Below are 144,179 nucleotides of genomic sequence, written 5' to 3' on the forward strand. Positions count from 1 at the left end.
ATCTCAGACTTCCAGCCTCCAGAGCTGAGACCATGAATGTCTGCTGTTTGTACTGCTTTGTCTTGGCGGCCCTATCAGACTACTACTGGCGGAGAAGCTGACAGGGAGGACTAGGTGTCACTGGATTCAGGGGATGCTGGAGACATGGGACCGGCATGCAAAACAAGACCTTGAAGCTTGGCCTGATCACCACACCCAGCTCTATGGAGGTACAGCAGACACAATCTGAAGAACTGGGACTGAAGTCCCAAAGTGCTGGGACTCCCAAAGTGCTGGGATTACAGGCGTGAGCCACTGCACCCAGCCCCCAGTACACTTTTAAAGATTTTCAGTGCCTTGTCTCTGGCCCCAGTCCAGACCCATTACACCAGGCTCTCAGGGAATGGAGCCTGGGCACCAGCACTGTTAAGGCTATTGCTGCTTTTAATGGGCACTTGGGCCTGAGAACCAGTGATGTTCTAGGAAGAAATGGGAGTCTGCCGCTTCTTTTTGGTGCTGTCTACTTAGTCAGCAGTCAGCCTACTTACTGGCCTTTTCATTTGTAAAATGAGGAGTTAATAATAGCAACTATCTCTAAAGCTGGTTGTTTTTAGACTTAAAATAGAAAATTTACCTGAAAAGGCTTTGTGAGCTATAAAATATTATGCAAATGCAACTTCTATTACAGTGTTCAAAAATAACATAGCATGCATCTGTTCTATCACAGCAAGCTAATGCATTTGCACATGTGAGCAATGCTCTGGGCATTCACATGTTTTGATTGTAAAGTCATTTGCATGTTAGCGATGAGCTGCTGGAGGGCATCATTGAGCGTACTTTGATCCTTGGGTACTCACCTGTGTACTCACTCTCCAAAGGCTGAGAATGGGGAGGCAGGGAGACAGTGACAGCCAGACTCTAATGTCACTGTCAAATGATGTGGATGAATAGTCTAACTGTGGTTTTTCTCCTAGAGAAGCCTGTTCTGGCTTTAAGAAGGCATCTCCAAGAACTGCCCATGGCCTGAAACATCAGCCAAAACCTGGGAAGGGTCCCTGCCCCACCAGCTGTACTGGGAGCCTAGCAGGGCATGATTTTGAGCCACACTGGGCCCTGGCAGCTGCTGACACTGCTGAGTGCTGGGAGCCATTGGGCTGGCACCCCTCCTTCAGGCCATGCAGCAGGAGACCATGTGAGAAACAAAAGAGATGGAGTCTGTCTCGAGGCTCAAAGCCCACTTCCCGCTTGGCTGCTTTCTCACTTCGGGCTGTGGCAGGGCAGATGCTGTCTGAAGGAGAACAGGCGGTCCTGGCAAGCCTAGCTTCCATGGGAAAGCACCCATGGGTGTGATGTGGGTGCTGCTCAGTGCCCTCCCACCCTCTGCACGCCCCAGAGGGGCAGAGGCAGGGTCCTTCTTTAGGCTGTGCGGGAGAGGCAGACCTTTCGCTGTGAGTGGAGGTGCTTGGCTCTCATGAAGTCTTAGGTAAAAGTGTACTGGCCTGTTTTGGGCTTCAGGGACCTAAGTAATGGCCTCTCCATTGTTTTATTTTTACTGTGGTAATGGTGGCGTCTATCATAGAGCCAATCGCAGGTGGTTTGAGATGGGAGTGGGGGTGTCATGTCCAGATCCACCGGGGAAGGGCTAACTCCTGTGGATGCCAGCGAGATGGAAAACCGGTTCTACACACCGTGACCCGAATGGGGAAAAATGATGACCAAGCTGGTTAATAATAAAAGGTCATTTTCACGTTGGCAGTAATGTTGAGAGCATAAGAAGATCTGAAAAATGAAAGGACAAAGACATCTGCTTAACAGAGACACACGTACACCACACACAAACACACAGGTACACGTACACACACCACACACACTACACATACACACATACATGCAGATATACACAGGTATACACATGCAGATATGCATACACACAAGTACACAAATACACACCACATACAGAAGCACATACATAGACATATGCCACACAAACACACCACACACACAAATACATACACACAGATACATAAACATGCATACATATGTATACACAGACATCCCCACATACCACACGCACACACTACACACATAGACACACACATGCCACACATATACAAACACAGATACACCAGAGATACACACATATACACACACCATGTATGCATGCAAACATACAAACACACATGGACACACACAGACACCTCCCCAAACCACATGCGCACATCATGAATGGACACACACATACTACAGACAGATGCACACGTACACCCCCTCCCACACACACACAGATTCCGAACAGGATGAACCCTCCGGCCCATTAGGGGAAGCCCTGGTAGCAAATGATAAAAAGCATCCTCTAGAAAGCTACTATTTAGTGCTCAAGATTAAAGAACTGGGGTGACGCTGAGAAAAAAATTCATAGCATGACATTAAGGAATGGATATCTCATTAATTTTAAAAGAGAAGATTGAATGAACAAGTGTCTAATGTTTTGACTGTAGAAAAATAAATAAAATGGCTGTTTGTTCACGGCCATGCTTTAACTGGGCGATATTTTTCTTTTCATGAATCTCTTCTATTTAAATTCTCTCCATCTTGGGAGGTCTGCCTTATTTCCAAGGCGAGCAAATCCTGCTCAGATCCTGGTCCACTGAAGTCTGTCCAAGGAGTCTTTTCTCACCCCTGTTCTGTTGAGATTTCCTGCCATGTACACAGTAGTGTGAGGTAGAAAGTCTCGGTAGTTGAGATTGGCTTGACCAAGCATCTTGTTTTCTTTTTTATTTTGAGGTTGAATAATGAAGGAAGCAAGAAGAGGGGGAAGAGAGGTGATGGATGGAGGTGCACTGGGCAGCTTGTGTCCCTAAATTCTGACCGATGCAGCGAGGGACAGCGTGCTGCTGTGTAAGTCTGTCCACCTGGATGCCACCGGCTGCAGGGAGCTCTCTGGCATCCCTAGGAATACATCCGGTGTCCAGAAAGTGTACTTTACCAGGCGCTTTTGGTACGAGAGGAGCCATTGCTATGGGTGTGACCTTATACCTCCGGGTTCATCAGGAAATGGAAAGGTCATGTCCTGTGCAGTTGGCGAGGCTGACTTGCCTACTCCTATGATGATCACTTTCTTTCTGGCACAATCCACTTGATAAGGACTCTAGCAAAACCATTTTCTTGATAGTGATGGGCCTCCATTTCCTAACCTGTTCACTACGCTTGGAGGCTGAGGTCTTCCCTCTACTCTTGTTTCAGCGAAGGAAAGAACTAAAGCAGCTGTTCACAAGCGGGGGTGTGTTCACCTCACTGTGTTCCAGTGGGCTTGGTTGACAGAAATTTATGATGTCATTTGATATGAGCTGTGGAGAACAAACAGTATGAGACACTGGCTCTTTATTTTTATGAATGAGGATGAGTTGTTTATGAACAAAATACATTTTTCACTCATTGTTCCACAGTTTGATGATAGTCATGGAAAACTGAGTTATTCAAAGACCTCAAAGATTTGCAGATGTTTAAAGTCTTATGACTCATGGCTTTGGTAAAATAATGCTTAACTAATAAGGAAAAATAGCTCCGGGAAACATCGCCAGCTGAGCTGCGTGGGGGCTGTGAGCATCTCTTAGCTGTGTGATGCGCCGTAAGGGAGTGGTGGCAGCAACAGGCTGTGAGGTAGGGGTTCAGGCAAATGCCAGACATGTGACATCTGTTGGGATGTGATGGGCATCGCAGTGCAGGCTCGCTGGGTTTGGTGGGCGGGGCTCTGAGAAAGTGTTCTTCCTTTCACCACTTAATTTTGCAAAGCTATAAAATAACAAGTGGCCTTAAAAAGCACTCTCTAATGAAACATGAAATTATGTACCCTTCTGTAGGGTCCAGCCCTACAGGGCCTGTGGATTTTTTAAAGTCCTGAGGGGGCCAGAGGAATATTAAAGAAACAGTTTTAAGATCAATGATGATAAATGGCCAATACTCAGGAATCGTAGTGGGGGATGGCAAGTCGGGTTGCCATAGGTTGAAGGACAGCATTTACTGCCCTAAGATCAGTAAGCATTTTCCACTTACCAGATTTCTTTTGAATAACAAAAACAGGTGAATTCCAAGGAGAAAAAGATTGCTTTATGTGTCCCAATTTTAATTGTTCAAGGACCAAAATATGGAGTGCCGCCAGCTTATTTTTAGGGAGCAGCCACTGATCTACCCAAACCGGTTTCTGAGTTTTCCAAGCTAAGGGGATGGGATCTGGAGGCTTGATAGTGACTGCTTCTAAAAAGAATAACCAAGTCCTGTTGAATCAGATTTATGAGTAGTTATAATAGTATCAGTAATACCTTGTGCTGATTTTTCCAGAACCATACCTTGAACAAATCCCATTTTTGCCATAATGTCTTTACTTTGTTGGCTGTAATTACCTTGTGGGAAAGAAATCTGTGTCCTCCATTGTTGTAAAAGATCTCTTCCCCAAAGATTAACTGGAATAGGCGTAATGAGGGGGTGAACAGTACCAGTCTGTCCCTCTGGGCCCGTACAGTGTAAAATAGTGGAATTTTCATAAACCTCTGAAGCCTGACCAACACCAACTAATGCTGTGGATGCATATTCTTTGGGCCAGTGTCTAGGCTATTGATATGAGGCTATAATGGTGATATCAGCACCCGTGTCAATCATTCCCTCAAACTTCCTTCCTTGAATATGTATGCATGGAGCACACAGGACGAGTATCAGAAATTTTGCTGGCCCAATAGGCTGTTTTGCCCTGAAAGTCTGTGCTTCCGAAACCTCTGGTTCTCTTACAAGAACTAGATCCTAGTGGAATGTAACGGAGTATAAGAAGTTGAGCAATGCTGTCTCCTGCTGCTGCATACCAAGATACTGCAGAGCTAATGACAATGTGAATTTCACCTGAATAATCAGAGTCGATTACACCAGTATGTACTTGAACACCTTTTAAATTTAGTCTTGAGCAACCAAGAAGCAAGCCGACAGTGCCAGGTGGCAAACGGCCAAACACACCTGTGGAAACAGCAATAGGTGGCTCTCTGGGTAAGAGAGAAATATCTCGAGTGCAGCAGAGATCTACAGTGGCTGAGCCTGTGGTGGCAGGGGACAAGCATTGTACTGAGATTTGTGTTGGGACTGAGTCGTTAGATCCTGTGGTACAAATGGCTGAAGTGGGAACTGGGGGGCAGGTTGAATGGATTGGGCTGGGAAAGTGCTCATCTGGCTGGCTGCCAAAGGCTGTGAGTTGAGGAATGCCCCATTGTTTGGAGGGGCCTGGGGCTGGCCCCTCTTTCCATTTCCCTAGTTGCTGAATGGCTTTAAAGGGTTACCATCAATGTCAAATTTTGCATGGCACTGAGCAGCCCAATGATTTCCCTTACGGCATCGTGGGCACAGACTGGAGGGCAAGATTTGTTGCTGTATAGGGTTTTGTTGTTGGCGTTGAAAAGAATGGCAGCCTGAAAGCCGAGGACAATTTTTTCTACAATGCCCTGATTGGCTGCATTGAAAGCATTTGCCAGAGAATCGTCCAGGCATTCTGATAGTGGCCATGGCTTGTGCCATGACCATTGCTGTATGTGGAGTTCCCCCACGCCTTCACAGGCTTTAATGTAGAAGAGTATATCACCTCCTGGTGGAATTTTGCCTTTAATGGGGCGAATAGCCACTTGGCAGTCTGCATTTGTTTGTTCATAAGCCATAAGTTCTACAACAAGTCGTTGGCCGTGGCTATCAGGGATGGTTTTCTCTGTCGCATCTTGAAGATGGGCAATAAAGTCTGGATGGGGTTCCTGTTGTCCCTGTGTAACAGCCGTAAAAGATGGACATATTTTACCATCATTCTGAATGTTATCCCAAGCATCTAGGCAACATTTTCGTAATTGTTCAATAACCTCATCATTTAGTATAGCTTGGTTTCGAATTCCATCCCATAGTCCCATTCCCAGTAACTGGTCAGCCGTAACATTAACAGGAGGATTAGAACCCTGATAAAGATGAATGCATTCCTGGACAGCATTAACCCACCAAGTCCTGAATTGTAAATATTGGGATTTAAATAAGACTGACTTTGCTAGAATTTTCCAGTCATAGGGCACCAAACGTTTACCTTCTGCTAGGGCCTTTAATGTGGAACGAACGAACGGGGAGTTGGTGCCGTACTGCTTCACTGATGCTTTGAAATCTTTGAGGAATTTAAAAGAAAAACTTTCCCAAGTAGCAGGGCGTAGCCAAACCTGGCCTGGATGAATAGGATCTGGTTGGACTGCTGCCTGGACGTATACCTGGAACTGGCTGTGCCACAGCAGCAGGCAGTTGTGGGGGCTGATTATTTGCCTGAGGAGCCTGATTCTCGGGCTGAGGGACCTGATTCTCAGGCTGTAGATCTTGAAGAGCCGCGGGATCAGCCTCCTGCTGAGCAGGGTCAGTGGGCTGTGGCTGATTTTGTGCCGCAGGGACGGCAGGTATAGGAGGTTGTAAAATTACAGGAAATTGCCAGGCCTCAGGAGCCCCATATTCTCTGGCCTGAATGATGGCTCTCATAAGAGGAGTATCATCTTGAGGGATGTATGTAACTTGTTGCTTATGAGCGGCAGTAGTGACCAGACCAGAAGGAGAAACGAAGTTAGGATTTTGAACGGAGGAAGAATTGAGAACCTGTAAGCCAGGTTGAGGTGAGATTACCTGCTGGGCAGGTCCTTCAGGGGCCTGAGGTCCAGGCTGCAGTGTTAACTGCGGGACAGGCTTCAAGGGACCCTGAGGCTTCAAGGGAGCCTGATTTGCTGAAGGAGAAACAAAAGTGAGAGATGGATAATCAGGCTGCAGAGGGACAGGTTTGAGGGCCTCATTGCCAGGCCGAATAGATGGAAAGTTGAGGGCCCTGCAGCAGGGCTGAACAGGGACAGAGTTGAGAGCCTCATTACCGGGCTGAACAGGTGGAAGTTTGAGGGCCCTACAGCAGGGCTGAACAGGGACAGAATTGAGAGCCTCATTACCGGGCTCCATAGAAAGGTAGTTTAGAGCCATTTTCGGGCTGCACAGATGGAAGGTCGGGGGCCCTACAGCAGGTCTGAGGAAAGACAGGAGGGTCCAGTTACAACAGCTGTTGAGAATGTATTTCGGTTGGATTTCTCTGGTTTGGGGAAATGAGATTATTTAAATCATGTAAAAGTTCATCATAAAGTGATAATGGGGGCGCGGTAGGCTCTGGTGTAGGTGGCAGGGTCAAAGGAATGTCAGAATGGAGGTTCATCTGTAAAATGACGGCCTCAATCTGTGCAGTTTCCTCAGGGGAAAGAGAACTGAGGACTTCCTCAACCTCCTCAGAGGACAGGAAACAGGGGTCAGTCTCCATGTTGTTCTCCTGAGTCTGCAAGGAATCTAGAACAGAGTGAACCAAAGCCCAGATTGACCAAATGGTGGGAGGAATATTTCCCCCTTTATGAGCAATTTTGAATTGTCGGCCAATCTCATCCCAATCTTTGAGTTTTTGAGTTCTAAAGTTCCGTCAGTAGGAAACCAAGGGCAGAGGAGATCTATGACCTCAAACACTGCAATTAACTTTTCAGTAGAGACTTTTACACCTCCTTCTTTAAGGAGAGTTTTTATAAAGTTTAAATAAGCTGAGTACTTAGTACTGGCATGTCCCATGGTGTCCGGGGATACTCTGAGTGCCCAAGCCTACCACCAAGCGTATTGACTGCAGTTCTCAGGAATCTGTCATTGATGCTCTCCACTGTGTTCCACGCTCGAAGCGCACCTTCACATAATGAAAGAGAAATCCTCGTTGGGCGCCAGATGTAGTGTCCAGCCCTACAGGGCTTGTGGGTTTTCTCTTCATGTGCAGAGACAAGAGATTGCAGAAATAAAGACACAAGACAAAGAGATAGAAGAAAAAACAGCTGGGCCCGGGGGACGACTACCACCAAGATTCGGAGACTGGTAGTAGCCCTGAATGCTTGGCCATGCTGCTATTTATTGTATATATGGCAAGGGGGCAGGGCAAGGAGTGTGAGTCATCTCCAGTGATTGATAAGGTCACACGAGTCACGTGTCCACCATACAGGGGGCCTTTCCCTTTATGGCAGCCGAGGCAGAGAGAGAGAGGACAGCATACATCATACGTCATCATTTCTTCTAAGCACTTAACAGAAAGATCAAAGACTTTAATACTTTCACTAATTCTGCTACTGCTATCTAGAAGGAGGAGCCAGAGGTACAGAGCGGAACATGAAAGTGGACCAGGAGCGTGACTACTGAAGCACAGCATCACTGGGAGACGTTCAAGCTTCTGAATGGCTGTGTGTGGGCCTGGCTAATGTCAGGACTCCCACAAGAGGTGGTGGAGCAGAGTGTTCTCTAATTCCCCCAGGGAAAGGGAGATTCCCTTTCCCGCTTAAGTAACAGGTGCCTTCCCAGGCACTCCCATTACCACTAGACCAAGGAGTCCTCTAGTTGCCCTTATCTGGGCGTGACAGAGGGCTCACACTCTTGCCTTCTGGTCACTTCTCATCGTGTCCCTTCAGCTCCTAACTCCGTATGGCCTGGTTATTCCTAGGTTATAATTCTAGAATAGGGATTATTATAATAACAGAACAAAGAGTAATTCTACAAACTAATGATTAATAATATTCATATATAATCATATCTATATTCTATTTCTAGTATAACTATTCTTATTCTTATTATTTTCTTTATTATACTGGAACAGCTTGTGCCTTCAGTCTCTTGCCTCGGCACCTGGGTGTCTTGCTGCCCACACCTTTCTATACCAAAATGCTGTCATCGTTTCTTCTTTTTCTTTGGAGGAAAGATTGAATCTATGTGTCCTGGAGAGAGAGAGAGACAGAGAGAGAGAGAGAGAGAGAGAGAGAGAGAGTGTGTGTGTGTGTGTGTGTATGTACCTGAGAGAGAGAGAGTGAAAGAACATATCATGTGTAAATTAACCTTTGAGAACTGACAGGACAGGGCTGGCTTTCCAGTTAATAAGAACACAGATACCTGCTTCCTTGGTGTGATTTCAGGGGACCAAATGACCATTGCCCTTTAGAGATGCCTCCCTAATTCTCCTTAAGCACATTTCCCAGTGAGTGGGGGGGAACAGCACTCTATCATGCTAATAGGTATTGAGCACCTAGTGGTAGTGGCAAAAGAAGTCAGGAGAATGTTGAGCTAGAAAAGCTCCATGAAAAGATCTTGGTTGCAGTGCTCTTTGGAGCTATTAGTAGATTAATGTGCACTGTGAATGTACTTGGCCATGTTTTCTAAGTTAGTTAATCAGGGAAACTGCGTGCTGTAGAGCGTGTCTCCACCTTCCAGACTCATATCCCGGAAGACACTTTGTGAAATGCCTTTTTTGGGGATGCTCTTTGGAAATGTCAGGCCACAGGAGACAGAGCATGGAGCAGGAGGGGGTGGGAGGTCCCACAGCACAGAGGTGTTGGTCCCTGTTGCAGCCTAACACCAGAGAGGAGGTAATAATTAGGTAGGGTTGCTTGCCCAGAAGCAGGGATGAATTTCCACCCTGAGACCACCAGCGAGTAACCAAGAGAGGAAAAGAGACACTGCATTGTTTATCACAAACTAAAACATAATTTAAAAACCAAAATCTGCCTTTTCCAAAGTGCTCCCTTCCTCCCTAAAATGAGAATATATTTATCTACCAGTTCTAAAGTCCCCTCCTCATCTCCGAAGGACAAGCCTGGGGGTCTTAAACCGCTTCCCTGCTGCAGCTCAGGCTAGTGGTAAAGCCATCTCACTGCAGTGCAGTGATACATTATCACAAGAGTTTTTCCCTCCCTGGGGTTGAAGCCAAAGGCCAGTGCTTATTTCCAGAGCCGTCCTAGGGCCTGCACCGTCTGCTGCCTGCAGCATTCCTCCCAGCAGATGGCCACTGGCATGAACAGCACAGACCATGGCATCTGCTGACATTTTTAGAATAAGGCCACTGTGCTGGCACTTAACATGTGTCAGCGTAGGCACCCTCAGCTGAAATTGTGGTGCTCAGGGGTTCAATTTATAGGACATGCCTAAGGTCAGTGCTGGAGCCCAGTGGTCTCTTGTGTGTTGTGTTCTTCTCTGACTTCAGGGCTCTTCACCACCCCACTGTATTTGGAGCAGCCCCCCGCAGGCCACTGGGCTACTGGGCAGTCTGTGTCCTTCCCATCTCCCAGCTGACCCAGGGAGCCTTGGCCCAGCCAACTTAATTGTTTCCTCCAAACCTAACTTGGCTTGGCAAGAGCAGAGGGGACCCAGGGGAGACTAGGATGGAAGATTGTGAGGAGAGTCCCTTAGTGCTTGACACCAGAGAGGGTGGTAATGAAGATGGATACAGACACGAGGGTGTGTCCACTGCAGGACCACTGCCTCACATGGATTTTTAAGTGGTTATTTGGAGTAAGGTTCACTATGTGCGGTGGTGTGTGCGTTTTGTGTGTGTGTGCTTGTGTGGTGTGTGTGTATGGCATAGTATGTGTATGTGCAGTGTATGTATGTGTGTGGTGTGTGAAGGTGTATGTGGTATGTGTTTGGTATGTGTATATGTGTACTGTGTGGTGCATGCATGTTCTGTGTATTTGTGTGCATGTGTATGTATGTGTGCCCGTCTCTGCATATGTGTACGTATATGTGTGCATGTGGGTACAGGTGTGTGTACATGTATGCACATGTGTGCACATGTGTGAATGTATGTGTACATTTGTGCATGTGCTTATGTGTGTGGATGCATGCATACATGTAAATGCATGCATTTGTGCCCATGCACATGTGTATGTACATGTGTGCATATACATGTATGCATTGACATATATGCATGTGTGCATATGTACACGTGTGCATGCCTTCTGTGCATGTGTGAATGCATGTGTGCATGTGGATGTATATGTGTGCATGTCTGCGCATGTGTGTAACCTCCTTAGAACAGGCAGAAATTGGGGCTCTGGAATCCTTTCTTTGCCTACCGCAGTTCCTTTTAGGCTGTCTTCATAGAGAAAGGGATAGCTCAAAACCCACAGCCCTGCTTTGGCCTGATGGGGGATTTCTGGGTCTCCTCAGTCTGTCTTTTATTAGGCAGGCCATGGGCTGTCAGGCCCTGGCTGGGTAGATGCTCTGCTCATGAATAAAAGATAGAGGCAGGGCAGGACAGGGCCCTCCCTGATGGGCCTCCCCGTTCTGTGTGGTGGAATCTCACAGACAACTTTGACCTGTGCACATCCACTTTTTTTTTTTTTGAGATAGGATCTTGCTCTGTCACCCAGCTGGGAGTGCAGTGGTGCCATCACAGCTCATTTCAGCCTCGACCTCCCAGGCTCAAGCAATCTTCCTGCCCCAGCCTCCCAAGTAGCTGGGACTACAGGTGCATACCACCACACCTGGCTAATGTTTTGATTTCTGCAGAGCTAAAGTCTTACTATGTTGTCCAGGCTGGTCTCAAACTCTGGGCTCAAGAGATCCTCCTGCCTTGGGCTCCCAAACTGCTGGGATTACAGGCATGAGCTACTGCACCCGGCCAACACATTCACTTTTTTGGGACATGGCAGGGACTTAATGTTTTAGAAAACATTTAGCTACCCCTTTGACAATGCTGCTTGACACTATTTGACAGTGTGACTTACCACATCCTAATAACTTCCATGAAAATCATCACAAAGCAAATTTTAAATTTTTATTAAAAATCACAGTTTTTAAAAATGTCCAGTGACACAATGTAGCTCTTCTGAAATGAATGGAAAACACAACACACTGCTAACCAGTGGAGGGAGCTCTCTGCAGGGCTGGGAGACCTGACAATGCAGCTGTAGCCTCTGCAAGTGAAAATCCAGGCCGAGTTGCAGTCATTGGACTGATGTCCAAGTGCAATCACCATACAGCAGCTACAGGCAGGGCTGGCTGATAGGGAGTATGGGAGAAGGACACACTCAGATGAAAACATGCATGCAACGATTTTCACCACTGAGCACACTGTTTTCTGTGATAGAAACTGTCGGCCCTGCTGGGGGACAAGATATTCACGGCCTCACTAGCCAGTGTGATGCCACCAGGGCAGCCTGCCCCTGATGCTCCTTTGTTCCCTACTAAAGAAGGACCATAAGGTAAAAGGCACCTTACCTTATGGAGTGAGCCCAGACCCCAGGGAAAAGCTTGGGTAGAACAATCCAAGGGGCAGCCTGGGTGTGAGAATCCAGCCCAAGCTAGCTGCTCTAGAAGCCTGGAGGCCTTTCCCAGCTTCCCAAATGTAGCCCTTTTCACATGACCAATCCTTCAATTAGGTTACCTTTCTCTATTTGCCCTCCTTGGTGGCTGCAGGGGAAAGGATAATTATTCCTGACCACAAGACCCATTTTCACTAGAAAAGACTTCCTCGTGCTGGCCACAGTGGGAATTCTGCACACGGGTGCCTGCTCCACCAAGCAGAGAGGCTCAGGAGATTGTCCAGGGACAAGGAGACCTGGCCGGACCTCTGCAGGGAGGTAAGGCCCCTGCCCCCATCTTGTCCCATCACATTCTGGATGTTTGGCATCCCCAGGCTCCTGGGAGGGGAGAAGTGCTGATAAAAAGGCCAAAAATCACACAGAAAGAAGACAGAAAACTCCATACACTTCCTACATAGGTGCTACCGTATTCCTACGAGCATGGGGCCTGTGTTGAAGACTCCCTCCGGAAGTTACAGAAGGAAGCCACCAAGAGTTCAGCCTCACAGCCTCTTTCTCAGATGCAGTCACCACTTTACCAAACTTGGCACATCCAACCACTCCTTTCATAATTTTACACCTGTTTGTGGCCTGGCTGACAGATATTTTATCATTGATCTTTCTAATTTCAGGGATTCTAAATGTGTTTTGAGAATCTGCTCAGCACTCAGGGATTCTGTCTTTAAAAATATGATTAAACCACCAGATAGTGTGATTTTAGAAAGTGTGCGTGGCTACCAAAAACTTCTAAACACAAGTTATATGAGTGACTCCTGTCTTCTGTGGCTGAGCTTGGGTACTGATTGTCTTTCTCCATGCCTTGCATCCCCTGTTAGAGGAGGGCCTGCTGTCCATGGCTGTCCATGCACTTTAAAATGTCTCAGGTTTAGCTGAAGACCAGATGGGTCCAAGTTTATTTATATCTGCTGGCATAAGAATGATGGCTAAATTACCTCTTTAAGTTGTTTTTCTGTTTGTTTGTTTGTTTTGACAGAGTCTCGCTGTGATGCCCAAGCTGGAGTGCAGTGGCATGATCTTGGCTCACTGCGACCTCCGTTTCCTGGGTTCAAGCGATTCTCCTGCCTCAGCCTCCCCAGTAGCTGGGACTACAGACACATGCCACCATGCCCGGCTAATTTTTGTATTTTTAGTAGAGATGGTGTTTTACCATATTAGCCAGGCTAGTCTCAAACTCCTTACCTCAAGTGATCCACCCGCCTCGGCCTCCTAAATTGCTGAGATGTCTCTTTAACTTTCAAGAGGTACAGCAAAACTGAAATCAATGGGTGATGACTTCTTTAAGATCAAACATGAAGACGAGGATTAGTTAAGACCAGAAAATCATTCTCCGGTCTTGTATCTTCAACTCAAATTCACACTCCAAAAGGCCTGTTTGTGGTGAGGCTCAGGGTCTTTGGCTTGTTCTGAATTAATACTTTCTTTGGAAACTCTTTAGATGGCTTTGATCCCTGTGCTGTCCCCCATTGCAGACACAGAAAGCGACAGGGGATTCTGGCGGCACCCTCTCTGTGGAGGAGAGGAAGGTGTGGACCACGTTCAGAGGAAGGCAGCCTGAAGCTGTCCTCAGTGAGATGCTGGGGGATGGGCCTCTTGCCCCTGCTGTGCAGCCTCCATGCGGGCTTTATTTACCAGTCACCAGGTCTTCAAGACAGTCTGCAGGAGAGAGGATTTCAGGGGGAAAGTAAGCCAAACCAATTCATTCTCATGGTCCCCTTTTATCACAAACATGTAAGTCTTCCATCTCATAACAGAGACAGCAAAAGCAGTATCTAGGCCTTTTTTTTTTTTTTTTTTTCTTTCCTTAACTGGCTACATGCTTAGAAACTGCACTGGTCAAACTTGATTTTCTTTTTAAAGCCTCAAAACATTTTTATTGTCAGGAAAGCTTTTCAGTGGCCAAGGATCAGTCTCATGGCCGTAGAAGCAGCCAAATTCCTCTGCCTTTGCCTTCCCTTCAGGAGTCACATGCTAAGGCATCCTTGGGCATTTGGAAAATGCCGCTTGGGGTGAGAGTGCTCTAGGCCACTCTGCAATGTCCCTGGGCCCGATGAGTAACAAATGCACCCCGGGACCCAGAGAAGTGGAAAGACATGAAAGGGATTTGGAAACAGATCGTAAAAATAACCTGTATGAAAATCACACAGACAAGAAAACAAACAAATCCAGCTAGCCCCTTGGATCCTGCCGTCCGTCTTTTCTCCCAGGACTGCCTTTGCTTTGTGGAGGGTGAGTCCTGGGACAGGCTTTGGGTGACAAGTCGCGGGCATGTTCCATCCAAGCCTGGCTCTCCCGACTGGCAGAGGGAGGTGGCTGACAATCAATTCCTCTGGATACATTTTCCTGTGATTGCTCCTGTGATCAAATGCAGCCACCGACAGGTGCGGGAGCGGTTAGTTCACCACGTCATAGTAGTAATTGCGCAGCCGCAGTTCCACTGCTGCGAATCCGGGCCTGTTTTCCACACTGGAATGGAAGAGATGCATTCTTGTTTGTCAATGTGCTTGTGAAAAAATGCTGATCACAAGCGGGGCCTCTGCAGGCTGAGTACCAGTGGTGCTGCTCCCTGGTGGCTAACTCTAGGGCCTGCAGCTCACAGCGTGGTCCCTGTGCCCCCCACCCCAGGGTGACCACAAGGCTGTCAAAAATAGCGTCAGCCTACTGTAGACCTAAATAACCCATATCTGCACTTTAACAAGACCTCCAGGTGATTCATGTCCACCTTAAAGTAGGAGACTTTTTGCATTAGAACTGGGAGTGTTTTAGCCCCAGGTTCAGATATGCGGCACACAATATGCTTCTGTGCCACAGGCAACACAAAGAGGCTGTCTCTCTGTGATTTTAGAAAAACAGGTGTCTGAAAATACTTGGCAAATGTTCTGCAGATATAGTCAACATCTGACTCATAATCTTGTTAAGAGAAGAAATAGGAACATAACTTTAATTCTCCCTTTCCACGCTCTAATCGATGGCTCTGGATTTTCTGAAAATAGGCTGTTGATATGGGTTCTTAGGAAAGCTCAAAACATGTCATGGCAGGAGCAAAGACCCAGGGCTTGTCTATGATCCACCTTAATATAGCCAGTCCTTACTGCCACTGCTGGCCAGGGAGGCACTAATGTCAGTAAACTATGGGCAAAAGCATTAACAATTCGCAGTCTCTAAACAAACACTTACAGACACTTCTGTTTTGTCTTACACAGACATCCTGTACAGATCAGTTGGAAGTAAGTACTAAAACCCTGATAATCGATCCTCACTTAGAAGTTATTTTTCTTATTTTGCAAGATTTCTGGATATATTGCAAGTGGGTGAAGTTGAAATACAATAAGTGAAAAAGTGAAACAGAATGTGAGGTTAAATTGTAGGAAACCGTCCACATTCAGCCATTTTGACCTATGTCAATGGCAATTTCATATGATTCAATGTCGACACAAGAGAACAGCCATAGAACGCGCATCAGGACCAAGACTCACTTATCATTGTAAGAGCAGAGTGGCTTCTACAAATCAAAATGGGTAGCTTTGTCAAATGGCATCAAAATACATGGTTTCTCTTATAGCTTTCAATAGTGAGCAAAATGATAAAACTGCTCGAATTGATCAGTGTGGTCAGCCATCTGTGGTCATGTCTGGGGACACGGGCCTCCCAGGGTGTCACTGAGAGGGGCTTTGTCTCTGGCCACGAAGTGTGTTCCGAGAGGGGATATGGTGGCCAAGCCTCTGGTACAGGAGCATGTGTCCACCCAGAGGGACAGCCTCTGTCTTGCTCCTAAACTTCTACAGTCAAAGAGAACACACTTCAGCATCTTTGCAAAACAGGGGGCTCTGCTTCAACTGTGGGGATCCAAATGGTACAAAGAGCACCTTTGGATCTTGCTCTGGGGGTTCATCTGCCCAGCAGCCAAGGAGCAAACAAATGCAGGGAAACAGGAATACAGACTTGTCCTCAGGAAAAACACCTGGTCAGGTCTCCTAGGAAATCTCTCCTGTACATCCATGGGAGATGCTGCCTCCAGGAAGCTGGGACACAGCTGTGCTTCAGCAGCAGGAGGGTGATGCAGTGCCCTTGCGTGCCCAGCTTCCTGGCCTGCCCTGGCCTGCCACTCTGCTTTCGGGCCAGAGTGCAGATTCTGCTCTGCCCCTTGTACCCAGTGACCCTCCTCCTCTCCCCTCATCCCTGCACTCAACCTTGCTTCTTAGCCTGCAGGTCTCAGCTGCAATCCCTAAAGGTGGCCTATCTGGAGCCCCTGCTGGAAGTGTGAGGCTTCCCTCCCCATAATTTTCTGTTCTCTTTTAAAGTTTCCAGTGTGTGATTTTATATAAAGAGATATATGGTCTTTATCCTGGGTTCCTGGCACAGAGCTCCTAAAACCCTTGGAATTTCCTGATTGTTGGGCTGAAAGCAGCATCTTTTGTTACTCATAATAAACCCCCTTCAACCATACCTGGGTTTGTGCTAATGAGACTATTTCTCTCCCTCCCTCCCTCCTTCTCTCCCTTCATCTACCTCCCTCCCGCTCTCTCTGTCTGTCTCTATATATCACCTTGGAGAGAGTGGCTGTTTACTACTGAGGAAAAAATGAAAAAACAAAGCAAAACAAAACAAAACAGAGAATATACTAGGACCACCTGTAGTCCCTTCATTGAATCCACCACATTCTAGAAGCTCCAATATGCTTCTGTGCTGCAGGCAACTGTGAGAAACTACTTTGACACGAGAGGGCTTAAAAAACCCCATATATACATGTGATATCCTCCAGGCCCCTTTGCCCTCCTTGCTTAGAATTCCCACTGGAGTCATCCCTTTCCTAAGACACGTCATAGGACACACTTATTTTTAGCTTATTGTTTATTGCCTGTCTGCCCCAGCCCCAACTATAAGGTCTGATAAGGACAGGGTCTGAGGCTTCTGTGAGGCTTGCACCTGGGGTGGCAGCCTGCATAGCAGGAGCTCCGGCAGTGGCCACCGACCCTGTGAATGACCCAGGGCTCTCAGAGGATGTGCCGCTCAGAGGAAAGCCTTGGAGCTGAGGCTGTGCAGGGAGCCAGGGGACATCTCACCAAGGTCCTGGGAATTCATGTTTTATCTTGGGCTTGTTGATCTTTAAACAGGAATTTGAGCCACATCTAGAGCCTCCCTGACTCTCAGAGAACCTGGAGAGCCCAGGAAATTTCTCCATTCGGCAGAGGCCCCCACTGGAGGGCTGGGACTATTAGGAAACTGTTTTTCAGGATCAAGAGCACCAACTTCTCTCCATTTGCAAGGGCTTTCCCCACTGGTGTCTTTAATCACCCCAAGCATGACTTGGCTCTGGAAAACACAGTGGAAGCCTTCCTGACTGATTCCTGCTTTTCTTAGGGCCAGTGTTTCCTTCCTGGCTTTCATGCTGCCTCCTTGAGTGACCTGCACAGGGCAGGACTCTGATGTTGTGTTTCCTCTTTGGAAAGTGAGAGGGGGAAGGAGTGAAGCATGGGCCATCCCAAAATATGCCAGATTGGGATATTGATTATTTTGAGTTGAAAATATTGTATACATTGTAGTTTCGGAAAGGATGAACTGACCTGTCCCTTCATGCCTGCAGCAAGCCATAAAGATTCCTCTGGGAAGGAGACCCTTCCTGTAGCAGGATGAGAAAATGCCCCTTATCATCAGAGACTGGGCATTGGAGCTGCAATGGGCCTGAGTAAACATATTTAACACAGTATCCCTTATCTTCCACTGGTTTTACACCCTCCTCATATCTCCTGGCGCCTTCTCTAGAAAATTTACTCCTTCTAGCCAGATTTTATTTGTCCTGTCATTTCTCCTTAAATGTATGGTTCTTTGTCTAAAGATTATAAAAGCATCTTGTTTTGGCCACTTCTTTAGACTTCACTGTCTTGTGAGGATCCCCATAAACATGTAAATCTAGTAAAATTGGTAAGCTTTTCTTTTGTTAATCTGGCCTGGTATCAATTTGGTTTCTAGGTCCAGCTGAAGAGTCCATTAAGACTAAAAAGGGGTTGGAGGTAATCTCTGGCTGTCTTACTAGGGTGAGGGATGCTGTCTGCCTTCTCAGGGCTTTGTCATTGAGGCTGGGAAGTCCCTTTGAATTCCCTCCAGGACCACACCCTGGAACTGATGACAAGGCCTGCAGTGAGGGACCCCCTGCATCTTCTGGAGGGCCTCCAGCAATAGCCCGGGTTACCAGGACCAGCCCTTGGCGCTTCTGAGTTCTCCTTGTGGCCCTGCTCCAAGGAATCTTTTCCTTTTTTTTCATTCAACTGCACCTCATTGAATTTCTTATGTTTAGACAAAGTGATTCAGAGCTAGAAAGAAATTATTTAGGCAGATAGTGAGGGTAACAGAGTCCTCTGTAAGGTTTCCTTGCAATAAAAAGCAGCTCCTAAATCATGTCTTTTCTAACAAAAAGCAGCCTGAAAAATCAAGCTGCAAGCATAGCTAAGCAAGCTAAAAGCTCACATAGGTAAATGCCGGCAGCTGTGTCAATAGAAAAGGGATCCCTGGAGCCAGGGATATTCAACATGGAGGTTCCCTCTTCCACTTTCCTTGTTGCCACGTGTGCAGTAAAAAAGCAGGCAACAAGGCTGAGGCGGGCGGATCATGAGGTCAGGAGATCGAGACCATCCTGACTAACACGGTGAAACCCCGTCTCCACTAAAAATACAAAAAAATTAGCTGGGCGTGGTGGCGGGCGCCTGTAGTCCCAGCTACTCGGGAGGCTGAGGCAGGAGTATGGTGTGAACCCGGGAGACAGAGCTTGCAGTGAGCCCAGATCGCGCCACTGCACTCCAGCCTGGGCGACAGAGTGAGACTCCGTCTCAAAAAAAAAAAAAAAAAAAAAAAAAAAAAAGCAGGCAACATGGCATCGGCCAAGGAGAGACCTCATCTGCATAATAAAAGATTAGGGTGGGGCAGCCAGTTTCTTTTCGTGTTATGTAAATGGCCCAGCTGTCCAACCGATCTTTGGGCCCTATGTAATCAGACTCAAGCTCGTCTATAAAACCCTGTGCATTTCGACACGGAGCCGGAAGAACCACTTGGGAGCCCTTATCTCTCTGCAGGAAAGAGAGCTTTTCTCTTTTCTGTTGCCTATTAAACCTCTGCTCTTAAACTCACTTCTTGTGTATCTGCATCTTTGATTTCCTTGGCGTGAGGCAACGAGCTCAGGTATTACCCCAGACAAACACAGCTGCTTCAAAAGTTTTAGAACATCTCCCCACCTCCCCCAACCCTGTTTGAGGTCACTACTAGAAACACTGTAACCTTCAGAAATATAGCTTTGTTGGGAAATAAATCAAAGTCTGATAAAGAGCTGTGATTTCTAATATGGGGCATGGGCCATTGTCATGATTTCCTTTTGACTGGGGCTTGTGCCCTGGAGCTGACTCCTCCAAGCCTGCAGAACTCACTGAAATGCACCCCTGCAGAGCGGACTGGGGTGGGAACCAAGGGGAAAGACATTGCCTGCCTGTGAACCTCACTCAGGTTCCATCTTAAATCTCCAGGCGGGAAAATACATTTAGAAAGAATACTCTCTTAAGGAGACTGTTCTACTGCTCTATTTTGCTGTAATTCTGGTGGACATCCAGTGAATATCACGTAGACTGCTTTCCCTCCCCGGTCTGCCCCTGGTGGACCACTCTGGAAATAACTGCCCACTGTTACGTGCGTCCATGGAGGATAGAGGTCGGCCCAGCAGCCCCTATCCTGATTCCTTGAGTCACAAGAATACACCACGAGCCCAAAGGGTATTCAGCAGCCTCACTGCACCCACCTGGGAGACAAGTGGGAGGTGGTGCCCCTGGCTGCAGCACCCTGCCCTCTTACCACCCACCTTTCACTCCTCACTGTTAAACACACACCACAAAGAAGAATCGACAGAAGTACATAGATCAGCATCAAGGTTAAATGCAAAAACTCCCCCACTGCGAGTTCATTTTTAATTCAAAGTTTTTGCATTTGTATCACAATGATTTAAACTCTACCCTCCTCACCCTTCTACAAGAAGGGAAGCCTTGCAAAGGGAGCTGCAGGCTGGACCAAAGAACACTTTCAGTAAAGGGTCATAGGCTGCCATGTGCCCAAGGGCTGCCCTCCCCAGGGTCCAGTGCTGCCAGTGCCTACCTGCCAATGGTTCTTACGATTCTAGTTTAGGCACTGGGAGAATTAAGCCAAGACTGAGGAATAAACATCCTCTTAGATCCATGAGTAACACTTCCCTCTTGCTGACACTTAGCTCTCCCTGTCGCACTAACACTTGGGGTTGGAGAAGATGCCCCGGGGCCCAGGCCAGGCTCCTCTCCTGAGCCACGGCAGCAGCAGGGGCAGGGAAGCAAATACCCACAGTTTGCCTGCTGCCTTTGTGGCTGCCCCCTGGGTGGTTTCTAGATAGAGAATGAGATTATTTCCCTGTTACTCACAATTGTGGTAGAGTGATACTCCCAGGGTGGGGAGGGGAGGTCTCGGAATCCCAGGTGGCATCTGCAGCATTTGGAATAGCCCTCATCTTTCAGAGGCTCTGGCAATGTCAGCTGTATCTGAAGGCAAACCTGATTCCGCAAAGCATCAAATCCATGGCCAGGATTTGTGATGTCCTCCTGATCACAAACCACATCGATTCTCAGCTGTGTGGGCTCTGTGTGCACAGTTCAGTACCAGGGAGCTGGAGATGGCGGCTTGGGGTCACCGTGCTATGCACGCACAAGCAGGCTGCTGAGCCTGGCAAAACTGTACTCCTAATTTTCAGTGGCAATGCATTTTCCTTCCTTGCTGAGCTGCCCTGAACATCACCTGAGAATAATGCCAGGTGTACTTTAAAAGCATAACAGCACCTGGGATCCACTAAGCGAGACGTATGACGGCAGTCAGGGTGGACTGAGGCCACCACTTCAAGGATGAGGTAGATTCTAGGGAAGTGCAACCTTAGCCAATGTATCTGTGAGCTGGCCAGAGTCCGAGGTCACCCCTCACTGCTCATGGTAATCAGGGAGTCAGGAAAGTATACCATCCCCTACCGAGTGCTTCTGCCATCCTCTATGCCAAAAATGGCGTCCAGCCCCAAACTCTTACAAACACTTTTTTACTTTGACTGCCCTTGCCCCATCTCTCCACCATTATCGACATTTAAATTTGGACACTCAGGTTAGAGTCCCCATCTAAACTTGCTCTTTAGGCTCTACTACATGTAAGTGCATGGGCCAGAAAGCAAGGTCTCTAAAGCAAGACCAGCCCCCACCGTTGTTTGTTTAGAAAGCGGGCACATTCCTGATTCATGAAAAGGTGAACTTTATCCTTTTTTTAGACGCCCAACCATTTCACCTGTTTCCAGAGCATCTGAATACATCACAGTCAGTGTCAGGTACTCACTCGTATGTCCAGCACAGATTCATGAGATCGTACATCTCTCTTGGACACCCTGCAGGGCACCCCATCCGCTCTCCTTTCTCTAACATAGCGGTGACTTCACTTCCTTTCATCCCCTACAACATGCAAGATATGCATAAGCTTTTTTTTTTTTTTAAAGGTGTTAGTCAAACAAAACAAAACAGCCACTCCAAGACATGAAGGAGTACACATTGTATGATTTCAATTATACGAAGTATAAAAACAGGAGCACTTAATCTGTGATGTTGGAGTCAGTTGGGTCACCCCTGGGGAAGGCTGTGTGTGCAGAGGAAACAGGCTTCTGGGGTTCTGTTCTTCATCTGGGGGCTGATTTCATGGGTATGTTTCATTTGTGGAAAACCACTGTACTGCATGCTAAGAGTTGTGCCCTTTTTGGTATATATGTTTTAATTAAAAGATCTAAAAAATGTAATTAAGATACTGTAAATAGTCATTATTTCTATTTCAACTCTAATGAGTAATGATCTGGGTTATATTTTGTGTATATTTACATGTGTTGACACACAATGGGAAAAACACACTCTTCAGTGAGCATCAGATATTTCGTTCTCAGTTTGGAATAGACTGAGGGCACATTAACTGCTTACTGGTAAAAGATAATGAGAGACTCAGATTAGGATTTTCAGGTTGTTGTAAAGACAATCTGGTGCTTATCTGTTCTAATGGCCCCACAGTGAGAAAATGAAGCAGGAGTGGCTCACTCGATATGGCTTCTGCCCATAGGAGAATGCTTCCCACATCAACACTCCAAAGCTCCAGACATCGCTTTTGCTGGAGAACTTGTAGTAGTTGATGCATTCCGGAGCGTACCACTTGACAGGCCACTTTCCATGGGTCTGGGCCTAGAAGCAAAGCAGAGGGAGAAATTCCATTAAGAATAAAATTGTGGGCCGGGCACATTGGTTCATGCCTGTAATCCCAGTACTTTGGGAGGCTGAGGAGAGCAGATCACTTGAGATCGGGAGCTCGAGACCAGCCTGGCCAAGAGGAAACCCCATCTCTATTAAAAATACAAAAATTAGCCAGGTGTGGTGGCGGGTGCCTGTAATTCCAGCTACTTGGGAGGCTGAGGCAGGAGAATTGCTTGAACCCAGAAGGCAGAGGTTGCAGTGATCTGAGATCACACCACTGCACTGCAGCCTGGGTGACACAATGAGAGACTCCATCTCAAAAAAAAAAAAAAAAAAAAGAAAAGAAAGAAAAGCATAAAATTGTGTACATTCATGTTCATAGCAGCATTATTCCCAATAGCTAAAACATGAAAGCAACCCAAGTGTCCTTCAGCGGATGAGTGGATAAACAAAACACCCTCTATATAGACAATGGAATAGCATTCAGCCTTCAAAAGGAAGGGAATTCACTACAATATGCATGAGCCTGGAGGACATTATACTGAGTGAAATTGAAACAGGAGAATAGGGCCTGGAGGCAGGGAACGTAAGGACTTCCTAGAACTAAATCAAATGGAAACACTTCAGCTATGACAGGAAATATCCTCTTCATTTACACAGGGTGTACACCAAGTAAATAACTTTGTAACTTCACTTTAGCCTCTTCATTTACATAGGGTGTACCCTAAGTAACCAGTGAACACATCTAGAGGTGTATATATATATATATATATATACACACCACATTTTCTTTATCCATTCATCCATCCATGGACAGTTAGTTTGATTCCACATCTTTGCTATTGTGAATAGTTCTGTGATAAGCACGTTGAGTGTATGTGTCCCTTTGATACAAGTTTATTTGCCTTTGGATAAATACCCAATAGTAGACTTGCTGGATCATATGGTAATTCTATGTGTAGTTAGTTTCTTTTTCTTCTTTTTGTTTTTGAGATGGAGTCTCGCTCTATCGCCCAGGCTGGAGTGTGCAGTAGTGTGATTTCGGCTCACTGCAAGCTCCGCCTCCTGGGTTCATGCCATTCTTCTGCCTCAGCCTCCCAGGTAGCTGGGATGACAGGCACCTGCCACCAGGCCTGGCCAATTTTTTGTATTTTTAGTAGAGACGGGGTTTCACCGTGTTAGCCAGGATGGTCTTGATCTCCTGACCTTGTGATCCGCCCGCCTCGGCCTTCCAAAATTGCTGGGATTACAGGTGTGAGCCACCGTGCCCGGCCTGTTTTTGTTTTGAGAAGTCTCTCTACTATTTTCCGTAGTGACTATACTAATTTACATTCCCACAAACAATGTATAAGAGTTCCCTTTTTTCCTGCATCTGCAAAGCATTTTTTAAAAAAAAAATCTTTTTAATAACAGCCATTCTAGCCGGGGTAAGATGGTATCTCATTGTGTTTGTAATTTGCATTTCCCTGCTGTTTGGTGATATTGAGCATTTTTTCATATACCTGTTGGCCATTCGTATATCTTCTTTTGAGAAATGTCTATCTATGTTCTTAGCCCACTATTTAACAGGATTATTTGTATGTTTGGTTTACCAGTGAGTTTTATACTTTTGTGTGTTTTTATGATGGTAAATATTGTCCTTTTACTTCCACGTTTAAGATTCCTTTGAGTATTTCTTCTAGGATCAGTCTAGTGGTGATGAATTCCCTCAGTGTTTGCTTACCTGGGAAAGGCTTTATTTTTCTTTTATTTATGAAGAATAGTTTTGCTGGACATGGTCTCCTTGGGTGGCAGTATTTTTCTTTCAGCACTTTGAAAATGTCATCCCCTTCTCTCCTGGCCTGTAAGGTGTCTGCTGAGAAATCCACTGTTAGTCTAATGGTGGTTCCTTTATGGGTAATTAGAAGATTTTCTTTTGCTCTTTTTAGTATATTTGCTTTTGCTTTGACTTTAAGTGGTTTGATTATAATGTGCTGTGGAGAAGATGATTTTACATTGTATCTGTTTGGGGACCTTTGGGCCTCCTGCATCTGGATGTCTAGGTTTGTTGTTATATTTGGGAAGTTTTGATCTAATATTTCATTAAATAGGATTTCTAATCTTTCATTCTCTCTTCACCCTTGGGGACACTGATGATTTGAATATTCAGTTGCTTTACACTGCCCCATATATCATGAAGGGTTTGCTCATTCTTTTTTATTCTTTTCTCTTTATTTTTGTCTGAATAGGTTGTTTCAAAAGACCTGTCTTCAAGTTCTGAGATTCTTTCTTTTGCCTGATCTAGTCTATTGGTGGAGTTTGGGATGTATTTTTTATTGCATTCAATGAATCTTTAGTTCCAGAATTTCTGTTTGGTTCTTTTAAAAATATCTATTTCTTTGATAAATTTCTCATTCATATCCTGAACTGTTTTTCTGAATTCTCTCTATTGTTTTTTCAGAATTCTCTTATATCTTATTTAGCTTCTTTAAAATCAATATTTTGAATTGTTCATCTGGGGTTTTGTGAATTTCTTTTTGATTGGGATTTTTTTGCTGGAGAATTGTGTGTTCCTTTGGAGGTATCATATTTCCTTGCTTTTTCATGTTTCCTGTGTTCTTACATTGATATCTGCCCATGTGGTACAACAGTCATTTCTTCCAGTTTTTTGAAATTGCTTTTGTAGAGGAGGTCTTTTTCCTGAAAATATATATATGTTGTTGGGTATATATGTTGGGTATATATATACATACACACATATGTATATATACACACATATATGTGTATATATGTGTATATATACACATATATGTGTGTATATATACATATGTGTATATGTATATATATACACACGTGTGTATATGTATATATGTACATATACACACATGTGTATATGTATATATATACACACGTGTGTATATGTATATATGTAGATATACACGTGTGTATATGTATATATACACATATGTGTATATGTATATATGTATATATACACATATGTGTATATGTATATATGTATATATACACATATGTGTATATGTATATATGTATATATACACATATGTGTATATATGTATATATACACATATGTGTATATGTGTATATATACACATATGTGTATATATGTATATATACACATATGTGTATATGTGTATATATGTATATATACACATATGTGTATATGTGTATATATACACATATGTGTGTATGTGTATATATACACGTATGTGTGTATGTGTATATATACACGTATGTGTGTATGTGTATATATACACGTATGTGTGTATGTGTATATATACACGTATGTGTGTATGTGTATATATACACGTATGTCTGTATGTGTATATATACACGTATGTGTGTATGTGTATATATACACGTATGTGTGTATGTGTATATATACACGTATGTGTGTATATGTGTGTATATATACACGTATGTGTATGTGTATATGTGTGTATATATACACGTATGTGTATGTGTGTATATGTGTGTATATATACACGTATGTGTATGTGTGTATATATACACGTATGTGTATGTGTGTATATATACACGTATGTGTATGTGTGTATATATACACGTATGTGTATGTGTGTATATATACACGTATGTGTATGTGTATATATATATACACACACATATATATATGTAGGGCACTTTGGGTTTGATTTGGGGTGAATGCAGTATTTAATCTATGTATAATTTCTATGGCCATAAACAGCCTCAGTGACACCTGTGATTTTCTCAGTGCCTTAGGGTATGGTTATTAGTGGAGGCTGTTGTGAAGGTGTATTGTGAATAGGATGCTAGGTGGGCCAGTCTTCAGACCCCAGTGGTGACAGCAGTGAGCTGAGTATGCCTGTCCTTGGGCCCTAGGGCGGTATACAGTAGCACTGGTGTTAGTAGGTCTAAGAAGGCTGACCCTTGGGCTTTCAGGTAGATTGTGTGGATGCTGCAGTGGCTGGGCATGTGCGCAGGTTCTTGGGTTCCTGGGGAGTGGGTGTGATGTGGGTGATGGCAGTAATGGTGGTAGGGCAACTCACTGGAACCCAAGTGGTCCATGTTGGTGTTGGCGGTGGCTGCAACAGGATGTCATGCTCAAGTATTGGGGCATGTGACGAGGCCAATGGACTTGTGCTCAGGCTCCCTGGTAGTGCATTCAGCTGCTGGCTGTGATACGCAGGGAGGGGTGGTCTCTAGGTTGCCAGCAGTGGCTGCCCTGAAGGCCTACCACCAGAAAGGGTAGGGCCACTCTCAATAGGTGCAGAGTAGGCAGGTAGCTGTGGGATATGCGGTCTTCTTGAGCCTTGGTCCCACAGCAGCCCTCAGCAGTGGTGGTGGTATTTGTTTTTGTGGCATGTGAAAGTGCCTGGCCTCCCTTCTCCCTATGTGGCCAGGCAGTGGCAGCATCAGCCCTGGCCCAAGGAACGACACAGACCTTTGGAGGCTTGGCTCTCAGAATGGCGCTGGCTATGGGCCTGCTCCTGGGGAGGCTGCGGACATTCTCAGGGGGAGCAGTGTAGGCAGGCAGCTATAGGGGGTGTGATTTGCTTGTGTCTCAGTCCCACAGCAGCCTGTAGCAGCAGGGGGATCTGTCCCTGGGGTGTGTGAAAGTGTCCATTCTCCCCTCTGTCCTTGGCCTGGTGATGGCAGCATCAGCAATAGTCCCAGGGCAAGATGCAGTCCTTTGGGGACTTGGTTCTCAGTATGGCACCAAGCTGCAGCTACTCAGAGCTTGGAAGCCTGTGGGACTCAGCGTGAGTTCCCTCTATGGAGCAATGCCTCTGTGTGATCCCTAGGCAGCTCTCTATGTTAGTCTTAAGGCCCACGTGGGTCGAGGGGTTCTTCTGTCGCTAGGATTGTAGAAGTCCTTGGCTGGAATGTGGAGCCCTGGGGATCTCTCATTTATGCTTTCCCCATATCTGGAAGCTTCTCCCAGCTCCCAGTCATTCCTGGCCAAGCAGGCTGCCTTGTTTCCCTGTGCTTTGCTTTTGGTGCTTCCTGTCGCTCCTTGGTTGCATCTGTGTTCTCTCTTAGACCATCTATTGGAAGTGTGAATATGTACTTGTTATTTTGGTCCCTCTCTACGGAGGAGCATATACTAGTTGCATTTAGTTGTCCATCTTGATCAGTTCTCCACCCAGGTCAATTATTTTAGCATGCACTACTTGCTAGCATCATTAAAAAATGATCTAAGCATTCTAATTTCCTAATTTTAAAAAGCAAGTGATAGTACAGAGGTCAAAACTGCATAGCAAAACCCTCTCTCTGGGTTTGGGATTCAGGGGGCACACAGCGGAGTCTGGTTATCTTCTGCTGATGTCACCTGTGTGAGGTCTCATTGGGGTGGAGAGGGGGACATGATTTCAGTGAAAACTGATTTCATGACACTACAGTGGATCACAAGGAGACATTCAGGACATCAATCTGGAGACCATAAGGTGCCCTGGCACTTCTCTTCCAAATGATACAACTGATTATACTTCTGTTTCCATCACCTTGTGTGCTATTTTAAAATTTTGATCTTACAAGTCATGAACAATACAACCATGTGTGTTATTTCAGGTTTCTTCTGAATTTTGAACTGATGAAAAAAGTAAACCTTTGACAAATCTTAAATGCAATGAAATTTAGGCTGTCTTCAGAATAACCTAGATACATGCATAAATAGGTAGTGTATACTTTTTTCTGGTCATAAAACTAGGGGCATATTCTTTGTGCACTGTACTTTTTAATTTTTCTACCTAACCATGTATAGTAGACATATTTCTAGGTCAGCACATGCAAATAAGTCACTTTTAAAAGGGTTGCATTGTGAGCTTCCTGTGAATCTGCTATGACTGATTGGACCAAACCCTGCGGAGCAGTCGTCAGGCAGTTTCCAGATTTTTGCCATGGCAGCCCGTGCTAGAGTGCACATTACCAGATGTGTGTGTTTGCTCTCGGAAGGAGCTGCTGGATCAAAGAACACCTGTGTTTTTCAGTCGTGATGCTGCACAAATCTACCCTGCCACGCATGGTTTCCCGAGTGCCAGAGTTCGTTTGCTTCCACAGCTAGCACTTTTCTTTGATCTTGTTTCACTCTTTATTCTTTTTTTTTTTTTTTTTTTTTTGAGACAGAGTCTTGCTCTGTTGGCCAGGCTAGAGTGCAGTGGCACGATCTCAGCTCACTGCAACCTCCACCTCCCGGGCTCAAGCAATTCTCCTGCCTCAGCCACCAGAGTAGCTGGGATTACAGGTGCCTGCCACCATGCCTGGCTAATTTTTGTGTTTTTAGTAGAGACGGGATTTCACCATGTTGGCCAGGCTGGTCTCGAACTCCTGACCTCAGGTAATCCATTGACCTCGGGTAATCCACCCACCTCAGCCTCCCAAAGTGCTGGGATTACAGGCGTGAGCCACCACGCCCGGCCCACTTTTTATTCTTTTCCATTTCACTTTGCTTTGTTTTCATACAGAAATCTTCCACTACCCTATCTTTTCAGTAGTTTTGTCTCTTTTTGCTGCTTCCAAGATGGCTTTTATTTCCCTAGTGGCTTTTTTCTTCATTGATTGTCCAAAGACAATCTTTGGTTTACTTTTTAGTTTAGTTTACTTTTTAATGGTATGCTGTTGAATATCTACAGCAGTTTTAGAATTGGCCCCATGTTCTTTGACTCTTTGACACTTCTCCTCAAAAGGGTGGTTCTATCTATCCCGTCCTTTGAAGCTGGTGGCCTTGGCTGCTCTGACCAATAGGATCAGGTGGAAGTGACCCTGAGGTAGTTTCTGGGCCTGGTTTTATAGGCCTGGCAGCCCCCACTTCCTGCCTCTTGGGTAACTGCGCTCAGCCCGCAGCTGCCATGCTGCCCAAGGGAAGCATGGGCCCAAGGGAAGCCCAAGGGCCCCAAGGAGAGGCCATGTGCAGGTGAGCTGGCTGACAGCCCCGCAGAGGTCTCCAGCATGGGCTGTGTCTAACCAGCTGCTCAGGGGCTGAGTAGTGTGAGTGAGCAGAGTGGAAACGGTCCTCCTGTCCCTCGGGCCACTGTGCAATCCCCTGTGTGAGCAGACGCACTGAACCCTGCCTACCTGGCCCTGCCCACACAGCAGGACGGCAGGGAAACCAACACCTGGTGGTGTTTTTGGCACTAAGTTTGGGGTGATTTGTTATACAGCAGTGGATAAGGTGCCCAGCATTCATGTTTCATTTTCTCTATCTCCTCTGTGTCCTTGTTTCAGACAGGCTGTCTTCTTTTCTGTAATGATCATGATGAGGTACATCCAGCATTACAACAGGCTTCCTTCTCCAGCATGTCCCATGCTGGTCATCCTAGGCTGCTGTCTTCCTTGCTCTGTTTCCCTGCTGTTTCTATCCAGGCCCATGCTGATGCCTTTCTCACAGTGGTTCACCTCTGAAAGGGCTTCCTTCTGGGAAGCTACTGTATGAAGAATGGGGTGAGGAGGGCCAGCCTGACCCCTGCTGTACTCTCGCCTGGCCTTTGTGCTCAAGATGGTGGAGTCTGCCTGCCTGCCTGGGAGCTTGGCTCTTGTGGCTTACCCTTCATGCAGTCCCTTTGCTGGCCGAGGTCCACCATTCCCCATCACCTACCAGTCCATGGACTGCCTCTTAGGGAAAGGTGAGTGGGTGGGTATTGTCACTCAGGGTGGGGTCTCTGACCACTGCAGGGCATGAAACACAGGATCCTATCTGCCACCCACTAGGTAGATTTTGAAGGTCTGCCATCTATTTCTGAGCATGTGGACTTCACCAGAGACTAGCAGGGTTGTTAACCTGCCTTCGGCACCCTCTTTGACTCAGTGGGATTGGTGCCATCACGTTTTCCAGTTGGTTAACATAGACCCTAGGTATACACCACAGATGAGTTAATATGAAGATAGAGCTTTCTTATCTTTTCTTCTTTTAGTTGTTATTGGTTCATTTGAGGGTTCAGAGAGGGGTCAAGTTATATTAGCAAGGGGACTGGTCACTGTGAAATTATTTTTTAGGAAGTCCAAACCTGCACCCAGAACTAGTTTCTACTTTATGTTTTGCTGGAAGTCCACCCTTAATTCTTGATAATCTCTGCCTCACCAAACCAAGGGGCATATTTCTTTTAGCTTCAGTCACATAACTATCTAGATCTCTTCTTTCCAGCACTGCATCTATTTTTTGACACTTCAACTCTTCTGGATACCAGTTAAGCCAATAGAACAATTTCTACATATGTAGTGGACATACACAGATGACGAGTTTATTTGATAAATCTTCACTTCCTAACTTTTGCATGTATAGGTAGGTGTTCATTAGAAAGTTATTTTGGAATAGCTCCAAGCTGCAATATTGGAGCTCTGAACTGCAGTACTGGAGCTCCAAGCTCCAATAGCTCCATGCTGTGGAACAGTGTTCCATCACATGTTATGAAATGTCCTATCAGAAAAGGATGCCATGGATGAATCTGGTTTGAGAAATGCAGTGCAGTAAACCCTCTACTGAGATTCGTAATGTTGAGTAGCATGAAAAGGGCTTCGGGGAAATCCTGCAAGAATCAAGCTGTCCAATGCAAACTTTTCAAATTAACTTAATGAAGGAATCCCATTCTTCTTTTTTCAAAACAAATCTTCACTTAATACCTCGATTCCTGATCATTCCATGAAACATAATTTAGAATATACTACTTTGAGTAAATCTCAAGGTGTGATATTATTTTTATTTTTTAAACAGTAAAATCAAAGATTATAAGAACATTTCTTACATAGTTATTTTTCAGTAGCAAAACTGCTTTTTGAAACCATACCAATAATAAAATAAAGAAAACGTACATTTATCTTGTATTTTTTACCACCTGCTGCTCTGAATATTAGCTAAGTTGTACTTACCTTGTAGTAGTTTTCATCAGCACGCAGTGCTTTGGAAAGTCCGAAATCACTGATCTTGGCGTAATGTTGGGTAACTAGCAACACATTTCTTGCAGCCAGATCTCTGTGCACAAAATTGCTCTCCTCCAAGTACTTCATGCCCATGGAAACCTGATGAACCAGTTCTATGATGTTCTTATCCTTGACATGTCTGAAAGTCATAATGATCTCATCAGCTATAACAGACAGTGACCCATTTCACAACAAACAACCATGCTCCTCACGCAGGCAGTGGGTGAATCTACTCCTTCCCTCTTCTTAAACAACAAAACTCACGAGTGGTGACAAATAACTTTGTTAGCATATAGCTCTTCAGGACTCAATGCCATATTCTCCTGGTGTTCAATGGGATTGAGTTTCCTGGCATGCTTGGAATTGCAAGAAAAGCAGTATAACAGAGTAGTCAGGCCTGGCTCACAGACAGCCAGGCACCACCTCAAATCCTTGTTCCAGTATCACACAGGTCACAGAACTAACCCTGAGAATCAGTTTCTCACCTACAAAGTAAGGGTAAGAACACCTCCCTTCCATGGAGACTAAAGAGACAATCTAAGTACAAACGTAGCACAGCAAATGAGGCAAGCTCCTCGGTGGCCATCATTCTGTCTTACTCCAAGTGAGTTTCTTCATCTCAACAACAGCTTTAGATGAGAAGAACACGATTACTCCCTTGATGGATGTAATCAATTAGCAGTGATTGGTATTTTCAGAAGTCATCACTCATGAGAACATAAGGTCAGCCAAACAGATAAGACTTAACTGTCACCTCTTAGAAAAGCATTTATTTAAAATGTTTCTTTAAAAAGAAAGTGTTCTTCCCAGTGAGAAAGGAGATTCCATGTCAAGATATTCTGAGGCTGAGTCTATCACTAGGCCAAGACTGAATGACTACAGGAAGAAAAGAAAGACAAAACTGTCAAATGAGTTCTTCTCTGAACAACTAGAGCTAACAGAGCTGAATCCAAAGACTGTGTCTCCCTGTCCCTCTGTCAAGGTCCCTGAGTATGGACCAATAAAGGAAGGCACAGGAGGGTGGGAAGGCTTCCCAAGGAAATCAGGCTGCTCGGCCCATCCAGAGGTGGGCCCTGTCCCTTAGGGGATAGCTTCCAGATGTGTGGGGGCACCTGACAATACCTGTTCTGCTGCAAATACTTATTGAGGGGACCAAGTTCTGCCATCTCCATAACCAGCATCCAGGACTCGGCCTCGCATATCCCAATCATGCGCACGATGTACGGGTTGTCCAGCTGCTGCATGACATTTGCTTCTGCTAATAACTCATCTTTAAGAGCGGGGTCATTGGCCTCGTTTTTCAGTATTTTCACAGCCACGGTTTTCACAACTCTGCAAGAGAAATCATAACACACAAGAAACTTTCCAAAATGCCTCACTTCTAGATAATCTTATCCTGTGAAGCATAATCCCCCTGTGGAAACAGTCCCACGGAAATACCTGCCACAGAGTGGCAATGTGTCTTCAGAAGCCTGTAATGGATGGCTGGCCTTCCAACCTATATTCCCTTATTTTATAGACAATGAGAGTAATACTCCATTACTAAAAAAGGATGGTGGGGGCTGGGCATGGTGGCTCATGCTGACAATCCCCACACTTTGGGAGGTTGAAAGGGGAGGATTGCTTGAGGTCAGAAGTTCAAGGTCAGCCTGGGCAACATAGTGAGACCCCCATCTCTAAAAAAAATCACCCAGGCGTGACAGTGCAAGCCTGTAGTCCCAGCTGCTCGGGAGGCTGAGGTGGGAGAATCACTTGGACTCAGGAGTTCAAGGCTGCAGTGAGCTTCTTGCCACTTCACTCCAGCCTGGGTGACACAGTGAAACCCTGTTTCTAAAAAATAATATAAAATAAAAAGAATGGTGAAGAACAGTACTGAAGAATGTCCCAACCAAGCAAAAACCCTAAACTGTAAAATATTTAAATAACTTGTAAATAAACTTCACCAACGATGACATGCACGAATTCCTGTAACATCTTGGGATTCACCATCTCAGATTACATGCAATGAATGTGAATATAAAATGCCTTTCATAATTGTTGAAAGTGAATTTCTAGGTGCAGAATTTAAAAGCATATATTTCAATGTAATACATTGAAAAGGTAAACAACTCTCCTGAGAGAGGCTGAAGAAGACCTGGTAAATGGAGAGATGGGCTGTGTTTATAGATTGAAAGACTCAGTATTGTAAAGACATCATTTTGCCCCAAATTGACCGAGAGAGCCTCTCCTCTCCCCAAATTCTCTAGTTGAAATTATGTCCACAGTCATGTCTATGTTAATTCACAAATTTAAGCACAGAATAAAGATCACAACCTTTCATAATCTGAAAAAGCTTATGATGAATAAAGAAACATTTTTACTCACTGTACAAAATGACTGTGATATACAAACATATATTTTAAAATAAGTATTACAACCAATTTTGATTGTGTGTGTATATATGTGCGCATGTATATACTTGTGAATGTATATGTGTGTGTATGTTTGTGTGTGTATACATACATGTATGTGTATCTAATTTACACACACACACATGCACAAAAACAAATCGAAGGGACAGATTGGAAAGCAAGCATTTCTTTTTTCTTTCTTTTTTTTTTTTTTTTTGAGGCAGAGTTTCACTCTTGTTGCCCAGGCTGGAGTGCAATGGTGTGATCTTGGCTCGCTGCAACCTCTTCCTCCCAGGTTCAAGTGATTCTCCTGCCTCAGCCTCCTGAGTAGTTGGGACTACAGGTGTATGCCACCACACCCAGCTAATTTTTTGTATTTTTAGTGGAGACGAGGTTTTACCATGTTGGCCAGGATGGTCTTGAACTCCAGACCTCAGGTGATCCACCTACCTTGGCCTCCCAAAGTGCTGGGATTATAGGCATGAGCCACGGCACCCGGCCAGAAAGCACGCATGTCTGTGTATATTTTTGTCTATATTTTTAACCCTTGAATCATAAAAATTACCTACTCACGAATTTTTTTTTTTACAAAAATCCCTTACATTTGAAATACCATGAAGCTACTAAATCTAACCACATTCATATTAGTATCATACCAATTCAAACAGAGGGTGTATTTCAAAGGACTTTAGAAACCAGTAGTTTTACTTGTACATTCTATGTTGGGTACCTTCTAAAGACCAAAAGAAATACAAAGATATTTTCGAAATTTAGCAATTTTAACTGTTGTATAATATGTATTGTTATCTGAAATCATAGGATAAAGCCAATAAATAATTATACTAATCATATTTGGGATCAACAATTTTCATGTAAGAAAAATGAGATGTAACTATAAAATTAAAGAAAATAAATGTAAAAACTATTGCTATAATGGAATGATTTTGTTTTAATTAAATAATATCTATGTGTACAAATAAAGATCTAAAAATATATACAATAAGATTAAGTTAACAGTAGTAATGTTTAGTTAACAGTAGTAGTGTTGGGATGGTATTATACAAATATGATATTCTTCTTTTCTTTTCTTTTTTTTGTTTTGTTTTTTGAAACAGGGCCTTGCTTTGTTACCCAGGCTAGAGTGCAGTGGTGCGATCATGGCTCACTGCAGCCTTGACTTCTTGGCCTCTTGAGCAGCTGGAAGTATATGTGTGCACTACTATGTCTGGCTAATTTTTTATGTTTTATTTATTTATTTATGTATTTATTTATTTTGTAGAGACAGGGTCTTGCTATGTTGCCCAGGCTGGTCTCAAGCTCCAGGCCTCAAACAATCCTCCTATCCCAGCCTCCCAAATTGCTAAGATTACAGGCATGAGCCACCATGCCAATTTGATGTTTTTATTTTCTTATGTTTCTGCTTGTTTCTATTTCCTAATTTTCCATAAGGTGCATGTACTATTAGGTTGGTGCAAAAGTAATTGCAGTTTTTGCCATTAAATGTAATGGACGCTTTTATTATAATATACCAGAAATTAACAAGAATGGTAGCATTAATAAAAAAAGGGTTTAGTCATGCCAGGTTACATTTTGTTATTTTCAGTCGTGTCTAGAACCTGAGCTCATGTGAGGGTGAGACTGGTGGAACATAGCAACTTACTTTTTCATTTGGTAGTAGCCCTTTTTCACAGTTCCAAAATTACCAGAGCCCAGTTCTTTGTCTTCCAGCGTCAGCAGCTTTCGGTCCAGGTAAACCTCCTTGGGCCTGATCTCCTCGGGGTCCGCGTAGGGGCTCTCGTACACCTCTGTGTCCATGGGTAGGGCTTCCCTCTGGGGGCCTGCAATGCAGTCAAGAAACATACGACCTGGGGCTGGACCCCACACCAGGATTCATCCTTCCAAGAACATGATCTTCATGGGAATATGAACTCAGAGTAGCATCAATGTTGCAAGGGATGAGAAATTCTGAAGAGTGGCAGGGACATTTCCAACGTCGCTGGGTGAGGGAGGTGGGAAAGACCATTTCATTCAATAGCACCACCACTGCTCATGGGCATGTGGTGCCTGCTGCCTGCCACTAGATGTGAGTGTTTCCATGGCTAACTGTGGCTGTATTGCAATCACGGACGTGGTGTGGATTCGTGAACCAACTCTACAAACTTACAAGTGACCACGCGCTTTGCTCTGTGAATGTCCCTTGAATGAAAGGAAGTCTCACCTTTTTCTGCAGCCCAGGGTGCAAGTTCTGGCTCATACGGATTGAATGACACAGTACTCTCTTGCCGGTTCCCTTGGGCAGGGGAGGACTAAAGTACATAAAGGACAACAGGTTGTTTTTCTTCATCCACAAAACTGTTAAGTTGATCTGCATAATTATTTTTATTTTCCAATAATCACAGTTTAACTTTTGCAGGAAAGACACAGGAAAGAATTACGAAAAACAGGGAAGAAAATAAGGCTGATCTCATTCTTCGGGCAATTATTTGGATCTTGCAAGGGCTAAAGCAAGCTTGTGCTGCTACAACTCAAGGGACCCTGTGAGGTGTTCAGAGGGTGTGGTGAGAGTCAACTCTACTGGCCTAGATAGAGCTGCTTCCCCACTCACCCCCTTGCACATCCTATTCCCACCTACCAAAGATCGCTGATGATTTGCATGTTTGCCTTGGAAGCATTTTCCTTCTTTAACTTGTGCTCTTCAATTTCATATTACATGGACATTATTTAAAGAGGAAAATTAGTACTCATCAGCTGCTCCTACCTACTTCCCAACTCCAACGCACGTATGTTTTCCAAGTCTCCACCCAAGTCTTTATCTTCGGTGGAGATGCAACAGCATTGGGGTGGATGGCAGAGGGTGGCACTGGTCAGTGACTACAGGTCCTAAGGGAAGGCCAGTTGCTGCCACCTAGGCCAGCAATGCTCCAGCTGCCACAGCTAATGCTGGAAATCAGTACCCCTGTGAGACGGGCTCCTCTTTGTGCAGCTGAAGGAAGGCAATTCTTCCTAATGCCCACAGCAGGTAATAGAGGCATATCTGAGACAAAGTTATGCAGCCTGTTAACAGCAACCTTCCCTATTATTTATTTGGTCCACATCAGTTTATATCATGAAACAACTGGGGGGAAAATCTACTCATTATCCTAAGGACTTTCCCTTTTGAAAGTCTCTATCTTGAGTTTTCCTGACCCACCCTTTCTTCCAAATTAAAACAAGATTCTTGCTACTAAATTTAATTCACAGGAGAACCATGATTCAGATGCTTTTTTTCTTTTTCAGTGTGAGTTGAGTCGCAATTCTATGTATCGATTGACCTTTTCAGTGCCCAAACACTGGCCACGAAGAAATGAGATACTGCCAGATTTTGGAGAAAGTTAAAGAAACAGAGACATTAAGCTTAACGTGACAGTCACTTATCTTATGACACACACTAAATCCTCATGTGCCTTATTCATATTACAAGGCGAGAAACCAAAAGCAGAATAATGAGGTCACAATGCACCACTACCGCCACTCAGCCATTGTTTCCAAACACCCGGACCTTCTTCTTTCACACGGTCTGCTGAGCACTTCAGAGGCAGACATTGTTCACCATGGCCCAAGCCTGTTGACAAGGCTAAAGGACATCTGGTCTTATTTGTAAAAATGATGTCGATGGGATCCGTTTTGTCACAGAGTATCTCAGCACTTCTACTGAACTGATTAACAGAAGTAACTATGATACATCAAAAATAAAAATAGAATATAAGCTCAAGGAGGGGGAGACATTTATTCACTGCACTCGGAACTGTGCCACGTCCACAAGGACGCTCAATAAAAATGTGTTGAACAAACACATGAATGAAAGGATGGGTGAATGAATGAAAATCACTTCTAAAAACTAGGAGATGTGAAGTATAATCTAATGTGCTTTAAAAATTAGCTCTCTCTCAAGCCTTTATGCTGATGAAGAGAAATAAGAATGAATAATTCCAAATGACAAACTATTTCTTTTAAACATTTACATATGATTACAGGACTGTGCTGTGGTTTCACTTCTGATTTATAATATAATTATCCTGCCTCTGGAAAACTGTCCTGACAGAAACTGGGTGATCCCCTAGGCTTTCCATCCTCCTCTTTTGCCCAGTTCTCTCCCGCAACCAATTCTAGGCTGAGAATAGTTTTATTTTTTTTAAAGTCTCTTTCAAGGTTAATATTTACTGCCATTTCAACTCCTTTGATTTTCCCTGCAGGCAGGCACATTCTGAGATCCAAAGACAAAACTTGAACAGATGTGGAATTAAAGGATGTCCTCGGACTAGCCATCACTGGTGAGGAGAGGGACCATCACCTCTTCTTGACATAAGACCTTCTGTCCCTCCCACTGAGGACATTATCCTGGGGTTGCAGCCTCTCTACCCTCACAGAATGTTCTCCAGACCAGGAGGACTTCCAAATGGCTTGTTCCAATTAAACCAGAACCCAATTCCCTGACATATGAATCCTGCAGGGAAGAATTTTAAAACAGAGATGGGGTTGTCAAAATATGCTGAAAGGGATACTAGGGTGTCAGGAATGAGTAAGAATTAGTAGCGATGGACACAGAGAATCTAAACCCCTGGGCACAAATAATTTATACTCTCACTAGCAGTGTGTTGTTCACCCCTAGTCTATCTTGGCTTATGGATAGGGAAACAGATGGGAGATCTTCCTCGGAAGTTAGAACTCCACGTTTATAGCCAAGAAAGCTTGGGGCTTCATTTCCATGCTGCCCAACACAGACCACTATGTGATTATGAGCCTTTTAAGCCAAGCCACAAAGAACCCTCATGTCTCTCAACAACCCCACATCAACTCTCTCCTACCCAGATCCCTGGGCTCCCTGCCCCTATCTCTTTCTGGTGACTAACAGGACTGGAGCAAAGAATGATGCCACAACTGGAAGAATGTGGAAGAAATGGGAGGTTTCCTATTGAGTCAGTTAAAAGAACAGTAGTTACTTTATGATAAAGATGAAGATGCAAAATCCATGCTTCATCTTTCCCAAAGCACTTGGTGAATATGCCACTTAGTAGAACAATAACCAAAACAATCTCTAAAAGAAAATGCTCAGTTAAAAAGAAAAATTTGAGGAGTTTGTAAAGAATGAGCACAGTGGCATAATGATAAATTGTAAAAATACTATTTTTAAAAAATGTAATGACATTTAATTTTAATAAAAAATATATTTCCGGTCTACATTACTATTAACCTTTTATTCTTTATGTTTGCATTTGAGAGAGCCGTTCTGTCCCAATCAATAAGTGTCATCTGTTCTGCACAGTGAGCAACAAGGTGTAAATGAAATGTTGACCATTCCACTTTCTTCATTTTTGCTAATACTCAGAACAGGCTCAAACCTGCAGTCCACCGCTAGATGGCATTAGCCACCTTCGCTTTCTACCTTCCAAAGGAACAACTGGTGACTTTTCTTTAAATTTTATAAATTCAGGTAAGGATATCACTCTGCAATAATAAGTCCAGTTATAAATTATTATCCCTGATTTCCTATTGGTAAGGTTTAACTGCGAATAGAAAATGTATTTGACAAGCATTCTTTGAGTGCCTATGTTTAAAAGCTGGTGATCCAAAAGTGAACAAAAGAGGAAAAAATTATTGGTCTGTGGAACTGATAGGTCCATTCAGAGTTTCCTGATTCCAGAGTATTGCCAAGTGTCCTAACATCCATTTACTAGATCTTAATTTTTACTCCCAGATTCTTGGGCCATTTTCAAATTAGGCAACAGCAGTAATGCAGATGACAATACAGTCATTAGTCATCACAATAATAGTGACAAAAGAGCCAGTTGGCTTTAGAAATATTGGCTGCAATAAACTAGGTTTGGTTTCCTTTTTTTGGTGGAATTACCCTGGTTCAGTAGACCCCCACAGGCGAGGGCAGACTGTTGGCTGGGGAATAGGCTACTATTAGCTTTGTTCTGAGATCCATGAAAATAACACTTGACCTCTGCAATTACTCTTCTCTTACAGTGAAGATCTAAAATCTGTTCCTTTATAATTATATGAAAACACATTTTCTCAAGGGTCTGGTCTACTAAGGCATTACCAAGCAACAGGGTATGACTTGAGGATGTTTCTTTCTTTTTTCTCTTCCCACTGAGCCCTGTACTTAAATGTAAGTTTTAAAATATTATAATCACCAATGTATGTGTTGGAATAAAACATGAAAAATGGGTTTTAATTGGAAATTCTGGGACACATTTCAGTTTAATCCTCTTAGGGGATGTGCCTTTGAAATGCAAAGCTGAAAAGTTCCCTGGAAGTCTTTTTAGGGATGTTGCTGTTTAATTTCCACCTATTTTCCATAAAAGAAGGATAAGGTTCTGTGCTTAAAGCAGCAGAGAAAGAAATTCCAGGACTAATACTGGGAGGGGTTTAATTCATTTAAAGACTACTAGTTGTATTCTTAAGTTAATTTTGTTTATATTTTATAAGTATGTTACTAATTTCTTTTCTTTTCTTTTCTTTTTTTGTTTTTGAGACAGTCTTGCTCTGTCTCCCAGGCTGGAGGGCAGTGGCACGATCTCTACAATCTCCACTTCCCAGGCTTAAGTGATTTTCCTGCTTCAGCCTCCTGAGTAGCTAGGATTATAGGCGTGTGCCACCATGCCTGGCTAATTTTTGTATTTTTAATAGAGACGAGTTTTCACCATATTGGCCAGGCTAGTCTTGAACTCCTGACCTCAAGTGATCCACCTGCCTCGGCCTCCCAAAGTGCTGGGATTATAGGCATGAGCCACTGTGCTTGGCAGTAAGCTACTAATTTCTAAAGACAAGTTTAAGATGCATCAGCCTGTTAGTAATTTTATGAAAAATTTAAATTATCTGATTCATAATCATCTTCAAATCTAAACATACTTTTCATTAACTATCTAGATGCTACAGGTAGTTCAAGTTCTAACATGTATTTTTTGTGCCTGAATTATTAAAACTATGTACACTGAGCAAATTAACAAGTTCATGAAAGTTATTTATCTCTTAGGTAACATGATGGGACATTTGACATAACTCTCACAGTTCTTTTCTCATGACTGATTACATAAGGGAAAGTTCCCCATTTGTTTGTGAAAATATACATATTAGCTCTAAAATATTTCTGATAAGCAATTAAAATATTTTTAATCTATAGCTTAAACCATACAACCTTGATCTTTTAAAAATTATCTGTTGATATTTTTGGCCTTATATATGTGTCATCATTAGTAATACTTATTTCCAGTTTCTTATTTCTATAAAAAATTCAATGTATACTTTAAAGTTCTTCTAAACTTAAATAGAAAGCAAACTTTGTTTTTGCCAGAAAGCTATTTTCACAATATTAATCAGATTAATTACTCTCTACTATTTAATTTTCTGTTTTAAAAAAATTGATTAAAATTTCTTAACAGGTTCAAATTTAAAAAGATACAACAGAGTTTACAATGAAAAGTGGGATTTCTTAACATTCCCATCTCTTACTCCAGAGGCAACCAGCATTGCCAGCATTTTCTGTATTTTTCTAGGATACTGTATACGATATCAACACATTCTGTATATATGTATGTGTATGTGTGTGTGTGTGCAGGACAATGTCTTTTACACTTAAAATTATATTTTGAAAACAATTCTAGATCTCAGCTGCCTCCCATAGTAGCAATTTTACTGTAACCAATTTCATTTGTTTTCCATTGATAGGCATTTAAATTATTATCAGACTTTGTCAATTATACAATTTTGGAAAAAACACCTTCACATGTACATGATTTCACACAAATGCAAGAATATCTGTACATACTTAGAAATAAAATTGCAGAGCCTTTCTTACAGATTGCATCATTTCAGACTTCCCCAAGGGAGAGTGAAAGTGCTTATCTACCATGCCTTTACTACAGTGTTATCAAGCTTTTAAAATTTGGATCATAGGTGGACACAGTTAAGCACCATAGTTTTAACTTGCATTTCTCTTCTCATGAAGTTAAACAACATTTCATATGTTTAAGAACTATTTATATTTGCTTTACTATAAACTACTACTGATATTCCCTGCCAATTATCCTAGTAGACAGTTAATATTTTTCTTAATTATTTTTAGAATCTCTTTGTATATTAAAGCTATTAATCTATGTGTCAGCATTAGTGCTACTTACTCTCAGTTTCTCATTTCTCTTTTGATGATGTTATGGTTCTTATCTACACATATACTTCTTTATTTTTAGGTGGTCACTGATATTTTCTTCAACTTTTTTCTGACATGTTCTCCTGTAATCTAAAGATGCACCAAACTTATTTTCTAGGTATTTCTTTAGCCACTGTGAGTAATCTGTGGGGGTGTTTTGCCTTGGGTAAACATGAAAAACAGACATAGTTACTTTATTCAAGTGTAAAATAAACCTTTTCTTCCTCTCAAACACTGCATTAAATCTTTCTGTTCTACGGTCAACACGATTGAGAACTTCTTGAGTATGAGTAAACTTGGAAAATTATTACTAAATAAAATCTCAGGGGTTTTATGTCTTTTATTTCTGTTGTTTCTAGTAAATACTTTAGGCAATCTATTTCATGAGTGGATGTTCAATTATATGCTAAAATGTCGGTAAAAACACCAAGTAATATGAAAATAAAAAGAATTACTGATAAAAGAATCAATTTTACCCCACTGATAATAAAAGTAGAATGGAAAAAAAGCAATTCAAACACATTATATATACATATTTTGGGGGAAGGAATAAATAAGTCATTATAAATAAAAGTCATGAAAAAGAACTTATTTTTATTTTCCCTCAAAATCCAATAATAGAACAAAACATGGAAATCAATGAGATGTCAACATTACTGCCTCAAAAAGAAAACTGTTTTTTCTAGTCCTCAGATTACACCTCTTCTTTACGTGTCACATTTGCAGTTCTGTGTTAGACGTCTAAGCCATAATGAAGTTACCATGCACTGCCTGACCTCACTGTGCAGCGCACCTCACAAAACCTTGGTATTCCCTCCATCACAACGTAACTTACATAATCAATTACCAGAACACTGCAACACGTGAGTCTGGCCACCAAAAAGTAAGTGGGCCATCTTTGAAAAGATTTTCCGACATGATAATTAGCTATGACGGATGACGCCAACTGAAACGACTTTAAAATGACGCTTGAGCACAGAAAGCATGCTCACACTGTTGGACTTCCAGCTGACGGACTGAGGACCCACATGAAAAGCACATGATGTACCTGGGGCGCGGCTGCCCAGGAACAGCAGGTGTGAGCAAGGGCAAAGAGGCCTGGAAGCAGAGTGGCAAGAGATGGGGGGCAGCGCACACACAGGGCAGACTGGACGGGCGGGAGCTGAGTGCGCGTTGGTCCTACCACTTAGTTGGACAGCAAGCAGGGGATACTTTAGCACCTTTCTGTGGCCAGGCTTTGGGAAGGAGTATGATTTGATTCTTGAGATTATTCCACCCGCTGACCAAGTCTAGAAACCACAACGGCAAAGAGGAACAGTAAATGTTTCAGAAAACAAATACAGGATCCCTTCCATGACATAATACTTAAACTTGCTTCTATAATCGCACCACTAACCCCCTCCTGTCCCTGCCAATGAGATCGACCACAGGCAACACCTGATCATTGGGAAGGCTTCTGGAAGGGCCTGCCACTTGGGAAGAAGGATCTAGAAATATATTTGGGAAATATGTTCCACTGAAGGCTACAAAATTACAGCTGTTACATTCACTAGCTTATGCTTCATGTGGAATTGTTAAGTTGCAAGCTCAAGACAAACCACCAAAAGAAACTACAAGTAGATCTGAGTGCTCAGTTGTGTTGCTTCTTCATGGTGGGTGCTGGTTCCACAGTGGAAAATTTTGTGGAAATTGAGTTGTACACATAGGGCGTGTGCCTTTTTTTTCCCGTATGTATCTTACCAGTCAATTAAAAAGTTATTCCAAAATATCTAACTTCTTGTAGTCATTGGGTGATGATGGCTAAACACAGGGCTTGACATTCTTTTAAGAGTTCTCAGCCCTAAGCCCCCATCCATCTGAAGGGTGTATGGATCTGTCTCACCGAGCCTATAATATTAAGATAGAGTTGCCAGGCCTGTGAGCCCTGTAAAGGGCAAAATAAAGTCACACTTCCATAAAGGCATTACATTTTGATCCCAAAGTTCACTGGTATTTTAGCAAATTCACATTCCCTGCATTTGATAACAAGTGCTGCCCCTGGACAGCCTCCCTTGTTTCAACCTGGGCTCAGCTACTGGGCAGCCAATTGTCCCTACTGGAGGCAGGATGTATATTTGGCTTTCTGCAGATTTTGTTTTTCAAGGGTTACCAGGCAAAAAGTGAGGTGCAGAGGGCACACTTCACAGATGCCATTAAAGGGCATAAAAAGTCCATATGGGCCGGGCGCGGTGGCTCACGCCTGTAATCCCAGCACTTTGGGAGGCCGAGGTGGGCAGATCACGAGGTTAGGAGATTGAGACCATCCTGGCTAACACGGTGAAACCCCATCTCTACTAAAAATATAAAAAAATTAGCCGGGCGTTGTGGCGGGCGCCTGTAGTCCCAGCTACTCGCGAGGCTGAGGCAGGAGAATGGCGTGAACCCGGGAGGCGGAGCTTGCAGTGAGCCGAGATCGCGCCACTGCACTCCAGCCTGGGCGACAGAGCGAGACTCCGTCTCAAAAAAAAAAAAAAAAAAAAAAAAAAAAGGCCATATGTAGCCCCAAGAAAAGAGCAGGAAAATAATTCCTGCTTAGAGCATAAATCTGTACCTGACCTCCTAACAGGCTGGAGGGAGGAGACAGCTGGGGTCCTGTGAATTACACATGTGTGTTAACATAGACGGCTCAAGGATGAAGTTAAAAAATATGTTCCCATTTCTCAAATATTGCAAGAGGCCTACTACTGATTTAATATTGGGTTTCATTTGCATTGTGTATATTCTCCAAAAATGAAGAGAATTTCATCTAGACAAGATAATTTCATCTAGACAATAAGTTAAGAAAATGTGGCTAGGCAGGGTGTGGTGGCTCATGCCTGTAATCCAAGCACTTTGGGAGGTCGAAGCAGGAGGATAACTTGAGGCCAGGAATTTGAGACCAGCCTGACCAAAATGGCAAAACCTCGTCTCTACTAAAAAATACAAAAATTAGCCGGGTGTGATGGCAGGCACCTGTAATCCCAGCTACTCGGGAGGCTGAGGCATGAGAATGGCTTGAACCTGGGAGGCAGAGGTTGCAGTGAGCCGTGATTGCACCACTGCACTCCAGTCAGGGTGACAGAGTGAGACACTCCATCTCCAAAAAAAAAAAAAAAAAAGAAAAAGAGAAAAAGAAAAGAAAATGTGGTTAGTTTATCACTAATAGGAGGCTGATTCTGCCTAACACTCACTAGCAATCCCAGCTCATCACGGAGTATGTTTTGAAGGGCAATCAAAATATCAATGCCCACTACTCCTGTTAGCTAAAACATGCTTTTCATTTGTGAAATATGCAACAGCTTCTCATTCAGTGGTATTCCTAGTGACACTTACCGCAGGATGGGAACCTGGAAGTTGTGGACGGCCTCCAAAATTAACATTTCCTGGTTAGAGAGAGCATGGACAATTACTGCTCTATCTGTGGAAACCACTTCCTTCCCCTCCCCACTGCAGATCAATCAATGAGATCAGGATGTGCTGCTGCTTGAGAAGTGAGCACGCTTTCTGCAGGTACTTCTTTCGACTCTCTTTTACTTTTTCCCGCATGCAATGAAGACAAATAAATTACAATTTTTTTAAAGTTAAAGCAACTGGCTATTTTTTGATTCACGATATACAAAATCGGAGTGCTCTGATATCATTATTAATCAACCCGTAAAAAGAAGTCCTCATCCAACCCAAATCTGCAATCAGCTAAGTCTAAAATGAGGCCGATTGTCACTGATACCTCAAACACTGAGACTCCAGTGTCTCGGGAACTCACCCTGTGTGCCGATTTTTTGACATGGGACAGTAAGAACTCTTAACAAACCATCTGCTTTATAAGAATAATGCTCGACTAGCTGAAAGAGAAAAAAGTAAGAAAGTGGTAAATACCAAGGTCAGGAAATAGACAAATAGTGACTGAGAGCTACTGACTGACTGTTGGGCTTTTGAAGTGGCCCCAAGACACATAAATGCTTTTATATGCTTAAGTCCACTCCACAAGGGTGGCTGGGGAAGTGGGCCCACAGCTAGGGATCCCCCCTCTTGGGCTAGGGGCAGCAAATTTTTTCTGTAAAGGGCCAGAAAGTGGTATTTTAGGCTTTTGTGGGCCTCATACCGTATCTGTGTCCTTTGTTTATTTATTTATTTATCCAAAACAACACCTGTAACAGCATACAAACCATTCTCTTCAGGGACTACACAGAAACAGGCTGAGAGCCAGAGTTGGTCTGTGGGTTTGCAGATCCCTGGTCTACAGTAAAGAATATTGAAATAGGGTATTACAGCAATCACCAACTCTCCGTGAAATAGCACTGGGGCCCTGGAGTTGGGTAGGGTACAGAAGTACCTTAGAACGCTGTCAAGAAAAATCAATGAAATCATGCATGGGAAATTGGAACGTATTGCTGGCATTTTTGACGTAGTGTCCTAAACACAGTGCCTAGAAAATATACAATGAGGAATATTTAATTAGGGATGAATGCTATGATCTACCAGGGGAATCAATACAAATAGTAAAGATTCTTGGGAAGGACATTCTCAATAATTAGAGATGCTTAACACTATGGTGAGTGCTCAGCCTTTGAAATGGTGACAGAACGCCACACACATAAAATGCCCTTTCAGGAGAAGGTGAATGAATGGCTGTTTATAAGTGATGGGGCCTGGGACCTTGGAGCATTAAGCTGGCATAGAGGACTCCAGGTGCCTTTGCATTCCAGAAGGCCACATTCCCTACTCACCTCCCTGATGCGCTTTGGGGCTTTGAGTGTAGAAAGGTTAAATACTCTTTCCAATCAATATCGTTAAAAGAAAGAAGCCTGTGGTTAATGATGACAAATGGCAATGAGCCACAAAATCAAAAGACAATGTAAATGTTGTGACTAACATTTTTAAATATGATCATATCCAGCATTCAAAAAAGGAGTATTTTTTTTTTCCAATTACAGCACTAGAAAGCAAATCACATTTGGAAGTAGTAACTTTAAGTGCTTTAAAGGGGCTAAGGCTCTGTAGTCTCAGTTTTTGAAAAGACAGGATTTTGAGTTGAGTCCTTTCCGCAACATTGACTGCATGTGTGGCCCCAGCTGGGCTTGGGTGAGGACATTGGAACACGCCCCGATTATGCCCCTCACCCACACATGTTCAAGGTAGCTGGTGCTCTGGGGCGGTGGGGTGGTGGCAGAGTCGGTTGGCTTTCTCCCTGTTTCTGAACCTACTACAGTTTATAGGATGCTCTGCGAAGATGATGCACGAAGTACTATTACGGCTATTTCCTTCATCATCAGCCAGTGTAGCTGTGATGCAAAATTAAGACAAGCAATCTGTGCTCACTGCGATTCAGGGAAAGCAGTGATGAGCATTATTTTAGTGCTCATTAGTGCCTAAGGAACTTCCAAATTGGGAGTTGTTTCAGGGTTTTCTAGTAGCTGGGTCAGGAATAAGCACTTTTTAGACCAGGGCTGTGGCAATCAGTATAAGCAGCAGCCTGGAGCCCAGGGAGTATGCTTCCTAAATTTAGGATGTGCTTCCTAAATTGCCTTAGTTTCCACAGAGAGAGACTCGATTTACAATGAGGAGGGCACCTGACATTTGTTGTCTAATTCAGCCTGTCACACCACCAACAAAGTCCTGCTTGGCTGTTCCTAGGCCTCCTTCCCCAGGCATCCATTCCTTTATTTTGTGTGTCTTTGTCTGAAAGGCTGTTCTGGGCTCTAGTTAGAATATCCTAGGAAGAAATATTTTCTAGCTCTCCAAAGAGAATGTCTTGTTAAACTCTGAACACAGCCCTGCACTTACATCACCTTGTGGCACTGAGGGCTGAGTGGCCCTGAACAAGCCATGGAAACTTCGTTCACCTCACATGATGGCCTCTGGACCAGAGCTTCTCAAACACAGAAGCCACCTGGAGGCTGAAAGTGGGGTCTGATGGGCAGGTGGGGCAGGGGCCCAGGTGTGGTCCGGGTGTGTGTTTCTCATGAGCTCCAGAGCTGCTGCTGGCCTGGGGACCACACTGTGGGCAGTGGGTGGTCCAGTTCCTCTCATGTCTAAGAGTCCATGGGACAAGAAGCCCCACGTGCCCTGTACTCTACCCACAAGGTGGGGAGAGGAGGCTGGGTACCTGCCAGAGCGTGTCGAACTTCTTTCCCTCGGGGATGGAGAGCTTCCCTGTCTTGTCTTTGTCGATGCGATAGTGCAGCACCTTCCCTTCGTGCAGCAGGCACAGGGCGTAGGAGCCATTGTTGTCTCTGGCTCGGATCCTAGAAGAGAGGATGGAACTGCATCATCCCCAGGCCCGCCAGTCCCCAGGTGGGACCCTGGGAGGAAGCACCCTGGCCTGAACGGTCAGCAGCTGCTCTCTGGGGCCTGTCACCTGGCAAGGCAGCTGGAGGGCAGAGTTTGGAGCCTCAGGGTCAAGGGCTTTACCCAACCCAGGAAGGCCCGGTTTACCACTCAGGGATGATGCCAGTGGGCAAACTTGCAACAAGGAAATGCTAGCAGGTTGGTGATGAATGGACCATGGCTAAGCTCTAGCAGGGCCCAGGAGCTCTGGGCAGTGGTCAGGAGAGCCTGGTGCTTGGTAGCAGTGACGCTTCTCAGGGTGATGAGCACAGGGGCTCCATGGGCCCTGATTATCTGTGGAGCACTGTGGACTCACCTTTCTTCACCAGGGCCTGCATTTGGGTTAGATCCAAGATGGACAGCTCCACCACCTAGCTTGGAGTGTGGGCGGGGGTGTTTGGTGGGCATTTTAACCAGCCATCTTCTGGACCAGAGATGGAGGGACATGGAAGCTTCCATCCCCCGGGCCTTCCTCAGTCCCTCCCATGCTCCCACTGCAGGAAAGGGAGGCAGGGCTGGACTTCCACTCTCCCACTGCAGGAAAGGGAGGCAGAGCTGGACTTCCACGCTCCCAATGCAGGAAAGGGAGGCAGGGCTGGACTTCAAACACTTTCAAATGATGATATTGTCGGGTAACACCCCCAGGAGAAGAAAATGACATCCACTGTGGGGTGAAGAGACAGAGGTGAAACCAGAGCTGTGTTGGCCGTGCTGAGCAGCCAAGGCTCTGTCTTCATGGTAATGCTGGGCGACCCTCAGAACAACCCCCTGCCCTGGGTCCTGGTGAACAGAGACGCGGGAGTCTGATGCCAGGCAGGGAACAACACCCCCACTGCAGTGCATGCCACGTAAGGCTTATGACTCATGGGGAGGTGAGAGATCCCCTGGAAGACCTGTGGGACTTGGGGAGTTCGAGGTCCCAGTGGAGGCTGAAAAGGCACGAAATGGGTGCGAATCCCCCAGTTTAGCTTTGTAGTCACACACACAGCCCCATTCTCCCCTCTCCACAGCTGCAGCCCTTTGGATCATGAGATCTTAGGTTCTGAGGGTGAGTCATGAAGTCCCAGGAAGCCTCTTTGGCCCCTGCATTTTCTAAAATGAGGAAACTGAGGTCCAAAATTGTTAAGCCACGTGCAGAGTTCAAGTGTGCCCAACTGCCTTGGGACGTCTGGGTACTGGGGAAATTTCTGATGCCTCCTCCTGGTTGCAAGAGGTCAGATACACGACCACAGGGAGAGTTGAGATGGCCTTCAGAACTGGACATGGCCATGCTTTCCTGTCCCTTGCCATGGAGACTCATCTCAAAAAGCTAACCCAAGACTTGAAAGCTGAACGATGGCATGGGAGGAGTGAAATTCAGAATAAGTGTCTTTTCTAGCGGTGCTTGGCCGTGCACAGCACCCCACAGCTCAGGGCAGCTGGCCAGGGTACAGGACACATATCTAGGTTCTCTGTGGCCTCAGCAGGTGGCTGTGCTGAAACCTCCCCACTGTGAGAACAGCCTCTTCCTCCCAAACCAACCGAGTTGCCAGCGCCCAAGGTGTGAGCTCCCTTTTCACAGCCACATGGCCGACTACAGCCAGCAGTTGGTGACTGTTAAATACAACACAACACAACAAAAAACCACAGTGTAATCTTTTCATATAAAGGGAGAACTGAGTCTGTTTTATAGGGAAAGTATCTTATAAAGCGAGACTATTTATGTTTATTCTATACATATCAGTGGCTTATAGTTTGAGGGTATAGAGAGCTATCCAAATACCACAGCAGTAAGAGTGGATGCATATGCCTATAAAAGTTGGCCTTGAAAGAATGGTGACAATATGTCACTCCAACGTATTTCCTATAATTTAATCTTTTACGTCTGTGACCTCAAGGTCATGGAGATAATACATGGGATCTGAACCAGGTGCAGTGGCACACATCTGTAATCCTAGCACTTTGGGAGGCCAAGGCAGGAGGATTACTTGAGCCCAGGAGGTCAAAGCTGCAGTGAGCCAAGACTGCACCATGGCACTCCAGCCTGGGCAACAGAGTGAGACACCATTTCTACAAAAAAAAAAAGATAGTAGTAATAAATGGGATCTGAACTCTGGTTTCTGAATCCATGTCCAATCTGCTGTACTCCATCTTACCCTATGTCTTGATTGCCATTTTCTTGTTAAAAACTGAGACGGACAAGCACAGGTTGCCCTGAGAGATGATGCCATCAACCTCATTAGGCATCTGGCAAACACAAATGAAGACCCCAGGGAAGTACCATTCCATGCTCTTCAGACTGGTGGAAGTTAGAAAGATCATTCTAAGTGCTACTGAGAGTGGGGAGCAGCAGGGCCCCTCCTATGTTGCTTGTGGGAGCACAAATGGGCTCACCCACTTTGGAAAACAATTTGGAACAGTCTCCTGAAACTGAACTTATTCATTCACAGACCTCGTGAATGAGCAATTCCACCCCTAGGTGTATGAAATGGGTGCACTATGCACCCCAAGGCTACTTATAGCAGCTTCATCTGTGCTTATCAAAAACTGCACACAACCTAAGTGACCACAGAGCAAGTAAATTGTAGGAATTCACACAATACTGTATTCTAAAGCAATAAAATGAGCAAATGGTAGCTATACAAAGCACAGATGAGTCTCACAAACATAAAACTCACTCCATGCTTCCATATACACAAAGTCCCCAAACAGACAAAAGCCACCTGTTTTATCTAGTGATGTACACCTAGGTGGTAAAACTAAAAAAACAAACAAATGAAAAATAACAACAAAAAAAGCAAGGGCGTGATGAACACAAGAGTTCAGGAGGTGGTGCCTCCCAGGAGGCCAGCTGTACAGATGGGTATGAGTGTGTGAGGGCGGAGTGGTCTCCTGCAATGCTGGGTGCATTTCATTTCTTGACTGGATTGTGTTTGCTTGATAATCATTCATTAAGTTGTACTTATTTAGTTATGCACTCTTATGTGTTTGTTTTATATTTCACAATAAAAGCAGTATAAAAAGAGAGCTGGTACGAGGAGGAAATAGAGAACAACCCAGAGGAAACAGAGAGTGCCCTTTGCTTTGGAACAAGCGGTTTCTGCAAAGGCCTCACTTTCTTGAGGCTCTTCAAGAGGACAGGTTCTGCAAGCGATCCCCTCTCTTCCTGTGCTCCACCAAACAGCCCTGGTCAGTCCTGGCAACAGGTAACTGGAAGGTATAGGTAGTGACCATGGACATGTGGCCTGGGCAGCCCCCTGTGGCAGGTGGCAGGAAACAAGAGCAGAGAAAGGAAACCCACAGGCCCAGCATCTGTAGGTGGCAAAGACCAGAAGGCTCGCGACATTAACCACCAGCAACTGTGAGGTATCTGCTGGCTGCAGGCAGATCCTGGACCAGGCTATTTTTAATTTAACATAGGAGACAAACTGATTTGGAAGCCTTGCTCCTCCTCTTGGCTGTGTCCTCTTACTGGAGCTTTGCCCTGGTGGTGGCATCAGCACACCCACCCAGGCTTTATGGCTCTACAGACACCCAGAGAGGGCGTGCACACAGGCAAGTCTCCTGGCTCCTGTCTGGTTTGCTGCCTTCCGCCTTCAGGGTCAACTGGCCTCAGGCTGTTCACAGAAGCCTTTGAATATTTACAAAATATTTTTTCCCATTAATTGTCTTGGGAGGAGTAAGTTAATAGATTTGTGTTTTGCTATTGCAAAGCCTGAGATTTCCAGGGCTTGAGCTTGAGATGATGCTGAGAAGCTGTCCTAATTGGTCTTGAGACAGTCCTTGACCTGCGGCATGTCTACTTTCCCAGGGTAGGCAGCCTTGGCCTCTGGGGTGAGCAGGCCTTGTGCCTCACAGACACTAGAGCACTATGCAAAGGTGAGGCATGTTGACTCTGCTGGGGCATGGCCTGGAAGGGCTGGACCCCTCTACTCTCCTGCACCCTCCTAGGGGAGAGAGAATATACAGAGGTGATGCCCGGGCACCAAGGGGAAAGTGAGGATCCAAGAAGTAGTGAGGCACTCAAGGTGGCCTCCCCAGGGCTACTGGGACACTGCCTGTATCTGCTGTAGATGGAACAGAAAAGCCGGGCACATTCCAGCCCACTAGGTGTTCTCATTCTCCCCTGCCATTTTTTTTTCCATGGCAGAGTAGAGTATCACTGGGTCAGTTGTCAGACTCACACAAGGGGAAGGAAGATGCCTGGGATTGGCTGTGTGCATTAGATGTGCAAAGGATGAATGCTCAATGTGGCTAAGGTGGGCTGGGCAGATAGACAGAGGGGGCCTGTGCTGGGTTGGGTGGGCAGTCCTCACTCAGAGCCATCTCCCAACAGTGGTTTCTCAAAGAGAGCTGGGAGAGGGGAAGAGGAGGATGTGGGAGCGAATGAGGTCCTGAACAGTGTGTATGTCAGCAAGAGGCAGGAGAAATGCCAGCTTTACTGATCCATGAAAGATATAGATAATGCAACTTCTGAGTGCTTCTGCCTTGCACCCTAGCACTACTGAGGCACATGTGCATTCCACACAAACAAGAGCAAGATCAGTACACAATCCCTATCTGAGGCCACACCAAGCTGTTTTAACACACCTGTCGTTTAAAACATTTTATTACAAATGCCCTCTCATTCTCTCCCTCTGCTTTAGTTCATGAAGGTGGAATTATTTAACACATCTTGTCTTTCAGCTTCAAGGAGACTTTGATCAGCATCAATGAAGTGATATTGACATCAGCCCACAACTCTCTTTGAAGTTTTAACTTCAGACAGGTCATGACTCTTTATGATGACCTAGGTCTGCAAAACCACATGTGTCAAATAAAATGGCATACTTTGATCAATTACGGCAGCATATGAAAGCACTGATGGAACAGAGTTTTTGTTGTGGCAAAGGAGGCTCGTGACAGCATAACACAGTCTCATTCATCAATGAACAAGGAAAAGGTTTTTCCTAAGCCGCAAATTCACTTTTGAAATTGAAGTATAGGACAAAAAGTGAGTTGAAACTTGAACAGCAAAAAGTGAGTGGCAAATGAGAGCAATTAAAGTGGGTTTGGCCAAAGGGCCAATGCCAATATCAGCACAGCTGTGGACAGGGACAGAATCTTAGGCCAGCAGCATAGTGAGCACCTGGATGTGGGATTCCCACCTTAAAGCAAGGACCTGTGAAGAGGAAATCCCCTTCAACTCTGGAGGAAAGTGTTCCCAGCATTGAATACTCAGGATTCCCACAGATTAATATCAATCAGGCCTAAGCTCAGAAAGATCACTGAAAACATAAGGAAGCATGAGTTATGAGAAAAGGTGTAGGGAGGGAAAGAGAGAGAGATTTACATCCTCCAAAAGTTTCAGTAGTAGAATAATCAGATATAGAATATAAACTATGAAATGTTTAACAAAATAAAAAACGGTACCATGGAAATTAGCAACCAATAAGATACTCTAAAAATGCCCCAGAAATATTTGAAAAAACAAACAAACAAACAAATAGAACTGCCAGAAATTTTCTAAAAAATGTAATTAAAAAAAAATCAGTGAATGAGCATAAGAGCAGACTGGACACAAATGAAGGAAAAATTAGTGCGCTGGAAGACTAATTCAATGACATTACTCATAGCACAGGACACAGAAAAGGCAAGGGAAAATAAAAAATATAAAGGATGAATTGAGAAGGTCAAACTGTATTTAATAGGAGTCTCTGAAGGAAGAAATGGGCAAGAACAACAAAGAGCAATGTTTGAAGAAAAAATAGCAAGATGTTTTTCAGAACTGATGAAAGAAAAGAATTCATGGATGTAGGAACCACAGAGACATGAGAACCATTGGCTTAGCTTTATACACATTACTTAATTCATCTCCATAATGACTCAGATAAAACATCAGTCTCCCCATTTTATTACTGAGGAAACAGAGGCTCAGAGAGCAAAATTAAGTTGTCCAAATCACAGAGCTATTAAGTGGCAGGGCCTGTCTGACTCATGGCCTGAATTTCTTTACTATCTAACTTAAGTTTCTACAAATAGAGGCATTTTCAAAGTTAACTTTATCGGAACCAGTCCAATAATACAGTATTTGGGCATTTTGCAGGAATTGCAACTGCAAATGCAGTTACAGACCCTCCAATGAACTATGAAAATCTCGAATGATCATAGTTGTTAATCCAGCCCAGGTAGGTAACAGGTATCTCAAACAAGCTCACACCATATCCCCAGACCAGCAGCATCAGCATCATTTGAGAACTTGGCAGGAATGCAAATGGAAGAGTCCTTACACAGACCTGTGAATTAAAAACTCAGGGGATGGGACGCAGAAATCTGTGCTTTTGCCAGCCCTCCAGATGGTTCTTTCTTTTTCTCTGTCTCTGTCTCTGTCTCTGTCTCTCTCTCTCTCACACACACACACACACACACACACACACACACACACACACACATTCACTCAATAGCTCATTTGTGCATCTTAAGTTACGGGCTCCATGGGTGGCCCTGCAGGATAAACCAATGAACAATAAGAATAGACAGTCCAGAGAAGTTTTGCACCCCATTTTTTAATGCAGCTAAGGACTAGAAGATGCAGTGATTCTGGCTCTCTAAGAAAAAGGGTTGTGTCCACCAGAATCAGGGGTGTGCAAATCAGAGCCATACAGCCCTCATCCAGGAGCAGGCCCTGGGTGGGACCCAGCTTGGGGACACCAGATAACATACCTGTCACCTTGAACATGAGAACAACACCTCTCACCAATGCTCACACCCTTCGCCTCCCCTCCCCAGCATGTGGCTTGCTTGGCAGGTGATGCCTTGCTTTGGAAACAGATGTTATTAATCCTTTGCAGTGCAAGTGGGACTCAGTATAAGGGAATCATAAAAATTTTATTCACGTATATCCCATTTCTCTGAGAAACTGAGACAGTTCCTAAAGACATACACTTCAGTATTCTATATGACCAGGAAACAAACCTAAATTAGGATAAACCATGGAGAATGGATGCAGTACTTTAAGTTGGGCTCCACAGGTTGTGCACAGGTCCACAGGAGATGATATGCAGCCGTGGTTCTCGTGTGTGTGTGTGTGTGTGTGTGTGTGTGTGTGTGAGAGAGAGAGAGAGAGAGAGAGGCGGGGTGTAGGGGGAAGAAGTGAGGGTATGGGAGTGTGTGCAGACATGAGGGAAAGGAAGGGGAGAAGAGAGGTGGAGATAACGAGTGTGTCATACTGCACCTGGAACTTGGCTAGTACAAAAGGGATGACTCAAAGATTACACTGTTTATTTCTTTTCAAAATGGACAGGGGAAGGAAGGTCAGGAGGGCACCTGAATTTCAGCTGCAGAGCATATAAGAACAAGCCACATGGGGATTCAGTGGTGGCATGGGGGTTGGGAAGGGGTGACTACCAAGGCCTCTGAGGGCAAACTGCACTCACAGTCGGTCCCTGCTCTGAGGGTTTCTGCGCTTTTTATCTTATCCTGCATACTTGGAACAAGGGCTTCCTGGGGATCGTTTTAACTAACGTATTAAAGAGCTATCATGGAAAGGAGCACTTCTAGGGTCCCAAGAGATCATGTACAGCAACTGTGGCCTGAGTGGAGTACATCAGGCCCACTTAGCTGCAGAGGACAGTGATGTTCTTGCAACTTTAGGACCCACCAAGCCTGCAGGCTTCCCATCCTCCTCACTCACTCTTCAACATGCATGCCTCTCAGATTGCTGAGGCTCACAACCTCCTGGGCTTCCTCTCTGACTCAGTTTCTCTCCAGACATCTGCAAACTACTGGGCCTGATCACAGCCCAGCTCTCCAGGTGCCTCTCCTGCTGTGAGCCGTCAGAGCAGCTGCCCCTGCTCCATGCTGCACACTCGGGGCAGCTGAGCAGCCAGGGTCTCTCTCAACACCTCATGGTGTGGCCTGGGGCAGCCACGTGCCAATCCGTCCACCACCCGGCCAGTCTGCCACCATCAAGGAAAACTCTGCCACCATCCATAGAATCTCAGGGCACCAAAATGGTCTCAGGGCACCACGTGACCATGACATGGTGCTGCCTCCTGGGGCTCGGACTGGGGCTCTGGAGATGCCCGGGCCCCTGCACGCCCACTCGGCATCCACTGCTTCACTTCCCTCCCTCTCCTGCAGGCATCCAGGCCTGCCCTGGCCACCACACCCATGCTACCCCGTGAATCTCTTGCTGCCCTGCTCTCTTTTTTTTCTTTTTTCTTTTATTATTATTATACTTTAAGTTTTAGGGTACATGTGCACAATGTGCAGGTTAGTTACATATGTATACATGTGACATGCTGGTGTGCTGCACCCATTAACTCGTCATTTAGCATTAGGTATATCTCCTAATGCTATCCCTCCCCCCTCCTCCCACCCCACAACAGTCCCCAGAGTGTGATGTTCCCCTTCCTGTGTCCATGTGTTCTCAGTGTTCAATTCCCACCTATGAGTGAGAACATGCGGTGTTTGTTTTTTCGTCCTTGCGATAGTTTACTGAGAATGATGATTTCCAATTTCATCCATGTCCCTACAAAGGACATGAACTCATCACTTTTTATGGCTGCATAGTATTCCATGGTGTATGTGTGCCACATTTTCTTAATCCAGTCTATCATTGTTGGACATCTGGGTTGGCTCCAAGTCTTTGCTATTGTGAATAGTGCTGCAATAAACATACGTGTGCATGTGTCTTTATAGCAGCATGATTTATAGTCCTTTGGGTATATACCCAGTAATGGGATGGCTGGGTCTGCCCTGCTCTTTTGTTGCATCTGCCTGGTGAGGTGTCAAGCTCTGCCAAATCCAGTCAGCCCACTTGCTCTGAAGGCCACTTCCCAGTTCCTATAGTTAGCGACACACTAGATGATAGTCCAGCCTGGGCACCTGAGACAGGCCCGATGAACCATGTTGTCCCTCCTCCTATCCAAGTAGTGGCCACCATTCAAGTTAGCAGCCAGAATGTTCCTTTACCCAGAGAGATTTTTCCCACCAAGACCATGTTCTAGGTGCTGGGTTGCACTCGTGAAGGCAACAGCCCCATCTCTGCCCTTGAGCATCCAGAGCAAGTGGGGGTGGGGACTATAAACAAGTCAATGAAAACAGAATCAAGATCATGCGGCGTAGGCCCAGTGTCGTGGTGGAGGGGACCTACTGCCATGCATTGCAGACGTTGCAGCACATCAGCTTGCGTTTGTCATCTTCCCCCTGCAGTCAAAGTCCGGTGAGGGCAGGGACTAAGGTCTGACTTATTCCTCACAGTAGCCAAGTCCTATCACAATGCCTGCTGCATGTCTGGTTGAAAACATGCCTATTTTGTTGAATGAATGACTGTTTTTGTAACTTTTTTTCCTAAAGTCAGAAGGTAGAAACTGTAGTTAAAATGGCATTGGTGACTTACTGGTTGGACGACTCCGTCCACAAATCTGAAATACTACCTTTTATTTTTAACATTAATCGAGCTATTTGGAGAGCAGCCACTTATGTGTCTTAAAGGTCACCTTGAACTTGTTCTTGGCTTTGTAAGATTTACAAGGACTCTTAGCCAAAACAATACACTTAACACAAAGAAAACAATACTTCCATCTTTAAAATTTTGCCTGGCATGGACTTTTTAGAGCATTTCCATTCTAAGATCATTTATAAGATGAAATGAAGGCCACATCCCATTACATTTTAGCAGAGCGATGTGTGTGGGAGAATTGGCTGTGCACAATGGCAATAAACCACATTGTGTGAACCAAGTGGATGAGGGTCAGAGATGAGTTGATCACAGCCTCCTCCAGACCAAGAGGAGCCCAGCAATGTGACTGCACGGCGTTAGGTTTTGTACAGATTGCAAAAGATATTTTAGTCACAGCCAGGGAAGCTCACTCTGTTCTACTTTATCTTCCCCTCCCAAATTTGACAAGGATTCTAAAAATGTACATGATATTACTAATAATGAAGTGTGAACCTAGAGGAAGGAATGAATAGTCTTTTTCTATATATAGACAAATATATTATTAAATATTGTTGAACTAAGATGCAGTTAAACACAGTGAAGTCAAGGACATGGAGGAAATAAAAGGTGTTATAGAGACGTGTCAGGCAGTTAATTAAAATATTACATTATCTTTTCTAAAGTTTGTATGCTTGTAGTATTGACCAGCCTTTAAAAAATTCTAATTTATTGAATTTTTTTCCTTAGTCCAAAAAATACATTCTATTGTATGCCTAATTTTATATTTTTAAAAAAATAAGAGAGTCTTCAAATTGTATATGCTTCAGACCCCTCAATCCTGGATCCTCCCTTTTGGGGAAGGGATATATAATTTTTATAAAGTAAGCTTTGTTTCCTTTTCCTAACAAATTCATTTTTCACAGACAGCTGGGACTAGCTTCTCAAAATAGCAAACTGTGCTGTTATACAAGGTCTCTGGGGGCAGGGGATCTCCTTCCCCACTCAGCTCCTCTCCCTTGCCTTGGTCCCTGACGTCACCCTGACCCCCGACGTCCCCAGCACTTGGTCCCCGACGTCCCCAGCACTCTGACCCTCACCCACCAAACGTGGGCTGGAGGACTCCCCCTCCAGTGCTCGCTTCTGGCCAGCTAGACCCCAGACAAGGGCAGGGCTGCTATATCAAAGGCCAGGTGATGAACATCACCTCCAGAAATGCCACAGGCGGCTGTGAGGGACAACCACTGACCCACACTGCCCAGCCCCTCCACAAAGAGCCTCTGTTTATATTCGTTATTCTTCAAGCACATGTGCAAAGGCCCTGTAACTACCTTCTCAAAGTCACTCCTGAATGGTGTGGGTAAGCTGTGTGGACAGGACACAAGAGAGGGGAAAGCTGATGGACGCCTCTGTGTGTTCTGAGATTTCACATGGACATGCCCTGGTGCTGCACCTTGCATGGGGAATAGGGAGGGGCCCGTGGTTGTGGAGTCTCTGGAGATGGATTTGGTTGCTGGCTGCTGTTTCTGCTTAGCCCCAGACAACATCAGGGACCTGGTTTTGCCTTCCTGCCTTGGACAAGCTCCTCCACACCCGAGTTCTTGTTTGAAAAACAAGAAGTTTAGCCCCCTTAAGTGGTAAATGCCCTCTAGCTCAGGTGTACTCTCACTGTAAGTGGATTTCACATATAGTTCTGAGGAGAGAAAACTGGGATCCGAGTTGGACAGCATCTCCCAGACGTAATCTGCTTCCATCATCTGCATTTTGAACTGCATTACCTAGGATTTATAATCAGATTTAGATCTCCAAAATATGCTGCCTTACCCTCAGTGTTTTCAAGGTCTGTTTGAGCAAAGGCATTTTGTGATGGCTATGGAGGTGCATGCATTTCAGGAATTCTTTTTTTTTTTTTCACCTTTTAGTCCAATTCTTACCAATGCCACTTTCCACGTAAAGCGATTCTCAGACTGAAATGCTGGCATCTGAATGGTGGAGACAGCATATTGGTACACACGATGAAAGTGTGAAGAGTAATCGCTGGGATTTTGTTTACCCGTATTATCCACCAAACTAGTAAAATCCTCTTGATTAGTTTATGGCTTGCAATGCAAAAATAAACTTCCAACCCCCTCTGTGAAATAATAATAATAATATATATATTTTTTGAGATGGAGTCTTGCTCTGTTGCCCAGGCTGGAGTGCAGTGGCACGATCTTGGCTCACTGCAACCTCCGCCTCCTGGGTTCAACAGATTCTCCTGCCTCAGCCTCCCAAGTAGCTGGGACTACAGGCACACACCACTATGCTCAGCTAATTTTTATACTGTTAGTAGAGATGGGGTTTCACCATGTTGGCCAGGATGGTCTCGATCTCTAGACCTTGTGATTGCCTGCCTCAGCCTCCCAAAGTGCTGGGATTACAGGCATGAGCCACCATGCCTGGCCGAAATAATTATTCTTTATTTAAGTCTGTCACTTCATAAAAGCAAAAGCCTAGTGTGAATCCTTTTATGGCCAGTGACTCTCACTCTATCTATTCATAGCCACAGAGTGGAAATAAACACACCTACTGCAGACTGAAGAAGAGAAGGGAAGGATAAGGGGGACCTGCCTGGTTTTCTCACCTGCAGAAGAATGACTCACCTGCAGAGGTCATGGTACACCTGTGATGCAGGGACGGAAAGAGTTTGCATGGAGGACCTGACCTTCAGTGTATGTTACTGATGTATCCAAGTGTAGTCCAGGCCACTGCAGGAGGGGGGTGAAGCTGCTTCATTCGGTGCCAAGCACCGTGCAGCAGGCCTTTGGTTTATGATACTCTATAACCCTCAATGACTCTAAGAGTCAGAGATGACATTAAAGCCATTTTACAGACAAAGAAATGAAGGAAACAGACCACTGAGTAACTCGCTCAAGGTCCCATAGCTGGTGATAAGGTGGAGCCAGCATTTGAGGCCAGACAACCTGAATGGTATGTTGTTAACAGGCCACACTGCCTCCTACCCACAGAAAGTGAATCTTACAAACCATAGAGTGTGCAGTGTCATGTTTTTATATTTCTATATCTATTGCTGTGTCCCTGCATCTGTCCATCAGTAATGATTTAAGAGGAGGTAGAAAGAGGTGCAAGAATCCCCAATCCCTCCCCAACACAGACAGGTGTGGAGCTGCCCCCATACAGAACTACAGTGGTATTACTACATGTCAGGAAGTGGAAAGCAAAAGCGAGCTGGGAGATGGAGAATGGATCCAAACAATTCATTGATTTAGGTGACAAGCATTCATTGAAAACCCCCTAAGGGCCAGCCCACAGGCCTGTACAGGACCCAGGTAAAAGCACGGTGGGTGGGGTGGACAGGAGATCAGAGCGGAGACAAACTGACTGATGCTCAGGCACGAGAAAGTGAAGGCCCTGAAATCACGATAAAAAAATCAACACATTTGGTTTGCAAGTATATGAACAGGCACAACTCCCCACAGCAAACCGATGATGCGGCAGCCAGGCAGAGCCCACCGAATGTCAGCTGGCCCTGGCCGTTTGCTTCCTAAAGACAGCCCCCACAACTCGCCCAAAGCAGGGTCCTCCCAGTGCCGTGAGTGCTCTGCAACCTGGCCCTCAACTCCACCCTTCTCCACTCACTCTGTGCCAGTGACACTGGCCTCTGTGGGTGCCCTGCTCCCCAGGCACGCTCCTGCCACAGGGCATTCGAATTTGCCATTCCCTGGGCGGGGATGGTTCCTCGCTGCCTTCAGGCCTCTTCTCAATGGCCTCCCTCACGGCAAGGTCCATCCTCCCCACACAGCAGAAACAAGCCCCAGCATCCAGACCCCAGTGTGCTCTATGCCCTTACTTAAATGCAGTTCTTTCCTATTGTTCAGTGTCCTTTCTCCCACTGAAATGCAGGGTCCATGAGGGCAGGTGCTTGCTGATTGACTTCTCCCTTCCCAAAGTCCAGAATGGTGCCTGGCACTTAGTGCTTCATGCAACTACAGACTCCAGTAATGTTGGTCCATGGATGGATTAGCTGACATGATGATTGGAAAGTAGACATGAGCACATTCGTTAGGAGAATCTGAATGAAGGCCCGAGAAGAACAGTGGGAAAAAAACAGCAGCTGGCTCAGTGAGGACATCCAGCAGTGACTGGAATCTAGTTCTGACTCCAAAGACCTTGTGCTGTGGCTATTCGTTGCAAATAACGTACATTTTATAAAACTATCTGCAAGTAGGGCAGATTTGGATGATTCAAAACCAGGTCTGGGACTTCCTGCAACATTGGCCTGACCCAACAGGGGAATATAGGACAGACTCCCACAGTGAATCAGGAGCTGACGCACTCACACCGAGAGGGCAGCCACAGGATCTGGTGATGGTTACAAGAGTTCCCTGGAGCCTTTTAGCTCTATTTCCCATGAAAGAAACACACAAAGAAACACTTCTAAAGATGAAAGAATCTGGACCAATGTCTAGGCAACCTGGACTTGGGAGACGTTGTATTCAGAGATGCAGACCCTGCCCCGTGCTGGAAGCATGGTAGACTTGGACTGTATCCAGTATGCTGGCAAACTCTCCCTGCTCTCCACAAGCATACACAACCATATTCAAACACTCACAGTATAACACGCCCACTACACTGCAACAAGGAAGGTTTACACACCCAGCAACAGCCAAGAACCCCAGCCAGGTTCTGTAGGAGATGAAAGGTTGTCAAGAGGTGAAATTGCCAGGTGGCAAACCCCTCCAAGGTGTTTCCTCACACTTTCTCTGTTACAAACACCATAAGATAACCTGACAAGGAGACTTTCCTGGTGCTCATGATGGAGAAAGAGCACTGAAGAGAGAAGAAAAGCTACATCAGTGATGACCACATGTGCTGTGCGGTGTACGTGGTGTGTATTTTCACTGAATCCTCAAGACAGTCACAGACCCAGAGGAGCAGAGCCTGGGGAAAGTTTCCCTTAGTCTAAGGTTCTACAACCGTCATGGGAACATGGGTTCTGAAGCTGGGTCTTGCTGCCCAGGCTTAGCTCTGCTCTTCCCTCTCACTAATACCCTGCCTGATGCCAGGCCTGGGCATGGGGTGCTATGCACCATCAGTCCACAGGTGAGCCCTGCAGGTGTGGAGGGAGCACCGGAAGGTGTGGGACTGAGCTGTGGACAACACAAGGGAGAAAGCCTTGGAAGCTATTATCTGGGAGGTTGGCAATTATGGGGTGATAACTGGGCAACTGCAATATAAAGTGGAATAAGAACCCAGGAGAAGAGGACAACTAAGGAGAGGGTGCTCGATGAAAACACAGAAGCCCAGGCCCCTCTCTCACAGGCCCATGCCTGGTTAGCTCTGACGCCAGCTGAATAGGAAGCACGGCAAATTTGAGACTCTCTTGTATAAACCATAAGCCTCAGTGTCAGGGACATGTGCTGTGAGGACACAGGAGATGTCAGTCTGTACAGGGCAGATAGGGAACAAGGCATGTTCATCAAACAAGAGCTGCACCTCCCAGCCTTCTGCATGGGGTTTATACACATCTCCCAGAAAGGAAGGAGAGAGCAAAAGTCATGGCCATGAAGGATGCAACTGCTGTTTTCGGGAATAGACAACTCTGAATAAAGAAACGGCTTCGTGGCCAAAGAGGCTATGAGCAGGCTTCTTAACCAGCAGAAGTTGGCCAGCCTCATAGTGTGGATTATGCTATTTTGGGTTGACTTCACATGCCAAGATGCTATGTGCATGGTCCCATGACATTCATGTTGGAAATTATTGCTGAGATGGTAAGAAGCCAAACCTCAGCAAAAATAGCCATAGGTGCCTCCACTGAGGGGCAATGTCTTCCCTCCCCACAGCATTCTGCTGCTGGCTGGGGCTGCATCCCACTAAAGACCATCACTCTCGGCACTGCCGCATGGCAACCTAGGCCACTCTTCCTTCTTCTTCTTTTTTTTTTTTTTAAGAGTATTGTGGTCAATTTCTTTTCTTTTCTTTTTTTCTTTTTTTGAGACAGGGCCTCACTATGTTGCCCAGGCTGGTCTCAAACTAGCCTCAAACCATAGTGAGATCATAGTGAGGATGAAGTGATCCTCCTGCCAGGAGTAGCTGGGACTACAGGTGCGTGCCACTGCACTCAGCTAAGATCATTTTTAAAATAAAAGGTATGACAGTGAGGTCTGAGGAAATTCCTTTGAATAGATGGACATGCAGAGAAAACGCTTCTAAATCTAGGAAAAGTTTACGAAGTCGGCTGGGGATTCACCAATTGCCAAACCATGAGGCTGCATCGCTGTTTCTGGTTATGTTTCCAAGGTAAGCAACTCTGTAGGGACACTGAGAGGTGACCAGGGGATCATTTCCCCCAGGGACAACTGCCCCACTGAGCCACCTTGACCAGACCCCCTCGAGGGAACAAGGTTGACACCTCCCAAAGACAGTTCTTTACCTTCTCTGGACAACTGACTGACCACATTGGCCTGTATCTCAGAACCTTCTACAATTTAGATTTACACTGAACCACTGAGGATAGCAAACAGAACCCAGGATTCAGACAGACCCTCTAATGACTGTGGGCCTAAGGCTGAAGCCTTCAAACCTGCACTCACCACTCATGGATGCTACTCCCAGGAACTTTTCCTTAACATCTTTCCTGTTGGCATCTTGTTTCATGTAAAATAGAAGTAAAGTCTGAGATCAAGGGGGTAGTTTGAGAAAAAAAACTGCAGTATTTTAATTTTAGTTGGATAACCACAGAATGTGCTATGCAACCTATAATTTGCCATTAAAAGGAGAATATGGGGCTGAATCACATTTTCTTTAAATATTACATCCCTCGGTGCCCAAAAAGAGTGTTCATTTTAGAGTTAGACTGGGCAAAATAAACACTGGGTCACAAGTGATAGCTTTGGTTAGAAATGTCTTTAGAACAGGCCAGCATGCATGTTGTCAAATGACAATGCATGGCCTCTTCCCAGGGTCATGTGAGGCCAGTCACAAGGAAGCTGAATTATTCCCGATTGTCCACACAGGCCTGGTGGCAGGAGGTGAGGGGGAAGGCACGATACTCACAGGAACTTTCCATTTGTCTTTGATCCTATCAGGACAATTTGCTCAGATTCTTCCCGAGAGATTTTTCCATGGAACCAAGGCATTTTTTCATGGGCTGTGGTAGCGATCAGCTTCTCCAGCTGAGGCTTCTGACTGATGATGGCCTGCTCCAGAGCCTGACCCTGCCACATGGAGAGCAAAGCAGAGTAAACCATACCGAGGAAAAATGAAAATGATGCAGAAGGCATTTCCAATCTATCTCGAGTCCTGGCATGGTAAAACAGGATCAAACCTTATTCACTCATTCATTCAGTAAATAAAACCAGAAAGACCTTTACACATTACTTAAGTACTTTCAAGTGTATAAATAAAAAGAATATGGCCGGGCACGGTGGCTCACACTTATAATCCCAGTATTTTGGGAGGCCAAGGAGGATGGTTCACTTGAGGTCAGGAGTTTGAGACCAGCCTGGCCAGCATGGGGAAACCCCATCTCTACTAAAAATACAAAAATTAGCCAGGTGTGGTGGCACATGCCTGTAATCCCAGCTACTTGGGAGGCTGAGGCAGGAGAATCGCTTGAACCTTGGAGCCAGAGGTTGCATTGAGCTGAGATCATGCCACTGCACTCCAGCCTGGGTGACAGAGCAAGACTCTGTCTCAAAAAATAAAAAATAAAAAAATAAACACACATATCCTTTGCTGTGGCAATCCCAACCCTTTCAAAGTTTATCCTGCAGACGTTGCATACAATTGTAGTATACGATAGGTCTAGAGCAATGTTGTTAGCAGCGTTTATTCATAAACAGCAAATGTGTCCATCAATAGGTACTAGTTAAATAAATTATGGTGCATAGCAGGTGATACCAGATAGCCAAAGAACGGGTGATGCAACTATATGAGTGTTGACACAGAAAGTTCTGCAAGAGACATTAGGAAGCCATAAAATCAAGTGCCTATCAGTGTGTATGGTAGGACCTTGTCAGATAAACAGAAACCAATGAACACCTATCAATGCCTCTCTGAAAAGGCCCTCCATGCACTGGGTAATGGTGGTTCCCTGCGGTGGAGAAACCCACACTGCTGGCACAAAGGTACCCACCCTCTCAGCTGTGGCTGTGAAAGAGGAAAGGCTCTTATCAGAGAGAGGCATTTTTTGGCCAAAATTGATGCTTAAGGAGATGGTTGTGTTATTTGGGCACACAGGGCACATAGGCACACGTGTTGCATGTAGCCAGGAAGTCTGTGTGGGGTCACAGGGCCCCCTGGGCCCAGGGAGCAGGACCGGCTGTGGCCCACCTGCAGGTTCCATGTCTGCTTCACATATTCCCTGATGAGGTTTTCCTTCAAATCCTCAAAGGGCCCAGTCTTGGGCTGCACCCCTTGGGGCCGGTTGAAGGGCTTCTTGAGGAGGCAGACCAGGCCATCAGACTCCTGGGAGTGGTAGTGGCAGAGGTCGGCAGGGCTGGCATGGGTCCTGCCACCAGCGATGGCGTAGGTGCCATTCAGCTCCCGCTCGATGGTGTAGTGGTGTGCCTTCTTCCCGTGGGCCACGGACAGGGCGAAGCCGCCCAGGTAGTTGCGGCTCTGGCGCAGCAAATAAAGCCCATCACTCATGCCCCCCTGGACCAGGTAATCTTCTGCCTCCTCCCGGGTGATGTTGCCGAAAAAGAAGGGCAGGTGGTTGGCGCTGTCAGCCATGCCGCTGCTGGCCATGCTTCAGGGGCCGGAGGGCACACACCTGCGCAGGTGTCCACCTGGGCAAGACAGAGACAGAGAACTTTGGTGAGGACCCCACGTGGCAGGGAACGTTTGCTAAAACCACTCAAACACTTTCAAAGTGGAGACAAACCCTCCCATCTCTGAACAAAGGCACTTCCCTCTTTGGCCCTCCCAACACACAGTTGTCGTTCTGTTCACATCATCATTACAGTTTTCAGCATGCCTTCTAACTAAGCTAAAATCAGAGCATTTGATGGAAGTGACCAAATTAAATAATTCTTTTTTGGGGGGAGTGGGGAAAGGCAAAGAATTCTAAAAATAAACATACCGCAAAGAGAAGCAAACAGAAGGGCTATTGCAAAACAGGACTCTTGGGCTGACCCTCAGGGTCCCAGCAGCATACAGGAGGCAGAATCTACATGAGAACAAACCAACTGCTCCTCCTGAGTCCAGACAATGTTAGAGAAGCCTTGCTCCTCATCACAGTGATATTACCAAGGAGGACGCTACCACCACCTCACCCACCTGAGCTGCAAGACGCTGCCTCGAGCAGTCAGTCACACGCTGGTGCTGAGCCCCAGAGGTGAAGTGAGGCCACGTTGAGGGCCCACACGGAACTGTGACTTGTGGTCACCATAAGGCCTTCCCACCTCCAGCCCGGGGCTATGACAGCAACAAGCCATTGCCTGAGACATGAAGAGTGACACCCTCCCGGCTCCCGAGGCCTGGGGCCCATAGGCTGTCTTCTCCCCGCTTCTCCAGACCACTTCCTGGGCAACGCCACTTCCCATCTGCAGGGCCCGTGTTAAAGAGATAGTGCCGGTTCCCAGCCCACGAGGACATCTGACACAGGAGAGACACTGCTTGCAGTAAATAAATACATTTCAGAAGCAAAAAGAAAGGTGGCCAATGCATATTTAACATGGAGAGTATTCCCTCTCAATCATGGTTGTAAACTAGAAGGATACATATTGCCAGCCCCAAAAGTATCCAAGGAGGCACATTTTAACCAAAAGGGGCTGGTCGTGAATGGAAAATTATCTAGATGACTCCATCCATTTATCCAGGGAGCAAAGCGCATGTCCCTCATGGTACACACACACACACACACACACACACACTCTCCATACCACATGCACACTACATGCATGCCACACACACTATGAACACATGCCACACCTGCACTACACACACACCATGTACTACATGCACACTATGCACATCACACACACCAAACACACAAACTACATACACACCACACACACGAAACACACTACACACATCACATGCTACACTACATACCTGCTACACACACAAAACAGACATGAAACACACCACTGCATGCACACAACACACATCACACACACTACCCCACACACATACACACAAACTACATACACACCACACACGAAACACACCACACACACCACATTCTACGTTACATACACACAAAACACACATGAAACACACCACATGACTACATGCGCACTACACACATCACATACGGTACACCACACACCACACACATCACATACACTACACCACACACACGCACTCCATACCACATGGACACTACATGCATGCCACACACACTACGAACACATGCCACACCTGCACTACACACACACCATGCACTACACGCACACTATGCACATCACACACACACCACACACACAAACTACATACACACCACACACACAACACACTACAAACAACACACACTGCACACACAACACAAATTACATACATACCACATACAACACACTACACACACTACACACTCTACACACACCATGTACTACATGGACACTATACACATCACACACACCAACTACATGTACACCACACACAAAACACACTACACATATCACACACTGCACACACAACACACAAAAACTACATACACTCCACATACAACACACTACACACACCACACACACTACACACACCATGTAGCACACGGACACTACACACATCACACACACCACAAACTACATACACACTACACACACAACACACTACACACATAACACACTGCACACACAACACACACAAACTACACACACACCACATACACTACACACATAACACACTACACACACCATGTACTACACACATCACATACACTACACACACAAAATACATACACACCACACACAGTACACACTACACACATCACACATACTACACACATATCACACACAAACTACATACACACCACACACACCATACTATACACAACACATGCTACACTACATACACACTACACACACAAAACACACGAAACACACCACACAACTACATGCACACTACACACATCACACACACTACACAACACACATACACCTCCGCATACTACATGCACACTACATGCATGCCACACATATGGACACATACCACACATGCACTACACGCACACCACACACACACAAACTACATACACACTACACACACAACACACTACACACAACACACACACACTGCACACATACCACAAACTACATACACACTACACACAGAACACATTACACACATCTTACACACACTGCACACATGTCATACACAAACTACATACACACTGCACACATACTACACACAGTATACACAAACTACATACACAGTACACACACAACACACTACATGCAGCACACAAACTACATACACATTACACACATAACACAGTACATACCCACACACACTGCAAACACACCACACACACAAACTACATACACACGACACACAACACACTACATGCAACACACATACGACATACACACTACACGTAAAAACACACACAAACCACACCACATCACTACATGCACACTACACACATCACACACACTGCACACTCACCACACACAAACTACATACATGCCACACACACACCATAGTACACACAACTCACACGACACTACATACACACTACACACACAAAACACACACATGAAGCACACCACACCACAGATCCTGCAGCACGATGATGTGAAGCCGCTTCTTCTCAACATGCACTATCCTACAATGGGCTATAAAATGTAAGAGCGTCAGCCTGACACAGGCGACAGAGTTTTCCCCAGACGGTGTTTATCCTCAAGTCAGTACTCCTGGGCGAGCCCCTAATGAGGCATGGGTTTTATTATAATTTGAGGGTATTAATCATCATTTCCTGGCTTGCCTCTCACAGCAGTTGACTATCAATGAATTTTCTTTGTCCAACAAGTTTCTAAATATTCATCTCTTAGCAAGGTGTTTTTGTTTTTGTTTTTTAAAGTATATCTACATTTACTTTTGAGTCTAAGAATGCTGTTAACAGAAAGACATCTCTGGAAACACAGTGTGCTGATGAGTCTCTTGGAAGAAATACTTCTCTTTGGACTGCTTTCCCCTTTCTACAGTTTTTTTTTTTTTTTAGTAGAGACGGGCTTTCACCACATTAGCCAGGATGGTCGCGATCTCCTGACCTCGTGATCTGCCCGCCTTGGCCGGGCGTGGTGGCTCACGCCTGCAATCTACAATGCTTTTGTTGCAGGCCAGCCACTGCCCCCAGCCTGCCTTTCCCCCACTCCACCCTTTTCCTGCAGTGGGTCTTCTCGGGCCTCCAACCTCATTTCCATTGTTTCCCCTGCAGCCCAGCACGTCTCATACTTCCATGTGGCCTGGGGGCTCTGACACACCCAGGGCCTGAGAGGCTGCTGCTCCTGCAATCCTGGTGATGCGGATGCTGGGTTCTGATGCCACCTGAGACCAGGTTCTCCATCTTCTCTGCCTTCCCTGCCCAGGCGGTGCCCCAGCCAGGAACCCAGGAGTCCTCCGCAGGCCTTGCATTCTCTAAGGTTCGTTTTCCAAGCGCCCTTGGTGCATGTTCCTTACTGCCCATATCCATGACCCCTGCTTGGCGTAACCCTGTCCTTTCCACTGCTGCCCTTCACTCCTCACCTTCTGCCCTCCTGCTTCCTGACGCCTCCCTCTCCAGCTGCCCGGTCCTCCCTCAAAGCACACATCAGCCCTCCCTGCCTATTCCAACATGCCCAGTCCACAGACCACACTGGACTGCACCGGGATGCTGTGGCTTTCCCTTCTTGTTGTCACCACGTGTGCTTTCTGCTGAGGCGTGCAGCTCTTCCTCCTAGCCATCTCAGTCATCCTTGCAGACCCAGCTCAAATACCCCTGTCGCTGTGTACCTGGCCCCGATGCTTGCGTCCCCTCTGCAGGGCCCAGGTTACTTTTTATGTAGTTGCAGAACAGCAGACTGCACCATCAGCTCAAACTGAGACAGTAACTTTGTAGGAACAAAATTTTAAATAAAATGAGAGCAAATACTTTTTAATTCATATAAATCTTAACAGAGCTACTATTTTAAAAATTCATTGGCTTGTCACTAATCATTACATCGGTGCTGGCACTTGGGCATGAATCCCATATTGAAGTGAATGGAAAGGAAGTGAGACAGGCTGTGGTCGGGTCTTGGGGAGCATCTGCAGACCCGGAGCAACCTCCAGGCACACGCCAGGGACACTCTGTGTGGCTTTGATGGTGCATTGCAGATATGTTCCCAAGCAGGTGGCAGAAGAATGTGCTGCACTCAGTGTCAGCACCGATGTGGCTGATGGCCCTTTTCTGGCCATGTGACTTCCTGTGCTGGAGTTGACCTGGGTGTGTTGGTGGTGATGGTTTGGGCAGAATCACTGGTTCACTGTAAGGACAGCTTATGGCCCATTTTTGGGCTACTTAATTGGGGGAATAAACAATGTCCATGGTGTTCCTGTGCATACCTTCTCAGGACTGGCACCCACCGGCACCCACCCGGGGCCTTGTCCTGGTCTCCAACCTCCTCTTTCTCAGGCCACCTTGGCAGGAAATGGCCATCTCCATTCCAGACACTGCCCACGGTGGCCCAGGCTGCTGTTCTCAGCTCCACTTTTCAGATATCAGCTCGCAGTCTGTATGGCAAATCCAGAGAGTCTCCCTTTTCACCCAGTGTAGTCTTGGCCACGGCTGTGGCATCTCTGCCACCCCCACCAACTGAGACAGGGACGGAGCCCGCGACTTTCCCCTGCAGGCATTCCTCCTACACACACAGACTCAGTCCTTCCCGCCTGATGCTTTTGCCAACTCACAACGCTTAACTCTGACTACAGGCACAGCCCATGGCTCAAATTCTCTTTAGCATTCCCAGGGATCATTTTCTCCTAAATAGTGTTTAGAACTTGCTCCCTATTTTTTCTTAATTCAACATTCCCAGTTATTTTTTTCCATGTGTGACACTACTTCATTCCAAAGCACAAAACTGAGAAACAAACCAGGCCACTTAGCTCCTCCTTAACTCCACCTGTACCCCTCAGCCTGCTGGGTCTGGCACCTCAGTGAACACCTGGGGAGGTAGCGGTTCAGCAAGGAGGGTTTTCAGGTGTCTGGTGAGCTCCTGAAAACACTGCAAATCCCTTGCTCTTTTGAGACCTTTTTTTGTGACACAAGTTAAGTGTGCACTTAGTTGTAGAAAAATGTTTTTTGACATGAAATAATCTTTTGTAATGTCCTGGGCCGCATACCTCCCTTCCCTGCCTAATTTTTCTCTGCAGCACATCTCCATAAGGCAGCAGCCCTTTAAATCATGATTCACTGTTGAATTTGAGTATTGTCTCAAATTCACCAGAGGGCCAGCTCTGGGAGGTGAGAATAGGATGACCTTGTTCACTGCCATATCACCATGCCTGGAACAGCTCCTAGTGCAGAATAAGTCATCAAAAATATTTGTTGGTTAATGGGTATTTATTTCTCTCCACTGAGCACCTGACCTGCATGTCTGCTTATCTGACGTTCCCCCTTGGATGTGTAACAGACAAGTTGACCTCCACATACTCCAGATGAGGCTTTTGACTCCTCCTGCCACTCCCTCAGCAAATCTCTTCCTCCCTCAGGCTCTGCTAATTGAGGAAATGACACTGAGCACCACAGTTGCTGAGGATGAGACCCTGGCTGCTTTCAGGAGTCTTCCCTCTCACCAAGTCAGAAAGGAATGTGCTTTCTACCAGAAGCATTGGCCACTCACACTGATGCAGGGAAGCCATGAGCTTGTGCAGGAGCTGAGCTCCATCTGATGCAGTCACAGGGATGGAGAATCTTGAAGCAGGTTAGATGAGCTGGTCTCCAGGTCCTCTGAGTAGCTTTTCTTTAAAATATATTCCCAAGCCATCATGTCTCCCCATAGCTCCTGAGGCTGCCCTCGTGGAAGCCACCGCCATCTCTCAGGTATTGGAAGTCTCACCTGGTCCTTCCTTTCCTGGCTGACAATTCCCTACCCTGAAGGTGGAGTGAGGCTCACAAAGAACCTCTCCATCCACATCACATTGCAAATCTTCATCGCTCCTCCACAAGGCTCTCCTTGACCAGGCCCGAGACCTGCAACCTCACCTTGCTCACTATCTCCACCACACTGTGCTTCTGCCTCCAGGTTGAGGCCTCTCCTGCCTCCTGCTTGGCTTCCTCCTTCTCAGGCCTTTACTCAGAGAGTTGCATCATGATGATCCAGTCTCAGGTGCTGCTTCGGCCTACCTCGGCCACCCCCGCACATAGTTAACTTCTCAAAAGCATCTATTACCTTTGTAGCATCAACACAAACCTGCCCTTTCCCTAAAATGTGAGCTCCAAAGGTCTGGAGACTTCACTGCCTTGCTCAGGCTTCAGGGTTTAACCAGAGGCTGGCAAAACTCTGCTCGATGGAAGCATGTTGCTCTTTGCTTTTTAGGATTTCCACAGTGAATATACAACTGACCCTTGAACAATGTGGGGATGCTGACCACCCACCCTGTAGTAAAAATTCATGTATAACTTTTGACTCCCCCAAAACTTAACTAATAGTCTACTGTTGACCAGAAGGCTTATCTATAACATAAATAACTGATTAACACATATTTTGCATGTTATATGTATCATATACTATATTCTTATAGTGAGGTAAGCTAGAGAAAAAATGTCATTAAGAAAATCATAAGGAATAGAATATCTGTTTACAATACTGTACTGTATTTATCAATACCATAAATTTACTGTCATCTGTTTACAAGATGACTCATCCATCTGAAATGGCAGGCAACCACGGCTACAGTCCTCCATCTACAATCCTCATCAAGCAATTCAGCTTTTTCTTATAATGTCATGACTTCTTGGGAGCACTTCCAGCCTCACTGTGACCCTTCATATGGGACCCATGGTGTTATTCAGGTTGTACGGTATTGCACTAAACATTATGAAAAATACTTGAGAACTGCAAGAGATCACTTATTAAAGATCACTTTTTACTGCAATATGCAATTTACTGGAGAGATGAACTGCTCACACAGAGATGACGAGCATCACACAGTGATTTAGGCAGGTGCTTGCAACTCTCGAGCTCATCACAATAGCAACAGGAAGTGGCTATGAAATTATTACAGCAGTACAGTGTGTACTGCAGTTAATTTTATGCAATTATGATTTAATACTGCATCTTTATATTTATTTACATTTTCCTCGACTGTGAATGGCATATAAGTATTTATGTGTAAGTTTTGATAAATTTTAATTTTAATAATAGATTTGTACACATTTTATGGTAGTAAATGAAAAAATAGACTACATATATTTTGTGCATTCAATATACACTTAACTTTTTCTTAACTTTTTTTTTTTTTTTTTTTGAGATGAAGTCTCGCTCTGTTGCCCAGGCTGGAGTGCAGTGGCACAATCTTGGCTCACTGCAAGCTCCGCCTCCCCAGTTCACGCCGTTCTCCTGCCTCAGCCTCCCAAGTAGCTGGGATTACAGGTGCCCACCACCACGCCTGGCTAACTTTTGTATGTTTAGTAAAGACGGCGTTTCACCTTGTTAGCCAGGATGATCTCGATCTCCTGACCTCGTGATCTGCCCTCCTCAGCCTCCCAAAGTGCTGGGATTAGAGGCGTGAGCCACAGCGCCCGGCCAACATTTTTTATATTTCTGGGCTATGGAGTTCATCTGCAAGTTTTTAAAATTGTCAAAAACCTTCAAAACTTTTTTCCAATATTTTTGTTGAAAAAAAAATCCGCATATAAGTGAACCCACGTGGTTCAAACCTGTAACGTTCAAGGGTCAAAATTGTATGTTGCTTTTGTAATAAAAATGCTAAACATGCAATTGCTGTGTGTCCAGATGGAGGCTAACAGGGTCAGAATCAGAGAACCCTGGCAACTAATCTGTGAGATGCTCCAGCCCTGTGGCTGCTTCAGATGGAGCTTGGTTCCTACATAAGCTCCTGGCCTCTTAAGGGAAGGGAACTCACTCCAATGTGTGCCGATGCTTCTGTTGGAAAACACTTTCTTATCTGATTCCCCATCTCTCCTTCCCCATCTCTCCTCCTCCATTTCCCGTCTTCCAACTGTGCACAGGACAAAGAGAACACAGCCAGTTCTGCTTCCCCAAAACAACCTGCAAATGCTTGCTCTTGGCAGCCACTCCAAGTCAATGCATTCTTCCTGCCTTGACATTATTTCAAGACCTCTCACTCATTTTGTCCAAACAATTTCACATCACCCAAGCCCCTCTTAAAAGTGCACCGGCCCCAGTGACGCTGCCAAGATTTCCTGGGCCCGTGTCCAGCTGTCCATGAATGCAGCTATGGGTGGCCCCATCCGTCCAACATCTCTGCTGGGCTTCTGGAGAATGAACAGCTTCCCTTTTCAAAAGCATGTGGTCAAAACACATCCCCCACACTCAATTTACAAATTAAGATGGTTGCCTTTACCCTGTTCCCCCACCTTATGATGGTCCCACCCATTTCCATCTGGCACCATTCATCACATTAGCTTGGGGTTACTCAACCTTGGCACTCTTGACATTTGGGCTGGATCCTTCTCTGTTATGTGTGTAGGGTCGGGGGCTGTCTCATCTAGTACAGACTATTGAGCAGCATCCCTGGCCTCTCCCCACTAGATGCCAGTAGCACCCCATTCCCCAATCATGACAGCCAAACATCGTCTCCAGATATTGCCAAGTGTTCCCTAAGGGTAACTTACCCCTGACTGGAAACCACTGTGTCAGCTATTGTGGACACAAATCTGATGTGCCCCTTTTATTGCTCTAGCGCAGGGGTGTCCAATCTTTTGGCTTCCCTGGGCCACACTGATAAAAGAAGGATTGTCTTGGGCCACATATAAAATATACTAATACTAATGATAGCTGATGAACTACAGAAAAGAAGGGAAAGAAATCTCATAATGTTCTAAGAAAGCTTACAAATTTTAGTTGGGCCACATTCCTAGCTATCCTGGACCACATGTGGCCTATGGGCCACGGGTTGGATAAGCTTGTTCTAGCCTTTTTACCAATAAATTAGATGAACAAATATTCCCCTATTTAATTTGTTAACATCATTGCCAATGAACAAAAGACAAGCCTGGAAAGGAATGGAACCCCGTGGAGGTGGTTCCACTGGGCCAGAGAGCAGGAAACCCAGGGATACAGAGGTGAGAATCAGGAAGGCTGGCGACCCGGCCCAGCTTTGTGGGACCTGGGCACCATAGCAACAGAGTTCTTCACTGGTGAAAGGGGATGACAGTATACCAAAGCCACTGTAACTAATTTCAGTCATGAGTGGGGAGTGTGGAGGGGTGCCCAGGGCAACTGGACCCTCTCAAGTGGGAACTTTGAATAGAAGAGGGAAGGATAAGTCATGGTGAGATGAAGAAAAGAGAAAAGCATGGGCAGCCAGATTCATACTTCATAAGAAGGCGTGCATGTGTGTGCATGTGTGTGCACACATGTGTGTGCATGAGGCTGGGAGACAGACAGACATGCCCACCCCCACCTGAGGATGGTGGAAAGTCAGTGAGGGCTTGAACTGAACCAAAGACAATGCTTTCTTACCTCAAAATCCTCCCTAGTGCCAGTCAGACTTCACCTTGCACGTGATACACCATGAGGAGTTAAATCTAGAACGGAGTCAGATTTATTCTACAGGCTTTGATTCTTTCTGCCCCACACCAAAGAAGCCCTACCAGCCACCCTCCTGGAGCCTGCAGAAATGGATGAGCCCATCATATCCCACTAGCATCCTCATGTCTTCCATGTGTTTTACTTAAATTATACTGTATCGTTTTGCACTTACTGGCATGTTTCAATCTTCTCTTCCAACTAGACTTCCATAGTCCATTTCCCCTATGCCAGGACTAAGGCTGACTATACAACCTTTGCCCTTTAAAATGCATTTAGTTGGGAAACTATCATTTGTGTAGTTCTACCTTATCAGGCAGCAACTTTATAGATGAAGAGCAATAGATCCATGCTTGCCACCATAAGTACAATGTTTCAGATACCCTTTCAGCTAATTAAGAAATGATGTTTCTAGGGCAGTCTGACTGGAAGATTAGGCACAGATGCTCACACCTGAGCAAGCAGCTGAACAAGCTGTCCAGAGCCCATTCTTCTGGCAGAGGAAAATTTCATCCCCTACAGAGGAACAGCCAGCATGAATGCCAACATGATGAAGGGGGGCTGAGCTCTATAGGCCCACCTGACACTAACACTCCCAGCTCCCTGTCCCACCTTAGAGTTTTAGTTCTGTTTGTTTGTCTATATTCCCCAAAGCCACTAGAATAGACACTCCATTAGTGTAAGTACGTTTACCATTTTGTTCCCTACTGCCTAGAACAGAGGCTACTTTAAGTATGGGTCTTCAGTCTTCAAATTTTGTTTGAGAGTTAAAATGTATACATGGCAGGCAGCCTCCAAGATGGTGCCCAGTGATCCTCACTTCCTGGTACTCCCATCCCTTGCACACAGAGTGGCTGACTGCAGAGTGACAATGTTGGGTCTCTGAAGCTAGCTCATGAAAGCCCTTAACACTTTTCCTCAGCTTTTGGATTGCTCACTCTGGGGAAACCAGATGCCTCATTGGAAAGATGCTCAAGTAGCTCTTTGGGGAGGCTCATGTGGTAAGGAACTGAGGCCTCTAGCCAATAGCCAGCAGTAAGTGACCAGCCGTATGAGCAGCCACCTTGGAATAGTATCCTCCAGCCTCTATCAAGCCTTCAGATGAGACTGTAGCCCTGGCCCACACCTGACTACAACCCTACAGAGGGCCTGAGCCTACCCAGCTATCTCAAATGCTTGGCCCACAGAAATTATGAGCAATAATAAGTAATTATTGTTGTTTTAAACCACTAAGTTTAGAGTGATCTGTTATGTAGCAACAGATAACTGATATAGTATGTGCAATGGAGTTGGGCGAGAGAAGCAACAGTGCTTAATGGATATTTAAGTAAATAAATATTTGAATGAATTGTTGACAAAAAAGGCTGGTGAGTGTATGAGCTAGGTTCTAGGAGCTGGGCTCTGGCAGAATCAGAAGAAGACTTTCTGGTATTGAAGAGGTACGTGCAGCTAAAATAGAGGTTAGGAAGGAAGGAGCTGAGCCCAGTGTGTGCTCCTGGAAGCTGCCTGCCTCACCCTGGCTTCTTTCATGTCCACGTTTACCTGTAGAAAATGGTTAGAGGACTAGCTGCCCAAACCCTGCAAGGGCCACATTATCTGAGCCTGGCACTTAGAGATTATGGGAACCAGGATCAAAGGCAGAGGCCAAAGTTCTGATTAATTTATTATCACTAGTAACATTTTAACTAATAAATCTTCATGGTGTCATTTCTTTCTTTTCTTTCTCCTCTCTCCATTTCATCGATATCATACTTCTGGTTCTGTTCTCTTTCCATCTTATGCATGAAACAAAATACAGTTGCTTCTTGTTATTCACAATAGTTATGCTCTATAAAATCACCATGAAAGCTGAATTTGCAAATCCTGAACAGTTGCTCCTGGGGAAATATGGTGTTAGGTTTTTGTGATCCTCTGGTTACAACTTTTTTGTCAATCAATCAATACAGAACCTTGTTTTATGTGTATTTCTATTTAAAGATATTTATTTCATATATATTGTTGATTCATTAACCTTGAACTCATGGTCAACAGCACAATAACTCATGCCTGAAAGTAGCTTCCCTAACACACGTATTTTCTCTGTAAAGCACATCACAACCTTCTTGCACTTAGAGACATCAGACAGTAAGTACTTTAGCATTGTGTTTGGGGCCATTTTTAAATAGCAAAATCACCCCAAAAAAGCACAAAAATGCAAAAACCATGGACTAAATAGGCCAAGAGAAAAGAAAATGTGTTTATAAGAGCTAAAACAAGAAAGCAGAGTGTCACCTTGTGCGACCTCAACATATGTGTTGGGTGACTTAAATTTTTCACTGCTTTGTGCACGTCACAAATGACTGCAAAAGTGCTGTGAGTATTGATTTTGGGGTTGCAAACAGATTTAAATGAATAGGTGAATGCGGAGATATGGAATCCATGAATCATGAGGACTGATAATAAGTAATTTCCCTTCCGTCTCCCCAACCTTCCCTGAAAAGACCCAACCTCATCCATAAAGATATATAAATTTACCTTGGATGTTTTGGGAAAATAGTTATCTCTATGTAAGACTGTGTTCTTAAATATATTACTCCTATCTCATAAATCTGTGTTCATTTCAGGATTTTCTAGCTTGGCATTGAACCAGAAGAGGTAGCCTATGTCTCTGTATCCCTTTTTATTAACCCATCTGTCCTAGTTATCAAGGGGCCTCAGCCCTGAGATTCCGGGCTTCTGCTTTTCTTGAGACCCACTGAAGCATGGCTCCTGCAGGTGCTGCCTCCTCCCCTCCAGCCCCCTCAACTTCCTGTAGTTCACATTTCCAGCAGTCCTTAGCGATTGAAGGTGTCTCACTTTCACATCCCTGGGCCATGAGAGCCCTCCTATCATACAGAGACAGTGGGGGGAAATAAGTGGTTCTCTGGGAAAAGATCACCTGCAAACAATTGCTGCCAAATCCATACCATTTAAGGGAACAAAATCAGCACAGTGCAGAAAGATATCCAGGCTTATCACGCTCAAACCACACAGCCCCCTCAATGCAAAGCAGCCCTGTTAAGATGCGCCTAGGAATTTCCTCTGCAGCTTGAAGCTGAGAAAATTGTCAAGACTTGGGTGAAAGGAAACTTCATCTGTGGGTTAATTTTCATAAGAAAGAGGAGGCCGGGTGCGGTGGCTCACGCCTGTAATCCCAGCACTTTGGGAGGCTGAGGCGGGTGGATCACAAGGTCAGGAGATCGAGACCATCCTGGCTAACAGGGTGAAACCCCATCTCTACTAAAAATACAAAAAATTAGCCAGGCGTGGTGGTGGGCGCCTGTAGTCCCAGCTACTTGGGATGCTGAGGCAGGAGAATGGCGTGAACCTGGGAGGCGGAGCTTGCAGTGAGCAGAAATCATGCCACTGCACTCCAGCCTGGGCGACAGAGCAAGACTCCATCTCAAAAAAAAAAAAAAAAAAAAAGAGGAATGAGTCCAACCAGAGGGAGAATTGATCTTGCTGGTTTGGTCAGGGACTGGCTGATTAATTACAGAGAAATGACCAAGGAAGAGGTGATGTGATGGGACCACCCCACCCAGCACCAGGCTCTGCAAACAAGCATGTTTGACTCATCTGCAAAGGGCTGGGGGCACTGCCTTGTGCGGCAGAATCCCACTGTGCAAAAGAAAACATGTGGACACAGACCTGTGGCCTCAACACTGAGGAACAGAACCCCAGCTGCAGGACCTGAGTTGGCCTTGCATCCACTCCACTGGCTTCGTCAATAAGTATCACTTGCCCTCCACGGCGCCATCCTGAGGCCTGCCTGTGCATCACACTGCACAGGGTGCCTGGTCTCCAAGGCACAGCCTTACATTGTGCACATTCTGCTGAGCGGTTGACTCTCCCATATTTGCAGGCATACATGGGGGACTTCTTAGTATATAGAGATACACAATTCAGAAACACAAAGTGAAGCTAAGGATGGTAGCATGAGGCATGATTTTTACTAATGTTTAGAAATAGAGGGATATTGAAATACTTGAAAACATTATCCAAACCTTCAACACCAAATTCTCTTGCTGTGCCTTCAGAACTTAAAAGATTGAAAGTGCATCAAGTAAAGGCTGATCTACCTCAACCAACACATAGACATTTTCAAGCTCTGCAAAAGACACTCAGAAATCTCTTCTCTATGCCCACCTTGCCATAATTAACACAGAAACAGATATTATGCTTTGGTGTTAACATTACGTTAATATAAATGTTAACTGTGTAGTTATAAATAAACAACCAGCCCATCTGGTGCATTTAATTTATAATCTAACTGATTGATTCACTCAATATGCTTGTTGAGCATCTATCACGTGCAAGTCATTATGTCAGGCACCATGTGAGAGAAAGATGAACCTCCTGCCTCCCTGACAACAGGTAGGCAGAAATGGCTCACGAAAGTAAGAGAATAAGGATCTGGTCCAAGAGTTCCACTTTCATCCTGGGGACTGTGTGATTTCCAGGTTCTCTACTATCCTCACGTCTTCTTGCCTCTAAGTGGGACTGGCCAAAGCCACCTGCAGATTCTAGTTCTTGGCAGGACTCTGGCTCATGAAAGCTCACATGTCCGGTTCTTCCTGAGTGTGGTCTTCAGGGCACCCCACCCTCAGACTCCCTTCTGGAAAGCAGGGTTCTGGGCCCACCTCAGACCCAGCAAATAGGGCATACGGACAAGAAGGGTAAATTTTAAACAGCTTCCTAGGTGATTTTTTTTTTTTTTGAGACGGAGTCTTACTCTGTCACCCCGGCTGGAGTGCAATGGCACGATCTCCACTCACTGCAACGTTTGCCTCCTGGGTTCAAGCAATTCTCCTGCCTCAGCCTCCCAAGTAGCTGGGACTACAGCGCACACCACCACACCCAGCTAATTTTTTGTATTTTTAGTAGAGACAGGGTTTCACTATGTTGGCCAGGCTGGTGTCAAACTCCTGACCTCATGATCTGCCCACCTCGGCATCCCAAAGTGTTGGGATTACAGGCGTGAGCCTCTGCGCCTGGCCTGCTTCCCAGGTGATTTTTAAGCACTCTAATGTCTGAGAACCTCTGCTATAATCTAATATTGCCCTATTCAAGTGCTACAGTGTGACAGGGAGGCAAGTTGACCGCGTTCAGTGTGAGCGAAAGCAAGTTGCCACTTGCCACGGGTGGGGAAGAGAGCCAGGGAGGACAGTCAAGTCACCGTGCTGTGCTGGTGACCGGGCCAGGCTGCAGGCTCAACCTGGGAGACATCTCTGCAGTTCTTCTCCACCAGGAAGAAGTACATGCCTCATCACACAGGTGTGCTCAGAGAAGGGGGAAGGGACGCACACGCAACACACACACAATTGGTAATTAAAAAGAGAGCTAGCTTTGGTGAATAATTAACAGAACACTGGGTTGCAACCAAAGTTGCCACTTAGCAATGTCCCTTGCACGCTCTTTTGAGCAGAAGAGGACAGGGTGGGGTTGCAGCCAGCAGTGTGGGGCGCATATTGACCCTGAGTGGGGCCAAGGACGTCTCCCCAGTGAACTGCACCATCTACCATGTCCCAGGGCCACCTCATCACTCACTCTTCTCTGGGGAAAAACACAAACAACCAACAAGATGCTAGAAAAAAGAACTCACGTTGAATATGCCTGATAGATCTTACTATATTGTTTTTATCTAGGCAAATCACATATGGATGATGAGAAGGGCAGCGCAGTTGCAGGCTTTCCTTGATCCTGCCCTGGTACCCATCCTAAGATACTTTCCTACTCAGCTGTGAAGGCCTGGGCAGGGCGGGGTGGGGGGGGTGGTGAGGCCACAGCGGACTGCAATGACAACAGCCGGCAGACCTAACATCTCTTGTCTGTGCCTTAGTGCCTTGCTGAAGTTTCCCGCTTTCAGGCTCTATTTTACTTTTCTATCACTACCTTATGAGCATAATCTTTATGGGGATCCTGCAGCTGCTAGAGAAACCAAAACACCTGACTTAAGCAAAAAGGACACAGTAAATGTGGATTAAGAAATATCTAGAGTTTTACTGAATGTCTATTTAAAAAAATCGCTAGCATTCTTTTTCCTAGCCAGTTAAAAAGTAATTGCGGGTAACTCAGGACTGCAAGATATTACAGGAGCTTATGATGGTCTCCTGAGATTTTATAATTGTCTTTCATAAACCTGAGACATAAATATACCCAATGCTTAAAGCAAAGTGGCATAGGTTATAGGAAGGAGAGAAGGATGCTTTAGCTGCATCATAACTGCAGGCAAGACAAGATGGCAAACCGCTAAACCTTCCAGCTCAAGATGGACATGTGCTCAGTGGAAGAATGTTAGCGGCAGAGGAGAGGAAACGCAGACGCAGGCATGAAACCTAAGTATCCCTCCTACAGACACCCACAGATGCGCAGAGCCTGAGGTTAGGGTTTCTAAATATGCTTGATTCCCACAAATTTGACCTACCTCCCTTTCCTGGATTCAAACGCAGATCTGGAATCCCAGGCGCTGGGCAGTATAGAATGTGGGAAGGGAAGAAGCACACAAATCTGAGAGGAGTATCTTAAAAGGAAAACAGCTGAAACAGAGAGAAAGCACAAGACAGGCATCAACAAACCAGAGTGCTTCCTGCTGCTGGACGATGTCTGTAATTAGGGAAGTGGGCTTTTCCTCAAAGTGTCAGCATGCAAAACAAACCAGAAAGCAGAAGTGTGAGATCCCCAGCAGCATGGGGCCTCTTTTAATTGCACATTCAAAATGAAGTAATGCTCTGAGACATGGATACCTCCAGAACACACACCAGTTGAGGAGGGAGCCAGTGGACAGGGCTGTGCCATTTAGTGCTTAGCCAGCCTGGAAATGCCCTTTCCCAAGTGTTTTTACCAAAATGAACTTGGTCTTGAATTGCTGGAATGGGTATAGCAACATTTTCCTGATGGTTTTATGTTTTTTTAAAAAGTCCTACATCATAACATGTATCAAATTCAACCAGAAGATTGAATCAAATAGGAAGAGCATCCTTGAAAAGATCTTAATGGAGACCTCAAGATGCTAATTGCCAGCCAGGAGACTGAAAAAGTCAAGCAGAGATGGACTTAATGGCGGAAAGGCCAATGTGTAGGGCAGAGGAAAGAAGGGTGCCAGCTCTCTCTGTCCCTATTCCCAGGCCTCCTGGTCAGACAGCTAGCTGCTTATGGTGCTAGCAACAGATGCAACTTTACAGAGCACCTCTGACCAGCTCCCTCAGGGTACTTTTCAAGCATCTACTAACATTCCCTTACTCTGTGAAGCAAGCAGCTTTTTAATTTCCCACTGCAGTCTGTGACATCCTCCACACTCAAGAAGGGCCAGAAGCTCAGCCAGGGCCCACTCCACAAAAGGCTGTGAAACATCCTGGAAACGCAAGATAAAAAGGAACCCTCTCCAGAGCTGTAGAAGCTGGAAGGAGTCATGTTGATGAGTTTACTGGGGTGGGGTTAGGAGCCTCGCGAGGGAAGTGTTCAGAAACGCAACAGTAGGCAATCGCACCTGCACCCCAAACTTGTGAAAATGACAGCTTCATGAAAAACAAGTTCTCATTTTATAGAAGATAAACTTCAGCCACAGAAGAGGTTGGCTGTACATCTTTAGTGCTGGCCAGAATGGCCATGATGATGAAGGTGATGAGGATAATGCAAAACAGCTATTCCATGAGTACTTGACTCAAAGGTTATCAACTGATGTGCACAACATCCCTAATGGTAGATACTATTGTTATCCTCAATTCACAGACCTGGTCATCGAGCCTCAGGAGGGTCAACTGGCTTGCTGAAGAACACACAGTATGTGGTGGAGCCAATATTTGAAGCCTGCCTCTTCTCTTAGCTACCATCTTCAGGTGGCAGTGAAAAGGCCCTCATAGTCAACCCATCCAAATGTAAGCTTGGGGCTTTCCTGCCTAACTTGGAGCTCCTTCTTGTTCCCTGGAGCTGGGTTCTCAATGTGCGTCTCTGGACCAGCAATGTCAGCATCACCAGGAAACATGGAGGATATGAAAATTCTTAGGGTTCCATCCTGACCTGCCAAATCAGAAACTCTGGGGTGAAGCTCTAGGTTTTGTATTTTAAAAGCTCAAATTTGAGAACCTTGGCCCAAGAGCTCCATCCATTTATGAAGATAAAAATCCAAGGGAATGATCTAAGGATCATTCCATTCTCTACACTGCTTAAAGTCAACCCCTTGCCAATCCCTCCCATCTCACCTCTCAGCCTCCCACACATGCCTACTTGTCTTCAAAACCACATAACATCCTTTCCCTCCACATCTCTTTTGAGTAGCTCTGGCTGTCAATGCCCCCACCTTGCTCCCTTCCCACATGTTCTAAGCTGTGGCCCTTTTCTCTGCTAAAAATCCTCCACTGTCCAGGCTACCCTTTGAGCTCAGGATAAACATGTCCCTGTCCCCACAGTCAAAACCAACATGCTTTCCTTTTGTACCACTGACCACTGTTTTGACTTAATTTACCTTTACTTTCTAGCATGTGAATTTTTGATGAATGTCTGTTTGTCCCATAAGGGCAGAAATTGTATCTGTTTCTAGTAAGACTTGAAATTGAGTAGTGTGAGTCCTCCAAGTTTGTCCTTTTTAGTGGGTATTGTGTTGGGCATTCTAGATCTTTTACCATCCCAAGTAAAGTTTAGAATCATTTCATCATTAGCTACAAAACAGCTTGCTGGGATTTTGATTGGGATTGGGTTGAATCTACAGATCAAGCTTGGCAGAATGAACATTTTAACAACATTGAGTCTTCCAATGTACGAACATGGACTGCTTTTCCATTTATTTACATCTTCTTTGATTCTTCCATCATTATTTTGTAGTTTTCTGCATACAGATCCTGTACCTATTTTGTTAGATTTATACCTAAGTATTTTTGTGTGTTTTTTTTTTGTCTTTTTGGTGCTATTATACATGGTAATTATTCTTATTTCAAATTTCAATAGTTTACTACTGGTATATAGGAAAGCAACCGCCTTTTGTATATTGATCTAGCATCCTGTAGACTCACTTATTGGTTATTAGAGTTGTTTTATGGATTCTTTGAAGTTCTCCATATGGACATGCATATTATCTGTGAATAAAGATGTCTTATTTCTTCTTTTCTGATCTGTATAAGTTTTGTTTTGTTTTCTTGCACTAGCTAGGGCTCCCAGTAGGATGTTGAACAGAGTGGTAAGAGAGGACAGTCTTACCTTGTTTTCAATATCAGAGGGACAGTGTTCAGTCTCTCACCATTAAGTATGATGTTACCTGTAGGTTTTTTTTTTAATGCTCTTTATCAAGTTACAAAAGTTTTCCTCTATTCCTAGTTTAAGATTTTTTTTTTGACATGAAAGAGTGTTTTGATTTTGTCAAATGCCCTTTCTGCCTCCATTAACATGGTCATATGATTTTTCTTCTCTAGCCCATTGATGTGATGGATCACATTAATTTATTTTCAAATGTTGAACCTGTTTTGCATACCTGGAATAAATTCCACTTGGCTGTGGTACATAGCTCTTTTCATACATTGTTGGGTTTGATTTTCTAACATTTTGTTGAGGGTTTTTGTATATATAAGTAATATTGCTTTGTTTTCTTGTAATGCCTTAACTGGTTTTGGTATTACGTGAAATCTGAACTCATAAAATGAATTAGAAACTGTTTCCTCCATTTCTATTTTCTGGAAGAGATTACGGAAAACTGGTATTCTTTCTTTCTTAAGTGTTTGACAGAATTCACTAGTGGACCCATCTGGGCCTGATGATTTCTGTTTGAAAGGTTATATTAATTTAAATTTTAAAGATATAGGGCTATTCAGGCTACCTATTTCTTCTGTAAGTTTTAGTAGTTTGTGTCACTCAAGCATTAGTTTATTTCACCTAAGTTACCACATTCGTGAGTACAGAGTTGTTCATGATCTTCCTTTATCATCTTTTTATATCCATTAGATCAACAGTTATGACCTTCCCTTCATTTCTGATATTGGCAAATTGCATCTTCTACATTTTTTTCTTTTTTTTTCTTGGTTAAAGGTTTATCAATTTGGTTGATAATTTCAAAGAACCAACATTGGCTTTATTGACTTTTCTCTACTGTTTTCCTGTTTTTAATTTCAATGATTTCTGCTTTAATTTTAATTATTTCTTTTCTTTTGCTTGGTTTAGGCCTAATTTGCTCTTCTTTCTGTAGTTTCTTAAAAGTAGAATCACAAGTAATTTTCTTTATATATTTTTTACCTAATGTGTGCACTTAGTGCTATAAATTTCTCTGTAAGCACTGCTTTTGCTACATTCCAAAATTTTTGATAAATTATATTTTTATTTTTATGCACTTCAAAATATTTTTTTTAATTTTGGAGACTTCTTCTTGGAAACATAGGTTATATAGAAGTCTGTTGTTTGATTTCCAGATATCTGGGAAATTTCCCAAAACCTCCATCTTTTTGTTGTTGATATCTAGTTTAATTATACTATGTTCTGAGAACATAATTGGTATGACGTTTATTCTTTCAAATGTGTTAACATGTTTTCCAAGAATGTGCTCTATCTTGGTGAATATTCCAAGTGAGCTTGAGAAGAATGTGTATTTTTCTGTTGTTGAATGGAATATTTTATAAATGTCAATTAGATCAAGTTGAGTGACAGTACTGCTCAGGTCATTTTTATCCTATCTATTTGGTCTATCAACTTTTGTGAGAAAGAGATTAAAATCTCTAACTATAAGACAGGATTTGTCTACTTCTCCTTTCAGTCTTACCAGTGTTTGTCTTGCATATTTTGATGCTCTGTTGTTACGCACATACACATTTAGGATTGTTATGTCTTCTTGGATATTCGACCCCTTTACCATTCTGTAACAATTTCCTTGAAGCGCTGACCCCTGTTGACTATGAGCTTTTTGTCCTTTAAGTGATAAAGTGATGAGAGTGCTGGAACTTGAGGAATTCCCTTGGGAATTCCCAGCTGAGACAAGGCTCTCGCAAAGTGTTTTCCCTTGGAGAGTAACCATTGTCATGGAGAAAGCCTAGGGGTATTTTACAGTTATCACTCTTCCCTCCCATGCCAGGGCCATGAGGAGCTCTTTCTCAGATCTTCACCATAAGAACCTAGTGAGGCTTGTATTAATCATGCCTTTCCATTTCTTTTATTTTCTGGTAGCTATGTCTACAGTGTTATTCAAAGAGATGATTAGCTCCAGGTGTGGACCTCAGGGCCTTGTACCTGAGCTGTGTGGACTGCAAGTAAGACTCCCACTGAAGGCAATGCTTGAAGCTGCTGTGCAGTGAGGCAGAGCTTTCTGCCTGATAGCCTCTGAGTGAGCCTGTGCCCAATATCACCTGGACTCGTCCTGTGGGCCTAAATATTGGGACCCAGGAGGACCGCCTGGTGGATGTGCACTATACTAAATGATCACCTGTCTCCAGCATCCTCAGGTGCAAGTAAATCTGCCATACAATCGGTCTCTGCTAATGAGAAAGAGACATTATATTTTAGAAATATTGACTATGAAAAATTATTCTTTCATAAGAAAAGTGTGTGATAATTAGCAGATTCTCATTTTGAGAATTCAATGGGCTTGCTACTAAGTTTAAACGAAATATCACATTGATGAGACTGCTTTTAATCCTGAAGGCTGTGATCTGTCTACTTCTGGACTTTTTTTGCAATGCCCTTTTGGTACCAAAACAGTGCCAGTCACATCATAGGAGCCCAAGAAAAATCTGCTGACTTAATTAACTAATATAAAATGTAAGGCAAAGAGACTTTCTCTGTATTATAAAACAGTTCAACTGTTTCAAAAACATATCTCTTACAAAAACAGTAAAATTTAACTTGCTTTTAAAAATTATTTCCTTGCTTTGTAAAAGAAGTAAAATATAGTTTATTCTCATTATTTCAGGTTATACATTCCACAAAGTCACCCCCAAAACTGAATTAGCAAGTAGTAGCCCATCGCTTCTCAGGGGTTATGTGCCTGAGAGCCTGCGGTCACCATATTTTCATCAACTGATCAATGCATCACTTGTTTTATGTGTTTCTGTGTAAAGGCACCTTATTTCATATCTATTGTTGAGGCATTACCATTGAACTCATGGCCGACAGCACTAACTATGACTCATGCCTGACAGAGGCTTCTCTAACCCACATATTTTCCCTGTAAGGCACAGCACAGCCTTCTTACACCTAGGGACACCAGAGAGCACTTCAGCTGGGGGCTACTCTAAACAGCAAAGTCACCACAATTTGAAAAAAGGAACAAAAATGCAAAAAATACGGCACTAAGTAGACTGGGGAAAAAGACACTTACTTATAATATGAGGTGAAAGGAGGAGTTGGAGTGTCTGGAATATGCATGTGGCTAAAATTTTGTGCCACTCTGTGATATGGTTTGGCTGTGTCCTCAACCCAAATCTCAACTTGAATTGTATCTCCCAGAATTCCCACATGTTGTGAGAGGGACCCACGGGGAGGTAATTGAATTACTGGGGCCGGTCTTTCCCATGCTATTCTCATGGTAGTGAATAAGTCTCATGAGATCTAATGGGTTTATCAGGGGTTTCCACTTTTGCTTCTTCCTCATTTTCTCTTGCTGCTGCCATATAAGAAGTGCTTTTCACCTCCCTCCATGATTCTGAGGCCTCCCAGCCATGTGGAACTGTAAGTCCAATTAAACCTCTTTTTCTTCCCAGTCTTAGATATGTCTTTATCAGCAATGTGAAAATAAACGAATACAGTAAATTGGTACCAGAAGAATGGAGTGTTGCTGAAAAGATACTCCAAAATGTGGAAGTGACTTTGGAACTGGGTAACAGGCAGAGGCTGGAACAGTTTGGAGGGTTCAGAAGAAGACAGGAAAATGTGGGAAAGTCTGGAACCTCCTAGAGACTTGTTGAATGGTTTTGACAAAAATGCTAATGATATTAACAATAAGGTCCAGGCTGAGGCGGTCTCAGATGGAGATGAGAAACTTGTTGGGAACTGGAGTAAAGGTGACTCTTGTTATGTTTTAGCAAAGAGATTGGTAGCATTTTGCCCCTGCCCTAGAGATCTGTGAAACTTTGAACTTGAGAGCGATGATTTAGGGTATCTGGCAGAAGAAATTTCTAAGCAGGCAAAGCATTCAAGAGGTGACTTGGGGACTGTTAAAGTCATTCAGTTTTATTAAAAAAAAAAAAGCAGAGCATAAAAGTTTGGAAAATTTGCAGCCTGACTATGTAATAGAAAAGAAATACCCATTTTCTGGGGAGAAATTCAACTCAGCTGCAGAAATTTGCATAAGTAGCAATGAGCCTAATGTTAATCCCCAAGACCATGGGGAAGATGTCTCCAGGCCATGTCAGAGACCTCCACAGCAGTCCCTCCTATCACAGACCTGGAGGCCCAGGAGGAAAAAGTGGTTTCGTGGCCCGGGCCCAGGGTCCTCATGCAGTGTGCAGCCTAGGGACTTGGTGCCCTGTGTCCCAGCTGCTCCAGCTGTGGCTGAAAGGGGCCACCGTAGAGCTCAGGCTGTGGCTTCAGAGGGTGAAAGCCCCAAGCTTTGGCAGCTTCCACGTGGTGTTGAGCCTGCGAGTGCACAGAAGTCAAGAATTGAGGTTTGGGAACCTCTGCCTAGACTTCAGAAGATGTATGAAAATGCCTGGATGACCAGGGAAAAGTTTGCTGCAGGGGCAGGGCCCTCATGGACAACCTCTGCTAGGGCAGCACAGAAGGGAAATGTGGGGTCACAGCTCCCACACAGAGTCCCTACTGGGGCACTGCCTAGTGGAGCCATGAGTAGAGGGTCACCATCCCACAGACCTCAGAATGGTAGATCCACTGACAGCTTGCACCATGTGCCTGGAAAAGCCACAGACACTCAATGCCAGCCTGTGAAAGCAGCCATGAGGGAGGCTGTACCCTGCAAAGCCACAGGGATGAAGCTGTCCGAGACCATGGGAACCCATCTCTTGCATCAGTGGGACCTGGCTGTGTGACCTGGAGTCAAAGGAGATCATCTTGGAGCTTAAAAATTGACTGCACTGCTGGATTTCAGCTTGCATTGGCCCTGTAACCTCTTTGTTTTGGTCAATTTCTCCCAGTTGGAATGGGTGTATTTACCCAATACCTGTACCCCCATTGTATCTAGGAAGTAACTAGCTTGCTTTTGATTTTACAGCCTCAGAGATGGAAGGGACTTGCCTTGTCTCAGATGAAACTTGGACTGTGGACTTTTGGGTTAATGCTGAAATGAGTTAAGACTTTGGGGGACTATTGGGAAGGCATGATTGGTTTTGAAATTTGAGGACATGAGATTTGAAGGGGCCAGGGGTGGGTGATATGATTTGGCTGTGTCCCCACCCAAATCTCAACTTGAATTGTACCTCCCAGAATTCCCACATGTTATGGGAGGGACCCGAGGAAGGGGGGTAATTGAATCATGGGGGCCAGTCTTTTCCATGCTATTCTTGTAATAGCGATTAAGTCTTACAAGATCTCATGGACCTATCAGGGGTTTCCTCTTTTGCTTCTTCCTCATTTTCTCTTGCTGCCACCATGTAAGAAGTGCCTTTCACCTCCTGCCATGATTCTGAGGCCTCCACAGCCATGTGGAACTGTAATTCCAATTAAACCTCTTTTTCTTCCCAGTCTTGGGCATGTCTTTATCAGCAGTGGGAAAATGAACTAATACACTGTGTGTATGACCTCAAATGGTCTTGAAAGCATCATGGTTATTGATTTGGGGATTACAGATAAATGATTGTGATTGTGAGTAGGCAAATTCACAAATTCAGAAGCCATGAATACTGAGGATCAACCATATATTATCTCACATAAGACTGCTACGGGTGACTCACATTCATTCTTTATCCATTTTGAGTGACTTCTAAGATATCCACCAAGGGCCTCAGTGGTCACAAACAAGCTGGATGGGAAAGTACGAATTACTGTAAAAATCAATACACAGATACTAGTACTTGGAAAATTATAATATCAGTCTCAGCTCCTGATAGCCATATCTCCCTGTATTCATTTGGTTTTCTAACAAAATGTTTCCTGCTACTCTCAAAAACATAGGTTTTATTTACATATACCAAAAATCAGCTGATGGCATGAGAAAAATCTGCCTGGTTTCCTATTAGAGGGGTTGATATTTGCAGTCGCCAACCTGCACAGCTGAGCCAGCATAATTCCTGCAGGGTAGAGAAGGCCATGAAGCCTAAATCAGGGGCACCAGAGGGGCCTGAGCCAGGCCTGCTGCTCACCAGCTAGCCAGCCTTGAGCAGATTACTCTCCACTTCCTCATCCATAAAAGGTTATAGCTTCCACTTTATTGGGACTGTTCTTTTAGGAAAAATAAAGGCATAAATGGTAAAATAACAACATTTATTAATTTGGGTGGTACTGCACTGTTCTGTATTTTATAATTTTTTTCACAAAGAAAAACCCTATGGTTGCTGTCACGAATAAATGAGATTACGCATGAGCAGGGCCTGATGCTGGGCTCCCATGCTTCCTTACGATCTGACTGTAAACAAGTCAAGTGCAGGGAAGCATCTCAGCTGCTGCGACAGCCCCCATACCTCACCCTGCTCCTGACACGTGGGAGGCGCCCCATAACTCAATGTGCTGAATGGATCAAAGCCAACAAAATGGCCTGGTTGACCATCAGAGAGGCTGGTGGAAGCTAAGAGTGCCCCAGGAACTTTTTTGGTCATTCTGAAGTTGTTTCCTGCTTATTTGTTGATTTTTAACCATTGGTTTCAATGCCACATGCTCTAAGTCACTCTGTAAGATAAACATCAAAATATCAGATTGCTTGGGTGTTGGCAGAGATACTGCCCCCTCCTCTCTGAAATGACCCTGCAACAAGAACCAAATAAAGAAATAAAATGGAACCAGTGGGCACCCCGATCCTGAGCAATAACATGCCTCAAGCGGAGCCCAATGCAGCTATGTTTGCCCTGGGATCATGAAGACCCTTAGTGGGGACTGGCTGCTGTAGACTTCAGACAAGGCCTGCAGAGTGGAAGGATATACACAGCAATGGAAAGCCAACCATTTCTTAGAGTGGTGAAGAGAGGAGACTGAATGACTGGCAGCCTCACTGGGGAGAAATATGTATTAAACCAATTCATTCTCTCTCTTTCACTCTCTGTCTCTCTCTCTCTCTCTCTCTCTCTCTCTCACACACACACACACACACACACACACAACATTATTGAGAAGGGAGGAAATATTCCGGTAAACTGGAACACATCCAAGGCCCTTCCATGATCTATTTCAAAGATGAGGATCCTACCTTGGATTTGTACAATTATGCTGAAATAATTAAAGAAGAGAAGCAACAGGAGAAACAAATGGCAAAGGACTTTCACCAGAAAAATGTCCCAAAAGGCAGATGAAGTCATGTCCACACACACAGATATGGAATCAAAGAACTTAACAGAATAATCACTTGGTTAAAATAACAGCTCAAAAGGGAGGAAGGGGCAAAAAAAAAAAAACAAAAAAAAAAAACAAAAAAAAAAAACAACAATGATAAGCCAGCAGAGATCAGGAGAAAAGGCCAGAAAAGAAATGTTGGCTATTATATCAAGCAGGGAAAAATGAATGGATATTAACACTGCAGGCAGCATGGGGGACAGGATCTGTGGAGCTTGAGAAAAATGAAATAGGAATTAACAAAGACTTCAGGAATTCAACAGAAAAATTGAGAAAGACAGGGGAGATCTAAAATATATAAAATTAATGTCCCTGAAATAGAGAATTAAAATAAAGGAGTAGAACACATGTTTAAAGTTATAAAATTTCCAGAAATAAAAAAATGTCTTGTCTACAGGGGTTAAAAGAGCATCTTATCCAGGAACCTCTAGAGCAGGGATGTGCAATCTTTTGGCTTTCCTGGGCCACACTGGAAGAAGAAGAATTGTCTTGAGCCACACATAAAATATACTAACACTAATGATAGCTGATGAGCCAAAACCAAAAAATTGCAAAAAACAAAACAAAACAAAAAACTCATAATGTTTTAAGAAAATTTACAAATTTATGTTGAAAAGATATCTGTACTCCCATGCTTCACTGCAGCACTATTCGCAATAGCCAAGATACAAAATCAACTTAAAAGTCCACCAAGGAATAAACGGCTAAGGAAAATGTGGCACACACACAATGGAATACTATTCAGCCATGAAAAAGAAGGAAATCCTATTGTTTGTGATAACATAGAAGAAGCTGGAGAAAGTTATGTAAAGTGAAATAAGTCAAGCACAGAAAAACAAATACCTCATGATCTCACTCATATGTGGAATCTAAAATGATTGAACTCATAGAAACAGAGAACAAAATAGTGGTTACCAGGGGCTGGGGAGTGATGGAATAAGGAGATGACAGTCAAAGACTACAAAGTTGCAGATAGAGAGGAGGATTAATGATAAGCATTTATGATGATGGGTATGTTAATTGGCTTGATTCAACCCTTCCACCTTGTACAGATATAATATCACTGTGTACCCCATAATTATGTAAGATTAAATTTGTCCAAAAAATTTTTAAGTATTACTGGGCCTCAAGCTTCTCCTTGGAAACACATCAAGCCAGAAGACAGAAGAGTTACATCCACACAGTTCTCAGAGGTGGCAGACGTGTCCAACCAGAGGCATATAGTCCAGCTAGACTCAGGGCTGGCAGTGAATGATTTCAGGACTTAGACTAAAATGACTGTGGAAGGTTCTGATGTCTCTGTCGAAAATCAGAAGAACAGAAGCACAGCTATCTGCCTTCTAAACACATGCTTCTCTGTAAGATAAACATCAAAATATCAGATTGTTTGGGACACATCTAGATGTGTCCTAAAACTGCCAATGCCCAGCCCAGTACAGCCCAGTGAAGCAGATTCTAAGGGCAGGCTCTGCTGCCTAGGTGGTTCTCACGATCGCTAAACAGAACAAGCTCCTGCTTCCATTAGTAAGCTCAATTCACAAACAAAACAAAACAAACAAACAAACAAAAAACAATGAAAAGCTCCAGCTGAGAACAGTGGCTCTGCATTTCAGCTGCAGATTAGGATCACACAGAGTGCTCTTTTCCCAGCCCTAACACTCAGAATCTGTCTCTTGTAAAGCTCTCTAGAGAGCTTAGCATACAGCCAGATAGAGAAGCAGTTGCTCTAGAATTATCTAGAATTATCACCTCTATGTGGAAGGTTCTGGGGTTCAAAACTGATCCAAACAGAGCTGACTGCAGAAGTGAGCAGCAGCGCAGGCTCCCAAACAGAGGGGAACAAGCACAGAGCCGAGCACATTCCCCTTTTCACGTGGGACTATAAAGAAGTCACATGAAAAGCATCATTCAGGAAAACATTTTTAGTGAATGAAAGTGTTAACTCAATGTTTAGACATATCAATTTTGTTAAGACAATAATTCAGGAAGAAGAATCTTGATCGCGCCTTTTGCAGTAAGTGGAGCCTGAGTGCTGGTGGTGGGGCGAAGCTCCCCTAGGAGGGCAGCACGTGACTGCACTTCCTGGAGTCAGGCTGAATCATGAAAGGAAGTCCTATAATTCACAAACCCTTCAAAACGACTTCTCTTGTGGCCTTTTATCTCTACTCAAATTAAGCAGCACAGGAACTCCAGAGACAGGCCAACCACACAGCTCTGCGCCAGCGCCTGGAGTGAGGCAAGGTTGGAGCCGAGGGGCCAGTGGCAGGACCCCACCTCTACTCACTGGGGTGCCTCAGAAGGCTCCCCTCTCAGCCTGCCTTGAATACTTACAAAATGAGCAAATGGAAGGCATTCCCAGAAACAAACGCCTTATTTCTTGGTCTTGAAGGTACAAGGGCCACTTGCTTGGCATCTTATTTTTTTGTTTTGCCTTTGTGAGAAACACGTTCCCTCTCTACATCTTCTTTTCAAAATGGACAAAACCTCAGGTTCCAAATGTTTCAAGGAAACTATGTTGGATTTTTTTTTTTTAACCGAAGAGAAAGGAACAAGCACTAAGGTTTTCTCCAGTCCCTCAAAACCCTCTTGAGCAAAAACCTGGTTTGTTCTTTCAGAAACTATTCTGAACCAAGTATGCTTACCCCAAGGATACATGACTTAGTAGCTTTCTCCAAGGCTGTGTTACCGCTTGGAGGGCTGCTGCAAGGAAATAACTGGGAACCATGTCAGTTCCCGGGTGACTGAGAAGTAACATTATCGTGTGTGTGTGTGTGTGTGTGTGTGTGTGCACGTGTGTTTTGTTGTGCAGAAGAATGTTACAGCCTTGGGGATGAAAAGGGCCAGGCCAGGGCCCCATGGACAAGACTCAAGGTCTCATGTCAAAGGAGAGGGCACTCCTGGTGCCCTCATCAGTTCCCAGGGTCAGATCCTCTTAAGAAAATTGGGAGCTGCAGGTATCAACACATGAAATAGCGGCGAGTATTACCGTGCACTTAGGCAAGGAGTGGCACTGAGAGCTGAGAAAGGGGAGAGGTGGGTGGAAGTTCATATCCCTCTGGGCTCCTCAGGGGATGGGCTGAGAGCAGCTTGGTGTCTGGCAGACCTTGCTACAGCAATGGAAATACCTGTTCTACTCTGCCTGACACAGACCTTCCACCCACGTGTGGCAACTGGTCCCTGAAACCTGGCCTGTGTGACTGAGAACTGAATTTTAAATTTTAAATGAAATTCAACATTTATTTTAAATGGTTTTAAGTAATTGAGCAGTCAGTGGCCACATGTGGCCAGTGGTTCCATAATGAACAGCCTTAGCAGGGATGACAGAGACCAACATGATGAGCTGCATCTTATAAACACACCCCCAGGACCAGAGTCTGTGTGGTCCTGGTACTTCCCCCTTCCAGAAATTCCTTCTAGTTGGGCCAAACTTGAAGGCTCTGGGTTTTCTTTTGATAATGGGGGTGATACATTTTTCACAAAATATCTAGTTGACTATATCCAAGTCATATCTGATATATTAAAATATGAGAAATAACTTTAAGAGTGCCCACAATATGCAAAGAGGGTGCCATGCTGGGAGCAGAGTATACAAAACTCTCCATGCCATGGTCTCCAACTGGACATTTTAAAAGAGCACAGGCCAAAGTCATGCAACAAAGTCTTTTAGAGCTTCTGAGTAAGATGCCCCCGGGGGGAGTGACCTTGTCTAGTGACTGGGGATGTGAGAGTGGAGGACAACGCACCCCCTATGTGTTGCTTATTAAACCCAGCAGAGACCTAAACACATGATTAGGATCTAGACACAGCTTATTTGCTTATGATACTGTTGGGCAAGAGTTACTCTGCTTCTGTGACCCTCTTATAAAATCTTTTTGCTTGTAAAAGAACCCTGTCTTCAATTCCCTGGTAACCAGTAGCTATTTATCCTTGACATCCCGCACTCAACCACGAACATTTGACAGAGGGCCTATTCTTTGTGAGCCAGTCTGATTGGTGCTTTGCATACAGCATCTCTGAGCTTGATAGCAACCCAAGGGTTAGGTATTTTTAACCTCATTTTGCAGATGGGGTACTACCAGCCCCCAGCAGTTTCCAGTGAAGGATGGAATCTAGACCCTGAGGCCTGGTCTGCTTCTGACAACCACTCTGCCCCCAGAGAGGGCTTTAGAGCCACTTCTTGGAACTGGACGTTTACAGGTCAAAGCCACAATTCTAGAGATTTTATTAACAAGTGTAAACACGGGGGCAGGCGATGAGTCCAGGGGCTCTTCTGGGCGAGTATGGCACAGTGCTGATGGAGGTGGCTGGGGTGGGGAGGTAGCAGCAGCGGCCCATCCCCTAATGACTCACAAGAACAGCCCTTCTGGTCACCATCAGCTGCAGCCAGCGAGGCCCAGAAGCCAACCCACAGACACCAAGAAACTATGGACCAAACTCTCAACCAGGAGCGAAATTGCTTACGTCCTTCTCACGAGAAAAAAACATTTCTCATGAAGCATGCAGATGACAAATGGTCTGACAGAATAAAGCATGGTGGACTAAGCATAATGTTAAAAAAAAATCTTAAAGACGAAAACCATTCAAATCCTCTTGTGTAGAAAATGTTACAGGTCGGTTTTCCTATCTGACCAGTGCACATATTCTTCCTCTGAGAATTATTTCATGTGCATTCACCTCCTGCAAGTCTTACAGTTGCATGCTGAGAATGCACTGACATTCTCACTCTAAGGCTTTCCTCCAAAAGTTCTGCAGCGTGGCAAACCTTAGGAGAATATAAGTTCCCGTGGAAAGGACTGTTCGCAACAGAAAAACACGAGCCCTCTCTCTCTCAATCTCACACACACACACACACACACATCAAATGGGGAGGAGCCACTCTGGCCTGCCCAGTGTCTTTGCAGTCAAAGGCACACACAGCTGCCATTATACCCAGCATACCAATAAATCCCAATTTGGTGGAAACCTCGTCAGCCTTTAAAGATGTGTTTGTGTGCTATGAAATCCTATGAACTAGCTGTCAAATGGTGGTCCTCAATCTTGGCTCCTGCACTGGGTGAGGTGGAGTAGGAGTGGCTTTAAGAAACATCTGAAGGCAGGCTGCACCCCAGAGCACCCCAGTGTCCTTGGAGGTGGCCTGGGCTTCAGGACCTGAGTGACAGCAGGGTGCAAGCATGTTTGAGACCATGGCTGTACACCTTTGGGTGAGCTGCTGAACCTCTCAAAGCCTCACTCTTCTTTGGAGGACAGAATGGTGCCAGCAGTCATGATGCATGATGTGTTTCTAAGTTACTTCTCTTCCTGGTCTCATCCTACTTACCCTTTCCCCCCAAGCAAACCTTATTATTATCATTTTTCTAAATTGAAAAAAGTACACACTCCTGATCATTGTAAATACTGCAGGTACACTGAAGTAGGCAGAATAAAAATGTTAATTTCACCTTTTTCTCTAAACCAATTCTATTCCCCTCCCCCAAAAACTGCTGTTCTTAATTTGGTGCTTACACTTCCAGATCATGCTACGTATTTACATACACATGTGTACACACTGGATAGAATATGTATAGGCAGAAATGCATGTATAAGTAGTAAACGACAATCCAATATCACTTAAATTATTATGTGCATGTGGGAGATTTTTAGGTTTTTTTTTTTTTTTTTCACTTATTATTTTTGAGACAGGGTCTTGCTCTGTCACCCAGGCTGGCGTGCAGTGGCATGATCTCAGCTCACTGCAGCCTTGACCTCTTCGACTCAAGTGATCCCCCCACCTCAGCGCCCCCATGTAGCTGGGACTACAGGTGCACACCACCAGTCCAGGCTAGTTTTTTTTTTTTTTTTTTTTTTTTTGGTATTTGTCATAGAGGTGGGGTTTTGCCATATTGCCCAGGCTGGCTTCAAACTCCTGAGCTCAAGCAATCCACCCACCTTGGCTTCCAAAAGTGCTGGAATTACAGGCATGAGTCATTGCACCCAACCCAGCATGAGTTTTTTAAACAAATACAATGATATGTTACATCTTGCTTTTTCACTAGTAGAACTTGGACATTGTTATATTTGGTGTATGAAATAAATTCCACATTTTTTAGAAGACTGCATAGGATTCCAACATATGAATCAACTGCACTTCCCTTAGTGATTTTTTTTTTGCTATTATAAAATAAAATGTTGCAATGAATATTTCTCCACTTTTGTCAATTTATATGTGTGATAGGTTCCTAAAAGTGAAGTTGTTGAGTGAAAGCACTTGTGTTTTAACTTTTAAAAGATATTACCAAACGGCCCTGTCAGCACCCATCTGTGTCTTTTTTCTTATTGATTTGAAAAAACTCGCTGCATATTAAAGCTATTGATGCTTTACCACAAGTATTGAAATTAAATATATCTTACCATTTTTTTTTCACTTATTTATATATTTTTTCATTTTACGGGGATTTGCTTAAAATTTTAGGAAATCATGCTTATCAATCTTGGGATGAGTGTGAATATAAATGCATATGTTTTATCACATTTAGACAGGCCTCTTCACAATTATTTTAAAACTCACCTAAGTTTTCTTTTAATAGCTTTATTATTTCAATGCTATATTTTTATTCTTTGTTCAGCTTGGAATTTATTTTGATATAAAGAGCAAAGTTTTGTTTTTTTTTCCAAACGATTTGCAGTTTTCCCAAGACCATTCATCCATGGCCCTGCACCTCCCCCGCCTGGTGTGCAAAGCCTCCCTTGGACCCATGCCTGCATATTATCTGGGTCTGGGCTCTACTCCCCACAGCAGCTTCACTTTACAATTTTGTGGATTTTGTCTCCCTTAACACCTTTATCTTACATTTCTTCCCTGAGTCTTCTCATAAGTCTCTCTCTCTTTAAGTTTTTGCACATCTAAAGTGAAAGAAACACTTTACCGTAAGTATTTTAATGTGCTTAATTGTGTTTGGTCTTCACACTGACAGAGTTCTGGAATCATCTGTACAGCAGGCTCATTTCAGGGGCCTTAGACATCTGTCCATCTCCATATCTGGAGAGCTCCCTGGTGTTCTTGACGGCATCACAGAAAGGCCATCGTGGGGAGGTTCCAGTCTTCACTCACACATTTGTTACAAGTTGAATTGTGTCCCCCCAAGTTCAAATGTTGATGTCCTAACTCCCTAACCCCTCTGAGTGTGACCTTATTTAAAGACGGGTCTTTACAGCAGTGATTACACCCCATTGAAGTCCTTAGGGTGAGCCCTACTCCAACATGACTGGTGTCCTCACATGAAAAGGAGATCTGGACCCAGAGACAGGCACACAGGGAGCATGCCATGTGGAGCTGGAGATGGTCATCCACAAGCCAAGGAGATGCTAGGGGCACATTGTCCCACCCAACCCTTGGAAGGAGCCACCCTGGGACATCCTGACCTCAGTCTCTTTGGCTCAGAGTTGGGAGGCGATACATTGGGCTGTTCAAGCCGTTCAGTATGTGGTGCTTTGTTATGAAAGCCTGATCGGACTGATACTCCATTCCTCCATAACAGACACTGACACAGCTTCCAGAGTCTTCTGAGAAGAAATAAGCTCCAAGGAATACCTTACACACTGCTGGCTTCTTTGGGGAAATCATCCCTCACAAACGTTTGCCTTTCTAGCCTAAGCCCTTCTCCCCAGCTGCCAAGCTGCCTTTCCTTGACCAAATCATTGAAGTCCCACCTGCCTCACAAACATTTCCATAACAGGAGGGAAACGGGTCTGAGATCTGTCCACACCTGTCCACTCCCAACCCTCACGACAGCAACGCAAGCAGAGAGCAGCAGTTCTGCCCTGTAGGGGGACAGCCACAGACATGGAGGTCTGATGTGGGAAGGACAGAGACACTCACTGCTAGGGGCTCGGCGTTTACTTTCCACGAGGCTCTAGTTCACTCTGGATAGTAAATTTATCTCTATGGAAGGAAGGCATGCATAAAAGCTTCAGCTCTTCTCACTTGAGTCTCTCATTGGTTTGGGATTGTGTCTAATTCCTATTGTATATGCTTAACTTCTCAATGCAAAAGCCACAAAGATCAAAACAAGTTTTGTGTAACCATTGGTGATGAGTAAAATTGGCATGTCTGACACTGAGCCTGTGTCCTCCCTCTGCCTCTCCAGGCTTTCCTGAGCTGTTGACAGGACACCAAACCTGCCCACCAATTAGGCAGGACAGCAGATCCTCTTTTATGCCTTATTAGAGTAGTGGATAGGGATTCTGGTTCTGGATTAGAAACACCTAGTTTTGAGAGTTCTAATCCCAGCAGCATCACTCAGTGGTTGGACAAATCCCTTCACCTTTCTGAGCCCGTCTCTAATCGGGTTGAATTAGATGCTCTGCATATTTAAACAGGCTTCTAAGAATCTATGAATTTGGACTCTTGGTATCCTAATAAGCAGGACAGACTTCATGACAGAGCTACAAGATCACCGGCAGTGATTTGGGGAACCTAACGCCAAGGCCTGCGATGCAGCCTGCTCTAGCCAGGCTCTTCCCCGTCGCCCTCACTGTGAGTTCCTTCACGTAGCCATGACCATCAGCTGATTGGTGTTGCTAACCAAAAGGAAGTGGTGGCCTTCCACCTCAAGCATATGCACAGCTATAAATGCAGAGAAGGGGAAGAAACATGAAAAAGAGTATTACAGAAAATGAAGTCATAGCACGCTGAGGATCTGAGGAGATGTTCCATGAGTAGCTTGGCAATGAATGCTCTCCTTGAAAGGCATGAAGCAGGACAGGCTCACACTGAAGGGGGCAATCACAGTCCCCCAGTGCAGGCAGGCAGCAGTGTTGGGGGGTGCAAGGTGGGAGAAGACCAAGGGTGGAGTGCCTTAGAAGTGACAGAGACCTGAGGGAGGAACAGGGAGGAGCGGGAGGACAAGGGAAGAGTAGATGCTCCCCAGCTCCAAGAAAGCAGCAGAAGCCGCCTCGCAGGAAAAGACAGGTGTGTGGCTTCGTTTGAATAGGGAAGGCATGGCCACACCCACAAAGAACAGGGAGTTCCTGCCACCCACACACCACACAGACCAGTTATGGGCCCATCCTGCCCTGTGCACATCCAGGTCTTGCCCTCCTCCTATCTCATGTGGGACAGGCTGCAAGAATGCAGCCTTAAAAGACTAATGCCTAGGGTACCTAAAAAAAAAAAAAAACCAACACACACGTGGAAATACCCAGCACATCAGGAAAGCTGACAGCAGGAGAGAGAGGCACCAAGCATGCAAGCAGATGAACTGATGCCCCGGGAGATGGGGGTAATGGTACACTCAAACAAGTAATAAAATACACAGAAACCTAATACATCACTTAAAAAAATCCCAAAGAAGTAACTACATTCCTTGGAAATTAACCGCCTGCTTGCTAAAATAATCATAGGAAAACTAAGTGGATGGACTGAAGAACAGGATGGACAGGGATGAAGGGCTTCCTTGAGATAAAGATTAACCTGATGGTTTCATGAAAACACAGTGCAAATGGCAAAGGAGAGGGAAAGAATGAAAAGAAAAAGTGCATTCATTGCAGCACTGTTTATAATATCAAAAATTAAAAAAAATCGACATGCCTATTCTGGACTGTCATAAAAATTACAATAATCACTGAATATGGAGACCTCCCCGCATCCCAACATATTAATAAAAAGAAAGTTCCAGAGTGATAAAGGTATTAAGAAGACATACACACCCCACCATTATATCTTCTGAAGACGTGCACACATGCACACATGAATGCACAGGACGAAAGAGGAGAGGTTAGAGCTCCAACTGCTCCCCAACAGTGGGACTGGGGGCAGGGCTGGGACTGAGGGTGGAGGTTAAGAAGGGCTTTTCTGTTGCTCGCTGTATCTGAATCCTGTACTAAAGGATATGTACTCGTGTATCAGTTATGCAATGGACAACTTTCCTAAAAGAAAATATTAGAAAGTTCTCCCATCTTGGAGGTCAGAGAAACTAACTTTGGCAATTGTAGTTGCTCATCAAACCTATCTGGACATGCCTTCCCTCCAAGACTGCAGGGCAGATTCCCAGAGTCAGCCCGCCTGGGAGAGGCTCTGACAGTTATGTCAGTTTTAACCACATACCAGGTACCGAGCACTGCAGGCACGGTCTCCATTAGGTATCAGAGCGAAGCCCCCTGTGACTGCTCCATTTACAAAAGAAGAGCTTACAAATAAAGAAGGGGGACTTGAACCCAGTGGGGCCTCAGACCCTTACTCTCAACCCGTAGCTACAAAAATATTCAATAAATGTCACTTTGAGGCATTGTATCCACCACATAATTCATATATTGTTAGCATTTAAGATGAAAACAACCACAACATTCTGCCTCTACCAAGCAAAGCCTAAGGAGCTTGGTAAGGAGCAGCAAGAGGTCATGCAGTGTTTCCCAAAGAGGCTGCGGCAGAGCCAGCCCTGAAAGCCACTCTAAGAACAAACGCACTGCAGGGTCATGGAAGTGTAGGACCACTGGCTGAGACTGGCTCTCTCAGAGAATCTCTGTACATGTTACCTGCACAAAGGCTCTGAAGATGCCCATGATATTTATCCCTGCTTGCTGCACTTTATTTCATCCAGCATTTCTCATGCTTACTTACTCGAGCAAGCTTCCCAGGGAATTCCACTTAGCACTGCAGTGTCCACTTCAGGAATCAATCAAGGAAATCGAGGAGAAGGCCAGCAATCTGCTTAAAGTCTCATGAGATCTCCATTTCCACAAAAATAAACATTCTCATCACTCAGATAATAAAATGTTGGTGTCGTATCTAATACAAAAGTGACATTGACACTGATGTAAAACATAGATGCTAACTGTTAAAGTGGAGTTAAAAACCATCTCTCACTAAGCATGATTCAGAATGCACCCTGATGGAAGAAATCATAAAAGTTCTATACTACAATAAATAAATAACCATAGAATTAAAAAGCTCTGGAGAAACATTTTCAATAATTATGACAGTGGATTTACAACAGGTAAAATGTAGATGAGTGTTAACAAGAGGCATATTAATGCCACAGATGTTACAACAAAGAGTATGATAAGCAATTTACATAAAACATATTTAGTCAACAAATATTCCCCATAGGGCTGGGCACAGTGGATCATGCCTATAATCCCAGCACTTTGGGAGGCTGAGGCAAGAGGATTACTTGGGCCCAGGAGTTTGAGACTAGCCTGGGCAACATAGCAAGAGCCCATCGCTACAAAAAAAAAAAAAAAAAAAAGAAAAATCCCACACCAAATAGCCTCCAAACATTCTTCAGGTATTACTGTATGTATAGCAAGACTGAAGAGCAACTGTTAGACAAGAAGAAGAAGATGGAGGGTTCCAGAAAAAAAGAAAGAAAAATGGAACCGTGAGATTACTTGGTATATCTGACACTGTAGAAAATTGTGTCAATAGGGCTTTCATCTTTATGTCAGAAAGTTGGGAAGGAAATGATAATAGGCACAGTGCAAACTAAGAAAACACAAAAACAAAGCAAGGGTTTACCCCAGGAAGAGCAAAATGGGGTACGAGATAGAAAATGGAATGATATACCTTGCTTTAGCAGTAAACTATATTTATATAACCATAATAAAATAAACCAAATAACTTCTTAATCTCAAATGAGAGAATAATTATCCTGGGATGGTGTGAGAAGGAGTAGAAAGTGATGGTGGTCCAAAACTCCAAAGTCCTGAATTCTCAGTGTCAACAAACACTGTTTAAAATTAGTACACCAAAAAACTTTGAAAATATGCCAATCATAAGGAAATAGTGAGAATTCTAGAGGAAATAACTCAAAGCAGTACCAAAGGATGGGCAGAATGAAAAGAGGAACTCATTACAAATTAAAATTAAACAAAAAGAGAAATTAACTTAGGTCACACCAAAACATTTTCATGTCAACTCAACAGGAACTGATAGATGTAATATTAATAAACTACCAGGTTGACCACGGGAAAATAAAGATTTATCAGTTAAGACAAACCAATGGAGGGGAGAAATGAAAGGTCATATGTTGAACATTCAAATGCTACTTATAGTCAGGCAGAGTATACTTAAGTAAAGCAATATTTAAACTGTGGATATTCCTAAATCTCTGCCCTGGGCCCTCCTTCTGTTGAATTTACATTCTCTCCCCAGTTCACAGTATCCAGGTCGAGAGCCTCCCTCACCCTGCTCGGTAGACCTGCAGCTTGCCTGCAAGGTTTTCACTCAGGTCAAGACATCTCTCATCTGCATCCCAGGCTAAAAGCCCACTGTCTCCTCACACTTATGCTCCCTTCCAGCGCTCCAGGACAGCAGTGACTGCAAGCGCCTCTCCAGCTCAGAGCCAGGATCCCAGTTTCAGAGCTAGACACCTCTGAGGAGAGGACCAGAAAGCTCACAGTACTCCTCAGTAATCCAGTAATCATCAACATTCTTAACTGTCCTCGCTTGCTCCACCACCATCTGCCTTTGGCCAGCTGCCAGAAATCAATACGTGGTTTCCCAGAAAGAAAAGAATCAAGGGAGCCATTTGGATTTATTAAACATACTGTAACATAAACAAAATATTCTTTCTTTGCATATCTTTGGTCTTGGCTAAATTCAACTGTCTTTAAGATTCCAGTTTAACCACCTTTTAAGAGACGTAGGGCAAACCTTGCACAATTGATTCATAAAGGAAAAAAAAACCTCAAATTGATACAAGCTAATATTGGTCAGATAAAATTATAAGCAAATAGAAAATGTCCCTGATAACATCATATCAAAATGAATGAACTTTCCTAAAATCCAATCAGACTAGTTCTTAAAACATCTTCCCACAATCCCTCAGTAGAAAACCCTTTTTTCCTAGTATTCAAATCCAACCTGTTCAAATCTAAGTAGAAGAGGAAGGTGATAAGACACAAATGAGGTAATTTGATCATAATCTCTCATTAGGACTCTGCCTTCTGATTTTAGTTGCTTTAGAAGAAAAAGTAATGCTCAATGTGTAGACTTCTAAAACAAAACAAATTCTTCCCCAAAGGCCTAAATTCCTGTTGTTGTTGTTGTTTTCTCCACCCAGTTATAGCTAAACCAATCCAGAAGTAGTGGAAAATGTTAAAACCAGCAAAGCAAGAGTAGAAAAGTCAGGGGGTAGCTGGAAAAAAATCTATATAGGGAAAGTTGAGAAAGTAAAAATTAGCTATCACTTAGGCTTAGATAACTGACACAAACCCAGCTGGTTGCGAAGTTAACAGGAAATAATATTTCTTCCATGGACAGACTGCAGCTGTAAAGGGTGACAGTAACCCCTCCTGTAAGTAACTTCTGCTCTGTTTCTCTAAAATGGTAGACTGTCAGAAACTATGCTGTTTGAAATTATATTACAAAGATGAGACATCCACTCTTACTTGAAGTACCTCTATTTTGATCGGTATGATTGAAAATTCAGTAAAATCTTGCTATTTAAGACTCCCTAAAGAGAGAGGAACTGCCCTTCTAATTACTGGAAAGTGTGAAGTATTGAACAATATAAATGCACTTTCCTTTTAAAAGCAAACCGTAGTTCAGTGGAGTCTAATACAGACTCAGTCCCTCAGCTGCAGCTCTAAAAAGCTCTGAAAAACAACACTTTTTTTTTTTTGGTAAGTCTTAGAGAAGCTCTCGTAGTGATAACACCTGCTCTAAACAGACACACAGCTCTTTATAGTCTTTATTTATTCCACTTAGTGAGAATATTCATGTTCTTAAATGTAAAAGTACAGAAATATTAATGCATGGAATTACAGGATTCTCTCCAGACTATATTGGAATGGCATGTAACCAGCAGGGTCAACATGTATGTTTACCTTTCTAAATTCTGAGCAATGTCTTTCTCAATTCTGAAATTTAGATTCTAAATTTTAATTCCAAATTCTGAAAAAGCTTGAATTCCAAAATACGCCTTGGCACAAGCATATTGGATTATAACCATGGGCAAACAATGTGCTAAATAAGTGAAGTTCTACTAAGAAGTCTTCCATTAAAAAAAAGCAGAGAGATTAGACCTGCATTTAGAATATTAAATAGGGGCCTAACAAAGATCAGGGTGATTCATTTCTAAAGTGAAATCTAGCAATAAAATAACGTTTCTACCAATTTCATCTCTCAGGAAAGATAAAGACCTAAAGTATACACCCCATTTTAATCCTAGCTTAAAACTTTCTAGTTATTAAGACTATTATAAAATCCTATTTTATATTTCACTTCAAATACAGAGGCTTAAAAAAAAAATCTTCCCACAATCCCTCAGTAGAAAAATCTCTTTTTTCCTAGTGTTCAAATCCAACCTTTTCAAATCCAAGGTAGAAGAGTAAGAGGATAAGACACAAATCAAGTAATTTGATTATAATCTCTCATTCAAATACACTTTAAAGTGCACTTCAAATACAGGGGATAATACAAATCAATTTCTGTTTTAATGCAAGAGTTTTCTAAATACGTTAAAACAAAAGTGCCGTTCAGAACAAAAATGATTTGATAAAATAATTTCAACTGACAAAGATTTCTCACTTAAAACACTTAATAATTTACATGTATTTAAGCCTTTTTGAGAAAATATAATTCTATCTATGCACTGCTTGGACTTTCACTGGGGAGAAGGAGGACATCAATGTATTTAGTTGCATTTAATTAAAATGCTGCCTGTGTAAAGGCAATGAATTTGTCCCTATTAAGACAAAGAAGTCAGATGGTAGAATCAATTCCATTTCTTCCAGGAACTCTCAGGGATTAAATGGTTCCTTTTTTTATTTTTAATACCAAGAATCAGATATGGCACAATATCTTCAACTCTTTTTTTTTTTTTTTTTTTTTTTTTTTACTACACGCTGCAATGCTTTGAACTCTACTTGAGTTCGACTGAATCTTTGCTAAGTCAGGCAAAACTCAAAAAATATTTTGCAACACTGTTTCCAACGTAAAAAAAGATTCAAACTCTCACTTCTCCAATTGTCTTTCTAGTCCTTGAACATTCCAACAAAAGAATGGATTGCATTTATATAGTTTTTAGGTGGGCTTAAGGTTTTGGAGCCACATTGCCAAAAACAAACAGACAAAAAGAAACACCCTTAACTCTTAACTCAAATTTACATTTTACTACATAAAACTTTCTTGCTCTCCAAGTTCATTGGCTAAGTAAATTACTTGACAATGAAAACGTATCCACAAGAGTAATTATGCTAAATTTTAGTAGTGGTTCAGAAGGTTTGTTGTTTGAATGCAACTGCTGTTTCTTTCTGTAGTAAAAGATTTGTCTAAGCTCATAAGACGTCTGGACATTTCTACTTTGAGTAACTTTGATAAACACTGCGGCATTTTCCAGTGGATTCGTGTAAATGGCCAAAGGAAAATGTTCTAGCTCCAAGATCGACTTCCTCGCGCTGTGCCTGATCCCAATCCCGCGTCTCCCGAGGGCCGGGCCGCGACCGCACTTTCCGCGCTCCCTGGGGGCCTGGGCGCCCTGGGGTGCCCGGGTCACTTTCCGCACGGTCTGACCTCTGTCCCCTCCGCCCAGGCCTGAGCCCCTCTCTCCCGGCGCAGCTTCTGGATCCCGAGCGCGGGTAGGTTCAGGAGCGAAGCTGGCGGAACCCACCTGTATTTATTCACATGGTTTCAGCACTTTTACCTCGGCCGATGAAGGCCCTGCGGGCACCTACCCGGTGTGACTGGGCACACAAGAAAGGCAGAACAAGAAAGGGCATGAAAGCAGCGCGTCGTTCCCCGTAACCTCCTCTCCTTACCAGAAAGTCCCGGCCGGGTAGGGGACGCGGCCACACCTACCTGCGCCAGGTGAGGCGAGGGCGGGCGCAGCGCGGGGCCACCCGCTCCTCCTCGCTCTCCCGCCGCCGCCGGGTTGGCCTCAGCCGCCGGGCCCGCGGCTCTTCCTCATTTTGGGCAACTTCCTTAACGCGCCCGGGCAGGCGGCCCGCACTTCCTCCCAGTGTCGCGCCCCGCCGCCCTGGCCCGCCCTGCTGACCGCGCCCATGAGCCCGGAGCTGGGCGGGAATCGGCTGAAGCGCCGGGCGAGGCCCGCGGAATCGGCCCGCGGAATCGGCCCAGGCGGCGGCAGGTGTAGAGGAGCCCGGGTGGGGCGCGCCTCTCTCCTCCCGCCGGACAAGGGCCCTTCGCAGGCAGAGAAGGTGGGACTGCCCGGGACATGGACCGCATCGGTCCCCCTCCTCCCCGCCAGCGCGGTGGCTTCTGTGACTGCCCAGGACCCACAGACACCCAGCGGCCCTTTCCTTTTGCTGTGCAGTGCCGGGGGAGAGACTCCACTGCATGGCATATTCCCTGGAGTGTATCTGGGTCACCAAACCAACAAGCTCCAAGCTACTGTGCTGGAGCACTCGGGAGGCCTGGGCAGTGCTGAGAGGGACCCTGTAGGTGAACACCAGACTTCACGGCGCACTAGTGGGCAATGGGGCACGCTGCTTCTGAAGGCTTTAATTATTACAAAAGGCTTTGCTTCCTTCTTACCTTGACGGCTCTGACGTCCACAACCAAATAAATTAAACCTATAGCCCTAAGAATGGTTTTGAGATACCCGCCTGATACCCTTCTCCCAACCCATCCCCCTTTTCCTTTTGGACATTCCTCTTTAAAATGTTCCCACAAAACGGCATCCAGACCTTCTTGATAACACTGGTTGGCAGTGCCTGTTTTAAAAAGCTTTACCCTAAGCCAAAATGCGAGAAGCAAAAATATATATATATATAATGTGCTGGATTGTAATTGCCATGGAGAAAATATAGGGATGGGACTATTTACACTTATTGGAGCCCCCAGCCTTTTCTGCTTCCAGGGTTATTGGATTTTCATTTATTTTTGCCATTATTTTTTCTAAACCTGTTAAAAGAAAACTTCAGCAGAATTAAATTTAAAGCAGTTTAATTGAGTAATGAATGATTTGCGAATGGGGCAGCTTCCAGAATCACAGCGGATTCAGAGACTCCAGGGATGCCTCATGGTCAGAACATATTTATAGACAAAAAAAGGGAAGTGACATACAGAAATTGGAGGTAAGGCAGAGAAACAACTGGATTGGTTACAGGTTGGCTTTTGCCTTCTTTGAACACAGTTTGAACACTCAGCAGTGTATGAATGGTTGAAGTATGGCCATTGGGATTGGCCAAGACTCAGCTATTGTTAAAGGCACATACTCCTAAATTAGGTTTTCAATCTTGTCTGCCTATTAAGCTAGGTTACAGTTCATCCACAAGGACTCAAATATAGAATGCAGAGTCCTTCTCAGATCATACTTAGGTTGCTTTAACAAACATAAATGGAAGATTTTGATAATGGTTATATTTGCTTATCATTGGACTTAATTTTGCTTCAACTACCCGAAAAAATAGCCATTGTTCCTGAGATGGAGCCTGCAGAATGTCTACAGATGGTTTTCAGAGTTGTCAGCATTATTGGAGATGAACACTAGGGGACCAGTGTGTACAAAGCAAACCCAGCCTGCACAAAGATTGCAGTTTTCTCAGGCTTTCACCTGATGGAAATGAGGGGGAAATTCTAGATCCATCTACAACCTCCTTCCTTTACACTGCTGTGTTCCTTCCCCCCTTTGAGTCACCTTCCGCATTACTTAGTATCATGTAGTAATTTTTTTTTTTTTTTTTTTTTTGAGACGGAGCCTCACTCTGTTGCCCAGGCTGGAGTACAGTGGCCCGATCATCTCAGCTCACCGCAAGCTCCGCCTCCTGGGCTCACGCCATTCTCCTGCCTCAGCCTCCCGAGTAGCTGGGACTATAGGCGCCCGCCACCATGCCCGGCTAATTTTTTGTATTTTTAGTAGAGACGGGGTTTCACCGTGTTAGCCAGGATGGTCTCGATCTCCTGACCTCGTGATCTGCCTGCCTTGGCCTCCCAAAATGCTGGGATTACAGGCGTGAGCCACCATGCCTAGCCTAAAAGATGGTTCACATTATGTATCATCAGGGAAATGCAAATGAAGACAGTAAGATATCAGTATGGCCCAAATTCGGAACACTGACCGCAGTGAACACTAGTGAGGATGTGAAGCAATAGAAATACTCATTCATTGCTGTTGTGAATGCAAGATGGTACAGCCACTGTGGAAGACAGTTTGGCAGTTTCTTATGAAACTAAACATCCTCTTACAACATGAGTAATTGTAAGAGGATTGTGCTTCTTGGTATTTACCCAAAGTAGTTGGTATTTACCTAAAGTAGTACCCAGTAATTGTGCTTCTTGGTATTTACCCAAAGGAGTTCAAACCTTATGTTCACACAAAAATCTGCACACAAATGTTTACACTGGCTTTATTTACTAAGTTTATTGCCAAAACTTGGACACAAACAAGATGTCATTCAGTAAGTGAATGGATATATAAACTCTTGTACATCAGTGTAATGGAATATTGTTCCACACTAAAATGAAATGCACTCGCAAGTTATGAAAAGAGATGGATGAAATCTAAATGCATATTACCAAGTGAAAGAAGCCCTCTGAAAAGGCTACATACTGTATAATTTCAACAGGTGATATTCTGGAAAGAGCAAAACTATCTGGATAGTACAAAGATCAGTGGCTGCCATGGGCTGGTGGGGAGGGCAGGATGAATAGAAGGAGCACAGAGATTTTTTAGGGCTGTGAAAGTATGCTGTATGATATTACAATGGTGGATACACAGCACTATACGTTTGTTAAACACCATACAATATACAACACCAAGAGGGAACATCAGTGTAAACTTCAGGCTTTGGGTGATTATGATGTGTCAAAGTAGGTTCATCAATTGAAACAAATGTACCAGTCTGATGGGGCTGTTGATAATGGGAAAGGTTGTGCATGTGTGAGGTCAGTGGGTATATGGGAAATCTCGGTACCTGCCTCTCATTTTTACTGTGAACCTAAAACTGCTCTAAAAAATAGTGTTTAATTTAAAAAAATAGTTTTTTGGTAACAGTGGCAAGTATTCCTAATAGGCAATCCCTTAAAAGAATAAAAGCACAAAGGAAATAGAAACATCCCAAATTTCAGACATAATCATCATTACCGTTAGGTGACCATTACAAAATTATCTCTTTCTATATGTACACATGGCAATAGATATAAAAATGGGCATCATTTTAAATATAATACATTTATTATACATTTTATCCATGTTAAATATGATATTTAATTCTACTTAAATTTAACAGAATAAAAAATTCTGAAATGGGATCTAAAGAATTCCTGATTTTATAGAAATGATTCTTTGCCACAAATGTATCATTTCTGAAATGACCCCACTTTGATTAAAGGAAAAGAAAAGTGACAATAATAAGCAGTTTTGGTCATTTCTTCTAAACCATGAGCTTTAATTTCAGACAGTATCAGTAACTCTGCTATGAGACATGAACCAATTACCTCTCTCACTCCACTTCACTTCAGCTCACCTCTCACGTTTCCCTAGTTATATGAGTTTTACATAGTTAAGTTTAAAATTTTTGATTTCTGTAACCATAAACCCTCAGTGGTCTCTTCTTAGTTCTCCATTTAAAAGGATGCCTTATGCACCTCCAGACCTTTCTACCACCATATCTCATTCCTACTTTCTTTGTTGATGAGCTGGATGGACTCTGTGAAGATGTGATCCCACATACTGCATCTATCAATGCTCTCCACTTTCAGGATGTTATTCTGTTGCTGTTGTATTGCAGTGACATCAAGGTGGGCACATTGTGTCTCCATCCTACTTCCCTTTGGCCTAGACTCGGTTGATTTTCCTCCCTTGCCCTTTTGGCACTGAATGTTGTTTTGGAGAAATGTGAGAACAGCCAGTCCTTTGTCCTCTTTTAGGTGACTTGCTCTTCTTTCCAGGCTGCTGGAGGAAACTTTCTTTAACTGAGATATTAAGAAACTTGACAAGGATATATACTGATACAGATCAACCAGCGTCTTTTATTTCTTTTTCTTTTTTTGAGATGGAGTTTCACTCTTGTTGCCCAGGCTGGTGTGCAATGGCGTGATCTTGGCTCACTGCAACCTCCGCCTCCCAGGTTCAAGCAATTCTCCTGCCTCAGCCTCCTGAGCAGCTGGGATTACAGGCACCCGCCACCAAGCCCAGCTAATTTTTTGTATTTTTAGTAGAGACAGAGTTTCGCCATGTTGGCCAGGCTGGTCTCGAACTCCTGACCTCAGGTGATCGTCCTGCCTTGGCCTCCCAAAGTGATGGCAGGAGTCACCACACCCGGCCATCTTTTATGTCTTAAACACAATGCACTCTTTAATGCACATCATAATTACCCAAAGCCCAAAGTTTGCATTGAGGTTCCCTCTTGGTGTTGTATATTGTATGGTGTTTAACAAATGTATAATGCTGTGTATCCACCATTGTAATGCACAGATTTAGATCTTCATTCAAAGAATTTTTTCTTGTGTGATTTTAAATACCTTTTTATTTGTTAAGTTCTTTTCTTCAAGGATATTAATTAACTTTTTATCATCTATGTCTATTATCTTTTCTCTGATTGTAGTAATCTACTTTTTTTTTTTCTTCCTGGTTCACAGTGATTTTCTCTCTCTCCCTTTCTTTTTTTTTGGGAACTAAATGTTTAGCTGGGTCTGCTTTATTTCTTGTTATTTCTAATTTACCTGTAGGTAGGTTTATTGGTCCTCAAATTATTTCTTTATCTCTGGTTCTCTCTATCTCACTCTTTTTAGTTATTTTCTCTTGGTTATTCAGTCGGTTCTTGAGTTTTTTAAAAAATTGAATGCAGGCTCTTATCAAATTTTGTAGCCTGTGCACTTAAAAATTCTTTCAGACTGGATTTTATTTTTAATTTGTGCATGTTATTTTCTTTTAAGGTTTGCATAGCTGCTAGTTCATTGATTTCATCTTGTCCATACTTGGCAGCTTTCTTCAGACTTTCACTTTGCTCTGCCCCTTTGTGTGTGGCAGCTCCTAAATCCTCATGTCAGAGCCTTTTCTTACCCCTTTTCTGGATTACATATGACGGCTTAATATTCCTTTTGAGCTTGATTTTCTATAACCTTTGAGCGTGGGAATGGTGGGGGTGGGCTTAGCTGGAGTTGTGTTGCACAAACTGGGCCCCTCCTTCCAATGTGAGACTGTGAGGAACATGCAGGCTTCGCACTTCATTGAGGGAGGGAGAAGGCTGAGCTTACTCTATCCATCGAGGTTGGGGGCATCTGTGAGTTTCAGCTCATTCCCCCAATTAATGTGGGTCGTTGGAGTCCTCACACTCTGACAAAATCATGCCACATTGCTGCTATTTCCTTTTGCACTAATGTCCACTGCAGCCATTTTCACTACTCCACAGTCAAAAATGAGAAAAATTAAGGATAAACAATGGCCCCTTCTTCTTCTCTCAAGATCTGAGTGAGAATTGTCAGGATTTTGTAGACGCACAATATATGGTTTCTGGGAGGTTGGAGTGTGGCCTCATTGTGATACTCTCAAACTTCTGGTTTTTATATGAGCCAGCGCTTTTCAAAGTGCATTTTGTTAAGCGGTTCTCCTCTTCTTGTTTGGTTACCACTTGTAACTTTAGCACTTTTGTTTCTTCCCGCTTCCCTTTTTTCTTGAGGTAGAAAGATGAGGAAAGTAAGGATTCTTTTCTTCTAGATGGCGAGGCCTTGATATTCTGTAAATGTTTCACTATGTTCTTTCAGAATGTAATGGCCCACATGTTTTTTACTATAGAATATACACTGTACTTTTTTTTTTTTGAGACAGGGTCTTACTCTGTCACTCAGACTGGAGTGCAGTGGTGCAATCACAGCTCACTGCAGCCTTGGCTCCCCCAGCTCAAGTGATTCCCCCACCTCAGCCTCCTGAGTAGCTGGGACTTTTTGTATTTTTAGTAGAGATGGGGTTTTACTACGTTGCCAGGCTGGTCTCAAACTCCTGGACTCATGTGATTGCACATTTTAATATTTAGAATGTAAGGTCCTCATTTTTGTCTCTTCCAAATTAAAAAAATACACAAGTTACACATGATATATCTGTTAAGGTGCTTTAGGTTGCAAGTAAAAGAATAACCAACTGCATGTATTGAAATAATACACTTTTATTGACACACAAAGGAGAATATTGCATAGTTAGGACAGCATCAGGTGTATTTTTATGCATATTACATTAAATTTAGATAAAATTAATTATTTTCATATGTAGGTATACCTTTAAAAAAAAAGTAACAACCCTATTGTGTCCTATGAAGGGAAGTTAATTTTGATAGACCAGCATGATGGAGGTGAGTGGCTTATCTCAGTGATTTTCACCTTCTGATCACATTCATCCAGTTGCCGAAATGACACAGGATGTAGCCAGAGGAACAACTTCCTTCTGCTGGTATTCCCTAACCAATTCAACCAGATATAAAAGTGACTTTTCACCTACAAATGGTAAACTTCCTCATTTTTCTTTTGTTAGTAATCTTTTGAACAAACAAAACAGAAAAGTTACTTAAAGACCAAAGATAGTGTCTGAAGTGTGATCACATGTGTTTAAACCCAGCGGTAGGTGCACTGGCCACGGGTCAGGAAGCACAGGCCATAGTAGTCTCAGCTCTGCTACTTTTGTAGGTGTGCAGCTCTGAGCAAGTCAAGTTTCCTCTGTGTACCTGATTCCTTATTTTTTTGTGAAATTCCAGGGAGCAAACAATTCAATAATTGAATTAGGGTCCTTTACTTGCCAGACATGACCCAAGCCACTGGAGATTCAAAAGGATGGAAAAAACTTATGCTCAAAAATAACTCCTCCCTTTCATCTGTTTCAATGGGTAGCTAATCATTTGCTTAACAGAGTACTCTTTTAAAATATAATTATATAATTAGAAGGTAGTTCAGCTGTTATTTTTCACTGTAGTGAAAATTAGATGGTTTTTCTCATACCAAGATCTTTTCGTTCTTTTTCTTTTTTATATTTTTCAAAGTGCAGTTCCATTTTTAAGTTTTCAAAAGATATAATTCACATAACATCCAGTTTACTTGTTGAAAGTATACAATTAAATTGTTTTAAGTGTATTCACAAAGTTGTACAACCATCATCACTATCAATATTAGAACTTTTTTAAGCACTTTTTTTCTTTTTTGTGAAGAATGGGGTCTCTTTATATTGCCCAGGCAGGTCTCAAACTCCTGGGCTCACACTATACTCCTGCCACTGCATCCTTAAGTGCTAGGATTACAGACGTGAGCCACTGCACCTGGAAGAACTTTTTTAAACCACAAAACAAAACCCCATACCCATATCACTTCTCATGCTTCCCATCCCACACAATCCTTTCCCTCCTCCCCATCCAAGGCCCTAGGAAAACCTCCCATCTACTTTTTGTCTCTGTAGACATGCCTATTCTGGACATTTCATATAAATTGCATGATGTAATATGTGCTCTTTGTGACTGGCTTATTTACTTAGCATAATGTTTTCATTCATGTTATAGCATACATCAGTGTTTTACATTTTTAGTACCAAATAATATTCCATTGTATGGATAGGCCACATTTTATTTATCCACTCATCGGTTTCTGCTCTTTGGCTACTATAAATAATTTTGCATCAACCATTCCTATACAAGTTTTTGTGTGGGTGTATATTTTCCTTTTTTCTTGAATATATAACTAGGAGTGGAATTGCTGAGTGATATAGTAAATCTATGTTTGTCATTTTGAGGAACTGATAACTGTTTTCAAAAGTGGCTTCACCATTTTCAGGTTTCCACCAGCAAAACAGGAGGGTTCCAATTTTTCCACATCTTTGTCAACTCTTGTTATTGTCTGTCGTTTTGATTATAGCCATCCTAGTGGGCGTGAAGTGGTATCTGATGATTTCATTTTCATTTCATTTATGACTAACAATGCTGAGAATCTTTTCATGTGCTTCTTTGTCATTTGCATATTTTTGGAGAAGTGTCTATTCAGATCATTTGCCCAGTTTTCAATTGAGTCACTTATCTTTGTATCATTAAGTTGTAAGAGTTCTTTACATATTTTGAATACAAGTCTCTTATTAGATATAGAATTTCCCAATATTTTCTCCTGTTCTGAGAGTTGTCTTTTCACTTTTGTGATGGTATCATTTGCAGAATAAAAGTTTTTAATTTTGATGAAGTTCAATTTATCGACTTTTTTCTTTTGTTGTTTATGCTTTTGGTGATGTATCTAAGAAACTACTATCTAAGGTCATGAAGATTTACTCCTATGATTTCCTCTAGGAATTTTATAGTTTTAACTCTTACATTTATGCCCAACATCCATTTTGAGTTAATTTTCATGTACAATATGAGGCAAAGATCCAATTTCATTTTTTTTGCATGCAGATTTCCAGTTGTACCAGTTCAACAGTAGTTGTTAAAACAATTATTCTGTCCTAATTGAGTTGACACACTTTTTGAAAATCAATGTAAAGGTTTATTTCCAGACTTCCAATTCTATTTCATTGATCTGTATATTTATCTTTATAAAACCACCTTTTCTTTATTTTATTTTATTTTATTTTATTATACTTTAAGTTTTAGGGTACATGTGCACAATGTGCAGGTTAGTTACATATGTATACATGTGCCATGCTGGTGTGCTGCACCCATTAACTCGTCATTTAGCATTAGGTATATCTCCTAAAGCTATCCCTCCCCCCTCCCCGCACCCCACAACAGTCCCCAGAGTGTGATGTTCCCCTTCCTGTGTCCATGTGTTCTCATTGCTCAATTCCCACCTATGAGTGAGAATATGCGGTGTTTGGTTTTTTGTTCTTGTGATAGTTTACTGAGAATGATGATTTCCAATTTCATCCATGTCCCTACAAAGGACATGAACTCATCATTTTTTATGGTTGCATAGTATTCCATGGTATATATGTGCCACATTTTCTTAATCCAGTCTATCATTGTTGGACATTTGGGTTGGTTCCAAGTATTTGCTATTGTGAATAGTGCCGCAATAAACATACGTGTACATGTGTCTTTATAGCAGCAGGATTTATAGTCCTTTGGGTATATACCCAGTAATGGGATGGCTGGGTCAAATGGTATTTCTAGTTCTAGATCCCTGAGGAATCACCACACTGACTTCCACAATGGTTGAACTAGTTTACAGTTCCACCAACAGTGTAAAAGTGTTCCTATTTCTCCACATCCTCTCCACACCTGTTGTTTCCTGACTTTTTAATGACTGCCATTCTAACTTAAAACCACCTTTTCAAAAATTATAACAGTGGGAAAATTATGACAGTGGAAAGTATCTGATCTAACCAAATTTCATCTTGCCATTAGCCTCCAAACTGCCCTTAACCATTCTTGGGTCTGAGCTAAGTTATCCTGGGGAGACATTTAGTTTATAGTTTAAATGACAATAGTCCTTTCCCCAAATTAAACCACCTTTGTAAAGCTTGTGAAAGGCCACCAGGTTAGGAGGGTGTGAGGAGCCTGAATTCTGCTAAGGTGTAGACATAAATGATTACCAGCTATTATTTAGAGGTCACAAGTTTTGCAAGTTTCCCAATTACTCCTGCAGATAACATCACCATTGCAGAAACTAAGATTGGCTTTTTGAGATACCTTTTAGGTTTTTGAATTTCTGACAATCAATGGCTTCACCTGGATCCACCAACCCTGCTGACCCTGCTGGCCCTGCTGACCCCACTGACCTCCCTGACCCCACCAACCCTACGGACCAGTCATGTGCTCCCACCCAGAAACAGACTCCTTAGCCTGCCATACTATCTTTGAAAAATCCTAGCCTCCAAATTTTCCGAGATTGATTTGAGTAGTAACTTCATCTCTCATGTGGTGTGGCTGGCCTTGTGTCAATTAAACTCTTTTATTGTGATGGTGTGGTCTCAATAAATTGGGTTTGTCTGTGCAGTAAGCAGGAAGAACCCATCAGGCATTTACAAGTACTAAAGAGTTTTTAGTACTGCAACTTTGTAGTAAGCTTTGAAATTAAGAAGTTTGAGTCCTACAACTTTGTTCCTTTTCAATATTGTGTTGGCTATTATGGTTCCTTTGCATTTTCATATGAATTTTAGGATCAGCTTGTCCATTTATGTGAAAACAAAAGCTGAGATTTTGATAGGGCTTGTGTTGAATCTCTACATCAATTTGAGAATAAATATTAAATATTCTTATCAATGAATGTGGTCCTTTTGTGGATCTTCTTTAGCTTATTTTTTAAAGCATGGTTTTCGTTACTTCTTGGAACATATTATAAACCAAAAGTAAATTCTAAGCCTCCCCTCCTCCAACCATCTGAACGGACCCCCTTCTCTTGGCCAAGGGCATTCCAAAGTTAACCTGAAAAACCCATTCAAGCCATGATAGGGGGTGCTGTACATACCTTATCACACCCTCCTCCTTTTTGGAATAGTACTAATAGAAAAGACTCTTTAAGTCTGATAAGAAACATTAACAATCAATTCTCTCTGAAGCCTGCTACTTGGAGGCTTCATGTACATGATAAAACCTTGGTCTCCATAACCTCTTATCATAACTCAGACATTCCTTTCTATTGATAATAACTCTTTCAACCAACTGTCATCAGTAAAGCTTTGAATGCACCTATGACCTGGAAACTCCCACTTCAGTTGTCCCACCGTTCTGGACCAAACCAATACACATCTTACACATATTGATTGATGTCTTATGTCTCCCCAAAATGTATAAAACCAAACTGTGGCCCAATCACTTTGGGCACATGTTCTCAGGATCTCCTGAAGGCTGTGGTCATAGGCCATTGATCACTCATATTTGACTCAGAATAAATCTCTTCAAATATTTTATAGAGTTTGACTCTTTTTGTCAATAATATTTGTAATAACTCCTTTGAAGTCTGCTAAATGCACCATCTGAGTCCTTATAAAGGCAGTTTCCATTGCCTGTTTTTTTATATCCCAGTGATATGTTCCTGATTCTATGAGTGTCTCACTATTTTGTTGTTGAAAACTCAACATTTTAGGCTGGGCATGATAGCTCATGCCTGTAATCCCAGCACTTTGGGAGGCCGAGGTGGGCAGATCACTTGTGGTCAGGAGTTCAAGACCAGCCTTGCCAAAATGGTGAAACCCTGTCTCTACTAAAGATACAAAAAAATTAGCCAGGTGTGGTGGCACACATCTGTAGTCCCAGCTACGTGGGAGGCTGAGGCGGGGGAATTGCTTGAACCCAGGAGGCAGAGGTTGCAGTGAGCCTAGATCACACCACTGCCCTCCAGCTTGGGCAACAGAGCGAGACTCTGTCTCAAAAGAAAAGAAAAGAAAAGCCAACATTTTTGATAATATATTATAGCACGTCTGTTACTGATTGCCCTCTGAGGGTTTGTTGTTGCTTGCTTTAGCATGTGTTTAGGGTCTTGGCTGGACTCCAGTGAAATCTATTTCCCTGACAATGTGCAGCCTATGATGTTGCTCTTCCATGAGTGCCATCTTGGGTATGGAAACTGTCTCTCTGACCATCAGGATGACTGTGGTCTGAGTGGGGATCGCTTTGGCATTCTCTGTCTCTAATCTCCTTGTTGAGCTTATGTCCGGTTTGTTATTGGTGTCACAACAGATCTTAGCCTGTTCTAGTGGCCTGCTGATTTCTCTGTTGTTCTCAACAATGCCCTAAGGTATAAATTCCTCCAGTCAAATCCCATTAAAGTCAGTGCTGTTTGCAGGACAGCTGTTACCAGTCTTTGAGGCTTGCTCCCACATCGGGAGACCTCCGAACCGCCTCTTTTCCTCTGTTAGTGTTCCAGCTGGTCTATGTTTCTCTTGTTGCTCCTGGCATCATTGTTGCTCCTGGCATCTATGTTTTACTTGTTGCTCCTTTTAATTGTTAAGGACCTTCTTGTTTTTGAGAATACTTAGCTGGGACTTTGTCCTCTATTTCAAATAAAGTCGGCCCCCTTAGGGTGAGCTAGGGAGCTCTCTGCTCTTACAACCTGCCTTTCCACTGGGAAGAAACTCTGCTCTCTTGCACCGGAGCTGGGAGTGGAGACAGTGGCCTGGTTCTCCTGGGCTGATACCCTGACTCTACTAGCGGGGCACTGGGTGGGGTCAGTAGCCTTCTATGAGTGGAACTTCTGCCTTATAAGGGTGCTAGGGAAGTGGCAATTAGAGTCCCTGGGGTAAAGCATCCACTCTACGAGTGGGGGCTTGGTGGGGGAAGGGAGCCCCAGTTCTCTTGATGCAGTTTCCTGGGATGGAGCTTCTGCAACCGGGAGATGGGTGTCCTGGGATGCAGTTTCTGCAACCAGAAGATGGGGGTGAGGGGATGGGAGAGGCCCATGGCCTGCCCCTGCTGGGGTAAAACTGGAGCTGTAGACTGGAGCTGGGGGAGAGCACACCCATCTTCTTGGCAGCCTCCACCCAGAGTAGAGCTTGTGTTATGCTGAACACTGGGGAGGAGATGAGAGCAGGTCATGGCTCAGATGATGCGGGCTCTTGTGTTCTTACTGATATTTTATCATTTTTCTCAAATAAATAGTTTTCTACTTGCTGTGTGTCTTTAGGACAATTCCCAGAGATTTTTACGTGTTTTATTTTTTATAATTTTTGCCACTCAAAGAATTGTTTCATTGGAGAGACGTTCGACTAAACTATCCACTCTTTCATTCAAGAACTGTTTCTCTTCTTTTTTCCTGAGGCACTGAAGTTAAAGGGTTTTTATTGACGGGGTTGGGGTGGGGAAAGCAGTGTGTGCCTCTCTGGGCAGGCAGGACAGGGCATGGAAAATACCAGGTGGAACACCTTGGCTAACCAGATTCCAAGGACCTGAGGAACACGGGCCAGGACATAGGCCTCCTACTGTCAGATTTTCTTGGGGCTGAAGTATTAGTAGCAACCTCCTCATTCCTGACCCAGACAAATAATCTTTGTGCCCTCCTTGGAGCATATGCTGAAGATTACAGATGACTATCCCAGACAGTAGAAAATTAATCTTACACAACTGACACTGTGTGACAAATAACTAGTCTTTTTCTTTCAGTTTGATGGTACTCAAATGGATTTGCTTATTGAAGTTCATACATGGTATGATGAGTGACCCACAGGGGAAATTTAGCTAAATATAAAAGAAAAATGAGAAAAATTATAACATTATTTTGGAGAGTCTTCCAATATAAAATATTAAATGAATGGATGTTAAATTCTGTTACATATTACTACACTGGGAATCATCATCTATTTTAAGTGTACTCGGAAAAAACTGCCTAGAAACAAGGAACAGAGATTATAATTTCTGACTCAAATATGTTTCAGTATGAATAGGCATTTCCTGCTTGTCCATACACATCTGTTTTATTGAAAAATGTTTGAAAGAGTTGATTGATTTCAATTTCCAAGTTTGATCTAGGGTCGAGGTTGCTACCGTGAAACTAAATTCAAAATGACAGGATTATTAAGTTATGTATATTTTGTTATTATTAACCTAGGTAGCTGTAAAACTTGATTGCCAAGTAGATATGGAGGAGATGATTGATTGACCATAATTGTCCACAGTTTTGAACTCTTGGCTACACTTTCACCTCTGGGTCTGTGAGTCCTCAAGATGCAGCTCACTCCTCTCCAAACGGGGTGCTCTGTGATTTGTGTCAAAGACAAAATAGATTTCAAGGAAACTCTGGGGGCTTTGAGGCCAGGTAGGGATAAATGAGTGCAGAATTTGTAAGTAGAACAGACTTGATAAAGAACCCTCTGATGTTTCAAAAATAATGTATAATAGAAAAATTAATAAAGGGGGTAAAATATAAGACACCCCAAATCCCAATCTTAGAGGCAAATATGCTCCAACTTTTGTTAATATTTTAGTATCTGTCTCTACATACAGAAATGTAAGTGTAAATGTTGTTACATATGTGATTTAGTAAGCTGACTATTGGATTAGATAGCATGTTGTGGAAATACTTCCATACTGTCTTCTTATTGACTGTATATCATTCTCTTGAATGCATGAACCATGAGGTTATTAACCAACCCCTGACTGATACACAGTTGTTTCCAGGGTTTTGTTATTATGACCTACTATGCAGGGAACACTCCTGTTTATACATCTTTGATCCTTGATAAATCTCTCTAAGAGATAAATTCCTAGGAGAAATGTTGAGAGTCAGAGGAGATGCTGTTTTATTTGTGACATTTGTTGCTAAATTGCACTTAGGAAAGATTCAATTCTGGTTTATACTTCCACCTGGTACAGGCTGTGCTCAGCACAGGGGTGCTCTCTGAGTCTGGTGGGGCTGAAACCTAGACCACCCTCTGCTTGACCAGCAGGGAGCTGCATCTGCCCCAAGGAAGGGGTGCCTGTCCCTTCATCATACACAGTTTCTATAGGAACAGGCAAGCTCCTGGTGTCAGGCTGTGAGGGCAGGCATTTCTGCTACCTAGAGCCATTAGTTCCAGGCATTATTAATGTTTTCATTCTGGGGTAAAAGAGATCTCATTTTTGTTTTACCTCTCATCCTAGAGGTAAAAGAGATCTCATTTTTGTTTCTAATTTGTATCATTTTAACTATAGAAGTTGAAAACTATTTTATATGTTTGTTGACTGTTCATATTTATTTCTTTTGTAAAATCCTTATTCATCAAATTTCTCAATATTTTTTATGAGATACTAATCTTTATTGATTTACAAAGTTTTAATGGATTATATGTTCATCAATTATGTTATTAACATTTTCTCGAGTTCATTCTTTAGTTTTCTCTTATTTATTCATTTATTTGTGCCAACAATATGATTTAAACGTTTTATATGGAAAAAAAATCAACTATGATTTCTAGCTTTGATACCTTTGTTATTCCAAATATATAAAAATGTTCACTCCTTTTTTTTTTTTTTTGAGTCTTGCACTGTCGCCCAGGCCAGAGTGCAATAGTACTATCTCAGCTCACTGCAACCTCCACCTCCTGGGTTTAAGCCATTCTCCTGCCTCAGCTTCCCAAGTAGCTGGGATTACAGACGCCCGCCACCACGCCTGGCTAATTTTTTTGTATTTTTAGTGGAGACGGGGTTTCACTATGTTTGCCAGGCTGGTCTCAAACTCCTGACCTCGTGATCTCCCCATCTTGGCCTCCCACAGTGCTGGGATTACAGGCGTGAGCCATAGCACCTGGCCACCTTTTCACATTTAATTATTTATAATCCATTTGGGATTTTGTTTGGTCATAAGGAGCAAGATAGAGATTCTATTTCTTTTTCCCTAGTGGTTAGTCAGTTTATCCAACAATCCATCTTCTCCTCACTGATTGGTACTTAAGCTTTATCAAATGCCAGATTGCTTAAACACCTGGGTTTAGTTCTGGCGTTTCTTTTGCTTTTCATTGATCTATCTAATATCCAATAGGATGTTGCTGCTTTAATTACTACAGCTTTGTACTTTTGCCTCATTATAATTTTTTTTTCAGGATTTGAAAAACTCTGAGGGCAAAAGCTTCTCCCCTCACAAGATGAGATTTTAACTTTTATTATCAGTACACATAGAAAATACGTATGTGTATGGATTCATAGACAACAGATTCTCTGATTCAGTTTTGAGAATAACTCAAACCCACCAATCATTGATTGGCACCATGTTGGGGGATTCACGCTTCTATTTTGAGAGTGGGATGGATAGCACTCAGCATCTCAGTGTGTGCATCATCACGGGTGCACAAGTCCCCTCCAGATGTCAGCTTTGCTCTGGGACTGGTTTGCTCCATCCCTGGGGGCAGAGGTACATCCAGCAATTTTGCTCCGGGGGCCTGTCTCTAGGATAGAAGAGGTTTTAGAATCTCTAAGTTACAGTTTTGGAGAACTCCAATATTTATAAAGTTCTTTCACACGTTTTACTTCCTAAGACATCTCTCTCTCTCTCTTTGTGTGTGTGGGTTAAAGCTGCTTTCTGAAGTTAAGACTTTGTCCTTTATTGTCACACAGTTTAGGTGTTTGGAGACTACTATTACCAGCATGGCAAAGTGGCCTACAGCACTGACCGTGGAGCCAGATTTGGTTCAACTCCCAAGTTTATAACCTACTAGCTGTGTGACCTTGTGCAAGTTACTGAGCCTCTCTGGGCCTTGGTTTCCTGATGTGTAATAGACTCTCCCTCTTGCATCTGGGCTGCCCTATTACTGCTTTGACCAAGAGAGTGTGGCAGAAGTGACGGCATTTTTATTTTAAGCCTAGCCTTTTAGAGGATGGACAGCTTAGGTCTTGGTCTCTTGGAACCCTGAACTGCCATGTAAGAACTCCAAAGATTGCTGGAGAGGCCAAAGGGTGGGGCAGAGTTGGAGGTGCAAAGCTGAGCCCAGTCTTCCCCAATCTTTGCCAAGGCTGTGTTAACAGCCTGAAAGCCAGCTGAGTGCCTAGTTAATGCCATGTGAAGCAGAAGAATCACCTAGCTGAGCTCCGCCTGAGCTTCTGAGTCACAAAATCGTGAGATATTTAAGAATGATTGTTGTTTCAAGGCACCAGGTTTTGGGGTAATATGTTACATAGCTTACCTGGTAATAGCTAACCAGAACAGGTAGTGGTGTGAGGTTGTGCCTAGGGCCAACTTCATAATCTGTGGGGCCCAGTACAAAATAAAAAATGGATCCTGGTTCAAAAAGCAAAATAAAATGGCCATTAAAGGTATTAAAATATAAAACCTTTTTTCTCTTCTGTTGTCTCTTTCAAGATGTCAGTGTTTTTTTAAATTTGCTATTGAATGTCATTCTAACTAAATAAAAATAGAAATTATAAATTATTAATACGGACTTTACTATTTATCTTTACATAGAATTTGTTATGCCAGTTTTAAATGTAAACATAAAAACATTGGACTCGTATGCGGAATCACCAAAATTACACAATTTGCACTTTGTAATTCTTATGTACTTATATAGTTCATTCTTTACCAGAACAGTGGTGATGCTGCACAAAACAAACTCAGTCATTTCTATTTCACTTCTTGCTATGTGCACAAGCACCAGCACCCTCTCAGCACCAGCAGTCTGCAGGCAGAGTCTGCCATTAAAGGGGTCGTGACTACCTTGGGAAATACACTGTGGTCCATTAAAGGGGTCGTGACTACCTTGGGAAATACACTGTGGTCCAGAGCACACCAGGCACCAGGAATCGTGACCTTTTATCTGGATGCAGGAAAGAGAAATGATCTTTGAGGTCCAGGGTGCATATTGGAGTGGTGTAACAGGAGCTAGGGGGAGAGAAGTTATCATCCTTCTTGTGGGTGTTAAAGAAACAACCAAATTAGGATGACAGTCACATGCATATTTCACATTCCGCGGCTATTTTCATGGCCTTACTGGGAAATGTGCCTGGGAATTAGATTTTCTTATACACTTGTCAAGCCCTGGGAGTGTTATTTGAAAGCGTGCTATTTCTTTATGAAATTTAATACTTTTGTCCTTGGAAAATGTCTGAGATATTGCTGACCAAGGATGTTTTTAGTATACAGCTGATAACACTGTTGTTGTTGTACTCTGATACATCTCGATAGCAAGCCAAATTAACATGACATTCTGCACCTTTACGATCTACCATCTAACTTTCCTAGATAAATTCTGAGAAATAAAAATAAAATTCTAAGTCCCCTAACTAACTGAATGGACTCCCTCTTTGTCCAAGGAGCCTCAGAGAAGCCTTAAAAACTGAGTTGCCAGCCATGCCAGGCACACAGGAGGTGGGACACGCCTTGTTATGCCACCTCCCTTACTGCCATCAATCTTCCTTCTCTAACAGACAGAAACCAGCTCTTTTGAAAGACTCGCTTCACCTCTGATTTACACAACAACTGACTGGCATTCCTTCCTGATAAAAGACCACTGGCCGTAGACTGGCTCTGGCAGGTATTCACAGGCGCAGACAACATGCCCCTGTGTCCTTGCTTTCACTTTGTGACATACAGAGTGAAGTTATAATGCAATTAAATGTAAGTCTTCACCCCAAATGAATATGAGATGTATGTAACATGGATGTTTGCTTGCTATGAATGTGTGCACCCCCTTCAAAATTATTCTCAGCCCTTCCTATAACTATTGAATATGTATACTTAGCTAGCCCATTCAGCCCAAATTTCTGTCTCACCTTTCCCTCTTTCAAAGTGCCTGCTTTTGGTTTCTACCAGAAGCTATGCTTCCCAGCCTGCACAGTGGGCAGCCTGCTGGATGCAAGCCTTTATAAGAAATAACACTCTCCTCTCCAAATTTATGAATCTCATGATTCTTCAGTTGACAATCACCCAAGCCAGATACTTCTTACTTGATGAATATTTCTTAGATGAAGAGCAGCTGAACTTTAATACAAAATTCACATATTTATTTGTCTTTAAAACACTGTGTAATTAGCTGGGTGCAGTGGCTCACACCTGTAATCTCAGCACTTTGGGAGGCTGAGGTGGGCAGATCACCTGAGGTCAAGAGTTTGAGACCAGCCTGACCAACATAGAGAAATCTCGTCTCTACTAAAAATACAAAATTAGCCGGGTATGGTGGTACATGTCTGTAATCCCAGCTACTCGGGAGGCTGAGGCAGGAGAATCGCTTGAACCCAGGAGGTGGAGGTTGTGGTGAGTGGAGATCGTGCCATTGCACGCTAGCCTGGGCAACAAGAGCGAAACTCCATCTCAAAACAAACAAACAAAAAAACGTGGTTTAATCCATTCTACAGCACATTTCTACGATCATCAAAAGTAGAAGCTCAATATGGAGAAACAGAGACATACCTGCAAAAATTTTTGTATACAGTTTTTTCAAGATCTCAGCTTTCCAATATAAAACATACATACTTTATGTTGACAAACCAATGAGAAATTGTCCTTACATCTCTCTGCCAACTGCATCTTCTTCCAACATCTATTATATATGCAATGTCTACTGAGCATTATGCAGGCCTAAGCTCTGGGGGTGCAAGACAGGCAAGGTCTCTATTTTGCAGAAGCAAACAGTTTAGCAGGCAGATAGGCAATCAACAGTAAACTGATAAATATGTGATATGTAAAGGCATGTTTAATAAGAGCCCTTTCTTTTGAAACAGGACACAATTGCAGGTGCTGGTTATTATACCAAGGCTTTGACTAGAATAACATTATTAGGTGAAGCTCCAGCAAAGTCAACTTGAAAAGAGTCTCTATGGCCAACTGTAAAAAGTAAAGTAGAGGTTCCTCTTCAAAGACTTTCCTCCCCGTCTAATTAGGAATAAATAGTAACTTCTCTTAGAAGCAAAATTTATTCAAAGACCTGTGCTAACATTCTTAAATATCTGCTAGCCATAATAAAAAAATCAATATACAATTTATGTTCCTAGCTCCCACAATTTAGCCTAAATATTTGCCCTGGCATTCTTATACTGGTCCAAGCAAGCATTAGGTCATAGCCTGTTCCTCTTCCTTATTTAAAAGTGTTTTTACCTTTCTCAGCCTTCCACTAGTTACTTCCTCCTTCCTTTGTTCCCCTCTACCTTTGCCTCTTTTAAAAAGTTCTAAGTTGCTAGCCAATCAGGACAAATACAGAATGCGAGCTCTTGTTCCAGCCAATGGAAACTGGACACAACAGTAGGGTGGACACGTCAGGTTATAAATGACCCTGTCTCCTTTGTTCAGTGTACTCTCATGGCAAAACTGCTGGCGAGTGTACCCTTTCTGCAGGAAGTAAAAGTGGCCTTACTAAATAAATTAAATTTATGTTCAAGTGCTATTTCTTTATGGCACCAAAGAACAAGCATTTCAAACACAAGTAATTCCTGCTGCAATTTATGTGAATAATCAAGCCAAGTGTAATAAGCCAAAAACTTATTCTGCACACAAATTGGTCTTACTATAATTTCTCTTTAGTAGAAAAGGAGGGCTAGAGAATCAGAGAAAAATTGTTTCAAGGGAAAACTGTAACACCCGTTACTGAATTCCAGCCCCGACTTGTTTTAGAGTGCAGATCGAATTACATTTCTTCCTACAATAATCCTCTAAAGAGTACCAGCTTATAATTTTCTTCATGTTTTTAGTTGTTGCCCTAATGAAATAGTTTCCTTTTTCTGTTCTGACACACAGATTCTGTTTTGATTAGCAAGTTACTAATGTTATTTATCTCATGTAGTTTTACTTCTGAGAAAATTAGAATCATATATTCATAAGACTAGAGATAATTTGACAAAGCCTGTGAATCTCCCTCATTTGGAATCCCACCGGGCCCCACCTGTTTTTCATTGCAAATGCCCTGCTGCTAAAACTATACAAGCACCCTCCCTCTAGGCCCAGGGACTATCACGTAAGAGGTCAGTGTGTGAGATTGCAAGGGTCAGTTTTGTGGGATAGAATTAGTTTAGACCCTCCAAATCACAGATACCTAAACAGCTGGTAAAATAAGGGACTTTGCCTCCTGTGTTATTATGTATGTGGCACCCTTTTGTCCATCCTAACCATAAAGAATTTCCTGCTTCCCATAGAATTAAAAGAAAATTACTGAGAGGATATAAAGACACCTTGTGACAAAGCTTGCTGGGTATAAGACTCCCAGTTATGAGATTTATGCATATATATATATATTTTATTTATTTATTTATTTATTTTTGAGACAGAGTCTAGCTCTGTCACCCAGGCTGGACTGCAATGGTACAATGTTGGCTCACTGCAACCTCTGCCTCCCAGGTTCAAGCAATTCTCCTCCCAAGTAGCTGGGATTACAGGCACGCACCACCATGCCTGGCTAATTTTTGTATTTTTAGTAGAGATGGGGTTTCACCATGTTGGTCAGGCTGGTCTTGAACTCCTGACCTCGTGATCCACCCACCTCGGCCTCCAAAAGTGCTGGGATTACAGGCGTGAGCCACCACGCCCGGCCTATATATATATATATATTTAATGTTTATTATCAGCCATCTTGGGACAAATTAGTAAAATACTGCAAAAATCATTGAGGCACAGCAAAAGTCTCTGAATTCCTTAGCTTAAAAGGCTTTAATAGTGCTTATGTTTTGTATAGCTAATTACAATAAGTCTGTAACTAAAACCAAGATCACAGTAGCTCAACATATAGAATTGAGAGGTAGATGAGCCAATTTGTAACCTTGTCTTTGGCTTTTTGTTTGTAAGCTCTTGTATTACTGAAAAAATGTTTTAAGGACTAGCGAACAGCTGTCTACATCCATCCCTGTCTGGCCTAGAACGTTTAAATTGGCTATGCATCTTTTGGCTCTAAGTCCCTTGGCCATAGGCGTCCCAGTGAGGGACAGGAGGGACCCAGAGCAGACAGCCATGCCACTTTGGCAATGCTATGGGACACAGTGAAAGTCTGGTGGCCATTGATGTTGCTTCTGGCAAATCTTGGCCAGAAGAGGGAGAATGTATAACAAATACAAAATTCTAAGCCCCCAATCAGGACCCCTTCTCTCAGCCAAGGGCATTCTAAAGTTAACCTGAAAAACTAGTTCAATCCATGATGGAAGTAGGGGTTTGGTGGGAAGAGGGTGTTGAACATGTCTCACAGCTGACCAGAATTAACATCAACACAGAGACCTGAAGACTGGTAGACTCTTTAAGTCTGAGAAGAAACACTTACAATCTATTCTCTTTGAAGCCCTGCTACCTGGAGGCTTCATCTGCATGATAAACCTTGGCATTCACAAACCCTTATCATAACCCAGATTTCTTTCTATTGATTCCAGGTCTTAAGATATTAACTCCCTCAACCATTTGCCAATCAGAAAATCTTTGAATCTGCTTATGACCTGGAAGCCCCTGCTTTTGAGACTGAACCAATGTACATCTTAAATGTATTGATTAATGTCTTAGGTTTCCCTAAATGTATAAAACCACCTTGGGCACAAGTCCTCAGGATGTCCTGAGGGCTGTGTCATGGACCATTGGTTGCCCATATTTAGCTCAGAATAAAATATTAAATATTTTACAGAGTTTGACTCTTTTTGTTTGGATTGGTAACCATCACTGTGATCAAGACATAGAGAATTTCCATCATCTAAGAAATTGTCCCCTTGCAGCCAGTCCCCAATCCCCTAGAGCCTATTAAAAAATACAAAAAAAAAAAAAAAAAAAAAAAAAAACTTAACCAAGTGTGGTGGCACATGCCTGTAGTCCCAGCTACTTGGGAGGCTGAGGTGGGAGAATAGCTTGAACCTGGAAGGCAGAGGTTGCAGTGAACTGAGACCACGCCATTGCACTCCAGCCTGGCTGACAGTGAGACTCTGTCTCAAAAAAAAAAATTGATTTCTGTCATCTGAGATTCGTTTTCTCTGTTCTTGAACTTTATTTAAATGAGATCCTTACATTTATGTAGTTTTTTTTTACGTCTCCCAAGGCTCTGTCATTCACATTTATGTACTCTTGTGTGTCCAGTTTCATCTGCTCAACTTCATGGTTTTAAGATTCAGCCATGCTGTTTATTTATTTTTTGTTGATTGTGATAACTGTGACTTATAATAAGAAATACACTGTATTTGGTCTTGTCCCTGTTTTCTGGCATATAGCTCCTATCTGCCTTGGAATCTCCAAAATGGTAAATGCCTTTTTGTATGCTAAGGAGATGACTGATGGGGGATGGGGAGCTCCTAGATAGCCTCAGGATGGGGCTGGTTGCCATGGGAACCAATCATGTGATTAGCAGCTTGGAACTCTCAGCCCCAAGTGGACTTCTGGGGAGAAGAGTGGGGCTGAAGTCTGACTTGATCACCAAGGGCCCATACATTAATCAATTATGCCTATGTAATGAAACATTACAATGAAACATTCACAAAAACCCAAAAAGACAAGACTTGGAGTTTCTGAATTGGTGAACAATGGAGAATGGTGCCCCAGGAGTGGCATGGAAGCTCTGCGCTTCTTCTCACATACATTGCACTATGCATCTCTTCCATCTGAGTATTTATCTGTATCCTTTCTAGTATCCTCCATAATAAATGGGTAAATGTGAGTAAAGTGTTCCCCTGAGTTCTGTCAGCTGTCCTAGCAAATTATCTAACCTGAGGAGGGGGAATCCTTATTTATTTATTTATTTATTTATTTATTTATTTATTTATTTTTGAGACAGAGTCTCCCTCTGTCACCAGGCTGGAGTGCAGTGGCGCGATCTCGGCTCACTGCTACCTCCGCCTCCTGGGTTCAAGTGATTCTCCTGCCTCAGCTTCCCGAGTAGCTGGGACTACAGGCATGCGCCACCACGCCCAGCTAATTTTGTGTGTGTGTGTAATTTAGTAGAGACAGGGTTTCACCATGTTGGCCAGGATGGTCTCCATCTCCTGACCTCGTGATCTGCCCGCCTCTGTCTCCCAAAGTGCTGGGATTACAGGCATGAGCCACCGCACCCGGCTGAGAATCCTGATTTATAACTGGCTAGAAGTGCAGGTCACACCCTGGGGCTTGGGTCTGGCATCTAAAGGGGGAAGAGTTTTGTGACACTAAGCCCTCAACCTCTGTGATCTGATGCTATCTCCAGGTAGATAGTATCGGATTAGAACTGAGTGGAAGGACACCCCGCTGTCCTTTGATGACCAGAAGTGTTCTGTACTGAGTATGGTAGGAGAAAAACTGTTCGTTTGTTTTTTTCAACTGTAATTATACAGAGATATATATTTATTTGTTTGTTGTTCTGTTGATGGATATTTGAGCTATGTCTAGTTTTTTTTTTTTCTGTTTTGAATAGGGCTGCTATGAATATTCTTGTGTGAGTCTTTTTTGTGGACTTACATTTTAATTCCTCTTGGATAAGTTCCTAGGATCTACGAGTAGAATTCCTGAGTCATAGAGCAGATGGCTGTCTGGGAAAATGCCAAGAAGGTTCCAAAGGGGTTGTATCATTTTGTGTACAAGATTTGTGCAGTGTATGAGAGCTCCAGTTGCTTCACATCCTTGCCGACACTTGATGTTATCTGACTATCTTTTAGTGAGGGGATGGTGATATCTCACTGTGGTCTTAGTTGCCCTGATGACCAATGATGTTGAACATATTTTTATGTGCTTATGAACTCTTTTCTGTTATTTTTTATGAAGTGTTTGTCCAATATTTTGCCCATTAAAAATTAGATTGTCTTTTGATTATTAATTTGTAGAACTATAAAAGATATATTCTGGATTGAAGTCATTTGTCTGATACATATTTGGCAAATATTTTCTCCTAATCTACTGCTACCTTTTTCATTTTCTTATCATTGTCTTTTGATAAGCAGAAGTTAATTTTGATTAAATGAAATGGAACAATTTTCTTATTTTTAGATGAGTGCTGTTTTTTACCAGCCTGAGAACACTTTGCCTACCACATTAGATATTCTCTTATTATTTTGAGAAATTTTATTGCTTTTATGTGTAATAGAACTCTGATGCATCTTGAATTAATTTTTTGCATAGTGTAAAATAGGAAGTGAGTTATTAATTTTCTACACAAATATCCAGTTGTTTCAGCACTATTTCTTGAAAGGACTTTCCTTTTCCCTTTTTCATTGCTTTGATGCTTTTGTCAAAAATCTTGTAATTGTATACATGTGGGTCTACTTCTGGAATTTCTATTCTGTTTAATTATCTATTCATCCTTACACCAATACCATACTGTCTTGATTACCATACTACATTAAGACTTGAAATTAGGTATTTATTTCCCCATTTTATTTTTCAAGACTGTTTGGGTTATTGTAGGTCTTTTTCATTTCCATATAAATATTAAAAAATTAGCTTGTTAATTTCTACAAACAAGCCCTCTTTGGATTTTGGTTGGTATTGTATTGAATATATAGGTAAATTTGGGGAGAAATGATACTTTAACAATAGTGAATCTTTCCATCTATGAACATAGTATAACTCTCCATTAATTTAGGTCCTTTTTAATTTCTTTTAGTGATGTTTTATAGTTTTCAGTGTACAGGTCTTACACATCTTTATTTACTTATTTCTAAGTATTTTATATTATTATAAAATGGTATGTGGTTTTTTTGTGAGTTTCATTTACCATTTTTTATTGATATTATATAAGTATGCAATTGAAATTTATATATTTACTTCATATCCTGAGACCTTAGTAAGTTCACTTTTGTGTTATAGTGGTTTCTTTGTAAATTCCTTAGTTTTTTTTATGTAAAGAGTCATGTCATCTGCAAATGGAGGAAGTTTTATTTTCCTTTTCCAGCTTTATATTTTTTATTTAATTATTTATTTTTCTTGCCTTATAGCAATGCCTAGAACTTCCAGTACAACCTTGAATAGAACTGGTGGATGTGAACATTTCTACCTCCTTTTTCATCTTAGGGAAAAGTGTTCATGTCACCATCAGTATGACACAGGCTATAAGTTTTCTATAGATGCTCCTTATTGGGTTGATGAAGTATCCTATTTCCTTATTGTTAAGTACAATTTCTCCAAGAGTCTTTGAGGTCTCTTTTCAGTTGAAGGACTTTTAAAATGCCAATAAATTCAAAAAGCATTATTTCACAAACAGTGCTAATTATGTTCTGTTCTCTAAGCATCAACTCATTTAAATCTGAAATAAGGTCAGGGTGCTATTCTTTACATTTTCTGGCAGAGGAAACTGAGGCACAGGTTGACAGAAAAGTTTCTCAAGATCAGACATCTAGGAAGTGGCAGAGCCAGACAGTCTGGATCCTGAGATCATAGGCTAGGCTGCCCCTATATCCTTATGCATGTGGTTACTATAAATCACTTCTGCCATCACTTGACCATCTGAAAGTAGCAGATGCTACTGAAAAACACCTTCTTTTGGGGGTGGGGAAGGGATGACTGCTGAGGGTTTTAGTAGGAGTATATTTCTACAGCATTGTTACAACATCCTACATTGCAGAAATGTAAGTTGACCTAAACTATGTATTCATACATGTGATTTCTCTTTTATTTCCTCAGAATATTAAAAAAATGAGGATACTGATTTTATTCCTCAAAAGAAGTTTAAGTCTTACTTTTAGTTAGTAGCTACCTCCATAGCTTTCCATAAAATATATATTTTCCTTAACTCAAGAGATAAGAAAGCAACTGTCTTCATGACCCAAAGCAGTATCTTTTCAAACGTTGTATTTGGCAAGATAAACATATTTAGTTTTTATAATCTCTACAGTGTATGTTCTTTGCGCTTTTCCAGTATAATACTATATATTTTATATACAGCAACAGAAATTGGCATGCATATTTTTATATGCATCAATATGTGTATGTGAATTTGTACATATACTCTGTCCATACGTGTATTTCGTTTAGGTGTGAAATAGTAACAATGGCTGCTATTTCCTCAGTGTCCACTTTGTGTAGGCAACCAGGGGCTTTATATTTACTGTCTTTAATTCTTACAAAAATTTTGCAAAATAAGTATTGTCACTCGCATGATCCAATGAGAATTTGGAGACAGGAAAGATTAATCACTCCATTGAAGGAATACAGGTAGTAAGTAGTGAAGCTGGGATTATTTCTGGAATTTCAATCCAAACCCATTAGTGGTGGCGATTTGAATGATTCTTGCACAATGGCCCTGGTGCTATGTGGCTGTCCAGAAGGAAGGACACAGGAAGGACAAGCGCTGGTGTTGAGGCAACGTGTGGGCAACCCTTGCTAGCACATGTGTTGTTTGGTGGCATGAGGTTCTCAGTTAACATGAACCGCACCTGCTCAAGCTTGTTTACTGGAGGCACGGCTCACTCAGCAGGATCTAATGGGAATGCCCTCATTTGGTTTTGGTCACAGTCCTGAGAGTGTGACAAACCACATAAAAGGGGAACCAGGCCTCCTACCAGGTGCCCAAGAGTGTTGCAGACCAGGGCCACCTCTTTTCTTCTATATGAGTCCTGAGAAGACTTGCTTAGCATGTGCTGCTCAAAAAATACTTGGGAGTGAATGAATAGAAAAATGGACAAATGGACTTTTCTATGGTTCAGTCATTAATAGCCCCTGCCCTCGAGCCTACCGCCCCAGCCCAGCTGCTTGTGGCCTATGGAATTTCCTCCTCACTTTGACAGTTGCACTAGCTTCACATGGCCTTTTGGGAATAGCACCTGTGCTACCCTCCAGGTGAACTGCTCTGTAGGGGGCAAATGTGAGCAAAGCGTTAGGCCCAGCCCACAGGGAATGTTTCCTTGTGTGGGGCAGTGGGGTAGGCCAGGCGCAGCGTCCAGGACACATGTCCACTGAGATGGGTTGTGACTGGGGGATGGAGCTAAAGATGCTCATGAAAGCCCAGGACGCCTTGGGGACAGTGGGAGGTTTGGCCTGGGATGACTCCCCTCCTCATCCCTAGGCAGACATGTGACTTTGGGTCCCTATGTCAAGTCCTGAGAGTTTTCAGTTTCTGCATCTGCAAGGAGGAAGTTGGAGAAATAATAACCAACATTTGTTAGGACACAAAGTGTCACATACTCTGCTTACAACTTGATGTGCATTTTATTCTTTAATCTTTGGATAAGTGGCCCCAGGGATTATCGCATCTCACATATGAGAAACTGATGCTTAGAGGGGTTGACAACTTGCCCAAGATGGCACAGCTAGTACCAGCACAACTTGAGCCTGACTCCAAACCCACACTTCCTATGTGACCCTCACCATCCCGATAGTTCCAAGTGCACTCCTAATTTTGCCCCTGGAGAGTGAGAGACTTTGCAACTGTAACAACCTCACTTCACCTTTTATGCAAATCTCATGTATAATTTTCATAAACTTTATTTTTTTAAAATGTAATTCCCCAGAGGCCTTCCCTACCTGACTTGGCCTTGGATGGGCAGCAGAGGGCAATGTAGTCTCAGGGAGGCACCCTCCCTTCCCCTGGGCTGGGAACTGTGAAAATCTAACCACGGCTAGCAAAAACCAGTCTCAGCTGGAAAGGGTCTAATCTTCTTGGAGGGGATGTTGGAGAATACATAGCAATAGATTCAGATGAAATCCTGTCTCAGTAGGCACACTTAGAATATTGTTCCTTGGATGGCATTAGAAAGGGAATCTTTTTTTTTTTTGTAATATAGAGTTCTCATTTTATTCCATGCATGAAAAGAAGAGATAAAGGTTTTGTGCTTTTCCTCGCCTCTATTAATAGAAGTTATTAACATGCCTATAATAGAAACCATTTCACCTTCGCTGGAACTGATGATGATGCTTCATGATAGCACAGTGGTGCCCTGTTGCCAAGTATTAGATATGGTCCAATGTCTCAAAAATTACCAGTCAAATGGATTTGTGAGTGTCACAGGTTGTTTTTAAGATCTTTATAATTATTATTTTTAGACTTGGTATCTTTTATATCCATACACTGCTAGGATTCAGATCTGAAAGTCAGATTGCCCTAATAAACTAGTAGAGGCTCCTTGGGTGACAAAGCCACTCTGACAGTGACTTCATTGGCCGTTCATTGGCCACATACCCTCGCCTGGTTCTCTGAAGAGACATCACATCGCAGGATGTGATGAACACTAGTTTTTATTTTCTTAGCAATATTTCATTAATTCTTGGTGTGTCGTAGTGAATAAATTACCGTCAACATCTTTTGAGCACCCAACATGCCAGAGCATTTCTAAACAAAGGCAATTGACAAAAGATGTAGAATACAAATGTTTGAGCGCTTAAGGGCTGGGTGCTTTTTAAGTGCTTTATCTGTATGACTGTGTTATGTCCTCACAACAGCCCTACAGGTATTATCATCAACCCCGTTTTACAGATGGGAAAACTCACCCAGAGGTGCTACGGAACTTGCGCAAGATCACAGAGCTATGAGAGCAGAGCAGGGAAGCAGCCCCGGATGGGCGGATTTCAACGTCTGCACTCTCCATTCCCACTCCTTCCTGCTTCTCAGTGTCAGCAAGAGCAAATCTCATGAGCTCTAGAGCATCCTGGCAACCTTCTGGGAGGGATGCTCTTTACCTTGATCTATCTATGTTGGGTTCCAGAATCTTCTCCCTAAATGTAAATGTAACAGGAACTGTTGGTGACTCACTCACACCCCTCTGGCCTGGGGGGTTCTATCTGAGTTGCAACTTCTTCTTTGCCTGAGGACATTCTCCTAAGCCTCAGGAGGCCTCTCTGCCCATGTCCAGGGTGGTTTGAGTGCTAGGGAATTAATAGCCCTGGCAGCCCTCCACCAATGACTGACAGGCCGGTGTCTGAATGTCCCAGCTCCCTCATCCTTCAGGAAGAAGCACAGATTTCTCTGCAGTTTCCTTGTGCTCCAGCAGCTCATAAATGCGCTGCCTTCCCTTCCTGGTCTCACCTTCCCCTCCTGGTCCCATGTCCCTGCTCCCTTGCTGGGGTACCTTGCACCTGCCAAATAAATTCTTTCTACTGGGATCTCAAATCTGCGTCTGCTTCTGAAAAAGCCAAGGTAGAAGGGATGCAAGTGTCCACATTGAACAGTAACTTGGGACTTCCTGAAGATATCCAAGGATTTTTTGGGAAAGACTGAATTTACATTCTGAAATGAGAGCTGGCATCAGTTAAATGAACATACTAATTAAAAAGCTCCCCTTGGCAGGGAGCTGGTTCTTCTTTCTTGTCATGATGGTTAGGGGAGTGGGGTCTGGGTCGCCTCTTCTCGTGACCTAAGTGCTTTGTGATCACTTACATGGCTTGCCCACTTCCCTCTTCAGTGCCTGGTTCTGGATCCTGGTAGCACCTTCATCTGTGCTTGTGGCCAGGAATGGGCATTGCTGCTACAGCCATGGCCCCACCCTGCACACATGGATCTACCTTCTCTTCTTTGTGGCCCACCTTCCTGGCTCAGGGACGCTGCTTCTGCTTGAATTCCAAATGGAAAATGGATGCTCCCCTTGGAGACTGCTTTTCTGTGTAGCAGAGAGCACATTGTTTATACTAACAGTAAATCCATGGATTCTGTCTTCTAATAACAGGTTGGTTATTTACAATGTGCCAGGCATTATTAGAAGTGCTTTGCTTATATTAATTCGATTGTCATAAAACTCTGTGAAGTATGTGCTATTATTTTCTTCATTTTACAGATAAACTGAGGGACAGAGAATTCAAACAACTTGGCCCAAGCTATACATTGAGTAAATGGTACTATCTTGTGTCAGATCCAGATTTGTAATGGAGGAAACCAAAATATTTCACCTCCAAATATCCTTCTTTGACATATTTTGAGGTGGCTGTTCAGAGGGCCTGCAAACAGAGGTAGCCTTGCAAAGCTGTCCTTTGCGGGGAGATTTGCATCTGTACAGAATCAGCATGGTGCAGCCAGGTTTTCTCTGAGGCTAACCCTTGTCCAGATCAAGAAAAGATTAACAGAGTCTGACACCTTAAATTTCTGAAATAAACATTTACCATCTATTCTCTCTGAGGACTGCTACCTGTAAGGTTTCACCTGTATAATAAGACCACATTTGCAAGCCAGACCTCCTCTTCTCTTCCTCCCATAACCTGCCTTGACATCATAACCTGATTTACCACCACAACCAGTTTTTGGCCGTACTCCAAGCCCACATTTTTTCTGTAACCTTAAGCTGTGTATAGGCTGGATGTGGTGACTCCTGCCTGTAATCCCAGCACTTTGGGAGGCCAAGGCGGGAGGATCACTTGAGGCCAGGAGTTCAAGTTCAAGGCAACATAGCGAGACCCCCATCTCTACAAAAAGTGAAAAGAATTAGCCAGCCATGGTGGCACAGGCCTACAGTTCCAGCTACTCAGGAGGCTGAGGCGGGATTGCTTGAAGGACTGCTTGAGCCCAGGAGTTTGAGGCTACAGTAAACCATGATCCTGCCATTGCACTACAGCCTGGGCAAGAGAGTGAGACCCTATATCAAAAGGCTTTAAAAAGATAGTGTAAAAGTCTCAACCTCCTTACCATTTCTTGGAGATCTTTGTAAGATTCCTGTGCACATTAATAAATATGTGTGCCTTTTCTCCAATTAATCTGTCTCTTGTCAGTTGATTTTCAGTGACCCTTCCAAGGGCAAAGAGGAAGTTTCCCCTTGGCACCCACAGGAACAACTGCCCCTCACTACCTTCTGCTTCACAGTTTCAAATGACTGGCCACTCACCAAAAGGCAGAAGAGGTTCATGAGTTCCTCTTTTTCTCATTTGCACTTGACCTCTTTCTCATAACACACATCCAGCCATGTCTTCTACGTATTTTTTCCCCAGTAAAACATCTGTGACTCATAGTTGTAAAAAATCAAATGAAATAGTAAAAGTGTTTTAAAAGTACATCTCAGGGCTGCTTCCCTTAGAGGCTGCTGCTGCGCAACACTAAAGGACATGCATGAAGGTGTGAGAGGGCAGCGTGACATGTGTCCCATGGTCCCCATGGTTTATACACTTGGTTTTCCAGAAAGCATCTCTGGTCAGCACAGATGCAGAATTTCTGGTTCAGTGCAGTTGGCTGAGCACTTGTGCTTAACGCCCCACCCACAAGAGACCCCATTGAAAATGGTTTTGAAAGAGGGAACAAAATGTCACTGCAGACACCACTGGAAGTGAGGTGGCAGGTGGGATTTCACTTTGGGCCAGATTGAAGACTGGTTGAAACAGGGAAGAGGCATGCCTACCAGCACCATGATGATTTACAACTGCCGTGCCAACACCTGGAAGTTACCATTTCTGTTCTAGAAATTTCTGAGTAACCCACCCCTTAATTTGCCTGTAATTAAAAGTATGTATAAATATAACTGGAGAACTGCCTCTGAACTGCTACTCAAACACACTGCTTTTGAGGTATCCTGGTTCTGCAGAGGCAGTCACAGAGCTGTAACACTGTTGCCCCAATAAAGCCATTTTTTTCTACCACCAGCTCATTCTTGAAACCTTTCCTGAGTGAAGCCAACAATTTTCCCAGGCTAAGCCCCAGTTTTGGGACTGGCCTGCCCTGCATCAAGTGGCATTCCTAGCTGCTCTCACAGAAGGCCTATGCCCTCCCTGGAGCCTCCTCAGTGCCGCCATTCTGAGGAGGGTCCTGCCAGTTCTCTAACAAAGGATTCCATCCCAAGGTCATCAGGCACCTCTCCCCCTTATCCAGCTAGCTCCAGCCTATACTTCTTACTGCTCAAAAGAGTAAGCCCAACAAATACCTCCAGAAGTGGACCCCATATCAGCCCCTAAAAGTCAAACCTGTGTCCATTGCAAGAAGTAGCTGATGAAAATTGGGGAGCACTTAGAGTACATGTGCTATTTTCTATGTCTGATTTGGCTGTATTTAAAAAAAAAAATTTGGCTAGTTTTCAGAGGATCCAGAAAAGTTTATAGAGGAGTTTTTTAAGTTGACCATGTTCTTTAATTTAACTTGTCATGACTTGCAAGTATTATCATTTACTTGCTGTGCTATGGAAGAAATGCAGTGGGAAACGGGTGTGGTTTAGCCAGTGAGTTATGACAAGGTTAGAGAAATAACTCAGGGAAAATATGAAAGTCCCACTCTGTTTCAGGGTCGTTTGGTTGAGGCACTCAAGAAATATACTAACACAGATCCAGACTCCTCAGAAAGGCAGACTCTCCTGGGTATGCATTTTATTACTCAGTCTTCCCCTGACATCAGGAAAATGCTACAAAAAGCAGCAGCAAGGGGGTCTCACACCCCCATAATCCAACTCTTAAAGACGGTTTTTGGAGTTAAGAACAAAAGTGACAAAGGAGAAGAAGAGGCAAAACCATAAGAAATAGCCAAAAAGTGCAATTATTAGCATAAGCTTTAAGCCCTCTTCCTCCTCAGGGTTACCCATCCCAAGAAAGTGTCACAAGATCAGTGTCTGGAATGCCCAGATGAGAGCCCCCAACTGACTGGCCCCTGGGTCAGAATCAATGTGCCTACTATGAACAAAAGGGCTGTTGACAATGAGACTGTCCTAACTGTCCCTACTGAGAGAGAGAAAAAACTCTCCATCAATTCTAGAGCTAACCTTCTTCCACTAGCCCCAATGAGCTGCTTTGCTCAAGTAAGTTTACTAGGGATCTTAGATCCTTTACCTGACAAACAGCTTCCTGCAGTGGCAGACTAGAGGCTGCCTGAACATTTTTCTTCAGTGTTCCACTGCTGGGTGAGCTCTCCAGCAGCTCAGAGACTCAGGTCTCCCCTTCAGTAACACAGTTTGCCCCCTCCTTTCCTTATTGGCTGCTACAGGATCCCCTTCCCTGCCTCTTCCTGTCTTCCATACCCATTGGGGCAAATAAAGTTTGGTCAGGTAGACAGGTCCCAGTTTTGTAAATAACTTGGATCCTGTTATCCTGCATAGGCCCTTTGTTTGAAGTGTTCGTGTGTATAGACAGGTATTGTGGCATGTCCTGTGTCTAGGATGCTATCAGATTGGCTTATAAATAAAAGAGCAATAATAAATTAAACATGTAAGTCTAGTCTGAACTTGTTAGTTTGAAAAAAATATAGTGCCTTTTACAATTTAACTTTAAGGTAAACCACTGTTGTTTGTAGGTTTTGAACTGGTTAAAATGGCTTTAAATAGCAAGCTTTTTGTGTAGTTGAAAACCTTAAAATTGTGAAATGGTTCTTATCTACAGAATGCCAATGACTGTTGGGAAGTTCAGGATTTCTTGCCTCCTAGGTTTATATAAAATGTGCCAGGGAAAATATATTCTTTATTGGGAAAAGGAGTAATTTTTGTCAAATTCAGAAGTCATTGAAGGTGAGGTTCAAATTATGAAGGAAACATGAGTGGAAAAAAAAGAGATAGAAAGAAAGCTCTAGATGAAAAATGTATTTTTTTTTGCAAGGAAGGATATAAAGAAAGAGTAATTTTGTATAAAAAGATCTTCTACAGTAAACTCTTGCCCTAGAGGAAAATGAATGGTTATTTAAGAAAGAGTTAGTATAGGACAAGTCAAAATGTCCAAGCATGTGGTAGATGGTATATGTAAGTTGTGATAAGGTTCATAAAGGGGAATTTATGAAAGGAATTTTATGTGTGATTAAGCTAGCTGTAATTAAAAGAAAATTGTATATAATAGACTTTCTAAAAATAGTCTCCATGTCAAACCAAATTTTCTTACAGTATTAATTTGCTAAATTACCCAAAATTTTGCTTTTCGATTTTATATTCTATTTCTTTTAAAAGCCTCTTGCTTCTCAGAGTCATATAACTGTCTCCTTTAGCCTTTTCATCAGCTCCTGTGACATTTTCTCTTCTGGTTCTGAGTGTTATTGTGGCCTGATACTAAAGTGTTTTGTCTTAGAGGTCTATAAAAGCTGTGTTTTTCTCCAATATAACTTGATTCTATACTCTTGGTTTTTCTTGATGTTTCTAAATTTTCAGTGTAACCAGAAAACTTTCTCAGTTCCCCTGCTACACTCATAATCTTAAATACACTTTTCCTGCATCTGATTAAATTCAAGTATTATGTTTTTCTTCATCAAACTCAACTTTCAAGTTATTTAAGTGGAGTTCCCATATGGAGAGGTAATCACAGTGCCAAGGATATTTAACTTTGGATAAACAAGTAACTATTGCTTACAATAACCTGTAGTTCCACACTGATCAAATATTTTGGGCCTTTAACCCCTTTGACAAATGCCCTTAGAATTGAATCCTAGTTTAAATCTCTTGCTTGTTGCTGGAGTTTATCAAAGCTATAAAAATTAATCACTGCAAGGTTATAAAATCTTTTTACAGCTTCCAGTCGGGTCATGAACTCCAGTATCACCACCTCCAGCCCTCTGACAAGTTCCTTATCAGGTGCTATTAACTAATCCATGTGCTGTTAAATTACAGGGCTTTTATTCTTGGGTATGCATAGCTCATCTAGAGATGGCACCAATTCCTGCCAGTATCTAACATCAAACTCAAGTTAACCAAAGCCTTGTCTTTAAACCTGGACAAAGGAGACAATCAAAGTAAACTGCTTTCATGAGACACAGAGAAAAGCTTGTATTCATTTAATAATCTTGCCTCTAACTGAATTAATATAACTTATTCTATGCCTTGACGCCAAATAATTTAAATGTTTAGCTACCTGTGAGCTTTCTTTATTGTCATTCTCAAAACTAGGCAGGGCTTATGACCTTTTTGCTTGAAACATTGCTAATTCTCTGTTTTGTTTTACATCTAGAATTTAAAATGATTTAATTCCTTCAGGCCTGGGAACTATAGTGGAATAAGTGGGCATGAAAGACTGCAAGGGCTTGGTTTTGAGGGATAAAATTAATTCAGCCCCTCCAAATCAAAAAAAGGCACACAGATGCCTAAACAAAATGCTTGTGTTTGGTATAGCTAATTGCTACAAGTCAAGATTACAGTAGCTCAATGCACAGAATGTACAGATAAGTCAGTTTTAAAACCTTATTTTTGGCTTTTAGTTTTTGACTCTTATAGTGCTTAAAATGGTTTTAAGTACCTGCCTACCTCTATTCCCAACTGGCCTAGAATGTTTAATTGACTATGAGTCTTTTGATTCTAAGTTTGTTGGCCAAAGGAAATCCCCCTTCCACACACACAAGAAAATTCTAAAACAACTAATTCAGTCCATGACACAAAACAGGGGATTGGAGACACCTCACTATGCCCCCTTTACAATTTAGGCCAGGTTTGCAAGACCCTTTAAGAATATAGAAATAAA

At 43.4% G+C, this 144,179-nt stretch overlaps 1 protein-coding gene across 2 annotated transcripts; it reads right to left on the bottom strand.

The window, feature by feature from the left end:
* Positions 1 to 11,610: 11,610 nt before the first annotated feature.
* SYK (spleen associated tyrosine kinase) lies at positions 11,611 to 108,736 on the bottom strand. 2 transcript variants are annotated; one of them, XM_055091786.2, is made up of 14 exons: positions 108,546 to 108,736; positions 65,988 to 66,445; positions 64,710 to 64,870; positions 48,033 to 48,171; positions 45,690 to 45,768; positions 45,260 to 45,309; positions 43,129 to 43,197; positions 35,933 to 36,020; positions 35,375 to 35,552; positions 32,447 to 32,656; positions 31,274 to 31,463; positions 22,286 to 22,426; positions 21,546 to 21,658; positions 11,611 to 14,639 (listed from the first exon to the last, which is right to left on the bottom strand). In XM_055091786.2, exons 2-14 carry the CDS (start codon positions 66,402 to 66,404, stop codon positions 14,567 to 14,569), a joined length of 1,908 nt encoding a protein of 635 aa, XP_054947761.1. In that variant the 5' UTR covers positions 66,405 to 66,445; positions 108,546 to 108,736; the 3' UTR covers positions 11,611 to 14,566. The 2 variants fall into 2 exon arrangements, with proteins under 2 accessions (XP_054947761.1, XP_054947762.1); XM_055091787.1 differs by having other exon boundaries at positions 108,506 to 108,637.
* Positions 108,737 to 144,179: the final 35,443 nt, after the last annotated feature.

Source organism: Pan paniscus, chromosome 11, assembly GCF_029289425.2.
Source record: "Pan paniscus chromosome 11, NHGRI_mPanPan1-v2.0_pri, whole genome shotgun sequence".
Taxonomy (NCBI): Eukaryota; Metazoa; Chordata; class Mammalia; order Primates; family Hominidae; genus Pan; species Pan paniscus.

Excerpts from the sequence above, each read along its gene's own strand:
- SYK (XM_055091786.2), bottom strand. The coding sequence starts at position 66,404 with ATGGCCAGCAGCGGCATGGCTGACAGCGCCAACCACCTGCCCTTCTTT. Across the intron at positions 21,659-22,285 it reads ATGGGCAGAAGCCATATCGA|GGGATGAAAGGAAGTGAAGT; the intron begins GTGAGCCACTCC and ends TGCATGTTGTAG. Across the intron at positions 14,640-21,545 it reads AATCTGTGCTGGACATACGA|TGTGGAAAACAGGCCCGGAT; the intron begins GTGAGTACCTGA and ends CTTCCATTCCAG.